The 144,179-nt window shown below is 38.0% G+C and overlaps 6 protein-coding genes across 7 annotated transcripts in view; 4 read left to right on the top strand and 2 right to left on the bottom strand.

The window, feature by feature from the left end:
• The first annotated feature begins 33,840 nt into the window (after positions 1 to 33,840).
• erbb2 (erb-b2 receptor tyrosine kinase 2) lies at positions 33,841 to 69,703 on the top strand. Its single transcript, XM_084434512.1, has 27 exons — positions 33,841 to 34,142; positions 43,784 to 43,935; positions 44,633 to 44,822; positions 45,543 to 45,671; positions 45,755 to 45,823; positions 46,160 to 46,275; positions 46,365 to 46,506; positions 46,624 to 46,752; positions 47,334 to 47,460; positions 48,657 to 48,730; positions 48,893 to 48,983; positions 49,470 to 49,672; positions 51,713 to 51,845; positions 52,707 to 52,797; positions 53,054 to 53,208; positions 53,315 to 53,359; positions 53,819 to 53,957; positions 58,658 to 58,780; positions 59,204 to 59,302; positions 59,478 to 59,663; positions 64,616 to 64,771; positions 64,891 to 64,966; positions 65,059 to 65,205; positions 65,589 to 65,686; positions 66,086 to 66,274; positions 66,363 to 66,735; positions 68,131 to 69,703. Exons 1-27 carry the CDS (start codon positions 34,064 to 34,066, stop codon positions 68,457 to 68,459), a joined length of 3,840 nt encoding a protein of 1,279 aa, XP_084290638.1. The 5' UTR covers positions 33,841 to 34,063; the 3' UTR covers positions 68,460 to 69,703.
• Positions 69,704 to 74,755: 5,052 nt separating this feature from the next.
• On the bottom strand, positions 74,756 to 91,182 carry kcnh6b (potassium voltage-gated channel, subfamily H (eag-related), member 6b). The gene is made up of 12 exons (XM_084434510.1): positions 90,141 to 91,182; positions 88,349 to 88,533; positions 86,758 to 87,183; positions 86,081 to 86,477; positions 82,864 to 83,063; positions 82,500 to 82,752; positions 82,217 to 82,410; positions 80,779 to 80,875; positions 80,163 to 80,441; positions 78,983 to 79,157; positions 76,530 to 76,737; positions 74,756 to 75,695 (listed from the first exon to the last, which is right to left on the bottom strand). Exons 1-12 carry the CDS (start codon positions 90,154 to 90,156, stop codon positions 75,426 to 75,428), a joined length of 2,700 nt encoding a protein of 899 aa, XP_084290636.1. The 5' UTR covers positions 90,157 to 91,182; the 3' UTR covers positions 74,756 to 75,425.
• A 1,186-nt stretch (positions 91,183 to 92,368) lies between these two features.
• taco1 (translational activator of mitochondrially encoded cytochrome c oxidase I) lies at positions 92,369 to 96,360 on the bottom strand. Its single transcript, XM_084434511.1, has 5 exons — positions 95,828 to 96,360; positions 95,497 to 95,603; positions 94,347 to 94,477; positions 93,974 to 94,136; positions 92,369 to 92,770 (listed from the first exon to the last, which is right to left on the bottom strand). The coding sequence occupies exons 1-5, from the start codon at positions 96,036 to 96,038 to the stop codon at positions 92,561 to 92,563; spliced, it is 822 nt and encodes a 273-aa protein (XP_084290637.1). The 5' UTR covers positions 96,039 to 96,360; the 3' UTR covers positions 92,369 to 92,560.
• Positions 96,361 to 100,101: 3,741 nt separating this feature from the next.
• pth3r (parathyroid hormone 3 receptor) lies at positions 100,102 to 123,096 on the top strand. The gene is made up of 13 exons (XM_084434509.1): positions 100,102 to 100,220; positions 112,235 to 112,340; positions 113,781 to 113,891; positions 115,316 to 115,437; positions 115,905 to 115,999; positions 117,484 to 117,634; positions 117,718 to 117,871; positions 118,007 to 118,067; positions 119,580 to 119,646; positions 119,858 to 119,952; positions 120,087 to 120,228; positions 120,873 to 120,914; positions 122,401 to 123,096. Exons 1-13 carry the CDS (start codon positions 100,155 to 100,157, stop codon positions 122,836 to 122,838), a joined length of 1,650 nt encoding a protein of 549 aa, XP_084290635.1. The 5' UTR covers positions 100,102 to 100,154; the 3' UTR covers positions 122,839 to 123,096.
• A 4,113-nt stretch (positions 123,097 to 127,209) lies between these two features.
• Positions 127,210 to 139,214, top strand: rundc3ab (RUN domain containing 3Ab). Of its 2 annotated transcripts, XM_084434015.1 has the most exons (12): positions 127,210 to 127,431; positions 127,612 to 127,734; positions 131,673 to 131,788; positions 131,891 to 132,018; positions 132,578 to 132,663; positions 132,916 to 133,005; positions 133,247 to 133,327; positions 134,988 to 135,150; positions 135,251 to 135,408; positions 136,303 to 136,422; positions 136,588 to 136,682; positions 137,931 to 139,214. In XM_084434015.1, the coding sequence occupies exons 1-12, from the start codon at positions 127,424 to 127,426 to the stop codon at positions 138,071 to 138,073; spliced, it is 1,311 nt and encodes a 436-aa protein (XP_084290141.1). In that variant the 5' UTR covers positions 127,210 to 127,423; the 3' UTR covers positions 138,074 to 139,214. The 2 variants fall into 2 exon arrangements, with proteins under 2 accessions (XP_084290141.1, XP_084290140.1); XM_084434014.1 differs by having other exon boundaries at positions 127,317 to 127,431; positions 131,673 to 132,018.
• A 4,819-nt stretch (positions 139,215 to 144,033) lies between these two features.
• Positions 144,034 to 144,179, top strand: part of fam117ab (family with sequence similarity 117 member Ab) — a 13,131-nt gene continuing 12,985 nt past the window's right edge. The window contains exon 1 of the mRNA XM_084433795.1: positions 144,034 to 144,179. This exon is cut by the window's right edge and continues 185 nt beyond it. The gene's annotated coding sequence lies outside the window, so the exon portion shown is untranslated.

The raw sequence follows: 144,179 nt of genomic DNA, 5'->3' as shown, positions 1-144,179 counted from the left end.
CGTAAAGCAATTTGTGTTTCGCGCTCGTTCTCGTTCTAGTTCTCGCTTCTCACGAGACTTCCAATTTCTATCTTGCCGGGACGGTAGTGCCCAAGTTGCAAGGTTGGTTTTCCGCCTGGGAACGCTGGGGGGAGCGGGGAAAGTCACCAATATCACCAGAACAGGTTGTTTAACCATCCAAATGATTTCTAGACAGTTTTATTAAGTTAAAAAAGTTACCAAGTTCTCCTTTAAGTATGCTACAGTTCTTCCATTATATATACTTCCAGGCCTAATTTGGCAATAGAGGATCCTAATAATTTTAGACCGATCTCAAATTTACCTTTTTTAGCCAAGGTTTTAGAAAAAGTGGTATTTAAGCAGCTACAAGCACATATCACTGTAAATTCAATTAGTGAGCCCTTTCAGTCGGGCTTTAAGTCCTGCCATAGCACCGAGACAGTGTTGGTCAAAGTGTTAAATGACATCTTTGTTTCACTGGATAATGGTGAAAGTGTTATTTTAATTCTGCTTGACCTTAGTGCAGCATTTGATATGGTGGACCATGAGATTTTAATTAATCGCTTAGAACATTGGGTTGGCCTAAAAGGTAATGTTCTCAAATGGTTTAAATCTTATTTCACGGACAGATTTTTTTCTGTTCGTTTTGGGGGCTGTGATTCTTCAAGATTACATTGTTAGGGGTTAACAGTTTAGGACCCAAGGAGCAGATGTTTGAAAGAAGACTCGGAGTCAGAATTATAAAAAATTTAAGAAAAGTTTTACTGAAGATAGTTTGCAGTTTCATCAGCAGAAGTCAGCTTCAAGACTCACACAGGAGTTCGTAGGCCGCCCTGCTTACAGTTACAAAGATCACAGCAGTTATACCATTTCCAAGGTCTAAGCTACGTCATTGCTTACAGGTTGAATGATTCTGATTGGCTAAGAAATAGATAAACATAGTAATTTTCCACACATATACAGATAGACAGAAGCATATCTCCATAGATTATTAACGCCAAAATACGCATTAAACTTTACACTCTCTAATTATATGTAAGTGTGAACTCGTTTACTTGTGTTGACATCGCTGATGTGCCACCGGACGCAGCACCACTGGACATATCACTGCCATAGTTACCATCAGCAGACACTCACTATTGTTCTTCATTTATTAATGCTTGCTGAACAAACTGCAGCATTAAACTGTCCAACTTAGTTTCCAGTGCAATGACAATTGTAGCATAGCTTGGTGGCAAGCTACCCAGCAGTATTACAATCTGGTCCTCCTCTTCAATCACTGCACCTATTGCCCCTAGCTGGTCAGTTAACTCCTTCATTCGTTTCAAATGTTCAGTTGTTTTCTCCTTCCTACATTTCATATCTGAAGAATTTTTTCTTCAGAAACAGCTTGTTTGCAAGAGTGTCTTTTTCAAAATGTCATTTTAGCGTGTCCCACGCTTCCTTAGGGGTCTTACAGCTTGTTATCAGGTACAACTGGGGCGTACTCACATTCAGCACCAACACAGAAAACGCCTCGTCTTTCCGTTTTTCAAATTCTGTGCTTGCCTGTGCATTTGCTCCTTCTGCCACATTGTCAGTCTCCATCACCATGCCCCATATAGTCCTTTAGCTTTCATCAAATGAAGAGTTCAGATGCAAAAGCCTCTAAGTGCCATCTGAAATTTTCTTCTAGAATGATAATTTTTATCAAGCTCATATATTTAAGTTCCGTAGTTTCACTTAAATGACAATTAATAGGTCATTTTCATTGCTATTTAGGTGAAATTACTGAACTTAAATATACAAGCTTGATAAAAATGATCATTCAAGAAGAAAATTTCAGATGGCACTTAGAGGCTTTTGCATCTGAACTCTTCAAATGTTCCATTTGAAATTTCCACGTTGCCCAGTTCTCTGGCCCACTCAGCTTTTCAATAAACAGTTTATCCTCCATTGTGAGTTCCACAACACTGTCTATCTCTCTCTCTCTCTCTCACACACACACACACACACACACACACACACACACACACACACACACACACACACACACACACACACACACACACACACACACACACACACACACACACAAAATCCTGTGTAAAAGTACCTCTTCTTTGCTTTGGCAAAGATCTGGGCCCATGACCTAATGAAGTTTCACATGCTTTTTAGTATATCCAACGAATTAGAATGCAACGAAGAAGAATGAATAACAGAACTGTGGTGACACACTAGATGGCAATACAACAGTGACACCTATTAGCAAATTACTATATTACAACAGCTTCCATAAAGAAATACCAATTAGTGCATTGAATTAAACATGAAAGACTGAAAAAGTATTTTCTTGTAAAATTTGTTCCAATAATGTTTGTTATATTTACAACTTTGAAAATCTTTTTTACAATGTATGTTTTCCTTGTTTTTTTTTCATTCTCGTAGTTTTTTCATAGGCGACAGCCTTCACCTCCTCAACACAGAGAAGCCTGGAGTGAAACTGGACTAGGAGGAAACAGTCTCAGAACCCCAACCCCTCCTCTGATATCCTTCCCATCAGGGCAAGTGCGAGCCGGACTGAGCCAGGCCTCAACCGCAGTGGCTTCCGGCACGTGTCCTGGGGCTGAAGTTTCGAATTCGAATGTTTTTCTTGTATTTACACCAAAGAGTATAGAAGTCCAAGAGGCGAAACTCAATAGAACGTTCCATTGCAACAAACGCACCCATGCACAGAGCTGCAGCTCCGCCATCTTGGACTGAACACAAAACAGCTGTCATAGAATTGATAGCAGCTATATCTATATCAATTGTGTTGTGTTTATATATCATAGTGTTCATATATCTCTGAAAATATGTGATTTAAAAAGCCCATTTCGAGTCTTGACTCAATTTCGACCAAATACATAACGTTAGCAAACTGTTACTGCGGTTATGGGATAGCTTACATTAACGTTAGAGCACCTGTTATCATTGACGTTAGCTCACTTTAACGTTAATAAAAACCTTTTCTACTTTACCTCTCTGGATCTTTGGGGAATCTATGAAATGCTAGTTGATTGGTTGTACACTGGTAGTTGTTGCAGTTTGTGGTATTATGGAATAATAGTGTGAGGAATGCTTTTATTTTGAAGTAAGAGAGAGATGACGTATGATGGGGGGGGGGTGTTTTAGCGGATATTATGTTCAGGCTCAATGGCTGATGGGTGCTGTACTGAGTGGTTGAATAAAGGCAAGCTCCGAGCACGTCGTTGTACAAACCTCTTTTATGAATAACTTGACATGGTGTCAGAAGCGGGTTGACTTTTAAGCGGAAAAGGGAAAAGAAAAACAAAGCGTAACGTTTGGCGGAGAACAGGAGACGAGCTGGCAGATATGGCGCAACCTACACCAACTGCTACGTTCACAATACAACCTCCAGAGCCATTCGATTTTTCCAAGCCTCAAGAATGGGAGCGTTGGATTAGGAGATTTGACCGCTTTCGGCTTGCGAGCAATTTAGACGCAACGTCAGAAGAAAACCAGGTAAACACGTTAGTGTATTGTATGGGCGATGAAGCCGAAGATGTGCTTAAGGGGCTAACGCTAACTGTAGATGAGAAAAAGAAGTACACGGATGTTAAGGCGGGCTTTGATGCATTTTTTGTGCCTAAAAAGAATGTCATATACGAAAGAGCCAAGTTCAATCAGCGTGTGCAACTGCCGGGAGAAATGGTGGATTCCTTTATCACTGCTCTATACGGATTAGCTGAACATTGCAACTATGGACAATTACAGAATGAGCTGATACGCGACAGGTTAGTGGTTGGGCTGAGAAACGTCTCATTGTCAGAAAAGCTACAGCTAGACAGAGACCTAACCCTTGAAACTGCTATAATAAGGATAAGGCAGTCTGAAGAAGTTAGACGACAGCAGTGTGATTTAAGAGGAGAAAATGGCGGTGCTAGCAAGTGCTCCAATGTTGATGCTGTGCATGCTAAAAGTTATAGAAAGCCCAAATTTCCCTCAAAGCCTCAGCCACAAGTACAAATACCAGGCAAATATAAGCCTAATGCATGGCCACAGCAAGGTTCAAAGGCCTGTTATAGATGTGGGAAAATGCCCTCACATGGAAAATCAGAATGCCCTGCTACAGATACTGTGTGTTACAACTGTGGCAAAACGGGACATTATGGCAAAGTGTGCAGAAATAGTGCAAAATCTCTGAATGCTGTCACTACAGAAGAAGAAGGGAGCTTATTCCTGGGAGCTGTGGATGCTGGAAAAGACCCGTGGACAGTGCAGCTACAGGTGAGACAAAAAAAAGTGTGCTTTAAAATTGACACTGGTGCTGATGTCACTGCCCTGCCAGCTGAGGTGTACTATGACATTACTGGAGGACTTGATGTGAAGCGCCTGGCGGTGTCGACACGCCCATTGTTTGGGCCAGGTGGCAATGTACTTTCTGTCCTAGGGGTAGCCAGAGAAACACTGCGCAAAGGCAAAAAGACAGCCACAGAGGACATTTATGTTGTAAAAGACCTGCACACTGCACTGCTGGGAAGGCCTGCCATAGAACAGCTTCAGCTTGTGTGCAGGGTTGACAGCATCACCATGGAATCTGTGAAACAACAGTATCCGAAGCTGTGTAGCGGCTTGGGTCTTGTTCGGAGGCCATACTCAATTAAATTAAAGCCAGAAGCTGTGCCCTTCTCTCTCCACGCACCGCGCAGAGTCCCTCTGCCGCTTATGGGAAAAGTGAAGGAGGAGATAGACCGTATGGAGAAGATGGGCGTAATCACCAAGATTGAGGAGCCGACTGATTGGTGCGCCGGGATGGTGGTGGTGCCGAAAAAAGCAGGTACTGTTCGTATTTGTGTGGATTTCACAAGGATGAATGAATCAGTATGCAGAGAAAAGTTTATCCTGCCTTCTGTTGAGCACACTCTGGGCATGCTAGCTGGCGCAACAGTATTCAGCAAATTAGATGCCAATATGGGCTTCTGGCAAGTACCATTGACAAAAGAGTCTGCCAAATACACCACCTTCATCACGCCTTTTGGGCGCTATTATTTTAACCGGCTACCTTTTGGCATAGCTTCAGCCCCCGAGCACTTTAAAAGGATGATGATGACAGAAGTGACCGATGGCCTGGAGGGGGTACTGTGTCACATGGATGACATCCTGGTCTGGGGACAGAAACAGGACGAGCATGATATACGGCTACATGCGGTGCTAGAGAAGGCACAAAAGGCCGGCATTACGCTCAACATGGACAAATGTGAGCTCACATGCCATACAGTCAGATTCCTGGGTCATGTGATTTCGGCGGATGGAGTGAAGCCGGATCCGGAGAAGACGAGAGCGGTGCAAGAGATGGACGCACCCAAAAATGTCAGCGAACTCAGGAGTTTTCTGGGCATGGTCAATCAGCTGGGCCGCTTTTTGCCTAACCTGGCTGAAAAAGATAAAGTGCTAAGAGACCTGCTGTCCAAGAAGAACCACTGGTACTGGGGGACAGAGCAGCAGGCCGCCTTTGATCAGTTAAAAACAGAGCTGTCATCCACACCAGTGCTCGCACTATACAACCCAAACAGTGCACTAAAAATCTCTGCTGATGCTTCTTCCTTTGGCCTGGGGGCAGTCCTGCTGCAGAAGAGTGATGCCAGGTGGTTACCGGTGGCATATGCGTCCAGGTCAATGACACCAACAGAGCAGCGCTATGCTCAAGTAGAGAAGGAGGCATTAGCTGCAACGTGGGCTTGTGAAAGGTTCAGCTGTTTCATCCTGGGAAGACCAATCGAACTGGATACTGACCATAAGCCATTGGTGAGTCTGCTGGGCGGGAAGGCTCTGGATGACCTCCCACCAAGAATTCAAAGATTTAGGATGCGACTCATGAGGTACAACTATACAGTCAATCATGTCCCTGGCAAAAGCCTGTGGACAGCCGACACCTTATCTCGTGCCCCTCTAAGAACCGTAAGAGCATACACCGATACAAGCCTAATAGAGGACACCAACATCTATGTAGACTCCGTCATTAGCAGTATTCCTGTCAGTGGAGATTATCTGAGCAGCTTACGCGAGTATCTGAAGGCAGACAGCACATGCTCTGCACTGATGGAGTACTGCACAGGCGGCTGGCCTGACAAAAGCCAACTGCAGGGGGAGTTGAGACATTACTGGCCTGATAGAGCAGTGTTGACTGTGTATGATGGACTGCTGCTGCGGGGCACAAGGCTCGTCATCCCATTCGTCTTACAAGGTGATGTGCTGCAGAGACTACATGAGGGACACCTGGGGGTGACAAAGTGCAGGAGCCGGGCCAAACAGACGGTGTGGTGGCCAGGGCTCAGCAGCCAGTTGAATGACATGATATTGAAATGTAGAACCTGCATTCAAGAGAGAAAGAACGTCAAAGAGCCGCTGATGCCAACGGAGATGCCAGATAGGCCTTGGCAAACGTTGGGAGCTGACCTGTTTATGCTGAAAGGCAAGACCTATCTACTAGTAGTAGATTATTTCTCACGGTATGTGGAAATTGCGCTGCTGTTACCCACAAGGTCCGCAGATGTGGTGGTGCACCTGAAATCCATGTTTTCTCGTCATGGAATTTGTGAAGTTCTTAAAAGTGACAATGGGCCCCAGTTTTCTGGTAGCCACTTTAAAGCCTTTGCAGCAGAGTATGGCTTTGTGCACATCACGAGCAGCCCCAAGTTTCCCCAGAGCAATGGGGAGGTGGAACGCGCTGTACAAACTGTGAAAAACCTGCTAACAAAGGCGTCAGATCCATATCTTGCATTACTGGCCTACAGAGCATCCCCTCTACAGAACGGCTATAGCCCAGCAGAGCTGTTGATGGGGCGCCGCCTCCGCACTACAGTTCCTGCCCTTCCAACCCTGCTGAGTCCAGTTTTGCCTGACTACTACGCACTAGAGGCTAAAGAAAGGGAGAAGAGGGGGTACGACGCAAAGTCCTTCAACAAGAGACACGGCGCGAGAAATCTGGAGCCACTCGTACCTGGGGAGGATGTGTGGATCACCGATGCACGAGTCCAGGGCACAGTGCTATCTACACACAATACCCCTCGCTCTTATATCATCCAGGTGCCTCAGGGCACACTGAGGAGGAACCGACATCACTTGGTGCCACTGCAGACCAATAGTGGGGTAGTCGACGCTGATGAGCCACCGATGGGGGAAGACGCACCGGTGATAACATCACCAGAGCCAGCTCCACCAGTGACAACATCACTCAGTAGAGAGGGCCCCACTACAGAGACTGTGCGGACCAGGTGTGGGAGAGAGGTTAGAAAGCCGCAGAGACTTGATTTGTGATTTATTGATTTATTGGTGTTTCAAAAAAAAAAAAAAAGAAAAAAAAAAAAAAAAGAGTTGAATGTGATTGTGAAATTGTTCTGCTTTACTGTTTACATTTACCTGAAACCTGAGAGTTTAAGTAATGTAATAGTTCAGAGTATGGTAATGTGTAAGTTATTTATTCCTGTTTTGCATGTTTGAAACAGGGACAGATCAGGGACAGGTCTTCCAGCAAAAGGGCAGAATAAACCCCTTAAGACCTGCTGAGACAAAGGTAGTCCACCCTTTGTTCTCAAAGAAAGGGAGATGTGGTATTATGGAATAATAGTGTGAGGAATGCTTTTATTTTGAAGTAAGAGAGAGATGACGTATGATGGGGGGGGGGGGGGGGGGGTGTTTTAGCGGATATTATGTTCAGGCTCAATGGCTGATGGGTGCTGTACTGAGTGGTTGAATAAAGGCAAGCTCCGAGCACGTCGTTGTACGAACCTCTTTTATGAATAACTTGACACAGTTGATGGCAGAACACTGTTTTCTTTGTTTCCAATTATTTCCAGACATAATGTTAATGCTGTATACGGTAGTTGTGCTAACGGTAAAGCCGTTGGTTCAGTCCAAAATGGCGACAGCAGCGCCATCTAGCGACTGTTGTCAAAACTGCAACGGAGTTTCGCCTCTTGGTACTTTTATACTCTTTGTTTACACTTCCTTTTTACCATAACTTTTATTTTATTTTTGCATTGGACCGAAAGGGTTGTCGTTTGGTCAGGTTTTAAAGATGTGCCACAGTACTGTAGAACTGAAACCTGATTGATGTTTGCATTCACTGAGCTTTGCCTTCAATTAAGAAGTGAATTAGCCTTTCTACGCCACTTTATCAACACAGCATTCTTTTAAAAAGGTGCACTGATTAATAACACCACATTTGCTGATAAATATCTTAACATAAGTTATTCATATCTCCCATTCATATCCGTCTACATTTGTGTTGCGTGATTTAATGACCCTGCCTGCTGCAGTGTATATATATTTCAGAGATACAGAGGTAGACTGAGTTTTACTTTGAAGCATCCGTTCACTATTTTGTGCTGAACACCTGGGGTGCTTCTCAATATCCCTCCTCGTCTCCACGCTCCTCCGTCCTCCATCCTATGACCCGAGAACCGATCGAGCTCAACCATCTTGAAGGACATCTCAATTCTCTAATTGCACCGCGAGGAGTCGAGGATCGAGGAGTGAGGAGGCTTCCCGAGGACTCTTGAGCGAGGATACACAGGTGTATCGTATGCGGAAGAGTTTTATCGACTAAAACGTGACGCACGTATAAATTCTCCTCCCCCTTCACATCGGTTACAATAATTTTGATTTATACTTTACCTTTGCAGTTTATATAAACCACACATCTCACATATTTCAACAGAGTAGCCTATCTTGCTTTATTATTGTTTATTATGAATTTCTTAAATAAACAAACTTCAACAACATAAGGGCAGATCCTTTGAGCGCAGCTGATGACGCGGTTAAGTGACGCTCGAGTGATCAAGTATTCCAATGTATAAAAAAAGTTACATTTAGATTACTCCGTCCTCATTTTCTTTCCTTGCAGCCTTCCCTCGCATCCTACAGGGGGTGGAGCTGAGACGCGAGGAAAGGAAACGAGGATGCACAAATAAGAAATGAGAAGCTTCCCCAGCACTCAGAAGGGGTTATGAGTGAGCAGTGTGCTCTGTTTCTGAGACATCAGCTGTGTCCCAATGTTGAAGGCTGCATCCTTCGAAGGACGCAGACTTCAAGGATGCAGCCTATGCGTCCTCTGAAGGACGCACCATGTAGCCTTCCTAGGATTTCCTAATTGTGCAACCAGGTGTTGCCGATCACCGCTCCTGGCGCCAAGCAACGGTGCGAGAGGACAGCTGCTATCCTGATCATTCATTTTGATAACTGAGTAAACAGCTATGGAGCCAGAATTGGCTATTGTCATTTTTATGTTTTATATTTTACTGGAGGTCATGGTGTGCCCCGGCGCTGCCGGATCATGTATTTTCGGTTTAGCCCTGTTTGAATACAAAACCCAATTTAATATAAAAAGTCCAGTATTTCTCGCGCTCGTCATCTGCAGCTGTCACGGTTGCCAGGCGACAAGAACAATCCTTCATAGGCTAGACCGGTCCGAGCGCGTCAGATGCGCCCTTTGATATGGGACGCTGCTGTAGTTAGCAACAATTTGTTAATATTGTGACAATAAGCCTACATTTTGTTACTTTAATTTTCGGAACTGCATATTTCGTTAAGTATTCACTTACAAATGTGAAGTAACCTTAAGTACTTTTTTCCCTCACATCACAATGTGATTACATTACACTACACAAAAGTATATAATGTAACAACCAGATATTACTGTATTGAAAATATACAGAAGTAAAATGCAACATAGCCTACGCAGTAATGCAGTAGTAGCCTAATATAAATGCAGTAGTTATTAAAAGTACTTTTTTCAGAAAGCCGTCGATTGAATCAGCCCTGCAAACCTGTTGGTAGACAACTTAGTGGATAGTGGAAATATGCACTTTAACACTCTGGAGACCATCCCAGATGATGTCCCACCAGCAGGAGGCCTTACCAGGGGCAGCCCATCCCGGTCCAGCAGCTCAGCTCAATAGAGTCTACATCATTTTTTTCTTATTTTATGTATTGTAAAATTAAATGTTTATGTTGATTTTGATATGTTTAACATATTTTGTAAATAGTTGGAAAAAGTACTTTAATGTAGCCTAAAGAACAAATGATTTTCATTTACCAATTTTATTTGAAAAAATAAAAAGGTATAGAATTTGTTTCATGCAGAAAGTATTACTGTCATTACAAAAATAAACAATGTCCAGAACAATTAATTCTCTTTTATTTACACAATTAAAGTTGCATAAAAATAAATGTACATAATTTTTCTTTTAAAAAATAAAAGTGAAAAGTTAAACAAGAATATGTAGAAAATATATTTTTCAATCATTCTCTCAAGAAGAGAAAACAGCCTGTCCATCCTCTTCCTTCTTTCCTGTGCACTCCTCGCCTCTGCCTCCCTCTGTAGTTGCATTTCTTCTCTGATCAAGTCCAAAAACTCGTCCTGTCTCGCCGCCTTTGTGCTGGTGCTGCTGCCCCTGGCTCCTCCTCACCGTGGGCACCCACTACTGAACTCGGCCCTGGTGTGTCCTCAGGGATTGAGGCGATGAGGACAGGGGGGTTGGTGCAATGCATCTGTCCCAACACCTCATCCATGAGGACAAACCAGGGCCAAGCTTCAGCAGTGGGTTTCCCACTCACACCCTCTCCTGTCCCAGGACACTTGCAATCCTAAAGGCAGAGCAAATGAACCATGGCTTGTTAACAACAACAGGACAATACATTTCAGCAAAGATGTGTGTATTACTGTTCTTTATATATATATATATATATATATATATATATATGTATATATATAGACCCATTTTTTCCTGAATTGTTCTAAAAAAGCAGAAAAGGGTACTTAACACAGAGGGGCAATCTTAAGTGCATTAACACTGCAAAATATGACACATCAAGACATGCATACAAAATACTTAAGAAATCATATTTCTGTATACTAAAATTTGGTTAAAACCACATAGCTTGCATGACAGCACTACAAAAACACATAAAAGTGAAACCCCATTGCCTTATCTACTGCTTTTCTTATTGTTTTGGGCTTTATTGGGTGAGTGATATTTCTTATAATACACAAGTGCAAATATTACAAATAGGTCGTAAAACTAATAACGTTATTACCACAAGTTTTGCCTAAAACTACCTGATAAATGAAGCCATGCAATGGTGACGAAGGAGTTAAGAAGAAGTTTATAAGAAAATTTAACTCTGGTTTCGCTAGCTATTTGAGTAAATGAAAACATAATACTTACATTTAAATGTGAATTTGCTGTCCACCACCGATCTCTGTCTCGGCCGCCTTTAAAAATAAATAAATAAATGCTGTCTTCAACGGCGCGCAATGACTTATGGGGTAGAATAGGCCGCTAAGTGTTCATTTATGTATCCTTCTTTTCACGGGGAAACGAAGGGTGCATTTGGCGTCGCTTTTGAATCAGGGAAGCCTTCGTCGCGGCGCGATGACGCAACCGGCCTTCGAATACGGCCTTCGAAGGATGGAGAATTGAATTGGGACAGCCTTCATCGAGCCGCGGTGACGCAATCGGCCTTCAAATGCGACCTTCCAAGGATGCAGCCTTTGAATTGGGACGTCCTTCGTCGCGCCGCGGTGACGCAATCGGCCTTCAAATACGGCCATCCGGCCTTCAAATACGGCCTTCGAAGGACGCAGCCTTCACTTTGGGACACAGCTATCATCGCTAGGGTGCAATACCATGAGCTACCAGCAGATAGCGCAATGCTGATTAGTTTCCACACTGCGGGAACTTTCCCAGCATAGACTTGTGATGGATTGGACGGTTTGTTCTTGTAGCAGTGCATATCAAGTTACCCATTTTTTCTATAGTAATCACTTTAATCACTAGATTTTTAATGGATAGTCCACGCACACATGAAAATACTGTTGATGTTTATTCAAGATGATTTTCAGTGGAACACATAAGGAGAAGTTTAGCAGAATGGTTGTACAATAAAAGTGAAAGGTGACCAGGGACTGTGACGCTTCAAAAATGACAAAAAGCACAATTAAAAGTATCTAGTATGACTTGACTCTTTATGTGAGTAACGGACCAACATTTAGGTCATTATTTGCTGATAATATTTCACTGTAGTTCTTAACTATCATGATAGTGTTGTGATACTGATAGTATTATGATGGTGATTTCTTTGCCTATTTTGGAGGTTGCTGCTCACACTATGCTTCTTTTGAATGGAAAAGAGCAGTGCAAAAACATTCTACTAAACGTCTCCTTTTATGTTCTATGGAGGAAAGTCTTGAGTAAATTTTTGGGTCAGCTACTCCTGTAATCACTTTAAGGAGAGTGTCTAATATCACCACCACAGAGCTACTTGTTGCCTGAATATAAAAGACTGACTTTATGGCAGGAAGATTTCAAGAATGGCATGATATGAGATAGCAAAGAAATTACTTTTCCTTTGACATATTATGTTTTTTTTCTATGTTGCTGCTTTATCTTTGTTTTTCATTTCCTTACACTTTTTTATATATCCGATCACTCTGTGCTTTATTTTGTTGACACATTTTCATTTTGATTGTTAGATTTTTTAGTGACTTTCATTTATTTTCACCAAGAATGCCTTTGCAATGAAAATATTACTTAGAATTGGTTTTCCACAGAAGGTAATGGAAAAGGGATGAAGAAGGATTTGTGTGTGTGTGTGTGTGTAGTTGCTGTGCAATTTGAGCTTGTAGTGCATTACATTTACACACATTTATTACTATAGCAACCTGGTGGCTACCACAGCTTATATCCTTATGTTAGTAAGCTCCTTTCTTTCAGAACACTTGTCACACTATGCCTTACATTTTTATCTTTTTATGTACAAGTCATCACTTCTCCACAAATCTCTCACCATCCACCATACTCTTACTCGCTTGTGCCAGACTATTTCTCTATTTCTTGTATCATCTTAAAATGAACTGGCACAGATTCTAGTGTTATTGTAACTGGAGCCAAAACCACATTTGATTGCCTGACATATCTTTGTTCCAAATCGTCACTTGTGCACTTTGTGTGTGTGTGTGTGTGTGTGTGTGTGTGCGCGCATGTTTTTCTATCCTGGTGGGGACTTCAACCTGAATGCACACAGACTCATGGGGACTTGTGTCACCGTGGGGACCTAAATTGAGGTCCCCATAACGAAACAAGCTTATAAATCATACAGAATAATTTTTTTTGAAAATGTAAAACTGCAGAAGGTTTTCTGTTATGGTAGGTTTAGGGGTAGGGTTAGTGTAAGGGGACAGAATATACTGTTTGTACAGTATAAAAACCATTACATCTATGGAGAGTCCCTTACAAAGATAGTGAACCAGACGTGTGTGTGTGTGTGTGTGTGTGTGTGTGTGTCAGAACAAGAGTGAGAGCATGATCGGCCTGGAGGGTAAATATAGCCGTTTAGAAAGGCTAAAAGCGGTATAGAGGGGGAGGGGACAACAAGGGTATCCAGAACAGTGATGGTGGGACCACTGATCAGACTCAACCATTTATCGCATCTGTCTTTTGAGTGTGTTAATGATTAGAAAGTCAATGCTACAGTATTTCTGAGGGAGTTTTACCACTATCTACTACTTTTTAGGTTGCAAAGAAGTTGTCACCAGAAGGTCCAGTTTGACATTTTGATTAAACATTACTTGGACAAAATTAAAGGAAAATTCCAGGTACAACTTAAGCTGTATAAATCAGCATCACAGAATTTTCAAAATGTGTTTGTATGATGGAAATGTTGATGGAAATCAATTGCAAAAAGGTTCAGTGGGTTTCTATATAGAACCCTATAGGGTTTTTGACTTAATTTTAAAGAACACTTTGTGCCAAAAATGTTCTATAAGGATAAATGTCTTAAATGATTGCATGCTTTCATGTTTAACAGGCTATTTTTTTCTTTTTCTAGTGATAAAAAGTATGTTTACGCGCTGTTTAAGTCATAACATTTGATTAAAATTCAAAATGAATGAAAACAAAATTAATTAAATCTAAATCCATAAAATGATCCCATGATAGGAACCCCTAAAAGGTTGTATATGAAGCACCTGACAGAAACCAAACTCAACACATCTTTTTTCTTTATTATACAATCAAAGTTCAAATAATTTTCTGTGGTGATTGACAGCACATCACACAGATGATCCTGGAATGTTCCATTAATTGAGATGACCAAGTTAAAGCAAGATAATTGTTTATGGACACAAGTGATACTAACATTTATATAATCCTTTTCAGCTTCCCTTAAAACATGTTTCATATTTTGTTCTATATATTTCTAAAGCAGAATGGTAGTAGTATGTTATATTTTCTGCAATTACATGAAAATGTACCATTTGGTATGCTGATAACCTGCATGCTGAATGTAAACGTGACCTTTTTCACATTAAAGAAACTAAAAAGAAAGGGAATGAGATTTACTGTATGGCCAGACTGGTAATTGGTTGCCTTCTGAAAAGCATTTATTAGTTGTATACATTTTTGACACTGTTGCCTGTATGTAATGCAACACAATGCCAAACACAAGAGGTGTCTTCTGGGTATTCTAATTGTTAATGTCCCACAGGAGCTCCAAATTCTCCCTCTTTTTCATTGGCCAGTTTGATTGTGGCCATCTATAGGCTCAACATGGACTTGCCCTGTATATCTCCCCACCTTCACTTTCTCTTCTTACTCTTTCTGTCCCTTTCTATTGCTCTCTTTCTTTGTCTTGGTATTGTAATGCACCTTCTCCACCGATTGTACACAAGCCCAAATGTGTATAAAAGAACCTTGAGGAAATTAATAAAATTGTTCTGTATTAATTATTTTACTGGTACTATGTTTATTTCAGTAACACCATGAGAGGCTGTGGTGCATTGTAGTCACTAACCACAAGTGCCTTATTACTTTTATGAGATGTTTACTACATAATACAAATGTTAAGGAAAACATGACATTTTTCTTAGCAAATTCATATAATGTGTAAACTAAGGATAATAGTTGGTCCTATGGATGCTAAGGTGTAACACACAATGGCTGGCAGATAGGTGTTTCATGTCATAGCTGTTACAATATTATGTATTTTAGCATGACTGAAAGACGGTTTATCCCCATTCAGGACTGGAGCTTTCAATCCAACAAAAATATGTCAGAATTAAAATTTCACTGTGAGAATCACTATCTCTCCTTTTCTATAGTAGTCCAAAGGCTTAATTTTCAGCTTATACTAAGGGAACACAGATACTGACAGTGTACTCAAAAAAAGTTTGTAATTTTTACGGAAAAAAATACTGGGTAACACTTTATTGGTCCACTTTAGATATTCTAAGTTACTAGTTATGCTAGTAATGTCAACTAGCAGAGTATTCGTAGATTGTCTGCTTAATATCTGCTAACACTTGTGATGGTCAGCAACAAACTTTCAATAGACTTTAAGTATCTTTGCATCTACACGTCAACTTACACTTCAATATACAACTTATATAACTTCAATATTTTACTAACTCTAACCCTCTAACAGTCAGCTAACAGTCTTCTACTGTGCCAACTAATCTAATGAGAGCTAGTTGACATGTAGTTACAAAGTTACTTGTCTAAAGTGGACCATCGGAAATAAAATGTAACCAAATACTATAATAAAAACCAAGGTTGCTAATAAGCAACAAGTCAATATAGTGAGAGTTGGACCCTAAACTAAAGTGTTACCGTTTTTTTATTTTTTTATTGCACCATTCAGAGCAAATGTCATAAAGTGCTTTATAAGAATTCACAGAACCATGGCAACATACATAACCAGCATTCTATTTTATTCCTCCTGACCGCTAGAGACAGTGTTATATTAGTGGATGACCCATACCAAAAGAGTCACTAGGAAAATAACTTCATAGAAAAAAGGATTACTCGGAAAGCAGTACGTGAAACACCCCTAAACACAGCCCATGAATAGGAAACAGCCCTAGTGGAATGGCAAGTGATGGTCCCAGGCATGGGTTCCAGAGCCTTAGGCCAAAGCAATAACCTCAACAACCCATTGTGACAGCCACTGCTTAGATAGAGGGGGACCTTTCTTAGCTACCCTGTCTAGTTGGAATAGCAGATCCCTCCTGAAAGAAAGCTCCTTTGGTCTGCCCACAAACAAGGTTAGGAGCAAAGGAATCTGTGGTTTGGACAGCCACAGTGGCACTATCAGAATTACCCTGTTCCTGCCCTGAGAAATCCTGTGAAGTGTCTCTCCCACAACAGAGGAATCGGAGGGAAAGCATACAGAAGACAATCTGGCCAATCATGTGACAGTGTGTCACCTCGATAGACTGGACGCCTCCACCTGGGCAAACCACAACGTGCAGTGAGTTGTGTTTTCCAAAGCAAATAAATCTACTTCCGCCATACAGAACTCCTGCCAAATGTCCTGAACTACATCCAGGTGGAGCCTCCACTCACCAGGATGTATCTAATTTCTGGACTCCAGATTCCTGAGAATCTGCAGTCTGATTGACTACCTCTGGCATCTAAACAGCCCTCAATGATGCAAACCGTAGAAGTGACCAGCTGAGGATATTGTGAGTGAGCCGCAACAAGCTCTCCGGCCTTGTGCCCTCCTGGTTTAGATTTAAGAACATTGATGTGTTGTCCAAATGTACAAGGACATGGCGGCCCACCAGAACAGGAAAGAAATGTCTTAAGGCCAAAAAACTGCACGTATCTCCAATAGGTTGATATGATCCATTGACCGTTCCCAGATGAAACTGGGCAAGAAGGTTTAGGATATCTGTTGTCTGAGATGAAGACAGCGTGGCACGCATTGTGACCGAATTGTTTGTCATAACGATGAATGTGATGTACAATGCGTCAGAACTCTTTACTCTGTTCACTGAGAGACCCAGCTTGGCCACGTTGTCCAGCGTGTTGTGTATTGTGTACAGATTGGACCCTCGTTTGAGCGCAGAGCAACAAGTCATCTAGATTCGGTAGAATCTGCAACCCCTGGGCCAACAGGGGAGACAGGGCAGCCTTCATACATCTTGTAAACACAGAAGAAGCTAGGGAGAGTCCAAATGGTAGAACCCTGAACTGGTCTTGTTCCTGAAACTGAAACGCAGAAACTTCCTGTGAAACTTCCTGTGATGCATGGCAATCAGAACATGGAAATATGCATCCGTCAGGTCGACGCACGAAATGGCCCACGAAAGGAGCCATTTTGGAAAATGGCCCAAAGGCTTTGATTAGGTAAATCAGTTGTGTTTGATTAAAGATGGAATTGCAATCTGCAGGGAGGGGGGCCTACAGGAGTGTAACTGCCTCCCCCCTGTATTTAGGAGGCCTTTCCACCTGTCGAGGAGCTCCTTCAAGGCACATAGAATTTCAAAGGATTTAACTGTGGAGAAGTGAGACGTTAAAATAAAAAAAATGGCGAAAATGGCCCACGGAAGGTGCTCTCATAAGGTAGCGTGGCCGAGCAGTCTAAGGTGCTGGATTAAGGCTGCAGTCTCTTCGGAGGCATGGGTTTGAATCCCACCGCTGCCAAGACAGCCTTTTAGAAGGCACTTGTGGCTGCTATGCCTAAGCGAAAAGACTGGAGAAGTGACACTGCTTGCTCCCGGTCTCTTCCAAACTCTTCCAAACTGGTGCTTGTTACAGTATAGTGTCCCCATCACTATATGGGACGTTAGGACCAAGCGTGCCGCACAAGCCCTGAAAAGTGAGGCCAAAATGTCTCGATCGCCCCCCGGTGACTAGTCCTAGTATAGGTCATAAGCCCCGCCTCCCTGTGTTATTCAACGGGACGTGAGACCAACTAAACAATTAAATTACACTTCAAATATCTTTTTTCCAAAGGTGGTTTCTTTAATTTGCTGTCGGTTTTATCATGCTGATGTAAGTTCAAGTGTCTGTTTCAAAAATAAGTTGGTTTTTAGTTAGTTACGTGATGCTATAAAAACGGTGGTGTAACGTCATGATTGACAGCTGTGATTGACAGGTTCTCTGAGCGAAGTAGTCACTGAAGCACCAACGGACATTTTTTTCGGGATCTTCGGAGGACTGAGGAGATTGTATTTACTTTATTTTAACAAGCATCTTGTCGTACTGCAATACATTTTTTTAAAAGTGCACTCAGGGAGAGTGCATTCTGCGAGAGTGAGGGCGAAGCGTTGATTTCGCAACTTTACTTCCTGCTCACTACTGCGCAGGTCTGGTCCCAAGTTCGCTACTGCGCAGACTCAAGTTCCAAGATGTCAGCGCCATATCGGGACACTGGCGGCTTCAGTTCTCACCAATGGAAGAGAGCGAAGGGGCGTCATCCATCTTTTTTTACAGTCTATGGTTAGGACCCACACAGACCACAGGGTGAGCACCTCTTCCAACAGCAACCTAGTTTTCCCAGGAGGTCTCCCATCCAGGTACTAACCAGGCTCAGCCCTGCTTAGCTTCAGTGGGCAATTAGTCTTGGGCTACAGGGTGATATGGCTGCTGGCTAATAATATAACACCGTCTCTGGCGGTCAGGAGGAATGAAACAGAAATCTGATTCTTAATGTGACTTCCTGTTGCGCTACTTGTATTACCTGGTTATCAGTATATTTTAAAGGGAATTGAGCGTCAGCGTCAGTTCTGGCAGGCCAGGTAGTCAAGACGCTGCTAATGCTGTTTGCTAACAACACTGTCCCGTCAGCTGATCTGCTTCAGCTGAGCTGCATTAGCTCGTTAACTCCCCTCGCTGCTCAATGGCCAAAGCTCAAACAAGGCGCCCTATTTAAAGCACATTCAGTTTGCTCATACATGCTTGCTGCTCGCTTCTGCTGATCTGTACGCTGGTAAAAAGTAGTTTAATTCCTTCATCTAGCTTGTTTCTCAGAAGATGGCTTAGTCATCTCTTCATAGCGCTTACACTGCAGACTGTCAAAACAGTTCAAAGTCAGATAATTCTAGGTAACAGCATGTTTTAGCTATTGCAGTCTTGAATAGTCATTTCAGTAATTAATTAATTTTTACCATAATATAAATTGCTAAATTAGGGTGGCTCAGACGACACCGTTCGAGACACTCAATTTCTGTTTTGGGGGGAATAGCTCATCTGATCAGAACATACTGCTGCTGCTGTCCCCTGATTCTGCTAACTCATGGGTGGTCAGGACTCATCTGATTATAACATATTGCAAATTATCCGTATATTCGTAGATTACTAAGCATATAATTGTTAAAATAAAATCATCCTCTGAATCTCAGAGGATTGCCAGGTGTGGTTTTGTTTGGGGGGATATTTTAGCTCTCAGAGTCCTAAACTGTGTGAGCGTTCCCTAATGCTGCTGCTGCTATCCTCTGACTCTCTGCTATTTCATGGTGCTCATGAAAGGTCAGAGGACTCCCTGAACAGAGCCATACCGCCAAATTTAAATTCAGGAACATCAACTGTTTGCAATCTATTCAATGAATTCTTTTTTTATTGTCTGTGTGTTCTTGACTTAATGGACCTGACAGAAATTGAGCGTCAGCGTCAGTTCTGGCAGGCCAGGTAGTCAAGACGCTGCTAATGCTGTTTGCTAACAACACTGTCCCGTCAGCTGATCTGCTTCAGCTGAGCTGCATTAGCTCGTTAACTCCCCTCGCTGCTCAATGGCCAAAGCTCAAACAAGGCGCCCTATTTAAAGCACATTCAGTTTGCTCATACATGCTTGCTGCTCGCTTCTGCTGCCCGCCACCTCCCCAGCTCCTCCTTATGCATAACGTGGCATTTGCTTTATGTCATGTTTCCTTGCTCTGTTCACAGGGGGATATTTTAGCTCTCACAGTCCTAAACTGTGTGAGCGTTCCCTAATGCTGCTGCTGCTGTCCTCTGACTCTCTGCTATTTCATGGTGCTCATGAAAGGTCAGAGGACTCCCTGAATAGAGCCATACCGCCAAATTTAAATTCAGGAACATCAACTGTTTGCAATCTATTCAATGAAAATTCTTTTTTTATTGTCTGTGTGTTCTTGACTTAATGGACCTGACAGAACTATATATAGAATTTAGAAACTCTTGTAATTAGTGACACCGGTGGCCGTTATTTGAACTGAAGCCAGCAAATTATTGCTCCTGCTCATGGACATAGCTTAGAAGAGACTGAACTTGATTTATGGTCCCGAATCCTGATATACTCACGGCAAAATTCTTTTTTGTTTTTTTGTTTAGAAGTAAAAAGAAGTTGGAAATACCTTTGCAGCAATATAGTGTCATCAAACATCCAGACGACGTCCATGCTGCTGAGAGCGACGTGCACAAGCTCTGCAATTTACCGGCATCATGTCAACAGAGAAGGTAGGCTAACTAAAATTACACTGTTATGATAAAGTATATTTGAGACTAAAGACTACAGATTTGACTATGTGAGATTTAGTTTAAATTAATCACTTTTCTTTGCATGACACATAGACATTACAGTACAGAATAGCTCTTTAGGCATTATCCTGCACATTGTATAAGCTCTCGGGAGTGCGCTTAAAAATCATTTCTTTTTTGATTTTCCCGGAAAAAACGTCACGAGTCCTTCACATAAAAATCAGTCTACATGCTTTCATAGACCACCAAGGAACTTTAAGGTCTCGTTTTTTAAGTTTCGTTACAAGCTGTTCACACATTGGCAATAAAAAAGCGATTAACATATGAAAATTCGTAGGCTACATATAGCCCCTTTATGGTAAAAAGCAGATTTTCAGGTTTTGTATAGTAAGATTATATCATTTAATGAAATATATGGTGTTTTACGGTGTGTACTTTAATCTTAACACCTTTTACCTATTTATTTATTATTCTCAGGTAAGGTAAAGAAAGTCAAATCTGACCTAAACCGTAAGCATTCAAAAAGTACTTACAGTTTGGTCAGAAGACTCCCCTGTGGTATGTTCTCATTAAAAGTCTTCCAGCATCATAAATCTAAGTCTCGGTAGGCAGATTTTGTAATCAATTAAATTTATTTTAATTGGTTACTTTTCTTTTATAATAAACAAAAATATAAAGGCAAATAAAACTTCATCGTTTAAGTATAAAATACAATAATCACGTCTTGAATCAAAGGTGTAGTAAGCTCTGGGCTTCTTCTCTTCTGCTTGGGGTTTCTTGTCCTCAGCTCTGGGCTTCTAGGCGTCGGGGGCTCTGGCGTATCAGTATCCCCCGAGGCAGTCAGTTCATCAGTCAGTCTTTTATACTCCTGTTGTTTTTAACAGACGTTAGGTTGACACTCCTCTAAAGTTTCCCAGATCCTTCTCCAGGCATGTGCAAGAGGTCCATATCTTCATGTCCTTGAACTCCAGTAAACTCAACTAAGATGGCTGAGTTCATTTACAGTTCTAGGAGTCCTCTAGCGCACACACATAATCACACTTTTCTGCTCCTCTTAACATGGGTTGGCACAGTCACATAACCAATTACTGTACATCTATGCCAAAACAATATAAGCCATCTTTTACAAACAAAATAAATAACATTGTATGCAATGCATTATATCCAATACATTGGCTAAATATGTGTAACAAAAAGGCATCTATATATAAAATAAGGAGGCAGGTAATTGCATTTCTTTGATATTATACAACAATGGTTATTAGTTTATTAGCACCAATATACCATCCCGTAATACTGGAAAGATTGTCAAAGTATTTTTTTTTTTTTCATTGGGAATTTCTGGCAATTATTTTTACAGTAAATTGAACAGGATACTTTTAGTATGTCTATTACATTTAAATGTATTTTCACATGTATTAAATAAAAAATAAAAAAATAATAATTCTATGCATACTGCAAAAATAGATGTATATTATGCTATTCTGAATATGTACTCATGCTCTGCCTAATAGCACCTGATTGCCATACTGGAAGAAGACTGTAAAAACATTTGTCTCAAGAAATCTACATTGGTATGGATAAATGCACACTAAATATACAGCTATATAAACTGGAGTAAGGTTTACTCACTCTCGGGCTGTATTACGAGGGGTCATGTAGGTGACAAGATGCTTGATAGTTTTGAATGAAAGAGGTTTATTCTTCTTCCTCCTCTTTCTGCCTACTCAGAGTTTGAGCTTGGGGTACAAACACTCACTATCAATGTGAGAAAAAAAGATCACTTTTGGCAACACATGCCATTCTCTGGAATATTCCCCATGTCTATTGACTTTTGAGAAAAGCAGCCACTGCAAGTAGAAATGCATAGTGTTAACATTAAAAAAACACTCCCCAAAGAGCAATTTTGGAAACAATTTTTAAAAGATAATAAGAAATTAATTAATTAATAAATCTTCACTTTTTGTTTAAACAGTTAATCTAGTTTGAACAGTTGCATTTTCCAAGGATCAAATATTTATTCCTAAAAATTTAAAAAGTTATGAATTCTTCCTTTTACTAATAGCTCATCTGGTAGTGATAATATCTATTTTAGCTCTACTGAAAAAAAAGTTGTCCTTATTAACTAAATATTGGACTTTTTTAATTGTTTACCTGTCACGTTTCTGTTTGTGTTTGGACTTCCTCTGTTCATTGTGTTCAGTTTCTAGCCACTCCTCCTTCATTAGTTCATGCGTGCTAATCATGCGTTTTAAAGCCTCCTGTCCACTATCTAGCCGGGATAATTTAGATGCAGCCTTGGCACTTCACCAGGCAGCTGTTACTGAAGCTTCACCGCAGCCACGCCCAAGCCAGAGCCTTTGGCCAAGATGGCCGCCGCCACGCTCGAGCTAGAGCCTTTGGCCAAGATGGCCGCCGCCACGCCCAAGCCAGAACCTTTGGCTAAGATGGCCGCCGCCACGCCCGAGCTGCCGGCTCCGCCCTGGTCCGCCGAACTGCAATCTTCGCCCTGGGCCCCCGAACTGCCAGCTCTGCCCTGGGCCCCTAAACTGCCGGCTCTGCCCTGGGCCCCTAAACTGCCGGCTCTGCCCTGGGCCCCCGAACTGCCAGCTCTGCCCTGGGCCCCTAAACTGCCGGCTCCGCCCTGGCCCCCTGAGCTGCCAGCACCTCCCTGGCTTCCTGTATCACCGGTACCGCCCTGGGGGCATCCTGTCCTACCTATGCCTCTCCTAGTTAGCCTCCAGGGCACCCACCCCTCTTGATTGTTTATGGCGCGAGGACGCGCCTTCCGGGAGGGGGAGGTAATGTCACGTTTCTGTTTGTGTTTGGATTTCCTCTGTTCATTGTGTTCAGTTTCTAGCCACTCCTCCTTCATTAGTTCATCCCAAGCTTGTTTGTTACTATGGTTTCTGTCATTGAGTTCATTTGTCCCAGCTCTGTCTCGTTTCCCTCATTTGCTCTGTGTATTTAAGCCCTGTGTTTTGTCCTGTTCAGTGTCTGTCGACGTTAATGTTAAGCTGGTTGTTCTGTCCTGGTTCTTAGTCTCCCGAGCATTTCTGTAAGTTTAAAGTTTATTGTTAGTAAAGTCTGCTGCACAGTAATCCTGTTTCCTCGTTGCTGCAACCAGAAACCTAACATTACCAGAGGCGGACAGAGTACACAGCTTCATTACTTGAGTAAAAGTACACCCCTTGCTAAATTTTACTCAAGTACAAGTAAAAGTACTACAGTCAGATGTCTACTTAAGTAAAAGTACTAAAGTACTTGTTTTTAAAAGTACTTGAGTATCAAGAGTACATTTTCTAAATATTGCATTACTACTGCCACAGTGCTTACATTGGCAAACACTTGAAGCGAAAACTATCATTAACTTGTTCAGAAAATTGAAATAGTCTGGCGAGGTGAGGCCATGCGACATTTTTTTTCCCCAGGATGGTAGGGGAAGACTCATGAATATTCATTAGGGAAGTCATCCCTGATTGGTCTGATGACCTACCCCTAACCCCACCCCTAAACCTACCTGTCACTGGGGGTCTTATGACCTCCCTAACCCCGCCCCTAAACCTACCCGTCACTTAAGACCAATCAGTGATGACTTCCCTAATGAGTCTTCCCCTACCATCAGGGCCGGATCTACCATACGGGCAATCTGGGCACGTGCCCAGGGCACCTCCAATCAGAATAAAAAAAAAGTGTATATACATTATATGATCTCTTATTCATGCAAATGCTTTTAACCCCTTGCCCAGCAGGGATCACTGGTGATCCCGGATTTTTGTTCAAAATGCATTGCTCGTCAAAACATCACACTCTTACTTGATCTGAACAAACTCAGCATCATAAGGAAGATTTAAAGGGACACTAAGTAGGAATTTCCCCCATCTAGTGGTGAAACTGTATTTTGCATTCAAACGAATAATGCTCTCCAGCGCCTCACTTAATGCGCGTTGCATCTACGGTAGACGTTATGTACCAAAAACCTATGACAGGATGTCTTATAATAGCACTTCAAGTTTTTCTTCGGGTGAACAGGTTTGTTATTTAAAACAAACTGAAACTTGAAACAACGAAAAAAAGAATGTTACAGTATAAATTACTGACTGTGAAAAACATTAACTATGGTAGTTAGTAGTAATGCCGCCTTTATTCGTTATATTTTTGAAGTACGTGCATTGTTAGATATCATCATTATCATCCGTGCCTTCTCTAACGTTACTTTACTCAATAGCTGCTATTCATCAAAGAGCCTGTTTAACTTACTATGAATAGATAAATAGATATAACTATAAATGTTCTACTATCTATATAATAAAGTTCACAACCAAGCAATGAAAAATAAGCTTGTAATTAAGACCGTAACATTGACTTACCTGTCGAGAAGAAAGCAGGCAACTTCAGCATCTCATGTTTTGAAAGCTTTCTCCTGCATTAGCAATCCCGACATTAACCCTTGTTTTTGTAATCTCCGGTCACGTTTCCTTTTACGGTCTATTTTGGACTTTTTCGATGACGAGGACTCCTTATCCTGTGACTCATATGTATGTATGAATGAACGGTGTATAAATAACCGTGCAGTGCAGCCTTTTAAACTTGCCGCGGCAGTGACAAGCGCCTCTCAACTGCTCTGCTCCTCCGCGTCTGCTGGCTTCAGTCACTTGACGCTGGCTCTGAACGAAACGCGTTGTGGAAACGCGTTGGCCTAGTACTTTTTGTCCCTCTCTGCTATTAGTTTTTCAAGATGGCGGAACTACATGGAAGCCTCCGTGGACCTACCCGTCCCATGTATATAAAGATAATAAATTCTTCGTTTACGAGGATTAGTCTGATCATTGGCATAGGTATTTGTACACCATTGAGGGCATATTTATGAATAAAAATATTGATTTTAGATAATAAAATACCTAAAAAGCTACTTATTGTCCCTTTAAGACTCCAGCTTCGATATTTGACCACTGTTTATGATTTAAGTGGTTTGCAGTGACATTAATTTCTATATTTATGCCAGGCGTGCAAAATAATTGATCTGTAACGATCGTTATTTTGAATAGAAATCAAAACTCGCAGAACATTCATTCTCATTTTCTCCGGTTTATTTGTAGTCAAATACATATAATAAACAGCATCCGCCAGGGTTATTAGTCCAATAGTGCGCATATTTGAGGAAAAATGATTAATTATCAAATATTTTGGTCATACAGAATAATAATCCTATTCATTTTCCACTGAATTATGCGATCTGAAGAGCTCAAACAGCGCACGGAGCTAGGTGTGCATCTCCTCTTCCTGATTTGCGTCAGATCTGACCTCGAAGCGTTATCATTCGCTGTACAGCCGTCAATCATCTGACGTGCTTCAACGTGACCTCTTCTGCATGACGCGTCATGTGTGCACTTCCTGATTCTGGACATCCGTGATAACAAAGCGAAAGTGACATCTCTTCACCGAAACAAGAAGCTAATAAATGCATGATTGAAGTATTTGTGTTTTGTGTGTGATTTTCGTGCGATTTGGAGTTTTCATATGAATCAAGAATGTTTACAGAATGCATACGCTAGGTAAGGATAGCCCATAGCTTCATCTAAAATGCTAAACATAACATATTTCAAAATCTTTTTATGACTTGAAACCATTCTAAACCGCGACCAGAATATGATACAAATACTTGATGGTGTTTTAAAGTGAGCTTTAAATAAAAGTGTTATATTAATAAATTAAATTGTGTCATGTAGCTTGAGGCTACCTGTTGTGCTAATGCACCTGCTGCAGGAGCTTTCTATTCCATACAATCCTTTTTTAAAAATAATTTGCATTTAAAAGTTCCAAGAATAGTTTTTGTTGTTTGTATTCTAACAAGGCTTAAGTTAATGGGTGTATTATTCGTCTATAGGGGGTTACATTATTTGTAAATGGCCAAGCCTTATGCCAGAATAAAGGCTATATGGCTGAATTCAAACAAAAGAATAAGGATAAAAGAATAATGAAGATTAAGTCTCATACGGCAAATGTGTGAAAGGTTGGTCGATTTAACCCTCAGACGGTCCTCGGTCATTTCTGACCGAAACATTTTCTGTTTTGAATTTCTAAAAATCACAGCTTCATCGGAATGTTATGAAACTTGGTGACTTTTATGGCATTAGGTATGTGAATACAAAAAAAAATTGAGGTCATGATCCGAGCATGCTAAGTGGTTGTAAAAAAAATAATGACGATTTTGGTCTTCGGTCAAAAATGACCGACCCATAGGAAATGAATAGGAAATTAAAAAAAAAATAATAATAATTCTCCGAACTTTTGTGTGTACAATCTACAAATCGGCCTCAATCCTAAAAAAAAGTACACCGCTGTAAAGGGGTGACACTCTACAACATCAAGAGTACAAAAAAGACACACCCACCCACACACACACACACATACACACACTTTTATACACATAAACACCAATAAATTTTGATTACAAAAAATCTGTTTTGAATTTTTAAAAATCACAGCTTCATTGGAATGTTACGAAACCTGGTGACTTGTATGGCATTAGGTATGTGCACACACAAAAAAAAATTGAGGTCATGATTCGAGCATGCTAAGTGGTCGTAAAAAAAATAGTCACACTTGTGGTCTTTGGTCAAAAATGACCCCCATAGAAAATGAATGGGAAATAAAAAAAAAAATAATAATAATAATAATTAATATTATTTTACAAAAAGTGTTATAATTGAATGAATTGCATTTTTTGTTACAAATTCTGTACAAAAAAAAAAAGTAAATGTGTCCATAAACAGCTGGGGAATTCACATGCCTCTCCATAGAGAACTGTAGATGCCATCTAGTGGTTACACCATGCTTCTACGCTTTCTCTCCATACTCTCACCAGATGGTGCTAATCTGCTTCAAACATTTTTTTTTGAAGGCCTAGACTCTATATTAAACTAAAATACTGCATAAATAAAAAATAAAAAAATACATATATTTATATAATGTTTTTATTAATTTCAATGGCAAAAATAGACCATAAATATTGCATAAATATTAATAAATTCAATAAAATGATCTCAAAATACAAAATTAAAAAGAATAAATATTATAGAACAAAAATAAATTGCATTGGTTTTACTGGGATGGAGGAAGTTTCATTTTTAGGCCTCCGGTCACTTCTGACCGGGAAGGCCCAGGATGTGACTCCGAAACGAAGACCGTCTGAGGGTTAAATGAAAAGAACATGAATGAGCCAGTTCTCCTTGCCAGACATTAGTCAGAGACAGTAAATGGGTGTTTAGAGGGCAATAAACTATTTGATGAGAAACTTGTTTGCCTTCTCTGAAAATTCTCCAAATCCTCCCCTGACATGGTCTCACATTATAGGCTTCATAAAATGCATAATTTTCGAGATATCAACCTCAGATTTGAAATGAAGCATGACCACAATTGTGGCTACACTTTAGTTGTGGTTATAAGTTGCTATCCTAAATTCACATAATATTTTAATACATTTAATAAATATATTCTTAATATTTGTTGTTTTTGTTTTTATGTTTGAGCTTATATCTCAATATTAATAACAGTCTGGTTAATTTTGAGTCTTGAACTGTAAACTCTCAAGGGTTGGCTTTTTTAAATATATGTTGGTTATGTGTCTATTCAGAATGACTTATGAGCAGCAACCTTTTTATTTTGGGTATGTCATGTATGCAGCACTTGCCAAAATTGGGGGTGATGAACAATTTATGTGCGAAAAGACAAAAGTGTGACTGTGACACACAGACACAGACAGATGCTCGCGCGCCAGTATCGTGCGCACAGACAGCACACCAGAATACAGTTCTCTTTAGTGCTTGAACTTACAATAACACACACAATTATGCCAAAATGTCCATTTTGTCGAGCATCTTCATAACATAAGAGCTGTCTTATGATGAACGTGAAGTTGTGAGAGAATGAGGCGCGTGTGAGATCAGCGTCTCTGTCAGCAGCGGCTCGTCTTAAAGAGACAGCAGCAAATTAAGCTTCCTGTCAGTACAGTTAATCAAAGAACAAAAAGAACAGAGAAAATTACTCACTGCTGTTGATTAAAGTTTTTTCTCTCTCGCTATAATAAGGATTAGTCTATATTTAATTTATAATTTATGCAGTGCCGTTTGATAACTTTATTAAATTTCGGTATATGTCCTAGGTCTACCTGTTAGACAGGCACAGGTAAATATGACATTTATTTTTAACTCTTGTATTACTGAGTCAAATAACAATATTTACTTTAAAAAAAATAGGGTTAGGGTTAGGAACCCTAATTTGAAAACACAGTGCATTTAGTTGTTGTTTCTAGTTTGAGTTGAGAAACAGGCTACAAATTTCAGCATTATTTCTAATCTGTGTGTGCATTTTACTTGAGAAATAAGCAAGTTAACTCTGTCTGTGTGTGTGTGTGTGTGTGTGTGTGTGTGTGTGTGTGTGTGTGTGTCGTTACACACTCACCAACAGGGGACCACCGGGCCAAGTGGGGACATTTTTCAAGTCCCCTGTTGGTCATGCTTTAAAACATGTTAAAATCAGCTAAAACACGCTCTGGTGAATTTTTTACATTTTTGACCAAGTGGGGACCTACGTGTGTGTGTGTGTTTAAGTCCATACTCAGCAGCGCTCCTGTAGACTGGAGCAGGAACTGCATTGGCCCATTAACAGACGTCGTTCACACTTCTCTATTGTCTGAATGGCTTGCTGTCCTAGAGAGGCTCTGAGACTGTAGAGCTGCTGTTTAACTGGCTGCTTAGTTCAGGAACTTTCAGTAACTCCACGCTATTAGTCATTAGTTAAGCATTAGTAAACAGTTAATTTATTTATAAAGCATTAATAGACATTAATAAGCAGTTTATAAATACAGCTATAAATGCTTTATTCTTGTTTTAAAAGCATATCTATAATGTGTTTAATAATTGTATTTTCATACTTTATTAATGATCAGTTTATCATTTCTAAATGAAATAGCATTATTTACAAACCAGTTGTTTAAGAGTTGTCAGTGGTTCATAAGATCACTTAGAAAGTGTAAGTAAATGATTAATAAACTATTTCAATGAACCTTCATACATCTTATTATTAAGTAATAGTTACTTAGTGTGTTAATAAATGGTTTATTAACATGTATTTCTACTGTAATTCATGATTAATTCAGGTAGTTAAAGCATTTAGTAGTGGTCAGTTAACTATGTTTGTGAGCTCATCTAAAGTGAGGACTAGTTATGCCTTGTAAATCATTTATAAAGGAGATTTAAAGGCTCAGTTAAATATCTGTATGTTCTATCACTGTGTGTGTTTGTTTCCTTTTTCTGTTTAGAAGATAACTGTAAAATCTCCTTTGTAAACGCTTTACAAGTCATAACTAGTCCTCACTTTAGATGAGCTCACAAAAAAAGTGAACTGACCACTACTAAATGCTTTATAACTACCTGAATTAACTACATTTACTACCACTTAAGTGATCTTATGAATCACTGACAACTCTTAAACAACTGCTTTGTAAATAATGCTATACTTCATTTAGAAATTATAAATTGATCATTAATAAAATATGAAAACACAATTATTAAACACATTCAAGATATGCTTCTAAATAAAGAATAAATAAAGTATTTATACAAGAATAAAGCTTTTATAGCTTTATCTATAAACTTCTTATTAATGTCTATGCTTTATAAATTACGAATTAACTGTTTATTAATGCTTAACTAATCATTAATAGCGTGCAGTTATTATAAAGTGTTACTGAACTTTCAAGTATTTTCAAACATGCCCAAACATACATATACATATATATATATATATATATATATATATATATATATATATATATATACACACTCACCTAAAGTATTATTAGGAACACCATACTAATACTGTGTTTGACCCCCTTTCGCCTTCAGAACAACCATGCCATGCTCAAAATTGCTTAAATCACCTTTCTTTCCCATTCTGACAGTTTGGAGTTCAGGAGATTGTCTTGACCAGGACCACACCCCTAAATGTATTGAAGCAACTGCCATGTGATTGGTTGATTAGATAATTGCATTAATGAGAAATTGAACAGGTGTTCCTAATAATCCTTTAGGTGAGTGTATATATATATAGGGTATATATATATATATATATGCAACAGTTCAAAAGCATATCATTCATGAAAATCATTCATAATATTATTTTTCTTATTTAACGCTCTCTCTTCATAGATACTTTCTATGCTTGGTTATGCAGTCCCTAACAATTTACTTGCCATTGTTATGTGCCATTGCACACACACACATACATGTCTATATTACTAACAGAGCACTATCGCTCTACACTGGCCAAAAGGGGACTCTCTGACCGATGTCTACTATCCAACAGGGGACTCCCATCAAGGTTATTGTAGTCTGGCATTTTTAAATTAGTTTTTATTTTAATATCATTTTCAAATTTCCAATAAATTTCAGTTAGTTTAATGTTTGCAGTTTACAGCTAACTCTTGTGAAAACCTCTTAATAATAAAAATAAAATAATAGTTTGAGGATGAACAAAGAACCAAACATATGCAACTAAAAAGTACAGAATATTCATTCATACTCATTCATATTAAAAATTAAATCTTGTTAAACATGGTGTATAAGAGGGGGAAAAAAGGGAAAAAAATATGCGTATGATTATTATGATTAATCCTTTCCAACATTATTCTTGTATTGATACATTTATCCCTTTTTTCTATTGCAGCGTTTCATAGTTAGTTCATATTCAAATGTTCTATTCAGACCAGACATTTAGTATAGGCCTACTTCTACTCTGACAAATGTAGCCTACATCTATTTCTGGGCTAGACATGCAATTTGTTTTTTCCGTTTTCTGCTCAGTGTGGTATCTAATCTAATATGTATGGTTTAGTTTCACATGAGATGGTTATCTTACCTGGAATTAATGTACAGCTGTATTTGCATAAAGTCTAGTCATGATAGAAATAATTAATTGGCTATTTCTGCTTCTTAGGGCTGGTTCACACAGAAAGCGGTTTTGGTTGGAAAAACGGAAAAAAGACGCGGGCAGTGGAATGGGAAAAAAGTGCAAGGTCTCGAGACATTTGTCGTTAGTTTTGTTTAGTTTTAGTTTTTCATTTTTGTTGAAATTTCTATTTTATTTCAGTTTATGCAAATGTTTTTTGACCAATAGTTTTAGTCTTAGTTTCATTTTTCGTTTACGAAAAAAACTTTGACTCCCATAGCCTGCAATGGAACTGTGTGTGTGTGTGTGTTTAAGTTCAGTAATTTCACTAAATGGCAATGAATATTACCTATTAATTGTCATTTAAGTGAAATTACTGAACTTAAATATACAAGCTTGATAAAAATGACCATTCTAGAAGACATTTTCAGATGGCACTTAGAGGCTTTGGCATCTGAACTCTTCATATTGTAACTATATATATAGTTACAAAATGAAGACAGACTTCACCACCAGTTCACTTCACTGTTCACACACACACACACACACACACACACACACACACACACACACACACACACACACACACACAGTTCCATTGCAGGCTATGGGAGTCCCCTGTTCGATAGGTAGAGATCGGTCAGAGTTGCAGGTCCCCACCTGGCATGTTTTTTTTTTTTTTTTATAAAAAAATGCATTTTTAAAGTTATATTAAGAAAAAAGACCTTAAAAGAAAATTTTGTATGTCATTTTTGTTTCTTTAAAATGACCAGAAACACTAGTCCCCTCTTGGCCAGTGTAGAGCGATAGTCCCCTGTTAGTAATATAGACGTGTGTGTGTGTGTGTGTGTGTGTTCCTTTGGAGGGTGTGGTTATCAGGTAGGGGAGGTTCAGTGAGCTTCAGTGCCCAGGGGCCCCTGGGGGTACTAATCCAGCCTTGCCTATACCATCCTGGGAAAAAAAATACTCCCGGGATGGACCTGCTGCGTCTTCATCCATTGTTTCGTCTCTTATCTAAATCTGACCATGGAGTTGACTTTGGCGGAAAGCTGAGGTGATTGCTGATAGGCTGTCCCAATCAGTGGCGCCTGCACAATCCAATCACATTTGAGAGGGAAACAACAAATTGAGGGTTTCCGAGATGTTCCGAGAGATCTTTGTTCCTTTTTTTTTTTTGAAGAAGAAGAAGCAACAGGTACTCATAGTTATGGATAGAAATGTAGTGGAGTAAAGAGTACAATATTTGCCTCTCAAATGTACTTGAGTAAAGTCATGAGTACTCCCCAAAAATGATACTTGAGTAAAGTACAGATCCCTCAAAATTGTACTTAAGTACTGTACTCAAGTAAATGTACTCCGTTACTGTCCGGCTCTGAACATTACCATTCCAGTTTTTCCAGTAACTATTTATTAGATACTAATGCTTATTCTTTTGGTCTACTATAATTAAAAATAACTCTTTGGTAATTACTATAAGTGGTGGAAGTTCAATAAAAAGTCATACTAATAAAATTGTAATAGATACTACTCAGAAGCAAATAGTTTCTGATATCTGAATGACAGTGTCCTATAGAATTTTAATTAGAAACAATTAGTTGCTAGCCATAACTGACTACTGACCAAAGTGGGGCAAGTTGTCACAAATGCAATTAGGCTTACTGAAGTCAAAAGTCCATTGACACAAATGTGTTGTTGTTGGTTTCAAACACCTTATTCAAGAACTGACTTAAATTAAAATATTTGTATGAATTCTATCTCTAAAATTTCAGTATCATTTTTTTTTTTTTTTTTTTTTGTAAGAGGCTCATCTGCTGTGTAACACACTAACATGCATTCGGACGGGAATTTAATGTTGAAATTTGCCTAAGGACAGGTTGGCAGGACTTGGCACATTTTGGGCTTACAATGGCTGGAAATTTTGTGTTGTTGGATGGATTTTATGTGATGTGTTTTATATTTTAAGTTTTTTATTTTATTTTATTGTTTTATAATTGTTCTAATTTTGTTGAAAACAATAATGCTTTTTATTTAAAGTCGGCAAGTAAAAAATATGACCACTTGCCATGGCCTTGTTAAAACTGATCCCGACTCCATAATTAGTCTGCATGAATCAAACCAATCAAACCAATTCAGACTAAACTGAGGATAGTCCGGACTGCTGGGAAAATCATTGGTACACCCCCTCCCACTCTCCAAGAACTTTACTCATCCAGAGTAAGTTAAAGGTCTGGCAAAATCACCCTGGACCCCTCACAGACCCCTACAGATCACAAGCCAGGCACAAGAAAGGTTTCTTTCCTCAGGACCTCATGAACAGTTAAATGCCCCTACTGGGCAATAGACATGTGCAATACATAACACTCTTTTTTACTTATTGCCTATTTATTCAGCATACCATGCTTTTTATTCACCTTCCCTTGCATTTGTTTAACATACATTGTCTATTGTTTATTTTGTATTTTAACATATCTATTTGTATTATCTGTCTTGTCGCTGTCATTCTGTCTGTGCACTGGAAGCTTCTGTGTAAGCGTACTCGGCAATAAAGCTCATTGTGACTGATTCTGAATGTGTCAGTAGAGCTGCTGAACTGCTGGACTGGAGTCAATCTGTACTGCCACTCCTCCGCGGGAGCGCGCGTATTATGGCACACGCACACATGCACACATGCACACACTGACTGGAGAGTCGGGCGCACTCCCTTCTGCCAGGAAGTTGTTGGTATTCGGGAAATAACAAAGAAAAGAAAACAGGTATATTAAAAGCGTCGAAACTACACGAGGTGGATCTGTGTAACATATTCGAGATCTGGGTATGAATTGGAGGACTATTAACTAATGGAGGACTAATCGATGGAGGCGGACGGAAGTTTTGGGCTCGTCTGGGTCCTGTTGCTGCTGTTGGGAATTACAGACGCTACAGGGAGAGAAGGTGGGTCCTCTCCACACATTCCCAAACTATCCACAAATTCCCATATTATAGTTACTGAGCAGAAAGAGAGTTTAACACAAACAAACAAACAGCAGCGGGGGACATTCTTGTGTTGAAACTGCTACTCAAGCGGTTGACACCCCATATCCACTGCTCAAGACGCGACGCGACGCGACGCGACCGGCGCGCGGGGCCCACTGCATTTTCACGCGACTGTTCGTCGCTTGCTTTCAGTGTGGAATTTGATTTGTTGTTTTACCAGAGTAAACAACTTTACAATTTAAACTTGTATTAATTTTACTAATTTAGGCTTATTTAAAGTGGATAAGTTTAACAACAACAACAAAAAAATCCCGTCGGTGTTTTTTTCTCGTACTGTTCTCGCATTAGTCGTAGGTGAAAGTATGTCGCACAAACTTGATTTGCAACTTTTGCATGACAATAGCGCTGAAACCTGACAGCCAAGAGTTCATGAGTTTAATGGGCTCCTTATCTTAAAATTAAACTAATATACAAAAACTAAAATAAATGTTTGTTTTTTTTTTAAATCTTGAATTTATGAAATATTAATGACACCCTCCTGTTAACCAAAATGTAGGCTAATACGAAACAACATTTGTAAAAATATAATTAATAACAATTAAATGGGTCATAGTCACAGAACAACAACATGATAATGACAATGACACACAAGTTATTATTTTAACAATAGGTAATAATACAAAAGCAATCAATTGGGTCATGAACACATGAAAACAACATCATAATGATGATGGCCTGCTGCTAATATCAATAATAAAAATATCAATTAATCAATAAATAGTAGTAGCAGACACAGATGTACAGTGGTAGTACCATGGTACAATGGTAATTTGAGATAGTATTACTATTGTAGGCTACTTTGATATCCATGGTTGTAATAACCATATACATAGGACTATAAGTGAAAAATTATATGGTATTGCCATGATACATGCTTAAAACCATGGTATTGATATAAAACATGTCCTAGACACCAAAGTAGAGCCATGGTATTTAATTTGTTTTTACTTTTTTGTGCATGTTATTATTATAGTAGCCTACAGATGACATGACAGAGAAGGCCAGTATACATCAGACCGTAAAACAATGGATTCAGCAATCTCACAGAGATTAACACAAATTGTGTACAAAACTGAATTGATGGGAGGTTTAATACCAGTTTAAACTTTGTAGTTCTCATTCTCCGCATAACACAGAAATACCACTGTCATAAACCATTATTGTTTTTTTTTAACCTATATCTACACATTGAATTTCTTTTAATTTCTCTGTGTGTACTGTACATGCACTCAGTGGTGGAAGAATTCATATTTTCTTAGGAAATCATAAACTCTTCTTCCTGCTCGCTGAAAGTTATTCCAAAGGTCGTTTACTTTAAAGTTCTGTGTAACTGTCAGCTTCTGATTACACATTTAACAAAACAAATGTGTTTCTGCATTTCAGTTAGATTTGATCATGTATCTAAGGCATTTAAATTGTCGACATAATCAATGACTTTGCTGAAAAAAGTTTTGTTGTGCCTTTTAGAAAAAAAAAAAAAAAAAAAAAAACCAGGTCATGGTACACGTTTTTTTTTTTTTGCTGTGAAATTTTTATAAAGTAAACAGAACAATAAAAACTTTTAAATTGTTAGTAATATTTTTAGATATTTTAAGATATGGACTAAAGCAACTTAGTTATTTGATTACTTAGTTGTTAGTTACTTGATTATACATACATCATTCTTTTTTTTTTTTAAATCTGGTTTTTGATAATCTCTCAATTATCATTTTATTACATTGCATTATATATTTTTGCCCCCCACCATACAGAGTTTTGATCTTAAAAACTTTTAGATTTTATGAGCTTTGATCATAAAACTAAGCATTTATATATATATATATAGAGAGAGAGAGAGAGTGACAACTGATATTTATATGCATTTTAAGTCTGTTATACGATCTCATTTATTTACATTCATTTGCTAATTTCATCGTACTTTCTAGCTATATAAATATCAGCAACTGCAACAAAGTGCATATTTTTTCTCAGTTTGGTCCTCTGAATAAAACTTCTTTTTTTCTCTCCATATTCTCATTATACTGAATGAGCCACAAAGGCCTCGGGTAGCAAATATTATACTCAAAAATCAAATTTTTTAACGATTTTTTCAATATTTTTGATAAACGGTTTCATAAAAAAAAAAAGATTTTTCTGACTATTCTTTCATATGTCAGGCTTTAAAGGGTTAAACATCCTTGAGGTGCTCAGATTGTCAACAGCCTGCAAGAAGCATTCAGTCTTGTTGACAAGTAGAATCCATAAACAATGGCATTGGGACATTTGCATGGGACATTGTTGTCATGGGACCTTTTCTAATGTGACCACATCTCCAATTCTCAAAATTTAGCAAAACCTGTCCCTGTCAAACTTTTGCCATCTGATTCTGCATATGCATAATTACATGTTGTGTGTGCAGTTGCTAAATTAAGAGTTGGTTCACTGCTGTGCTCGGTGGGCTTGTCCTTGTTATCAGTTGTTGCGGGTGTACAGAGCTGTCTTAGATATGCTTTACGTGTTTCATTGTTGAGTGTTTCAGAACCTGTAATGGGGCTTTTAGCAATGCTGTTAGCTGAAAGTGTCACCACACGTTTACTGGTCTGCAGGATCTTTATCTTTAACACTTATTATCTGAGAAAAGGCCCTTTCACACCAAGGACGATGACAATAACTGTAAGGTTTTAATAATCGTTGTAATTCTACAATAATAGAGACGTCAATGACACAGACATTCTGATATCATAACTGCAGCTCACTTATAATAAACAACACATTGTCAGTTGGTGTGCGCTTATATATCGTTATAGTTGTTCTTGTGAAGGTGTGAACGGGCCTTAGCAGTCAGATTTGTAACTCATTAGAGCCAGGAGGAAATTTTCTTGTCTGTGTTTCGATGAAACACAAGTCTGTGAGTTTTGTTAAGGGTTACGTCACGATAAATGAACACTTCAATATTAAGGATGATAAAACTGGAAAAGAGTATCAGCATGTGTTTTTTTGCACTGTTCACTGTTCACTGACATGGCAAAGATGGAACATTACTGATTTTCTGAAGTAGTTTGTCTTGTGATTGTCATGCTTTTATAGGCTATATTTTTGTCTTAGGTTCTGTTTCCCCCACCGTTTTAGATAGCATACAATTTCGAGATACGTCTTAAAGAAATGATTTCTTCCTAAAATGACAATTCTGTCATCATTTAATTTCTCATGTTGTTTCAAATAGATTTGACTTTTTTCTTCTAAGGAACAGAAAAATATATGTTTAGCAGAATGTTTGTGCTGCTCTTTTTTTTCCTATACAATGAAAGTGAATGGTAATTAAAATGCTGTTAAGCTCCAAAAATAGCAGAAAAGCTCCATAAGAGTGTCATCAAAGTAGTTCATTTAATTTGTGTCCTACATTCCAAGGCCTTGTCCACACTAATACGTTTTCATTTGAAAATGCTTCTTTTTGGCCTTCCATCCACAATGAGACTGTAGCCTGGGTTTCCCCATGCTGCCTTGCTCGCAGCGCGATTTTATTCAGGCTGCTAGGCAGCCTGGACACCATGGACCAGATTTTCCCCTGAAAAAGGGAACCAATCACAGAACGGGGAGGGAGCAGCAAGACGATGACGACACCGAAGCAGTTTGTTTATATCTATGGATCCAACATGGCATCAGACTCGACGTTACCTTCTACCCTCATGTTTATCTTGCACAAACGGTAATATTCGCTAAACGCCATCGTGTACAAATAAATCTCTGACCCATCGTCTTTTTCCTCGTCGAATTTCTGTCACTCTACATACGTCATCTGGTATAATTGAAGCGATTGGCAATGAGCTACGTACAGGCGCATTTGATAGACATTCATAGCGCCCAATAAACGGCTCTGGGCATTCGTAAACCACGCCTCAAATACGAGAAAATGAACACGTGGTTCCCAGACCAAGTCTCAAATGAGACTTGGTCTGACGTTAGCCAGGCTAATGAGACTGCGTTTTTATGAACGAAAACAAAGCTTTTTGAAAACGCTGTCCAAAGTGTATAAATTTGAAAACGCGGTTTTCATGTTTATACAGGTATTGTGTCTGTTATGCGCTGTTCACTTTCACACAGTTGCTAAAATATGTTACTTTGTAAACTCTTCATATCGCAGTCCTGCAAAGATGACAGATCATTTACTCACATTTGCTGTCCTGCGGCAAAACATGAGAGCAGTTGCGTTTAAGACCAAACATATAATGGTGAGTGAGTGCGACCTGGACACATCAGTGAATGGTGAGATATCTTGCTAAATAAAATGATACTGCCGAAAGAATTACGTGAGATCTTTTTGCTCCGTGTGTATCATCTAGTGAGCTTTTATCAGGGCTTACGCATGCGCATTTTCTGACGTTTCAGTGTGGACGAGAAACTTTTGGAAAACCACTTAAAAACGCTAGTGTGACGGAAAGCATTTCAATACGAAAACGCTGTTTTCGAATGTATCCGGATTAACGTAGATGTAACCCAAGTCTCAAAACACAATGAAAATGACTAAAAATGCTGGATGGACACGCCAAAATGCAAAAATTGCATAAAAAACGATGGAAACACATTTACTGAATAAATTCCTTGATGCATATCAAAAAAAGACATCTGACAATGTCAAACGGCGCAAAAAGGGTCTTAAAGAATAAATAAAAAAGTTGCTGTAAATAATGTTTTTGATGTATTTACAATCACAGCTATGGTCTCTGTAGAGGCTCTAAATCCAAACCTAGATAGAACTAGCCAAACTGATTACTGCACTCATCAACTGTCGTGCAAGCAGGCTGTTGTTGTGTGGTGTACATTGTGTTAGATTACCTGCAGGAAAGCTTCTATATGTAAAGCATGTTCAAGGTCATTATCTCATCAGAAATGCTCGCATGCATTAGTTCAGCATACGCATACGTGCATCCCATCAGTATTTTGGTATGCGTGTTAGCAGTGTGTCAGAACGGAGTGATACACGCTTCACAAACACAGAGACACAAGGTCTCGTCCAAATCCTGTTCTTCCTGTCGGTTGAGTAATTCTTGTTTGTTGTGTGACTGACTATGTGCAAGAGTAGAATATGCATGTAGAAAAGCACTGATATGTTCTGTAAAAAAGCTGTTACATGTGTATTTGAACGAATAAGGAAAATGTATTTTTGCATACAGTATTATACACTATATTAGTGATCAACACCTGAAACTATTTTGTTTATGCCCTTGGTTCACATATTGAATTCATTTGTCATTGTGCACTTAAACGTTCCCTTTAGTTGAGTGTTTTTGTCATCGCTGTGTTATTGAAAGTGTTATCGATTTTGATGCAAATACTGCTTGTCCATTCAGCGGTACTTGAGGTCAATGCCCAGAGGACACGGTCAAAGTGATAATACCCCGTTTGGATACCCTGTTCTTGTGGGCAGTGATAAAGGGTCGGAATGGTTGTCTTGGGAAGATTTTTGGTGTTTCTCTTATTATAACCAAGGTCATGACCTAGTAGACAGCAGTTGATCTTTGGTCGCTGTAAATGTCAGCTTGCACTCTGTTTTCTGTATTGTTGTTGTTGTCTGTGAGATCAGTCTCCGTGACAGCAGCGGTTAAAAGAATTTGGCAGCTGAAAACCTATTGAGTACACGGCTACACGCTTGTGAAGTACACACTCTACTTCCTGTCTGGCCGCACACCAAGAGTAGGTGTGGTGAATTTACTCACTGCACAGGTAAAGAGCACTGATTTAAATTCAGTCTGTCTCTCTTGTGTTGTTGTCGTAGAGACCAAGAGCAGATCTTACACTGTGTGACACAATAAGTTTCCAATGACAAGGAATGTGTCTATATGAGCTCTTGTTTTGCTATTACATACATCGCTTACTATGTCGGTTTGTTACTGCATGTTTTAAAGCACAGAATAAATAAAAATGTGATTCTCCAAAATATACATTTCACCACAAACACAACATTGTAAGCAGAATTTGAGTGAAATTTGATTGGAGTACCTGTTATTAAAGGCATAGTTCACCCTATGCCAAACGCTTTATGACAAACAGATTTAATTTAGGCTTTTATTCACATTGAACACCGTTCAGCGAACGTACATAGACATGCTTGCTTGACGTGCAAGAACCAATGAGGTTCAGCTTGCAGAGCACTGAAGAGGGGGTGATGCCATAATGCAAAGTACCCCCAGTTAAGGGTTTTTTCAGACTGTAAACTACTGAGTAAATACAGATGGTAGAGAATTTAATAATATTGCTACATAAAACAAAAAGTAAAATTGCCATATTAGAAAATTCTACTTATTGATATCCATGAAATAACCATGTTTTTGACCACCAGATATAAATATGTCTTAGATACACAATTTCAGTGGCTTTACCATGAATACAGAAAGTTACCATGCTACCACCACCACCACCACCAAAAGTAATTAATTATTTACTTATTACCAATTAATTATTAACTATAAAACACGGTGCTTCACTAACACTAACCGATGCATATTTTTATGGTTAGTTAGAACAGCCAGAACTGCAACCGGTGACAAACAATAACAATACAGAGAAAAAAAAATCAATTAACTACGTCCTCTAAACTTGAAAACAATATTTCAACATACCTTTAGCCTACTTGGTAGAGCTGCATTCTTCATGGCGTGGGAAGTTCGTTGTCAAATGTGCCAATCAATATGTGACTTTGTGAAACAGACTGTCCTTAACTAAAATGTTGCTATAGTAGCCTAATATTAATGCTAGAAAGCCGTATTCTATTTCATCATTAAAATTCATTTTCACATTAATCTTTTCATCAGTTAGGAATTTTACTTAAATTTGATTGGAGTACCTGTTATTAAAGGCACAGTTCATCCAAAAATTACAATTGCTTGACACACAAGAACCAATGAGCGAGAACCAATTTTCACGCCAAACAAGTACGGTTGAGTGTCATATTTGAGTGCTCTAATGTTTTTCACCAAAATAACACACAAGTATTGTAAATTAAATTATCATTTTACTTTCTTAAATACAGTTAATTGTTACAATAATAATATTTCCGGTCTGACAGTTCTGTCAACGAGCCCTGCATCTGCTCTCTCTTTCTGTCACGGTGAGTGCGCGTGCAATGAAGCAGGCAATGAGATGATGTTTTATTAACGTTTCGGGAGGTTCACGTTCAAATGATTTATCCAATCAGCACGAGAGGAGTCCTACATATACGTTGCTGACCTATGTTCCATGACAGTTTTCAGCATCCCTCCGCCACCCTGACTCCTCACTCTTGTCTGTTTTCTGTCAGAGCCAGGGAGGGATACGAGGGGAGTACTCTGGGTTCAGGCCAAAATACCGAGCTCGGAGCCATCTCTTAGACATCTCGGACAGCACGCCAAATACGCATACTTCTTTTAATCTGATTATTTGTGTGAAACTCGTGAAATTATATCTGTGCTAAACTTATTTTTGGCCTCTAACTCAATTACAGGCAACTGTAATCGTACAATTTAGCCATGGGCTAATTAAAGACATTTTTTAGTTGTCTCTCGTGAAATTTAGTCACATATGCTCGCATTGTAGAGGGTTGCAGAGGTACTCAGAGCATGCGTGTGCGTGTGTGTAAACCTGTTGGTTTGGATGTCATTGGTGAAACATTTGTGGTGTATAATAACACTTCAACCAGTTTAAAATAAGTTTGAGTAGGAGTAAAAAATGATTATGTAGAAACAGAAGTACAATGAGAGAGAAAGAGAACAGAGCCTGCCAGAGACATGGACGAATAGAGTTGTTTTCAATTCAAGGTCCCTATACACACACACACACACACGCATGCACAGAGACGAGGGAATGTTAGGATGATGAAAGAGGAGGAAGGGAACTTGGAAAGGAAGTGTGAACAGGAGGAAATATTGACTTATTTAATCTCAGTCCCATCAGCATGTTACTTATGTTACTACACAAAACAGCTCTTTCAGTAATGTCTCATACAATAGCTTATCCCCCAAAAAATCCCCCTTATTTGCACATTTTCATTTGCCGCAGTTGCATAAACATAACCACTGTGTTAAGATCAGCAGTTATCCACGGAGTAATCAGTCTTACTTGTAAGATTCAAATGAGACCAATCTGTGTTTTTATAAACTGACTTAAAAACGTTATGACCAGTCTTAAAGAAAAAAATTAGATGACTAACTTGTACAACTAGTTTAAGCAGCTTATGCGAGCGGCCACTGGAATTAACAGACTTTAAACATAAATAAATCAACAAAAAGGCTACATGAAATATGTGTGCTCATTGAACTCGTAGAGGTGTAATAGAAATGATTTTGGTCTATTGTCAGTCTATTGTTAAATGCTAGCCTGCAGTTTACAGTGCACTGAATATAGTGACTTACAATAAATCATCTGTGAATGATGATTTACAATAAATCATCTGTGAATTGACACACACATGCACAAATCTCAGTACAGCGCTGCACATGCAAACTCTCTGTCATGACATGGACACTTAGAGTGAGTGTCAAACACATCTATTTACAGTCTCCTGCACAGAGTAGCAGTGTGATAAAGCCAAGACAGGAGGACAGTAGTCATGACTGTAAATTAAACAAATCATGTATGTGTCTTTAAGGTGTTATTTTCCTCTACAAGACAATGTGAATAATACATGTAAAGTGAAATGAATGCGTATTAGCCCGCGTATGATATGTGTTTTTCAAATAGCAACATGCCGGTGCGTAGCTGAAACAACTGCTGAATCTTTTCAATGGCCACGAAGAGCGCCATGCAGATTGTTTTGAGAGGGGTCTTCTCTTACATTCATACCCTTCTTACTAATGTTTATAACTTTATAACGCAACAATAAACAGTGTTGGGGGAAACACATTACAAGTAACGCGAGTTACGGAATGAGATTACTTGAGTAACAAGTAAAATAATGCATGACTTTTAAATTTACACCAAAATATCTGAGGTACATTTTCAAATAAATATCGCAAGTTACTTTGTTTTCCCATTTATTGACTGGCAGCTCTCCTATCCCCATGTCGAGAGGAATCGTGAGTAAGATGCAGAGTCGTTGTGTGTTCTGTGTTAACATGATGGTTATTGTTGTTCTAGACTAAATGTGAGCGTGCATTTACTCATATCACTTGCAAAGAAACAGATTCAGTATTCCTCAAAATGAATAAAAACAGTAAAATGCAGACTCAGAATATTACACAAACCTGCAATAATTAAATATGTTGAATAATACAAATATACTTTATATATTTAATCTCACTTTATTAACATGTCTTTGCTGCTGCGATGATCCAATTCATTCATACCGATTAGCAAAAATGACTTTACACAGATGTTTAATTATTTTTTATTGCTGAAGTAAGTGTTGAACTTTATTCTCCTGTGGTGTCACTATATGAGTACATGAACGCATGAATTTCTGCACTGAGAGTCACTTCATGAGCATTTCACCATTTCATTTGATAAAATCATATCACATACACACAGAAACTTCATGACATCATTTTATACAGTCCTGCTGATGTGTGTGTCTGTGTTTTACTTTTCAGTATGTCTCGGGACAGACATGAAGCTGGCTTTACCCTCCAGTCTTGAGAATCATTATGAGATGCTCAGGCTGCTGTACACGGGCTGTCAAGTTGTTCATGGTAACCTGGAGATCACACATCTGCAGGGAACTCCAGACCTCTCCTTTTTGCAGGTACGGGACTGTCATGTGTTTGTGTGTGTTAGAACAGTGTCATGTTAGTAGCCCCTAAATTAATAACTAATGTTCGTTGCGACGGAAGTGAATCAATCAAAACTAACTTTAGCTGGACAATAACTTTATTCTAGAGCTGCTGTAAAGCCAAATCAATCGCTGTTACTTTAATTTCCTATTATCACTGTAAAGCTGCTTTGAAACAATCTATATTGTTAAAAGCGCTATATAAATGAAGGTGACTTGACTTGACTGTGTTAGGGTAGCTCTTCATTATACAGCAGCTAGATTTCTTTGGTGCTCAAGCATTTCCAAACTCCTGTTCATTTTCTTGCCATTGTGTAAATACTCACATTATAATGAATAATGTGTGTGTGCCTGAGTTTGACCAGAGCATATTTCTGAAAGTCTGCAATACCCTTTTATAGAGATACTTCAAGTTTAAATTTCATAGGCATAATCATTTTTTAAAAGTTCAAGGCTTAAAGGGTACTGCATAACAGGAATGACCCATCCTAACATCCTATTTCAAGTAAAAGTTTGCCTTTAAATGTAATTTGGTTTTAGTAAGGTTCACGAGTTCTTACACAACTGATGAGAACAATAGAATTGCTATTAATTTAAGTCACTCACTAATAATGAGTCTCAAATGTTAATAAAATGATGAAAAGGAAAGGATGCTCATGTTTGTCTGCAGGAGATTGTGGAGGTTCAGGGGTATGTGCTGATAGCTCACGTCTCAGTGCGTTCAGTTCCTCTGGACAATCTGCGGATCATACGAGGCAGTCAGCTGTATAACTCCAGCTACGCTCTCGCAGTACATAACAACATCAACCACAGTCAGGTGGGACTCGGCCTGAGAGAACTACGCTTCAGGAGTCTTACAGGTAAGGAGTGTGGGACTTATAAGCATTAAGTCAAATTTATATTGGGTTATTATAGATTTAAGAGTGAAAGTCTTATTACTGGCTACTCTCATTTCTTTTCAGTCTATTTCAGTTAAAGCTATGTTAATTTAAAGATTCAGTTAACACTTTTTGTTATACTGGTTGAAACTATCTTCACATCCTGATAGCAATTTATAATGGAAGTGGTGTAATTATTAAAATATGTATACCTTCTGTGGAAGTCTCAGGACCAAAAAAATGTTCGTCCAATCATTGCATTTGGTCCTGAGAGGATGTCCTGCCTGCCTGTCAACCTATGTATTTCCATACCGCCACTCGACCTGCGTGCGCAGATATCACTCACTCACATGTCATCATCGCGTACCATGAGGCTAAGCAGAGTTGACAGACAGTCACTGAGCGCCGCAAACAAACAGCAGCCGCCTTTTACAGTTTCTCCTGAACCAAAACAACAAGCTTATGCTGCGTTCACGCCATGTTGTAATTACCATAATTAAGAGATGGCGACCCTCTATAATGGGACATTTTTTCCCCTGACTCAAAACTCTCAATCAGGTGACTTCTTATTGAATTCTTTATGCTCAGGTCCAAAATATTTCAGTGACTTGAAATTACTCTTTGTGTTTGCATTCTCTATAAACTTATTTAAAAAAATTGTTGTACAGTCATGAAAACGGAAAATTATTGACTGTTTCACAGAAATCCTGCTTGGCGGGGTTTATTTTTGGGGAAATCCTCAACTTTGCTTTCCTCGGAATATTAATTGGAAAGACACTGTTACAACAATTGAAAACAAACTGCTGCACCTGCAAGACATTCCAAAGAACTGTGAGTGAACTATCCCATTACACATTACACTATTCAATGCATCATTTACTTGTTATTGCTCAATAGTAATGATCTTTTTTCAGGTCCTATTTGTTCTTCTGCTTGTGGGTCCGGTGGATGTTGGGGAGAAACAAATCAGGACTGCCAAACATGTGAGTGTCATTGACATATTTGTATTTTTTCGTGTTTAAAAAACACATGAATTCAGTTTAATTGAATCAAGATTACCAGTCCATCTCATATTTAATAAATACATTTTCATGTCCCTAAATGCTCTAATTTACATGACAGTATTTAACCTAGTTTATACAAGAGAACATTTCTGATCAGTTCAATTCTGCATTCCCTATAAGAGAATAAACAGACACAGTTTGACCAAATTAAATATCTAACTATTTGTGAAACGTAATGGAATTCTTCCTCTGAGACAATTCTGAATCTTGTCAGACATGTATGATACACCATTGCGTGTACCTCTTTCTCTGCAGTGACCTCTGTGCAATGCTCATCTGGCTGTTCCCGCTGTAAGGGTCCGAATCCCAATGATTGCTGTCATGTGCAGTGTGCTGCTGGGTGCACGGGGCCGAAAGACTCTGATTGTCTGGTAAAAAGATCATTAATATTGCATTTATATCATTCATGTCTAACTGACATAATATTAATATCTGTTTCATCCTATTTTTGCATGTTTAGGCCTGTCGTCACTTTAATGACAGTGGGACGTGTAAAGACAACTGCCCCCCTCCCACCATCTATTACCCAACCTCCTTCCAATCCAAACCTAACAAGGACAAAAAGTTCAGCTTTGGAGCCACATGTGTTAAACAGTGTCCCCGTATGTCAAACGTTTAATTAGCTAACAATACAATATCTTGCTGTATGTCCAAAGGTCTTGCCTTTTCTTTCTCTTTATATGTATTTATTATATATGCTGTACTTTCTACTTCTTTAGATAACTATTTGGCCATGGAAGTGGCATGTACAATGGTCTGTCCTAAATCTAACAAGGAAGTCATCACTGTCGACCCGGATGGACAAGAATCACAGAAATGTGAGAAGTGTGAAGGAGAGTGTCCAAAAGGTCTGTATGTGTGTATGTTTTTGCCTGAAACATACTGTATATACGCTAATACATGGCCGCTACTGATTCTAGCTTGCTACACAAACTTGATTTTAAGTGTCGTTGAGTTCCAAAATCTGTGCGAAAGCCATTCATAACACAAGTTGTATTCTTAAAGTTGTTCCAAAATAGTGTATTAATACACACACTACCTGTCAAAAGTTTGGAATAATTAATATCAAAAAGGCTGCATTTATTTGATAAAAAAAATACAGTACAAACAGTAATATAGACAATAACCCTTTTCTATATAAATATATTTTAAAATGTAATTTATTCCTGTGATAGCAAAGCTGAACTTTCAGCAGTCATTACTCCAGTACTCCATATGATCATGTCACATGATCCTTCAAAAATCGTTCTAATATATGCTGTTTAACATTTTTGTGGAAACCGTGATACACTACAATGCATTAAATTGATCAAAAGTAAAAAAAAACATAATTATTCCAAACTTTTGACAGGTAGTGTATAAATACTATGTGTGCATAATTTCTTTTATTCTTATAGTAGTATTAATTTATGCATGTTCTGTCTGTTAGTGTGTTATGGGCTAGGAATGGGAAACCTTCAGGGGGTGACAGTGGTGGATACCACCAACATTGGCATGTTCATTGGCTGTGAGAAGATCTACGGCAGTTTGGCTTTTCTTTCTGACTCCTTCGAAGCGTAAGCAAGGACCTCTTTCACCTACAAATTACAATACCGTCATCATCTACTCAGCCATTATGTTGCTCTTCCTCTTGCTTCTGTGAAATGAAAATGAAAAAAATGAAGATAATACAAAAATTTGTTACAAATAAAGCAGAAAGACTCATAAAAGTGGTCCATATGATACATGCGCTATAATTCATGTCTTCTGAATACATACGGTAGCTTTGTGTGAGGAACAGACTGAAATTTAAGTCTCAAACATGTTTCAATTTACGTGTGAAGAGACACTTGAGAACAGTTCCATTTGCTGTCATTAGCTATGTTTGCATTCACTTATTTTATGCAAGTTATGGGATATCGCATAATAAAACGGTGTATGGAAAATCTTAAAATAGAAAGTGTAAAAGCATAAAAATTTGCACAGATGAGGCGGTAATTTTTTTTAATTCAATAAGAAAACATCCACATACACTACAATAGAAACACATTTACTGAATACATTTTTCGATGTACAACGAAAAAGATGATTTTCTCTGAAAAGATCATGCAATTGGATAACTGGGCTGAACAGCAGACTTTATTGTTTTAGTCATTCTGAGATGACTGAGTCAAAGTCTGTCATCAAAATGATTTGGTATAATTTCCTCTCAGAACTGTCTCACACGTTTGCGTTCCCAACCAAACGTTCGCCTCTGAGCGCAAGATAACATGACAGCATTTGTTATTGCGGTTTCATCTGCATGCTCTGAGGCGCATGTAATTTATTATATAGGAAATAAAGGCTCACAGGCTTCCCTGGTTGCAGCAACTATTTATTATTTTATTACTGATACTTTGAGCCAGTTTCCCAGGAAGTGAAGATTTTATTCTTGAACACATGGGATGGAAACGGCTTTATTCCTAAATGTTTTATGCAATATTATTATTTTAATTAGCAACTTAGCTATTGACTTCAAACTTGACACAAAGTGTCTTGACATGCCGAGTTTGAATTTGTGTATGCTTTTAGAATACTTTATGGTGCTTTTGGCCCTTTTTAGAGTTTGACTGTGTGAGTCAAAGTCATATGGCTTTAGAATAACCTGAGGGTGAATAACTAACTGACCTTAAAACTTTTCTTCTTATTTCAAATTTTCCATACATGATTGATTGGTATTGTTATACCTATTGTTACACTTATCATGTTAAAGTACATTGTCTTGTCAATACAGTAATGCAGTTACCAATTCATCTGGACTGCAGTTGAGTGACCTCGAGAAGTTGAAGTCGATAAAAGAAATCACAGGTGAAGATCTCAGTTCAACTGGATTTATAAAGAAAATACAAGTCGATAGATCCAAGATCAGTGCTTTGAGAACTAAAATCTACATAGCAATATGCTACTAGCTGTACCATTGTATCATTAAATTCATTTTGCATTTTAAATAACATTATATTTGTATTTTAGGATATCTGTACATAGATGCATGGCCAGATTATTTGCTTAATCTGAGTGTTTTTGAAAACTTGAAGGTGATCAGAGGAAGAATGCTTTACAAGTAAGTATATCTGTCTTTTTTCCCCCTTTTCCCATTTCCTAATCCAGTCTTTAAACACATTATTTGCTAGACTGTTTACCCACTTTCTTGTTTGTCTGACATCTAGTTAGACTTATCAAACCTGCAGTTTCTTATTAGTTGTAAAGGTTAATGATTATCCTCTACACCTGCTGCATGATGTATCTTTTTTCTTTTCTTTCAACCCCTCAAGCCAGTTCTAACTAGACAGACTGTGAGAAAGGAATGTGCCTAGTTAATCTATAAAATTGTAGGTAATTTTTCCACACTTAAGTCAAAATAAAGATTGACGCACACAAATGGGTGTGTATGATAGACTAGTAGCTTTAACATTTGAAACCCACCAAGAACAATTCATCATCATAGCAAGGACATTTGCACATGCAAACTGGTCATTTTTTCTGCATAAATGTATAACTCTAGTATCTTGTTGCCTTATAATGTCGTTTTCGGTTTATCTCTCTGCAGGGGTGTTTTGTCTTTGGGAGTTCAGTCTTTGCAGATCGAGTCTCTCGGGTTGCGTTCCTTGCGCAGTGTCACCGGAGGTTTAGTACTGTTTCATAATAACTCCAGACTGTGCTACACCTCCTCTTTGCCCTGGTCCCCTATGCTCCACCCCACACAGGCACCCAACCTCATCAGCAGCGGCAACCAAGACCCGCAAACATGTGGTAAAAAACCATTATATTTAACCCTGTTTGGATGGTGATTGTTTCTCATGGGGATGTAGTGTAATTTTTTATTGCTGTCTAAATCTAGAATGTCAGTGTTTTTCTCCCACCACCCGCATTAAAAAAAAAATGGCCGAGTTAGTTTTTTTTTTTTTTTTTTTTTTTACAAACACTAAGGTTGTGTGGTAATTAAATTGCTGTCTGAATCCACATCTCTGTGTTTACAAGAAGAGATCAATCCAAAAGTTGTTCTGCTAATCCTTTTTGACCACTGCCAATCATTGTACGGTAAATGTTGCACTTTGCGGTAATGTGCACACATTTAAAATATGGACACTTTTATTAGTGAAATGCTGGAAACTGTTAACAAGAATTATATTATAAGAATTATATAACGTCTCTGTTCCACTACAGTTATTATAGTGTGCAGTACGTTTTTTTTATATGTATTATACACATTTATATAAATTAGCACTTGTCGGGTCATATAAGTGTTTCGGTAACTTTTTTCTGCTAATTTCCACATTTTTAAAATGACATCCATAATTTTGAGAGATGAAAAAACAGAAAACTATTTAAACTACAGCACGTCATTTGACCTATTTTTCAATAGGAAATGTAAATAATTTAATTATTTACATAAATATGATTAAATTAAATAAGAATTTATTAAATGTCCAAGCAATAACAAGAAATGGGAGAGAAAAAACGATTCACCTAACTATCGCGATTTTTTGGTTTTACGAGTTCAAAATCGATTTTTTTTTATTTCAGAATCGATATTAATACAAATTTAATTGCTTTATTTTTGTCCTTGCTTATAGACGAGGTTGACAGAAGTTAGCCACTTTTGTTCCAACAGAGTATAAAATGTGTTGTTATCTATGAGGGTTTAGAGACGTAATATCCCAAGTGGGCGCGTGAAAGCGACACGAGACTGAATGCACTGAAAAGCCCTCGCGCTACTCATGCTGAGAGAGATATAAGACAGTAGAGCTGCACGATTCATCTTTAAAAGACTGTAATCTCGATTCAAACACCCACGCGATTTTCTTCCAATTCGTCTATCTATTAAACTTTTGACAAAATCATATCGCAACATTCAAATCTGCGTTGCCGCTGACCCACAGAAAGTCATGAAACAGCTTCACAAACAGTGTTTTCAACCTCATAGTATCATTATTTCTGTGATACAAGAGTTCAAATTATTATAAGTACTGGGATGAAAGTTTAAAGTTCAAATATACAACCTGATGTCTACAGTAGCGATCAAAATAGAGTAAATCAGCTTTTGATATAAACTCTGTGCTTAAAATAACGCATTTATCGATTACATCGACAAGTGACTGTTAAAAAATGTATTTGTTATTGAATCATTAATTCAAGAGAATGTAGTACTGTATGATGCTTCTGAAATAAAACTTGTTTTTGTAAATATGACTCATCTTATACATCTTGTACAGTCTGTATAAGTGTATGATTTAGCTTGTCCCCATGGTCTAGTGTTTAAAAAAAAAAATCGCTATACAAAATCCTGAAAACAGTGTGTGGCTAAGCATGGCATGCAGTAGAGCGACTATATGCAGAGCATAGCCTTGAGTGTCTTGTTGTTTTTTAAAACAGTCACAACATATTTAAAATATTATGTAGACACATTCTTAATGGCATCCTTGCAGTAGTCATTGTGTAAACCTTGATGACCCACTTAAGACATTCTACTACCTATAAGTTACTTTGCAACTTATTCTACTAACCCGAACCCTAACACCTAACCCTAATTTAACAGTCCACTTACACAAATGTAGTTGGAAAGTTACTTATTGTTAGTAGAATGTCTGAAGTGGACCATCAAAATAAACTGTAACCCTGGTGGAAAAATCCAGTCACAGTTGTCTATTAAACTAGAAACTAAATTTGGATTTATTTCCTGTTGTTAAAAAAATTTGTTTGTTCACACTTTTTAGTTTCCCATAATGAATAATATTCCATGACATGCTTGATTATGGAATCAAACTGGACATTCTTCTCTCTCTTGTGTAGTTTCAGAGGGAAGAATCTGTGACCCCCTATGTACGGATGCAGGCTGCTGGGGGCCGGGACCAAGTCAGTGTGTGTCGTGTGTGAATTACAAACGTGGGACGGAGTGTGTGGAGCAGTGTAATGTCCTGCAGGGGTGAGTACAGTATAAATAAGCAGATTTTTAATTTGTTGTTGTGCTTTGTTATGTTTACTTACATAAATACAAGTTCATATCGATTATTGAATGTTGAATTTTGTGCACAGGGCTTTTCCACTATGTCAATATCTGTTAAAGGTAGGGTAGGCAATTTCGGAGAGGCTAACAATAGCATGCTTTGAAAGCATAAGATCGCACACTCCCTTCAGAGCGCTCTCCATAGACACGCCTCCTCCAAAAGACATGAACAAAGTTTACTTAATGTCTCAAAGCACATAACATTACAATAATAATGAATGTAAACAACTTACAGAGCTCTTACTTGTACTACCTGATTGCTGCAGATTAATTTCAGCGTTGATAGTGTAGACAGAAACGCAAAAAATCTGATTCTGAGGATGTGAACAACTCCTTAGAACGCCACGGGTTGCCATCTCGTAATTATGGTTACGACATGGCGTGAACGCAGTATAAGCTTGTTGTTTTGGTTTAGGAGGAACTGTAAATGGCGGCTGCTATTTGTTTACGGCTGCCGGTTACTGTCTGTCCACAACTCTGCATAGATGTGTGATGATGTGTGATGTCTGCGTGGACATCATATCATTGCGCAATGATTGGACAACATTTTTTGGTCCTGAGACTTCCACAGCAGATATATGTACATTTTTAAATATTTAGAACACGTCTATTATTGATTGCTTTTTGGATTTGAAGAGAGTTTTTTAACCAGTATTACAAAAAATTGCCTATCCTACCTTTAATGTAATACAATAAAGAATGCATATTTAAATGCTGTTGTTATAGAAGTTGGTTTTAAACTCTTAATGTTTATCTCTACATCAAATGCATTTTCCACAGATCATTCCGGGAGTTTGTGGATGGATTTAACTGTGGTCCTTGCCATCCAGAGTGTCGACCAGTCAACGGCTCTGCCTCCTGTACAGGCCGAGTAAGTTAAATTCAAAAACAAATATATATATATATATATATATATATATATATATATATATATATATAAAATATTCTATGTTTTTTTAATATTGTCAAAAAAAAAAAAAAAAATCATTATTTACTCACCTTTATGTCGTTTCAAACCTGTATGGCTTTCTTTCTGTGGAACACAAAAGAAGTTTATCTGAATGTTGTTCACGCTAAAGAAAGCATAATTAGGTCCCCTTTAAGGTTTTAACTGTTTTCTTGTGCAGGGTCCAGATCAGTGTAAGGAGTGTATGCACTTTCAAGATGGAAACGTATGTGTTGAGCAATGTCCCAGTGGGGTGAAAGAGGACCAGCACACAGTGTGGAAATACTTCAATGCTACGGGACACTGTCTGCCCTGTGAGACCAACTGCAGCGTCTCGTAAGTCCTTCAATGAGTTCATGGATTGTTATCCCACTTTTTTATATCAGGCCATGAACAACAATTTAGGATTTGTTTTCATTTTTTGTTTTGTATTTACTGTCAGGTGTCCATTGGATGATAGGAGGTGCCCGATCCAACAGAAAACTGGGTAAGACGTTATTAAATGTGTATGTATGCAGAATACTCATATTCATTAGTAGTGTTTCCCAAAGCAAGTATCACATATACTGCTCATACTTAGGGTTAGGGATTTGACCAAACCTATAATCTCAAGTTTTAAACTGCGTAACATGCAGCTTGTGAATCCTCAAATGTGTTTAAGTGAGAGGTGGACTGTTACTTTTCTAAGTGGTTGAAATTATGCTATTCGTCTGGTGGGCATTAAAACAAGGCAGAACATTTTTATTTACTTCAAAAGAGGGACTTGAGAAAATCTAGCGATCTGAATGTAATAGGTTCTGAAATGTGGTTTCATGAAATGTGGGGTGGGCTATTTAGACTTGGCAAACACCACAAAATTGTATTAATCATAGCTATAGAGTAAAGCTTTAACTATAGACAGCACAGTCCTGCTTAAATCTAATTGTTTGTTATGGAAATCCTGCAGGGCTGGGACAACAGTCGCAATCACAATTGGTGGAGTGTTTCTCTTTATAATTTTGCTGGCGCTGCTGGTGTTCTACCTGCGACGACAGAAACACCAGAAAAAGAAAGAAACCATGAGGAGAATTCTACAGGAACATGAGGTCAGAACAGAGTGTTTCATTTGCATGTAGAATTTGTTTTAAAAACACTGACATTTTATTAACTCAAAATCAATCTAAATGGAGCATTTATTGATACTAAGAGGCAAAAATCTAATTTTGAACTTGTGCAACTTTCTTATGTTGGCTAGTATGGAATGCCAAAGCTGACTTTATTATAAATAAATAAATACATAAATAAATATACGAAGAAATGTAAAAAAGCACAAATACATAAATAAATACATAAATAAATATACAAAGAAATGTAAAAAAGTACAAAGAAATTAGTATTTATACTTTTATTTCCTTATTTATGTATAATTGTATTTTTTCACACATTTATTTATTTATTTATTTATTCATTTATTTATTTCCACTTTTATTTATTTCCACATTTATTTATTTCTATACTTATTTATTTCCACATTTATTTATTTCTACATTTATTTATTTCTACATTTCTTTGTCCGTATGCAAATGAGGGGGGCGTGTTTTACCTCAGACATCAGCAATCGAGCTCAGAGTGGCAGTGCTGAAGCTTTGAGGCCACAGTGACACTTTGTGGTGTGACCAAACGAAATGTAATATCACCCTAACTGTATGTAGGGTAGGCTATATAGGGTTAACACACATAGCACACATGAACAGAAACTGCACTTAAACGGGTCTGATAGCAGACACTTGGACATGGAAGCACATGAAAGTATCCACTATTAATAACAATGTAAATGCGGTGGATAGGGCTGATAAGAGCTTGCGTTTGGCTTGCGTTTATTGTCGATGAGACTCGCACACCAGCGCAGAACGCGGAGAGAAACCAGCGCACATTTCACTGACTCCTACGCAAGCATATTGATCAATGAGTTTGAAACATGACTCAATACACAGTTTACATTCGCGTTTCCTAATTTCGTATGCATAACAGGTGACAATTCAAATGCTTAAAACACAACCCATATTTCATAGATGCTGCTCTTAGATACTGGTTTCCTCCAAACCTTATTAAATAGGTATACATCATCATATATGTCAAGTTCTTAATATTAATCGATAAACTACTCAGTTATTATAATAATAAGGCCAGATTGAGGACACACAACAAGAATGAGCGCAATTGAAAATGGCAAGCATTGAGCCTTATGCTGTGATGTGATATGCAGCATAGGAGTCAGTGAAATGTGCGCCGCGTTCTGCGCTGGTGTGCGAGTCTCATCGACAATAAACGCAAGCCAAACGCAAGCTCTTATCAGCCCTATCCACCGCATTTACATTGTTATTAATAGTGGATACTTTCATGTGCTTCCATGTCCAAGTGTCTGCTATCAGACCCGTTTAAGTGCAGTTTCTGTTCATGTGTGCTATGTGTGTTAATCCTATATAGCCTACCCTACATACAGTTAGGGTGATATTACATGACTTAAAATGTGATATTGTCCGCCCACCTCTTGCGTTTCGTTTGGTCACACCACAAGGTGTCACTGTGGCCTCAAAGCTTCAGCACTGCCACTCTGAGCTCGATTGCTGATGTCTGGGGTAAAACACGCCCCCCTCATTAGCATACGGACAAAGAAATGTAGAAATAAATAAATGTAGAAATAAATAAATGTGAAAATAAATAAATGTAGACATAAAAACATATATACATAAATAAATGTGGAAATAAATAAAAGTGGAAATAAATAAATGTATAAATGTATAAAAAAAAAAAATGTGTGAAAAAATACAATTATACATAAATAAGGAAATAAAAGTATAAATACTCATTTATTTGTATTTTTTTACATTTCTTTGTATATTTATTTATGTATTTATTTATGTATTTTTGCTTTTTTACATTTCTTCGTATATTTATATATTTATGTATTTATTTATTTATAATAAAGTCAGCTTTGGCATTCCATAGGCTAGATGTATGCATTAGGGTTTGTCTGCCAACATTTACATATCTAGGGCCCTATCTTGCACCCAGCGCAATTTAATTTGTACACCAACGCATGTATCATTCCTATTTTGCACCCGACGCACAGCGGACTTTTCCCTCCACAGACGCACGGCGGTAAATTAGGGAATGATCTTGCGCCTGGCAAATCCGCCGTTATAGTCATACCTGTCAACCCTCCCGTTTTTCCCGGGATTCTCCCGTATTTTACATTGCTATCCCGCTATCATCCCGTTTAAATATTTTCCCGTATTTCTCCCGTATTTTTAATCTTTCTATATATATATATTTTTTTTGAAAATCCCAATGGGCGCAAACCAGTTAAGCGAAAATCCCGCCCTGCAGCTAATTTCATTGGTTAAGGTTACAATGACGGGTAGGTTTAGGGATCAGTGTTTGGTGTAGGCAATCAGTACTGTGAGTCACATGACCAATAAAATCTTTAGAATCGGCTGCAGGGCGGGATTTCCACTGAAGTAGTTAGGGGGAAAAAATCGCGCGAAGAAGAACAGCAGCATCCGAGGATGGACGAACATGAGAGAGATGGCATTAACACACGCAATTATGTCAAAATGTCAGTTTTGTCGAGTATCCTCATAAGAGCAGTCTGAGCAGTCTTAAAATAGTTTAAAAAAAATTCGTAAATGAAAGCAAAGAGTTGTGAGAGAATGAGACGCGTGTGAGATCCGTCAGCGGCTGTTCTTAAAGAGACAGTAGCCAATAAAGCTTTCTGTCAGTAAAGTTAATCAAAGAACAAAGGTAACAGAGAAAAGCACTCACTGCTCTTGACTAAAGATCTTTTTTTACTTTAATAAGGATTAATCTATGTACAATTTAAATTGTATGCAGTGCAAACTGTTTGATAACTTCAATTTCTGTATATTTTTCCTACCTGTTAGACAAATATTTAAAATATACTGTTTTATGTTTTTCTACCTTAATTTGGAGATTAATTGTGAAATTATTACATTATAAAATGTTAAAAAGTAAGTTTTTTTTAATGGCAATTAATCGTGATTAATTAATGCAGTTAATTGTTGCAATTGATAAAAATAAATAAAGAAACATGATATAAATAAAAAAAAATAAAGAACCCCCCCGTTCAGATTTCCCGTATTTTGGTATCCAAATGTTGACAGGTATGGTTATAGTAGCAATCCGCCATGGAACAAGCGTGCCTGCTTTTAAAGGGAATGTGAGATGACGCTCTGATTGGTTTATTGCATGTTACGCCCAAACTACACCTATGAGTAATGTAGCTACTTCAGACCAACTGTTTCGCGTTTGATACTTAAAGGAGAACTCCGGTCAATTTTAACATTGAGCTCATTTATTTGTACATTTGGAGTGCTGTCAGTACAGAGAACAACGACAAAAATCGGTGTTGCCTACACCGAGTTATTCTATTTTTAAAATTTGCACCCTATTGACTTCAATGGGGCAAGTAGTAAGCCTGCTTTTTAGCCTCTTAACATCCTTTAAGTGTCATTACAAGTGCACAGAAAATGTGAGTGATTCCTTCCGAGTGAACACGGGTGGATCTGACTGCAGTAGATGTTAGAGATATTAATAAAAATGAAGTTAATTCAGCCAGCGCTCATACCTTTGTTTACATCCTGTTTTCGGTGGAAGGCCATAGTAATCGATTGTCGAGTTCCTCTGTGTGTTCAACATCTGATTCGGATGAACTATCCATCAGATCTGATATTCTCAGAACACCACACAGCACCGTCATCGGCTGGGCTGACAGTCTGAGTCTCCACTGTTGCTTAGTTACCTATGATCACGCGCGTGAACTCGACAATCGATTACTATGGCCTTCCACCGAAAACAGGATGTAAACAAAGGTATGAGCGCTGGCTGAATTAACTTCATTTTTGTCAAGTAATGACACTTAAAGGATGTTAAGAGGCTAAAAAGCAGGCTTACCACTTGCCCCATTGAAGTCAATAGGGTGCAAATTTTAAAAATAGAATAACTCGGTGTAGGCAACACCGATTTTTGTCGTTGTTCTCTGTATTGACAGCACTCCAAATGTACAAAAAAATTAGCTCAATGTTAAAATTGACCGGAGTTCTCCTTTAAGTTTCAGATCGTTAAAATAGTTATTTTCTTTGTTGAAAATCAGCTGGTTTTGAAATTGACGTTCCCATGTTGCAAGCTATCAACTCATTCTTCTAATAAGCATACAAATACATAGCACATGCAAATACTGGGTAGGATAGTGCATTTTAATTAGAATTAGATTTTTTTGGTACTTGATCAGGTTTTTTTTTAGAATTTACATTTTACAATATTTTAATAATTTAACAACATATTAACATGGTCACGGTTCTCTGATGTTGGTCGATTGTCACATGACATGCAAATAAATAGATAAAGTATTTAATAGTTTTTAAGTGTTTTATTTTGACTTTGTAGCTGGACTTTTAAATGAACTCAAACCTCTTTTTACTTGTGATAGTGTCTCATTCCACATCACTTTCACACTTATGTTTTGGAACAGATTTTGCGTCTGCAGAGTGCCTATGATTCCATTGTGGATCTGAGTCTACTGTTCCTAAACATACAGTAAATAAGAACTAATAATAAGAGTAAAATATAGGAAAGTCTGCTAGACTTTGTGCTGTTCCTGGCCCCTTTAATTGTATCGAATATCGGTTGGTCATGCTAATGCATTTCTTCTGTTTATGCAGTCTGTTTGGTTTGACTACTTCACATTTAGTTTTGTAGTCTTATGGCATCTCAATTTTCCCTGAAGCTGGTGGAGCCACTGACCCCGAGTGGAGCGATGCCGAACCAGGCTCAGATGCGTATTCTCAAGGAGACAGAGCTGAAGAAACTCAGAGTGCTGGGCTCTGGAGCCTTCGGCACAGTCTATAAGGTCAGACACTGCACACAGTAAGAAAAGAGAGATATCTGTTACCCTTCCTCATCATATCAATGTTAGTTTTTTTAGCTGGCACATGCAGCCTTGGAAATGTGACTAGCATTCTGCCATCTTTGCAAAAAAAATTGCCAGTCACCTGAGCTGCTGGAAAATGACTTCGTAGACTGGCTGATGGCACCACAAAATCTCAAACCCTTCACTAGTGACTATAAATTCAGCTTTTTATTTGATAATCGCACTAAGCTATATCAAGATTATCGCACAGCCCCATGTGCATTTGATATAATTATTAGCTTTTCATCAACTCATGACCCTCTACAGTTCACTTTGCGAACCCTGTTTGGGAAACCCTGTTCTACATTATTGTTCTTAATGTAGTTTAACCCTATTCATGCAGAGTTTATCTCATCTCACCAGGGTATATGGGCTCCTGATGGGGAGAACGTCAAGATCCCAGTGGCCATCAAAGTTTTGCGTGAGAACACCTCGCCTAAAGCCAACAAAGAGATCTTGGATGTGAGTGTGTTGATTACATTCCTATATTTTGTTGCAATATTAATTTCCTGTTATAAACATTCAGTAGACTCTTCTTCCTAATGATGGTAAGTGTTTATTTTGTATGTGGATATGTGTGACTTTAAAGTGTTTTGTCTATGTGTGTCTATGTGTTTTATCTATATGCTATCCACAGGAGGCATATGTGATGGCGGGTGTAGCGAGCCCATATGTGTGCCGCTTGCTAGGCATCTGTCTGACATCAACGGTTCAGCTGGTTACTCAGCTTATGCCATACGGATGCTTGTTGGACTATGTCAGAGAAAACAATGACCGAATCGGCTCTCAGTACCTCCTTAGCTGGTGTGTACAGATTGCAAAGGTAAGACATCTACAGAATGTGACATGCACTGATGGTGGAAGACTTTGTGGTATGTTGTTGCAGTTTAGTGTTTCACACAGGATTTTGTGAGACTATTACATTTCTTACAAGAGTTTTTATTTCAGAGGAAAACAGTTTACAAATTTGTCTCAGAAATCTAGTGAAATGGTATAATCATCTGTCCACAAAAATGTTGGAAATTATGCAAATGTGAAAATAAAGCATAAGTGGTGCACGTTAAACTCACACATGCAGATATTTGAGTTTGATCACTGTGAAACGAAATGCTGAAGACACCAGATCATAAGCTGCTCACTAGAATACCGTTCCCTTTCGTTCAGTCACTCCGAGTTACGTGCCATGCCCTGATCCGGACAGACAACACAGCTACAGTAATGTACATCAACCGACAAGGTGGTCTACGCTCCCGCCGTATGTCGCAACTCGCTCGCCATCTCCTCATATGGAGTCAGAAGCACATGCGGTCGCTTCGTGCCGTTCTCTTTCTGGGAAAACTGAACCTTGCAGCCGACAAGCTCTCACGGTTTCAGCCACTCCCGGGGGAATGGAGACTCCATCCCCAGTCAGTTCAGCTGATTTGGGAACAGTTCGGCAACACACAGGTAGATCTGTTTGCCTCCCATGACTCTTCCCTTTGCAGCCTGTTTTACTCTGGCCGTGGGGCCTCCGCAAGTATGTGTTTCCCCCAGTGAGCCTTCTTACACAGACTATGTGCAAGATTAGGGAGGGTGAGGAGGTCATTTTGGTTGCGCCTCTCTGGCCCACCCGGACCTGGTTCTCCGAACTAGTACACCTCGCGACAGCCCATCTCTGACCAATTCTTCTGAGGAAGGACCTCCTTTTTCAGAGACGGAGCACCCTCTGGCACCCTCGTCCCGATCTATGGAACCTACATGTGTGGCTTCTGGATGGTTTGAGTACCCTACCACCAGGCTTGTGCACAATTCAGAATTGAATTGAGAATGACTCCTTAATTCCAATTCAATTCTTGAATTTGAATTGAATTTGAATTGATGTCAAAAACAGGATCTAGAATTACAATTCGAATTTGAATTAAAGGAAGCAGAATTGCAATTCAATAAAAATTCAAAGAAATTCATATACATATTTTAAGTGAAGTGTTTAACAATGAAGCTTTACAGTATATGTCAGATATGATTGCATTATAATATGTGGGGTGGCAGTGGCTCAGTGGTTCATGTAGGTTGTCTACAAACCGAAAGGTTGGTGGTTCAATCCCTGGTTCCACTTGACTAAGTGTTGAGGTTTTCCATGAGCAAGACACGTAACCCCAGCTGCTCCCGACGAGCTGGTTGGCGCCTTGCATGGCTGACACCGCCGTTGGTGAATGTGAGGCTATGTAAAGCACTTTGGTGGCCATAGGTCTGTGAAAGCGCTATATAAATACAGTCTATTTAGTCACAGAACAAATAATTAAGTTTGATTTATTGTAATTGTAATTTTGTGGAACATGACATTCATGACATGACTCCATTTCCCATGGAGCTTTACTGAATGTACTTATCAAAATGCTTTACTTTAACCAAGTATTTAAAATGGTTGCTAAACAATTTGAGGTGGACCTTTGTTTGAAAGCACAATTTGATGGGCAACACTTGACTTTTTAAGTTTCAGAAGTCCCTTACAACTTCACTCTGCACCTGTTGAGAGAATCTTTAGTGTTGCAGGAAAGATATTCAGACCAGAACGGTGCAGACAATGAAAAAACATTTGAGGAGCTATTGAGAATTAGATGCAACAGTGTTGCTCAGTAATTTTTTGCATTGGAATAAATGATAACTGCATTTACAACAACTTTGTGTTTGTGTGATTACTTTGAAATGAAAATTACATTGGAATAAAACGAATTAAACAACATTGAGGGGGTAATTTATTTCAAGAATTTGATCAATATCTATTTTAGAACAAAATGTATGCAGGGTTGAGGAGTAAACAGTTACGTGAAATGAAATTTCTGTTATTAAATTACAAAATTAAAGTAATTGTATTTAGTTGTATTACTGAGGTAAAATGTTTAATTCAACTAGTTACTAATCAACTTAAAACGAAATTACTTTGCATTGATAAAGTTATCCCAATAAAGTAATCTAAACCACATTTGTAATGGGTAACTAATAACAGTAAGCAATAACATTTACAAAGTAATCTTCCTAACACTGAATGCATGCGAGACACATTCTTTCTGTTGTGTGACCGTGTGGAATTTCTTTGAATTGCCATGAATTTAATTCCACTTCCTGTCATTCCAATTCAAATTCAATTCAATGTCCTGTGGGGCGGAATAAATTCAATTCAAATTCCAATTCATGAATTGAATGGAGGCCAATTCTGAAATTCTGAATTTTGCACAAGCCTGCCTACCACCTCAGGTGGTGGCTACCATCACTTCCACTAGGGCCTTGTCAATTCGACACGCCTATGTGTTGAAGTGGAACCTCTTCGTCACCTGGTGCTCTTCTTGCCGAGAAGACCCCAGAAAATGCCCGATCAGTGCTGTGCTTTCCTTCCTGCAAGATGGGTTGGACCGAAGGCTGTCTTCCTCCACCCTCAAAGTGTATGTTGCAGCTTTTGCCGCACATCACGATGCAGTTGAAGGTAAGTCCTTGGAGAAGCATGACCTGGTCATCAGGTTCCTTAGAGGAGTGAGGAGACTAAATCCTCCTCGCTCTCCTCTTGTACCCTCTTGGGACCTCGTAGTGGTCTTATCTGCCCTGCAGAGAGCTCCCTTTGAGCCTTTGAAATCAGTTGAGCTTAAGTTCCTGTCTATGAAGACAGCGCTCTTGGTTGCATTGGCCTCCATCAAGAGGGTAGGGGACCTGCAGGCATTTTCGGTTGACGAAGCGTGCCTAGAATTCGGGCCGGCTAATTCTCACGTGATCCTGAGACCCCGGCCTGGATACGTGCCCAAGGTTCCCACCACTCCCTTTCAAGATCAGGTGGTGAACCTGCAAGCGCTGCCCTTGAAGGAGGCAGACCCAGCCTTGGCACTGCTCTGTCCAGTACGCGCCCTCTGTGCTTACTTAGAAAGAACGCAGTGTTTCAGGACCTCAGACCAGCTCTTTGTCTGTTATGGTGGGAAGCTGAAGGGAAAGGCTCTCTCCAAGCAAAGGTTGTCTCACTGGATAGTGGACGCCATTGCTTTGGCATACCAGCAGCAAGGTCGACCATGTCCCCCTTGGGCTCTAGCGCATGATGCCTCGCTAACAGACATCTGCAGAGCTGCAGGCTGGGCGACACCTAACACATTCGTAAGATTCTACAATCTCTGAGTGGAGCCAGTGTACTCGCTTCAAGTAGTTGGTAACTAAGATCTGCTCAGGTGTCTTCGCTTGCTCGCCATTCCACTCCTCGGACTGGATACGTGCGATATTCTCCTCAGGTGAGTTTCTCCGGGAAGAATGTTGCTTTCTCCAGCACTGTTGACGTCAACACCAGAGTTATGCCTGCGGCAGCTTTCGTGTTGGCTAGTGCCTCCATGTGCATGGTTCCCCCCTTGGGCGACCCCCACATGTGTATTTCCACTGTAAGCCTCTCTGAGCATGTGTCTTTGCCTTGGCAAGCCACCTTGCCACCCCTGGGGTTGACACACCCCAGTGTTCTCCATATGCAGCCCGCTCGCGGGTCATATGTGTATTCTGTAAGTCCTCCCTTCGGGCAGGCATTGTGTTGCATATTTCCACTGAGATATGCTTCCCAGTGTTCCTTGGTATTCCTGTGTTAAGTAGGAGTCCTTCATCCGTGCTAGTCTAACAAACGAAGGACTCAGACTTGCGCAGGGCACTGGCAGACAGCCACTGTGGCGTGATTGAACTGGGATCCCATTCATCAGTCACTGACGTAACTCGGAGTGACTGAACGAAAGGGAACATCTCGGTTACGTATGTAACCCTCGTTCCCTGAGGAGGGAACGGAGACATTTAATAAGCAATTTAATAAGCACACAAAGCCAGATCTCGATTTCGATTTTAGATGGATTGAAAGATGCTTTGCTAAAGCAATGGTGCAAAACAATGTTAGAGATATTATATGTTATGAGAAGTGTAAAAATACACAGTCTAGGTAATTAAAGGGAAACACTGCAGTTACTCACATTAGGGCTTTTCACACTGCGCTTTAACCCAGGTTATGGTTCTTCTAAACCTTACTTTTAACCCTGGATAAAGAAATATTCCACAATTGTAATTTAGAAGTGGGGCTAATCAATTAAACTGACATTAACCCAAGGTTTAGGAACCTTAAACGCAGGGATTAGGAATGTGAAATGTCATCTTATGAATACCCAGGATTAATTGTTAACCCCAGGTAAATTATGAAAATTTAAATTCTGTCATGACAACTGAGATTGGCATGGTAATGGATGTGGCTAACACTGCTGCTCCTGTTGATTATTGCTGCTGCTGCTGCAGAGCAAGTATAGAGACTTGGTACTGCCAATACATTCACAGACTTGCTGCTACTACACATATAACATACATGAAACAAACCCTGTAGCAGATCTATACAGGTGGAGCTGGGGAAGATGGAGGGTTTCTGAAAGCGCGCTGCAGACTGCTAACAGCAAACAATGCCAAGTATTTGAATGTTGAGCAGCAAGCTCATTGGCTGCTGATGCCACAGCAACCAATCAGCTGCGCTATGTAGATAACGATGTGATCGCTAACAAATTGAGTTAATGACCCATCAGCCTGTGCCATATAGAGTTTAATGACAGAACTTTGTATTTATGCAAATTATGATATTATAATTAAATAATAAATTATATAGTGTGAAACATGAAGCAAGTTAACACAGGATTCCATTTACCCGGGGTTTAGAATGACCCAGAGTTAACAATCGCTATTCGCTATTCTTTTCGCTATTCCCCAGCCACTTGTGCTCATGTTCTCATGTTTGGTTCTTTGTGTACCCAGGGAATGAGTTACCTTGAAGAAGTGAGGCTGGTTCACAGAGACCTTGCTGCTAGGAATGTTCTAGTCAAAAACCCAAACCATGTGAAGATTACAGACTTTGGGCTTGCCAGACTGCTGGACATAGATGAGAAGGAGTACCACGCTGATGGGGGAAAGGTGTGTGTTTCACATGTTGCTTTGGTTGAACTGCCGAAACAGATTTGGAAACAGAGCTCGATTGTGGATAAATCTACTATTAATAGTATTGAGAATAAGTATATTTGTGTGTTGAGTAGGTGCCAATCAAATGGATGGCGCTGGAGTCCATATTACACAGGAAGTTTACTCACCAAAGTGATGTATGGAGCTACGGTCAGTATCTGCATGGGTTTACAGTTGCTCTGCTGTAATTGATAACCCTCTGGTTTAAAATAACCTTTGAGGCTTGGCTCTTTCCATCTCAGGGGTGACTGTATGGGAGTTGATGACCTTTGGCATGAAGCCATATGACCTCATACCAGCGCGGGACATTCCAGAACTACTGGAGGGGGGAGACAGACTCCCCCAGCCGTTAATCTGTACCACGGACGTCTACATGATCATGGTCAATTGTTAGTGTTCATTTCTAATGATGAATTTGCATAGTCATTTGAGTGCTTATTTGATTCAAATATGGATCTCAAACATTAAAATTAAGTCTGACTATCACAAAAAAAGTATCATCTTTCAGTTTACACTTTCCCCAAAAAGTGTACAGTAAATACTGTGGCTTTGTGGCACTTTCAGGACATTGCTGTTGGTTGTTTGATAGATTGTCTTGACACAGTAACTTCTTCTGTGACTTCTGCATAGTGAATTTTGTTTGTTTTACAAACAAGAGACAAATCAGAATGATTTTCTCTGGCAATCAACACGATGTCACAGCAGCTGTCCATGGGGATTCATTTGTATTGAATATGTAGAGTACTTTTTTGACCATATGACCATATGCCAGGTTGGATGATCGATCCTGACAGTCGACCGCGATTTAAGGACCTGGTGGAGGATTTTACCATCATGTCACGTGATCCCCCACGTTTTGTAGTCATCCAAGTGCGTAAATATATCTCTTTTTTTTTTCATTAGGAACTTGTAAGGAATAATATAGGGCTGCATCTATCAACTACATTGATAAGCAATTAAATATAATCTGTATGTAGTTACAAATAATCTATTTCTTCGAAAATTGTGGTATATAAAAGTTTTAAAAGTTCATTAACTTCCTGTTTAGATAAGATGATATGCAAAATGGGAATATGTATAAGAATATAACAGCAAAATATAAATAAATATGGGAAATTAAAATGTTTCTCTACTTTAAAGTGCCAATGTTCTTGTGCATAGTGCAAACTGAGCAATTATGAGATGTTGTCAACCATTTACATTACTGAGTTTATCAATGAGTTGTCGCAGCCCTAAAATATATTCCTATTTTTTTCCTGCTTTTTTCAGAATGACGATCAGATGAGTCTGTCGAATCCTGTTGATAGTGAGTTCTTCCGCATGCTGATGGCAGAGGAGGGGGGAAATGTGAAAGAGTTACTGGATGCGGAAGAATACCTGGTGCCTCAGCCCGGCGGCATCTTCAGCTCACAAGGAGAAATGAGAGCCAATGGACCCAGCAGACACCACTCTCACCGGGTCTGTGATGATTTCAGTCCCTCAAATGCTACTATAATGCTTGTCCCATTTTAAAAATCATGTAACCTTTTTTGTTTTTCTTCTTTAGAGTACAGACCAAGGTTTAGAGGTGGATGGTATGCCAAACGGGAGGGATTTGTACTCCTCCGTCAGCACGCTGGGGCAGAGTCAGTACCCAACTCTTCCTGTCGGGGCAACAGCCAATGCCATGTGGTCTGGGACACAGTACCCAACTTTAGTACGGAGCATATCACACCTTTCCGCTGGAGGCCAATCGGACTCTGTGTTTCTGGACGGTTACGTGGAGGACAACGTCCCTCCATCCAGTCCTGGTCGTTATTCTAAAGACCCCACCGCCCCTAACGGCATAGATGGAGAGCTGGAGACCTGGAGAGCTGGAGCGGATGGCCCTATTGGCTTCCTTTCAAACACACTGCCACGTGGAGCACACACACAACCTGGTGAGTGAAACATATCATTTGCAGTAAAGGCAACCCATTTTACTACCGGAATGTGACACAGGCCTATTTCTGGTTGAAATGGTATTTGGCAATTTTTTTACGATGTCATCCAAAAGAAAGATTATTTTCCAAGGCAGATCAAGTTTTAATGAAATATGACAAAGACATAAATATATATATCTAGACATGCCATGCAGTCAAGACTCTCTGGTGACGTATTCAGGACATTTTTCAACTTAAACCCCCTCCCCTGCAAGCTCATGTTCATCTGCTTGAGGGCAACAGACACATCTCCAAATCCAATCACCATCTGTTCCCCGCCCTGAATTTTTTCTTTTTCAATAATCCATACGTCACAATACAGAAGAAAATATATTTTGTTACTTTGGTTTCATCGCAAGCTGGGATATGAGAGTGTATTGCAACAATGAGAACATGTTAACCAATAGCCAAATAGCAGCTTTAGACATTATTAAAAATGTCTAATATTGGCCATGGTACCACATTTACATTTATTCATTCTTATTTTCGTGCTACGGTGCTAGCAATACAAAGTTTCAAATATCGTCCAGAATAGTACAAGCTAGAACAGGGAGGGATTAAAGGGGTCATCGGATGCCCATTTTCCACAAGTTGGTATGATTCTTTAGCGTCTTTGTGTAAAGTTTGTAACATGCTTTGGTTAAAATTCCTCAATGGTTGTGTAAAACAACACCCTTTTTACCTCAAAAACAGCTCTGTTCACAGCGACCCGTTTCGGTGCATGTCTCTTTAAATGATAATGAGCAACTGCTCACCCCACCCCTCTCTTCCATGGGGGGTGTCGACACAAGACTGCCTTTGGCGGACAGTATACAAATGGCTGAGGGCGGATATATGCTAATACGGGACAGTCCGTCAGTGGTCGTGGGCGGAGCATGAGCAATATGGCATCATATTGCTCAGAAAATCCAAATGGCTTGATTATTGAGAGGGTTTAGACTTTTTGAGGATTAAAAAAAAAGGAGTGAATGGATTTTTTTCAATGTATGGTGGTTGTGTCCACACACTGCAAAGACACATTTATATGCAAACACAATATTAAGTGAATTTTGCATCCGATGACCCCTTTAAGAAAAAGTGAAATCATAGAAGTTTTTTTTTTGGTAGTAATATATTAGTAACAATAATAAATTGGTATATCTTTGGTACCAATACATTGTGATATATTGGTATAGATTTGGTACCAACATATTGTGCAATATTCGCTAACAATTATAAATTATTATCTTTATATTGAATATCCTGTTTCCCTTATAAATACAAAAAAAGTTGCAAAATCCATTTCACACGGACTTTATCACCTTAACAACATGATTACAACACAATATCTTTAAATGTTTTCTTTGTTCTCAGAGTATGTGAACCAGGACGTCCCATCAGAGCGTCCCAGCACGCTTCCACGCAAAGCGAGCGAGAGGAGATTCATTAACGGTCTTTGTACAGGGAACAGTGTGGAGAATCCAGAGTACCTGGTGCCTATGGGCAGCATCTCACCCACTTCTCCCGCCTTCGACAACCCCTACTATCATGATATCGCAGCTAAAGCTCAGGCAGTCGCCAGAGCGTCCATAAACGGAGGTACGAATCACAGGCAGCCCAATGGCTACATGACCCCCACAGCCGAAAACCCAGAATACCTGGGCTTAGCAGAGACATGGAGTGGTCAAATGGAGTATACTTGAGAGGACTCATTCGGTACAGTTTGTGTGCAAGCGTGTGGAGATGAATGTTTTGGTGAGGTTGTGTGCGTGAGCGAACGAGTGAGCGAAAGACATATTTTGTGAAGGACGTTCCCAATGGGAATGGTTTCTAATGGCTTTCTATTAAATTACAACAAAAACCTATGTAGCATTCTGTGGAGTTTGAACTTGAAGATGGATGCATTTCCAGTCTTTGCCAAAAATCAGCTTTTTTTTTTTTGCATCTGACAAAAACATGGTACGTTTTTCAAGACTGCTTGAATGATTTTAACACTGGATGATGTCTGTGGATGTATGTAATACACTAAGGATTTTCATTAGAATTTTTACTTTTGGTCATCTCGCAAAACCTTTTTTTTTTCCGGAGGTTTAATTCAATTCCAAGCCAGGACCGTACACACTACTTTACAGAGCGCTGCGTGAGAGCTGGACACAATCAAAGCTGCTCTGTTCTGTGTGTAAAGGCCCTGGGTGAGCAGCTACAGTGCCAGTGAATGAAAGACTGACATTATTGCCGTACCAAACGGATGTGGTGTGTTCAGCCATGCAACTGGCTCTGAAGATTCATCAACATTTCTTATCTGTGGTATATCCAGGTTTTCACATTTGTTTGGGTATTTTTGAATTCCTTATGTTTGAGCAATGACTATCTTCATTATATGATGGATAACAGTTTTACAGATGTATGTAGAGCAAGAGGTGAATCTCAAATATTGTCCAGGTCATATTGCCCGCCCCCTAAATTGAAATATTGCACATAAAGAAAATTCTAATACCTGTGTTAAGATTTTTGCTTAAAATCACACTTAATTTAGGTGTACCGTAGTGATTTAGGATAATACAAAAACACGGTTTGGAAAATGGATTCATGATGTACTCGCTTATTATATACATTTTGTAAATTTTTAACAAAAAAATTAGGGACTGCAGCTTTAAGCAGAGATGCATAATATTGGTCAAAAGTGACAGCAGACTTGTACTTTGTGAAATATTTGTATTTCAAATAAATGCTGTTATTTTTAACATTCTTGTCATCCAAAAAATCATGGAAACAAATGTGTTCCACAAAAATGTCAAGCAGCACAATTGTTTTCAACATTGATATTCATCAGAAATGTTTCTTGGTCTGCAAATCAGCACATTAGAATGATTTCTAAAGGATCATGTGACGCCAAAGAATGGAGTAATGCTGAAAATTCAGCTTTGCCATCAGAGGAATAAATTACATTTTCAAATATATTAGAAAACAGTTCTTTTAAATTGTTAGAATTGTTTTTTTTACTGTATTTTTGATCAAATAAATGCAGCCTTAGTGAGCAGAAGTTGACCCCAAACTTTTATAAACGTTTGAACTTTTGATACATATATATACAGTATATAACGACACAAGTCTTACTGGTAAAATTGATTTTCTTTAAGCAAAAATATGACCTGGACAGAGAGATTCATTCAAGGTGAAAAACATTTATCTCCTTGTATATTTGTGTTGTACTTTTTCATGTTATCTAACCGAGTTGCTCCTGTGCAGTGGTGTATACAATTTGGTATGAATTGATGTGAAGGGGCCCTTATTATCAGACTGGCTGGTTTGTTTGTAAAATGATGTTGCAAGCAAGAGAGAAGATGATTTTAGATCATTATGCATTCGTTTTGAAATCAATGTTTAATGTGATCGTTCATGTTCATAATGCCCATTATTATTATTATTTTCTAAGGACTTTTTTAAGGCACGACACCTCCTACTCATTTAAATTTGCCTCACATATACGCAGAAAGGCAGCTAACACTAAACACACTGTTGTGGAGTAAATACTTCACGTTTAAGAATGTGGTCTAATTTCCATATATTAGCAGCTGTGGCCTCTGGGTGGACGAACGCCCGTTCAATGCCTCCATTGTTCCAAATTACAACGTGTGCCTTTTGTTATACCCGACTCCAGCGTCCAGTTAATATGTCACTTCTTTGAGGAAAGAACTGCATGTTTTGTCCTTGCCGTGTCGATACGCATTCTGTGGTGCCATTGCATACATTATGCAGTCCTTTTCACGAAACCACATCTCAAATTCCAGACGTTTGAAAATCAGATGTCGATTTTCCTGATTGTGAAGTGAGAAATTTAGCTTTGGGAGTGTGTGAATCAGCAGTCACAGATGATGAACTGTGAGTGAAGTGAGAGAGTGATATTATGTGTGCTAATGGCACTCCAGTGCGTTTCCACGTCAGCCCAAACAATGACACGATTGTGTTTCAGAATAAGGGATGGGGAAAAACGCTTTGTTGAATTTCTGCCTCGTCTCTGCATAGCCAACACAGTCTACAGAGTTTTTTGGTCCAGTTGACAAATTAAAATAAATCAAAATAAAATCTGTTCGGGCTTCTTGAGCAACCCGATATAAATTTAGGGTCAGACTACATATTCACTAGTTTTTCGACCAACAGGATATTATGGAAGTTTGTTTCTGCCACAGAATAAAAATTTAAAAAAGGTAATTGCGAATTTTTATTTCACAATTCAGATGTTTTTTTTGTGTTTGTTTTTTACTTTTTTACTTAGAATTGTGAGTTTATACCTCGGAATTTATAGCTCGCAATTGTGCAAAAGAAAGAATTGTGAGATAAAAACCTGTAATTGCAAGAATAAAAAGTCAGAATTGTGAGCTATAAACTCATAATTCTGACTATTTTCCCTCGCAATTCTACGGAGCACCTAAAGGGACATGAAGAAGAAAAAAAAAAATGAGATGGGAGGAAATAATATTTGGCTATGATTTTGCGTTCTCTCGCAAATGTTTTGCATTCCCCCGAGACACTTTGCGTTCACTCGCAAGGAACACAAAAGTTTTGCTAGCGAATGCAAAAGCATTGACATTATTTTTTCTCCCATCTAATTTTTTCCCCACCACCATGTCCCCTTATGGTGCGTTCACACCGGACGCGAATAGCGCATCAGGCGCGAATTTGACGCGCTATTCGCGTCCGGTGTGAACGCACAGTTAGGGCTCCGTACAATTCTGACTTTATTTCTCACAATTGTTTTTGTCTCAGAATTGTGAGAAATAAACTCAAACCGTTTTTCATCAAAATTCTGACCTTTTTTACAATTGCAAGTTTCTTTCTCGCAATTCGGAATTTTAATTAAAAAAAAGTCAGAATTGTGCGATTAAAAAGTCGCAATTGTCTTTTATATTTAATTTTGTCTTATATATCTTATTGAAGCTTGTGGCAACAAGCTTCAATAGGATATCTTTCCTGTCTAAAAAATGTATTCTTTTAGCAATTTTGTTTGATGCCACTTCTGATACAGAAATAAGACACTTCCCCTTTGACCTGTCCATTCTTTTAGTTGCCTTTCTTGGGTATGCGATTCTATTCTTGCATGTTTACTTTATTACTCTTCCCTAGATGCGCAAGATGTAAATTCCAGCATTCACAGTTAAGGCTGGACTACACTACACAACTTGTAAAATCTGAACAGATTTTCAAACACTAGACATCACACACTTGCTGACTTTGTAAATGGCTACAGAGAAAAACTCTGCATCATACACTAAACGCCTGAGGATCGAACACTACCAGACTCCATTCCGAACACAACAAACTGCAGAAACGTGACTCGTTGCTAGGAAACACATGACAAACGAAAAACAATGTGTTCTAAAATCAGCTGAAAATATCAAACATGTTTGCACGGAATCAAAGTCTGAAGCTTAAAAATCATACCCTACATGTCCTTCTATGAAATATTTCAAGTTAGACTGCCCAAAATCTCAACTTGTTCAGACTGCAAATCGAGGCAAGAATTTGGACAAAGGTTGTGTAGTGTATTCCAGGCCTAAGTCAGAAAGTTTGACAATGGAATTAGGCACCAAGCATTTAAGTTTTAGTTTCAGGGCCCATTTGTAATGCCATAAACCAGCATTGATGCCAACCGAAATTATTTCAGGATCCAATGATTTATAAAGTCTATGCAAGCACACTGAAGGAATTGTAAAATCTGTTATTGCCTTGATTTTAACGAAAATATACATTCTGAATGTTTAATATTGAATGTTGTACTTTTTATATGCATATTGTCCAGATCTGTTAGTGGTTGAATGGTAATTGTTGACTTGAGTTTGATGTAATTTTGCTTTTCTTCTTGTGAGCCAACAAATTTAATTGTAAATATACTGTATAGTAATCGACTGGATGCACTGTGATCTGTACACTCAACTTTGAGAACTCTAATGGTACTAGTGTGCAAAAATCATCTTAGATATTTTTTTAACAGTGCTTCTGGGTAACCAGACTAGTGCCAAGTGGCTTATTTTAACTCAGTTTGGTAAAAAGTTACTTGATGCCTAAAATTAGGTCGAACAATCATCTGCTCTTTCTGTTATTCTACAAAACAAAAGTCTGTTGTGAGAAAATAAAAAGAAATTAAATCAGAGAAAACTCCAATTCATGTGATTTCATGGGATCTAAAGCACCAATCCATCTTCATTTCTGTAATTATGTTGACATTTGGCTGAGGAATATGAAGTATGACTGGACGCCCCACAAAGGTTATGAAGCAACATCAGCATAACCTATTCATACTTTTGTTTGTGTTATAAATATTCTTAGTGAGAATAAGCTTGTTTTCATAAGATTAATGTTTATAATTTGTCAGGAATACGTATAAATTATGCTTTGTTACTGTTTACTTTCACAATGAAAGGGGTCATTTTATGAAGATTTTAATTTTAATGTATTTTTTATATATAGATAAATATACAGAAGTTAAATATTCCATGAAAACATGCTGTATCAGAACTTTTCATCTCACAATTCGGACTTTTTTTCACGCAATTCTGACTTTTTTCTCGCAAATTGCTGACTTATATCTCTCAAATCTGACTTCTTTTCTCCGAATTTTGAGATACAAACTTGCAATTGCAAGTTTTTATAGAAGCTTGTTTCCGGAATAAAAAAATGTAAAAGATAATTGCAACTTTTTCTCGCAATTCTGCATTTTTTTCTCACAATTGCGAGACGTAAACTTGCAATTGCGAGTTATGTCGGAATTGCGAGTTATACACTTGCAATTGCGAGTTATAAAGTCAGAATTGCGAGTTTACGTCTCGCAATTCTGGCTTTTTTCAAAATGAGTGCATGCTATATATTCAGAATTGCAATAAACTCGCAACTGTGAGAAAAAAAAAAGTCAGAATTGCGAGATAAAAAAAAAAAAGTGGTTACCTTTTTATTTTTATTCAGTGGCAGTAACAAGCTTCCATAAAAATCTGTGGCCTTGTGACGTTCAAATGAAGAATTCCTGAACACACGGCCATCTAGTCACAGTGAAGCAATGAGGAAGTAGAGACTGTTATTCCTAAACACCAGAAGAAGATAGATAACGTTCATACTAAAGATAAGAGCAGAGTTGGGGGAAGTTGGGAAAACGCTGTGCTGTTTGGCTGGATGTCATCAGCAGTTCAGGAAATATTGTGATCTTATGGAGACAGTGCCACACAGAGGCCAGTAAAGGTCCAGCAGAAACACTTTACTGAAATGAGTTTTTAATATAAAAGTGCTTAAAAAATGCAACAAAAAAACAAATGTAGACAAATTTCAATTGTGCGTTCATATGAATTTCTTTACAAAAATAACATTGGACTGGATAGGAATTGGACTGAATAGTGAAAAATATGCTATACATTATATAAAAATTCCTCTCTAATTACTTTTTAAAACAATCTCAGGCTGTGATGAAATTGGCTGAGAGAATGTTAGCGGAAACACAAAGACATAGAGTAGGAGTTTTGATTTCATTTTTGGTCACTATATAAAATATCATACTTCTATTTATGTTGTTTCATAGCTAAACTGGAGCTGAAAGCTGCTTAAGTTACTGCGGGAGGAATATTTGGAATACAATACGTTGTTTTTATTTAACGTTACTGGTTTTATTGTTGCAGCATGTTTCTCAAATGGTGTGGTCAGGTCACGTAGATCATAAACTGTGTTTTCCATTTTCAACATATTCTTTTCCAGCATTAAAATAGTTGCATTTTTAATATGAATAAAAAAAAAAAGATTTGATAAAAATATATATAAAAATAGGGTCTCAGATGTTAAGATGTTTGATACACTGATTTTCTCCAAATGATGTGAATCTAGAACAGAGATCGACTGATATATTGATTTATCCAAATTTTTTATGGATAGTTACACTTAGCAAGAACAATAACTTAGCTTTTTTTTTTCTTTTTTATTATCCGATCAGCCAATATATATCTGGTGGCGGGTCTTCAAAGAACTGTCCCAAGAATTATCATTTTTATTGAACATTGTTTTAATTACATAAAGTAAATACACAGAATATACAGAGTTCAATCCCAGAGTCATACAGAGACATTCTTTGGTTAGGTCTTTCCAAAGGTTTGTCGACAAGTGTGACTGTTTCCTGAGTCACACTGCCTGAAGAACATGACATTGATGTCCGTGTACAACAAAAAGATTTTTCTCAAAAAGGTTGCCTTTTTTAACGCTAAAAGAGGGTTTGCACTGGCTCAAGCTGTTGGTAAATCTGGCCCATTGAATAGTGAACACACACAAGCCACAAACCATGGACACACACACACAATTGCTCAAAGGCACCTCAGTCATTTCCCGCCGGTATTGAGAATCGAACCCGCAACCTTCAGGTTACCAGTCTATCTCTTTAAACGACTGAGGTTTGAGATGCTACTCACAACTGTGGCTTATGTTGGATTTTGTCCATTAGTGTTTCTTGTGCTTTTGTACCAGTTTGAGTTTTCATGCTAGTTACTAGTGCTAGTTTGGAGCTGTCCTATCTGGTGGGCAGTCTTCCTAGCATCCACAATACAACATAAACTGGTGACATCAGCAGGGATTTTATCGATTGAGTTTTGATGTGTGCTCATTGTTCTGTAATGAAAGCTGATTGATGGCGTGTTGTGATTTTAGCTGACTGGCAAGGAAGGATCAGACATGTGTTTTTGAATGTCTTCTGGGTGTGATGAAGTGTCCAGGTTGCCAGGCAACGAGGGAAAGCGGAGAGACGCACAGAGACGCGGTGCATCTATAAAAATGGGCTTTAGCGCTGGAGTTGAAACGGCATTCGCTTCTAGTTTATCAGGTTCACAGTCGTCTGACGCAGCTCCCATGTGAACGCCACTGGACAGAGAACCCTGGGAATTTGACTTGAACATGGATTCTGGCTGGGTTGAACTCTGGAAACACAGTTTTAAAGATTGTTCATTTGGTTTATTGTTCATTCTTGTAAAATAAAAAAAAAGACATAACGTTTACTTCAGCTTGTCATTAGCTTACTGTGGATATTGCTTAGCTAAAGGTTAGTATTTAGGATCAGGATGGTTTTGGAACAACATGGAGGTGTGAGTAAGACAGGGAAGGAGAATTTTAAACATTCAGATCAGGGAAAATTAATTAACCCTAGTGAATGATGCAAACAGAGTTCAATTTTCCTGTACAGCAGCTCTAAAAAGAAAATGGTGTCATTGTTCAGCTGAAGTCAGTTGAGTGTTGATACAGTTCTGTTGTAAAGAACATTAGTTATTAGTTCAATTATTAGTTAAATAATAACTAATATATTAATTAGTTAAATTCGGCTATAAAGCAGCTCTGCAAAAAGAGTGATGGAACTGACTTCAGCTAATCCATGAAACCATTTTCTTTTTAGAGCTGCTGTACAGCCGAATTAAACTGTTTGCATCATTGAAACATTGTCCTGTTATTACTGTAAAGCTGCTTTGAAACAATCTGTATTGTATAAAACGCAAAAAAATAAAGGTGACTTGACTTGTGAAAAAGTAGTACACTTGAACATACTTTTAAAAGTATGTAATAGTATAATTAATGACTTAAGTGGCCATTAATATTATATCATCTGCAAGTACAGTTATTTCTTTTTTAAATATACTTTTAAGGCATGAAGTAAACAATTAAGCACACTTCGTTTTCACAAGGGAAATCTGGCATTGAAAAAAAAAAAAAAAAAAAAAAAAATTATATATATATATATATATATTGGACAGCACTTTTACCTGAATGGTAGTGCTTCTACTGTCCAGTTGAATATTTGTAATGGGGAACATGCTGTGAAGTACCGGTGTGCTGCTTCCATACAGTATCGCGGGGTCTGGAATATGGTTGTCAGGTAAAACAGAGCTATATGCTGGAGGCACGGGTGCAATCTGTCTCTGGAGAAGCTGAAGAATCACATTGATGTCTGCTGTCATTCTGGTCTCTAGCCTAAGAGAAGGGGAGCAGAAAACTGCATTTGCTGGACATCCATTCAAATATCAAGTTTTGTGACACGTGAGAATCAGTGGCGAGAACCAAGAGCTTGACAATTATTCAATTATTAAAAAGTTCTATTCTGGTCGATGTATGCGTCAATGTAACAAAGAGAGCAGTTTGGGGCTTGGCTACTGTAGCAGGCTGAGCCAGAGGGTGTTTAGTCGCTGTGGGACCATGGCTGATGCACAGGAAAATGTAACCCCTCCGGTTCTACTCGCACTGCTCCAAGCGGGATTCGAACTGACATGGGAGGCGCTAAAGACCGCAGCCTTTAGCGTCAGTTGCTAGTGCGCCACTTGAAACCAGGCGAGTGAGGTTTTACCGGCACGGCTCTTACTACAAAAAGACATTCAGCTTCGGTAAGAGAAATGCAAGCCCAAAATCGCTGTATTTATACCTTTAAAGTACAGTTCATGAACACGTCAAAGTGAACGGGGCATTGCGATGCTACACGCTACAATGGATGTTTCAGTACTATACAGCATCATCATACACCCATACAGAAAGACAAATGTACCAGTTTATAATGCATACTTTGATGTGTCCAGTGTAGACAGCCTCAAAACATTTTGGTGCATCATATCAAAAAATGCGCCCGGTGCAGATACATTGGTTCCCCGATAGCACACATATGTCTGCAAGATGTCTGTTAAAGGGGTCATATAATGCCATTTTTGTACAAGCTAATATGATTCTTTAGGGTCTAAATTAAAAGTTTGTAATATACTTGAATTAAAAATTCTCATTAGTATTGTAAGAAAACACTAATTTTACCTGGTCAAAAACAGCTCTGTTTTCAGCACGCCGTTTAAGTGCATGTGTCTTTAAATGATAATGAGCTTTGCTCACCCCGCCCCTCTGTTCTGTGCGTACACCGTTTGTAATAATAACACAATAACCATAACGCGTTGTTCATTATAAACGTGGGATGAATTATATTGAGAACGTCGTACATAGAAAACATGCCGTAATGTACCCTGAGTGTAAACCTTAGCCGCATTCATCGTGAAGCATGCTAGCGATTTGCAGAGATTAATATAAAGATTCATATAAAGGTTAATAAAACGTTACACTCACTTCTTCTTCTGGAGGTGCAGCAGGAACACAAATAGTTGGTACCGATCCTTTTTTCAGGAGCAGCTTCTTAGCAAAACCAGCTTTATACTGACCCTCGTTTGTATAAGTCTGGTGTGTGAAATGATTCGCGCAAACATGAAAGCATTGCTGTTGATCGTGGGGAATATTCCCTTCGAAAACAAAACTCAGCCACTGCGTCTTCAGCAGTTCGGATATAGGAACATCAAAATGACTGCTGTGTTCCTTATTGCACCCAAGAACAGAACACCACAATCGCTTAGATGCCATTCTGCTCCAGCGTATCAACAATGGCGGACTATGATGACAGCTCGCTCACGAGTGTGGGCGGGTCTGTGTTGAAACGCTGCTGTCAATCAACAATCGTGGGAGGGGCGTCCGATCTTGTGACGTCATAAGAGCGAACGGCTTGATTTGAGACGGGAAAACATATAAGAAGATAAAAAAAAAAACACTGGATGGATTTTTATCATTTTATGATGGTTGTGTACAGGCACTGCCAACACACATTTCAGTACAATCAACTTGTAAAAGTGCATGTACCATTATATGACCCCTTTAAAGATCACTTCACCAGGAAAGCATCTGCTGCTATAACATCTGATAGACGTCTTTAAGATTTTCAGTTTATACATTCTAAATCATAAACATCTTAAAGACATTTTCTAAACGTCTATTTGACATCTGACAGGAAACGTCCTATAGACGTATTGGAGATGAGCAAACACTCTAAAAAATACGTCTTCCAGATGTAAACACGCACATCAAATAGACGACTCCATGATGCACACGTGCTTTCAGGGTTGGGTTTATTATAAGCGAGACGGTCACGTTCGCTGAACAGAGTGTTAAGTCTACTCAATTGCTGACTCATGACACATAGCAACACAGCTAAAAGTATTCCTAATATGTTGGAGCTTTTATTGAAAGTTGCCTACTTTTACCTGTTGAAACATGCCTTCAGAAGCACCGTTAGAGCTTTGTTTGACTTGGAGGAGGAGCCACGTGCAAGCTTTATTTCTGTAATTCTGCTAAGTGCCACTAGTGTTGCAGACACTACGTACTTCAGCCTTAACTTGTTCCTATAAGATGCATCACATACCTCATAAGCTGAGTCTGCAGGAGCTCCAGTCTGGAGTCAAGTTCACTGGGATGATGATCTGCAAAGAGTGGTGGAGGACATGAGGTCCAGGCAGAGGGGAGGCACTGAGACGTTTCAGCAAAATGAGCTGCCTGGTGGTCAGTCCAGTAATGGTACAATCCAGATGGAGGAGGAGCTTGTGTTAGGAGGAGATATTGAATATTGACAAATCCAACAATTCAAGAAAAACATTCATATTTACAATATGTCATTTAAAGTTCAAGTTTGAGAGATTTTAAGGGTGGATTAATTTTTCAACCTTGAAAATGTTTAGCACTAAAATAGTCAATGACCTAAATTGACCCCAAATTCTTCAATAAATTCCTGCAGTGATGACGTATTTTTGTAGGCAAACTCGGAAGAATTTTTTAATGACGGACGAAAGTTTCGGAGGCTGTGTGTAAGCGTGATTGACACAACGTGAGATCGTATTTATTTTTTAAAGTGCAAAAATTTCGGACTCAGTGTGCAAGGACCTTTAGCATCACCCTCGTTCCCTTGATAAAAACCCAATAGGATTTTTCCATCGGCTTTTGGATTATTGCAGAAAATAAGCTCTGTGATAACCAAAGTTTATGATACTTACACATTTTATTCATCATAATAATCTTCACAAATGAAAACAACTTAAAATAGAATGTCCAGAAACAAAAAACTAAACCTATGCTTTAAACAAACTACACCACGCTCGCACGACTTTAACTAGTGAGTAGATGAGTTTTCCTGTTCGGCGTGATGCCGTTTAATGTCCCCAACAACCTCTGTAGACTGTAGTCCTACTTAACCACTCGTTAGCAACCGCCTTTTTCAAGACAAGTAAAAGCTTTAAAAAAAACCACAAGGGAGTATTACTGTATTTTATGTCATAGAATAAGACTTGAGCTTCTAACATCTTGAGCTTCTGTTAACCACAGAGCTTATTTCAGGCATTTAACCAAAACCTCATTCCAAAAATACACTGACTGCAAGAAAATGAAACTGGAAGTGCTAAAATGCTAAATGTTTTGGCCTACAAATATATGTCATTCCTACAGCACTCTATGGTTTGGCTTCAGGACCCAGATTTTACATTTTTGTAATGCTGTATCCACACCTATAAGATATCAGTATAAAGTCAAATAAATATTGTATGTATACCCACCCAACTGCCCCATATCCATGCCGGGCTCTCTGCTGATCCCGGAGGCACCACTCGCTGGTATTAGTCTCACAACAGGAGAGGGGTAGTCCAGATGGTCTGCCTCAGAGGTATACAGCTCACAATGGCTGATGGGAGACTTGCTGAGGCTTTCACTGGACTGCAATGTGGAGCTTGCACAGCTGCACAGCTCCTCCCAGTGCATGTGAGCAGTTAGAGAATGGTGATGACCCAGCGCCGAACACGTCCGAGATGGGTAAGAGTCATTCTGGTCCATTCCATCTAGAGTAGCAAGACAAGAGCAATAAAAAACAGAAGTGTACTTTTACAATCTATTTGCTGACTTTGCTGACTAGTTAGGTGATTAAAATAGTTTTTTACACAATCTACAAAATTATTCTCTCGTCTTCTGATTTCTGTCGATAGTCAAATGTCTGGCTCTAAAATGAGGGTAGATGTGAATTATGAACTGTGGTGAACTGTGGTGAATATGTCAAGTTTTAGTTTGTTTGCTACAGTTAAAACATTTTTACTTTGTAAATGTAGACTTCTGCACACAACTTCACAATATTAAGTCTCAATGGGTATTTTAGTGTTTGTTTGTGAGTGTTCTACTCACCTGGCCGGTTGCGCCTGTCTATTGAGTTTTGTCTGAGTCGTATTTGGCTTTCATGGTAACCGCAGTCCAAATTTTCACTTTCCATCATCTGTTCAGCCTGGTTACATACCAATTAAAACAATGATTACTGTACAGAGAGGATTTGTCTCAATGTTTTAGATTAATTTATGTTATATTAATAATGTGTTGTGTGTTGTGGAAAAAGTACACTTTAGCATACTTTTCAAAAGCGTAATTATTACAGTAATAATATACTATAAAAGAACAGACTTAAAGGGATGGTTCGGAGTAAAATCAGCCTAGGATCCTTTGCACCATGACATCGAGCCAAACACCCCCACCAGAAGCCTTTTTTCCCTTGGTCGAACATTATTAAAGTTAGAGCTTATTTAGAGATATCAGCTGAATGGCCGAGTTAGCTGTAGCATGAGCCGTCAGGCAAGTGTTATTTAAATAAACTCCTGATGTACTTACAAACTTTCCAATGCCTCGTTTTATGTGTACAGAACCTATTTGTACTACTGTAGAAGTTTGGTACCATTCTGGGCTTTATTAGTGGTGTAATTTACAAGATACAACATTGGATCCATTAGCGCCTGCACTAAGCCATTCGGCTGATATCTCTGAAATAAGCTCTGGAAAAAAGGCTTCTGGGGGGGTGTTTGGCTCGAGGTCATCGATTAAAAAACATTACTGATGTGCATCTTGAGACAAAACAGTGTGTCACTGAAATATTTTAAGACATGCCAGTGCAAGTTGCTTTCAGTTTAAACAGCTCAAACATGCATTTTAGTCTGGGACTAGCTTAAGCCTTGTCTGTGTAACCGGGCATGTAATTGACTTTTATTGGCTTTGAAATATGGTAATGTAATCTCTATTGGAACTTAGTATTGTATGTCATGTATTTAAATATATTTGTAATTGCACATTTGTAATGAAGATGCAATGTAATACATTTAAAATATATTAACTTTAAAAGTTGAATCAAATAAAACACTAAAAGATTATTAACACGAGACTTAAAAGTGAGCTAAAAATGAAAGTAGTGTACTCTAAGTAAACATGCACATTCAGTAATATTACGCGGACTTCTTTTTCACAAGGCATATAAAATAATTAAAATAATTGTGCTCATTATTTCAGTCATAATAATGACTTCAAATCCATCACACAAACTGTAAAGAAATTGTTTAGAAAATTGGTTTGAATCCATCCTATTTTCTCAATTCATTCATTCTTAACTGTGAATGCTAGATTTATCAATGTTTATAATATATATTTACTTTTGTGAGAATTTTTTTTATTAACATTCATTAATCCAATTAATAATTATTTCCTTGGAAGATAAATGTTTATGCTTTATGTTTTTTTTTACCTCAGTACTCAATAACCAGTGAGGGGTATGTATAAATGTGTTTGGGACGTTGAGTTTACACACGTCTCGTAGGTTAAAGGTGATTTCTAGTTTCCTCCAAAAGCTCTCTCCAAAAGCAGGGTACATGTCCAGCACCTCTATAAGGTCGTCTCTTTGGATACGGTGAAGGTCACAGTAGGTAAGTGCAGTAACATCAGCATTACAGCGACCAGGATCTGCATACAGATTTATGGGCTCGCCAAAGATGTCGTTCTTTCCTGTACATGAAATAGGAAGTAGTTTTTATTATGTCTAAACCCACCAATGGATCAGAAAGCTGTTTGCGCAGGTGTAATATAAATCTCACCCAGTATGGCCAGCACAGTGTTATGTTGCGACACTTGAATGGAACCCCGGGAGATGAAGTGGAGAGCTTTGAGCATGTCGCCGTGATGATAGAGTGTGTCTCCAGGTGGGGAGTGGGTGGTTTTGAAGTGCATGGCGAGAGCTCTCAGACACGCTTTACTTGCCCCACGAAACGCTTTACAGCTCTGCAGCAGACTACGATTCAGATGCAGGCAAATGTCAGCTTGCAAACACTCTGGAAAACCTCTCAGGACCTATAATTAGAAAATAAGCGGTATGATTGGGTTTTTATTATATAGATTAACCTATACAGTAGTAGACAACAATGATATCTGGGTTATTGATTCCAGATCAGTATAACCTACTCCATTCATATTAATGCCATTGGTGTAGGACCAGGCATGTTGGAAATATTCCTCCAGTCTCTGCCTCAAATCTCCAGGTATCTGATGGAAGCGGATGAACTCTTTAACCCGCAGCAACTGAGTGTGATAGCGTGTCGTTCCAGAATAAAGCCTCTGAATTATTGCTGAGACATTCCCAAATATGCTGGCATACATGAGAGCTAAAACAAAAAGTCAATAGGAGAATTAACAACAGAGAAAGTCAACAGTGGCAATTGTTTTGACATTAAGCAAAGTTAAGTTATAAGGGTTATTAAAGGTGCATTAAGCAATTTCTGAAAAATGCCGTTGAAAATTTAAATCAACACCCAAACAAACTATTTTGTGAATATTTGCGAGATGTCTGTTATGTGTGTGTGCTGAAAAAAATATTATGTTTGTACATAGTACTGGCAGTGAAAATAGGAGAGAAAAAGTGGATCTGACTAAACAAAACACTCTTATAGCCAATTGTGCTCCTGATGGGGAAGGAGAAAGAGTGAGCAAGTGGGACATTTCTAAGGCTGTGTTTAAAGGCCCATTGAAATGTCTTGAAACGTGCAGGATTATTCAATGTGGTGACGTAATTTTCACTGAAAAAGGAAGATAGGGCGGGACATGTCTATCAGATCCTCTCCTTTTTTTTTAAGTAGCCAAAAGTGTTTTGTTTATATTACAGCTCGACCAGAACCATTGAGCTCGATAAAGCCGCAGTTTCCTACTAACATCCAACAGTTTCTCCAACTAATCTCCTCCATATCACTTTAAAATATAGCATTCTGTGCAGAATTCAAATGGGTCCGATACGTTTTGTAGTCTGCGTCGACTCGCGCAAATGATCTGCTCTGTGCTATTATGTCTCTGGATTTGAGCAAACTGTGTGGGCACTGTGGCGTTTCACGTGACACTAACGTAAAACCAGACTTTATCCGTCCCAATGGAAAGCATATTTAGGGTGTAAATGTTCACACAGAATGCGTTTTGCCTTGAAAAATGTCAGCCGCGGGCAGTGGGATGGGGAAAACCGCAAGGTCTCGAGACACGTCTTTTAAAAGTTGAACTTAATCATTCCCTATACCCTATATAGTGCACTATGTGTAAATAATAGTAAATGTGTGAACAAGTGACCAATTTTAGCTGCAGCTTCAGTGTCTATTTGGTGGTGGGACGCTGTAGATTCTAGAGAGCCTTTGATTGGACAGAAAATCTGATGAGAAGCAGAAGTGCAGCGTGATGTCACCAAAATCACTGAGCTATATTGGCGGAAGTGAGAGACTGTAAGTTTTGAATGCTGATATCTTCTAAATGCGAATTTTGTCGTTGGTTTGGAGCACACTAGCTTATAGATAACAGTAAGACTAACATTTATACCAAAAGCCCCCAAAAAAGTTTTGTTACTTTTTTATACCCTTCTCTCTGTCTCGTACATCCGATACACGGGTACCCACTACTGGCGGAACCCTTGCAATGTGTTTAAATGGAACACCCTAAGCTCTTGGAATCCGCTATGGAGCCGATTTATTATTTACAGGTTTTTTTTCCATATTAATTTATTTTACTCATCATTCTATAGGCCTGAATGTATGCTTGGGCTGTTGAAGTAAATAAAAAAAAATTACACAAACAAAAATGAAAACAATACAATAAACTATAACAGTCAGCTTAAGGTAGCTACAAGTATTATGCTCTTAAATGTCCAAATAACTCCAACATCATACACTAGAGTTGTGTGGGGTGGGGGTAAGCGTGATGTGCTGACGTCACAATTATGTTGCATTGTATTCTATGGATCTGCCTGAAGTGTACGTTGAGTAGCACCCTCTGTCAAAATCGAGGGGTCGAGTGCCTGTCCAAATAAACTTCTCTCACCCACTTGACGAAGATGAAGGCACTTCAAAATGGCAAAGGGGATTTCCCGAGGGGAAGCGCTTAGGGAAGTTTGTGATTGTATGTGTAAAAGTGGAGTTAAATGCAACCAAAAAAAGAAAGATGGCTAAGATATTCCAAAAGAGGATAAGGTCAGTGTGGCGAGCAGGACGAGGCTGAGGGCCGGTGACGTGATTGCTAATGAGCGACACCTGTGAGACGCACCGGTCTCGTATCTCTCACAGAGGAGCGACGACAGTGGAGATCAAGAGAGGCCAGGCCTGGATTTTATTTGTGTTTTGTTATATGTGACAGCAGTCGTCCGTGAGGGGCTGCTGCTGTCTTTTACTTTCATTTTGTATTAGTTTTATTTTTCATATTAAAGTTTGTTGAATGTTCGCCGCTTCCCGCCTCCTCCTCCCCACAACATCTAACTGCGTTACAGTCAGTTATAACTGGAAAAATGAATGGCTACAATTAGGCAAGAGCCAGTCAGGTTAGAGAGTGGGAAGGCCTGAAAACAGATGCCGAGGTTTCTTTGGTTTCTTTCTTTGTTTCTGCTCGATATGAGTAATATTGGTTTTTGCTGTTTCACGTAACTAAGATCCAGTATGCGCTTGTTGTCACAGCTGATTCATCCACAGTTAAGCGAGCTGGCTGATGTGCCAGCTGTAGTTGCCTGTGTTGCATAGAGTGTTCGTTATTTTTGGGGGCGGAGCAATGAAGGGAGGGTTGTGTTTCTTTTGGGTAGGGGTGTGTTTGCTTGGGTGTCGATTTCAAATATCAACAGTGTTTCTCAGAAATTGCTTACTGCAACTTTAAAACTGCAACTAAAAGTAAAACCATAACCATCTGGTATATAGCATTTGCCTACGTCATATACATTCCCACTGTGCTTAAAAGCTAAAGGACTAAGACTCAAAATAGCAAGTGTTTCAATATTTTACTGACATAAAAATATGTCACTCTTTTAAGAGAATTGTTCAGATCCCCCATAACTCTGGTTACACTCTTAAAAATAAAGGTTCCAAAAGCAGCAGCAATGTCAGGATACTGTCTTACAGGATCCTTTTTTTTTCTTAGTGTGAAGAACTTTTTTTATAATCTGTAGAACTTGTGCAATGGAAAGGTTCCATGGATAAGGTTCTTCATGGAACCAAATATGCCAACAAAGACCTTTTATAGAGTGTAGTTCACCAACATTAGCTTTTTAGGTCTAAATGTTACTAGCCAAGTAGTCTAAAGAAGGGATTGAAGAAGTGTTCAGGACAGTGGGACAGAAATGGCATATTTCAGTGTGAAATAAAGTGCTTTTTACAGTTACAGTACTTACAGCCAATGAGCATGACACAGATTGAGAAAATCTTCTCAGAGTTGGTGTTTGGAGAGACGTTCCCAAAGCCCACACTGGTCAGACTACTGATGGTGAAATAGAGTGCAGTGATGTATTTATCCTGATTGGAGGGTCCTGAGCTGGCATCGCTGTCGTTGTAAAGCTTTCCCAGTTGATCGGCCAGGTTATCCAGCCAACCCGTCTTCATGTAAGGCCTCTCCACATGGCCAATGGCATACCAGATACAAGCCAACCAATGAGCAATCAGCAAAAAGGTGCACATGAGCAAAAAGAGGACCGCAGCTCCATACTCTGAGTATCGATCTAATTTTCTGGCCACACGGACCAACCGCAGCAGACGAGCTGTCTTCAACAGGCCAATGAGAGTGGCTGTCGTCTGCAAATTGGATGATGGGAGGTCAAAGAAAGAATAGTGAGCATCATGACACAAATAGTGAGTCCCAGTCCCTTGTGAAACCGAAATACTTTTAAAATGAGTGCCTATTACAGAAATAATATACTTAACTGAATATAAGTAACTGCTTTGAAATATCCCTTATACATTTATATCTACTGTTTTCTAGATTTATTCTACAAAATGCTTCTTAAAAAGATAACAAAACACATCACTGTGTCTTATCGGTATCACAAATAAAACATTCAGTAGAAGTTCATACCTCATCTGATCCAGATCTGAAGATGAGCAGATCAAATGGAATTGCGGCCACCATGTCAATGAAAAACCAGCCTTTGATATAATGGATAGCGATGCGCTTGGGATGGGTCACCACCTCGTTATTATGATTCACGTACGTCGTCCTGAAGGTAATCACAATGTCTATGATGAACAGAATGTCCACTATCCCGTCCACAACATTTAAAGGGTTACAGGTGTAACCACAGGTGTGTCTCCTCTCCTCCTCGAGCTCATTGAGGAGGAAAGCAGCAGAGTACGGAGTAAAGACCGCTGTGTAGAGAACTAGCAGGAGGATGATCCAGTCCCACATGGCTTTAAAAGGACTGTAGTGCAACATGATCCACTTGTGGACGTCTGGAGCCTGGAGCTTGTACTCGGGCAAGACATCAGCACCAAGAGACAGTACCTGTGCATGGAAAGAGATCATCAGTTTTAGCAAGAATGTCTAATAAATGGAAGTCAAAGCTAAACAAGAAATAATAAGATGGGATTTCATTGAGCCTAAGCTGATGTTCTAAAATGAATATTTTGGGTTTAATGCAAGCTCAACTTAAAGTCACCATAAAAACATTGACAGTTCTTATTTTTTATGGAATTTTAGTGTTTATCATAAATTATTTATTTATCCATGCATGTCATTATTTATTTATAATTTATTTTAATTCATGTGCCCTTGTAACCTTTAATCAAATTAACTTCTTGCAGCATCATCTTTTTCTCTTTTTTGATGATGTGTTTACTGGCGTGAGGGTGGGAAAACCTGTCACTCAAATGAAATCGACCAATAGCAGACCACAACCATCCAACAATCCATTAAATTCCCGATGGAAATAAATTTTCCTAAATTTTTTCTCGTTCGAGAAGCCGTTTCACTCAGATATAAATCCAAACTTGACAGCTTGTCTCTGCCAGCTTGGTCATTTGTGGTGTTCGGCTCTAGGCTTTGTAATGCTGCTGCAATACAGCCAACCCCTACCCCAAATAAGATATGTTCCTGGATCAACATAATTTATTGATCCTGGAACAACATTCCTTTCCAAAAATGTAGTCCTATCCCTAAACCTAAACCTACCCATAACATATCCCTAAAAACAGAGTGAAATGATATGTGAATAACATGGATGTAGAAGCACCAAAGGTTTGTGTTCTCTTTGGAAATAGAAAGAGGAAATGAAGGGAGAATTAGGGGAAAAGGCACTCAGAATTTGGGCAGACTGATACATTAAGGTTTCGTTAAATAATCTAAACAATATGTGGAGTGAGACCTTATAGCTTCAACTACATGATGATCCTCTACAGTTTTGGAGCGGGGGCCACAGGGGTTATGGATTTTTGCCATGGCAAAGAGCCATTTCTCTTGCACTAAAGGTTCATGTGTCTGTCCTAACGATCTTTCCACGAGTGGTTTTTGGCCACATTGTTTTCCATGTGCCAACTGCTTTTATTATTCAGACATCAACTATCAAGTGCTCGACTATTTTGATGTGAGAGGATCTGAATATGTTGTACAGCAGCAGAAGTTTTTACAAAAACAGTCTAAGATATAAAGCAAGCCCAACAATGCATCCTACCTGCGTGAACTTCTCTGTCACGTACTGTGTGCGCTCCTTCACCTTTGGTGTAACAAGCTCAATGTTGCAGTTTGCCGTGGAGTGATTGGATCGACGCAAGTTTAGATTGAATGAAGGGAATCGGTTTAAAGCTTTCATCCGCTCAGAGCTGCTGGAGGTAGAGTTCCACAAACTTGTCTTCAAGCCTTTATGATAAAAAATAAATAAAAAAAAAAGGATTGAATTCAGAGCAGTGATTTATTGGATGACATTTTACTAAAGATATATATATATATATATATGAAGAGTTCAGATGCAAAAGCCTCTAAGTGCCATCTGAAATTTTCTTCTAGAATGATGATTTTTATGAAGCTTGTATATTTAAGTTCAGTAATTTCACTTAAATGGCAATGAAAATTACCTATTAATTGCCATTTAAGTGAAATTACTGAACTTAAATAAACGAGCTTGATAAAAATGATCATTCTAGAAGAAAATTTCAGATGGCACTTAGAGGCTTTTGCATCTGAACTCTTCATATATATACACACACACACACACATATATGTAAACAGAAAATACAGTAATTTTATTTATTAATTATTTAAAAATGTTTTATAATTATCAATTAAATATATTGAACTTATATTATATACAATTCAAAGAAAGATAATGCCCCCAATATTACATTCTGATACATACATTTTATATAAAGAACTATATTAAAATGTGAGAACAAGGCAGAGTTAAAGTGAGCTCGGTCAGGAGACAAAATGAGTTCACATTTGTTTAATTTAAGTATCAACTTTGTCTCAGATATTTCCCCAGAAATCTCTTGGGAGAAAAAAACAGTACAGTCGACACACGAGTCAATTGCTGATATTCAGGTGTAGTATATTAATGTAGATAGCGTGGCTCAGATAATGATCTTGGAAGGATTTGATGAGATGCTAGATGTTCTTCGACTTTGGTATCTTAGAAAATCTAAGCACATGTTAAAAAATTATTAAGAACATCTGAAGCACAACAGAATATGAGATTAGTCTTTTTCTCAGGAAGAACATCTGAGAAGCAGGAGACTACATTTGCGCTTTTAATTTCATTGATTTCAAAAATATTAAGGAGATCTCTTAGTGATTTTTATTTTCTATAGATATGAAATGACCTATTGCCACATAAAAAAAAAAAAAAAAAAAAAAAAAAAAATTGAAGAACCAGCCTACTCCCCTTAACAAAAGAAAATCTACTTTGTTACTCTTACTCTGTAACCACAGTAGTTGCGGTTTGTCCCAAATAGTGTTAACTTCACATTAAATAATAATAGAACAATAATATCATCTACTCATGAAAGCAAATTTTGTATCAGAAATTCCTGGTATCCAGAGAAGTAGCTTCATGTGAACATCCATCCAGAAAAATTAGCAAAATCACATCTTTAACAGTTTTAATATCCCGTTCTGGTGCAATTAATGTTCCTCCTGTAGTCTTGTTCTAAACCAGCTCTCCTGATGCAAATCTGTGCCTAAATTAAAGTGTCTGTTGCTTTTATTAATCAGTTATTATGTCCATTTATTGGAATGACAAGCAGATGTTCAATTTGTGGTCATCTTATGAATGATCTAGGGTTTTTTTTCAAATTTTTTTTCTCTGAGTTTTCAAAACATACCTAAAATCAGTTGTAAATCCTTCAAAGAAACTGTCTTCACGAGTGGAAGCTCCTCCTACGTCACTGTTGGGGTCTCCGTTCTACATCTGACCTTAACTGAGAGACACTCCACTGTACAGTAAAGTTATATAATAAACTCTCTCTTACCGTGGAAGTGTTGCATTTTGTCAGATCTCGCCGTTACCCGCCAGGGCAATCTGTTCCAGACCCAGCTTCATATGGTACATAATCCACATGCCCTTCCTGTACAAACACATTGAAATCTCTGATAGGGTCGTCCTCTCGTGACTCGACCCAGAACATCGACAAACAAACCCTCACATGGACAAAAACCTGTCAGTGTGAACCAGTTAGCTGCATGCTGCGGCAGCGGATCTGTTGAATCAACAGAGTGTTTTTGCCTTCAGGACCAACCTCTTACCAGAAAAAAATGAATATGCGAACGGGAAGAGACTCAGTGTAGGATCAATATTCACATCACATATAGATTGAACTCTAGGCCTTTGATGGGGCTTTACGTTAACCTATTGATAATTCATCATCATTCAATCACTAAAGACAGGAAGTGGCCTTGATTAGTGAAACAGGATTTTCTGAGAACTGACTGGCCATGATTTGGGTTACGCACAGGACGCCAAGTCTGTATTACTACTGTATTATGCATATTTATTGCTATATTCATAGTTATGTCTGATAATGAGGTCCCAAACGAAGGCCATTAATTATGACACAAAGTCTAATATCTTCATAGATGGAAGAACTTAAGTTTCGTTCAAGTTATCCAGGGAATTTCGTATTTATGATATCTGGTGTGTCAATCACAATGAATATTTTCTACAAAACTTTTAACTCTACTTTTACAAAATGATGAATAAAGAATCTCTACGTTTTTGGTGTTTTGGTGTTATGAAGGTGCTTTAAATTGAATCGTAATTGTACAATACTGTCGTATTTTGTACGTGCAACTTAGATAGTTTTATTTTAAAGGTATAGCGGAGGATTTTCCCGAATTTTAGAAAAGAACCGCCCTCTCCACTTTTTGAACAAATGCACATGCGCAACACTCTACCCGCTCCCGAAAGGGAACGCCTATTAAACGTGTGCACGAGAGAGCATGCACGAGCTAATCATAGCTTACATTAACTTTTACTAGCAGTGATTTTAAATGGATTTCTCCAAATAGCATGCCAAACTTTACCTGTCAAGTAGAAACTTCGCGACTGAGGCATCAGTGGGAAGCCCAACCTGTTTTGAGCGCACGCCATCGTGTGAATCGTGTGCACGAGCAGTACAACGGCCTTACGTAAACATATCACCAGAATGATTGACACTTAGGAGGACCAATAGTCTTGATGATCCACCCGGAAAAAGAAAATCCTCCGCTATACCTTTAACTTAAACAAAATATAATTTCATTAATTTCAACTAATTTACCATTAATACACATGCTATCTCATTCCCCATATCTTCTCACTGCCACGGTTCCAACGCAAAGTTCAGAGTTTCCCACTCGTAATTAATTAATTATAAAAAAAAAAAATGCCATGTGTTTTCAACTCGCAAATACAATCTCTCCGACATGACTTGAACACAACATTACCATTTAAAACACAGCTTGTATGTAATATTTTTTTGTTTTTTAATAAGGAGCAATATATGGCCTCTGGATTTGAATTTTATGAAAAAAAATTCTAACCTTATCAAAAACACAAAACTAAAAATGAAATTATCATCAAATACAAAAGTTGCTGAAAATATGATACCATAGCATGGTAAATGCTCTGCTAGAATACATTTGAAATAATTGTCTGGTTCCAGTGTTGTAGGTTTTGATGTAATTTCAAAACACGTGTTGTCAGGTTTTGGAATTATTTGGATTTTTTCCCCATTAGCTCATCAAAAACCAATTCATAGTAGTAATACATCCAACAACATTCACGTCTGAAACAGTGAACACAGATATTAATACAGTGTCTTTGCCGAGGTACTAAACCCATAACTAGACAGGCCAAGAATATTATGAAAACTATCAAATGTTTAAATGAGAAATTCAGCCCGAATTTGAAATATCTGGGGCAGTTTTTTTTTCACTTTCATTCACTGTCATTTTTGCCCCAAGCCACGATTAATTCCTGACCCTGATTCTCACTGTTCAATAAACATTTGCATAGAGCAGCTTTGTTTTTCCTTTTTTTTTTTTCAGACTCTGGGAAAAAGTCACCTTTCTATCTCTTTTTATACAGAACTGATTTTCAAAAATACGGTAAATTATTTTCCGATATTCAATTGTGATTAGTGCCTAATCTTAACTTATAACAAAAGTTTTATGATCACAACATTCAGTATATAACGCTACTCAAAATGATACACATCTATGACTAATATGTCTTCTTTATTGCCATGATGGAGATATATCAACAAAGTCAATCAAGCATTTAATCATCACACAATAAATCCAAGTAAAGTCCAATCAAATTTGGCCAAGCAGGTCATTTTGTTCCAGTTGCTCTTAAGGCATGTAGAGCATTAATTAGTCCATCTATCTGTGACTTACAGTACTGTGAACACTAGTTCTGTGCGTGGATGTTATCCCATACCCGGACCACATCAGGGCAGTCATTGACAGCCTCCAGCAGGGTGAACGCTGTCTGTAGCTGAGTCTGAGTCAGGAGAGAGGGTGTGTGAGGAACAAACTCCAGTCCGGATGACAGTGTGTGAATGCCCAGACTTTCCAGAGCATTCCGCACAGCCTTCATTGACGTCATGTCACAGACAAACTGAAAGGGACAGATGGTTATTAATAACTGAGACAATTTCTCCTGACAAATTCAACACAATCCTCTAATTACTGGCAATATGTAAACAGGAGGTATACAGTATAACGTCACTGAAATACAAATCTCTGAATATACAAATTAGTTCCGGCCTCCACTCAATGGGTCAGCTGTAGTAAACTACTCTGCACAATGGCAAGTGGAAATATTGGTTTAATTCAGCCATACATGTTTGAACCAGAAACTGATTCAGAAGAAGAAGAAGAGGAAGAGTGAATTATACAGGGTTGTCTATGTATCAGATGTATCAGAACGGTAATGCGTATTATGTATCGATCTCTACAACGTCAGACACATAACAGTAATAGATATGAGTTAGACTACATTAACAAACAGCTAATAATGTGTTTCTAATTTCACACATTCTCCCCGTTCACCATCTCAGAGTCAATCAGCTGCCTTCTAAAAACCAGCATCCTTAGAAACACTTTGAACATCATAGAAATTCAGTAGAGAAAGGCATAATAGTTCATCACAACATCGTAACATCATAATTCACCCTGTCCCTCCTTAAAGGTGCTCACTGTGGAAAAGCCCCGCAACAGGGGCAGTTTCAAACTGAAAGAGAGTTTTGAGAGTTTCTTTGGTTCACTGCAGTTTTAAGGAGAATACTCAGCAATGGTGTTGACTTATGAATTTGCATATGATTTGTCACCCCATAGACATAAACAATGTTAAAAACTTGATTTTCACCACAGGGGTCTTTGGTAATCAATGTATAAAATGCCACAAATAGTGATTTGTATTTAATTTTCAAATCTTATAATATTTATTTGACCTGTGTGGTTATGCGCCGTCAGTATAATGATCAAATTTAGTTTTTATACATTTATATGAAAAGAATGTGTTGGACATTTTTTGTGATTTAAAATCATTGTTTCTTGACTGATCAGATATATTTAATTAAACCATGCATTCCACATTTCAGGGAATATAAAAGCATAATTAGTCAATTTGTTATAAAACTACAACTTCCTTTGTTTTGTGACTGTTGTGAATTAATAAATGATCAAACTCCTCTTCCTGTAAATCCAATAAAAAAAATTTGCCAAAGGAAATTCAAATTCACACTCATAAATTTGAAGGCAGATTTAAATGCTTCAATTCTGAATTTCATTCAATCCAGTTAAGAAAGAGTGCTCAGACCTGTAGTATGGGTCTCTCCTCCTCATCCTCTGTCTCCTGCACATCTTCAGCTCCTGCCTCAATGGCCAGTTCTAGAGCTTTCTCAGAGGAGATCCCATCTCTGGATGCTGCCACAATACCTTTCCTGTCAAAATTACGGCGCGCTCCTTCACACAGCGCCCCGCTGTGGACAAACAGAGAAAAGTGCTGTTGATTTGTCTCAATATGCACATCAGTAATGTTTTTTTCTAAGGCATGTTTATAAAAGCTAGTTTAATGTCCTTATTGAACTAAGGCCTAATCGTGGCTTAATCGAAGCCCTGTCTGTAAAACTAGGCCTATATACCATATACCTACTTTTATCTTATTATTTTCACAACTCATCATCACTAACCCATGTTTCGTCATGATACGTTTGAGTTCACCATGGGATCGTGTGTTGTTGTCAGTCAAAACCTCAATGAGTAGCGTGCACCCGCCCGGTCCTGTGGCCTCATAAAGACACTGTACACCTGGTTTTGACTTCTATTATACATTAAAAAAGACAAAAGAGTTCCAGTTAATGCTAACATTTCATCAATGCATGATTAACTGAATAGAAAATTCTAGAGCATTTTTGAAAGATTTTATTGCTGTATGGAAACAAACAGAACGGTATGTAGGTGAGTAAAATAACTCTTTTCCTTTTTTAATATATTTTTAAAATGCAACTTATTGCTCTGATGGCAACGCTGAGTTTTCAGCATCCTTACTCCAGTCTTCAGTCTCACGTGATCCTTCAGAAATCATTCTAATGTGCTGATTTGGTTCTAAAGAAACATTTAATATTATTATCAATGTTGAAAACTATTTTTGCTGCCTAATACATACAACCAGAATACATATTCCCCCCAGGATTATTTTTTGAATACAATGTTTAAATGAATAGCATTTAAAATAGAAATCTATTGTAACATAATAAATGTCTTTACTGCCTTTTTTGTTCAATTTAATGCGTCCTTGCTGAATAAAAGTATTAATTTCTTTTCTTTTTAAAAAAAAAATCGTACTTACCACAAACCTTTGAATGGTACTGTAGCACAGTTTACACAAAAATGTTAAACAGCAAAAATTGTTTTCAACATTGATAATAATCAGAAAAGTTCATTGAGCAGCAAATCAGAATATTAGAATGATTTCTGAAGGATCATGTGACACTGAAGACTGGAGTAATGATGCTGAAAATTCAGCTTTGATCACAGGAATAAATGACATTTTAAAATATATTTAAATTGTAGACTCAAATATTTCACACATTACTGATTTTACTGTATTTTTATCAAATAAATGCAGCATAGATGTAGAATCTTATATACTATGTTATCATATATATATATATATATATATAAACACAAATTCATCCATGCAGTGGGTATGAGGGTGAAACTGTATGAGGGTGAAAACCTAAATTTCTTAATCATGATCTATCTATCTATCTATATATATTAAAAATACAAAAAAAATCAATTATATGGTATTATTTAGAATGGTAAAATCTGCCTTACAGCTCCTTTTATAGCTCCTTCTACAGTGGCTTTCGGAAGATTCTTGTTCCGACACTGCTCTAGAAGTTGTGCCAATGCAACATTAAATTCTGGATTGGGTCCTCCCTCTGAAACACAAGCACAGGGTCATCTCAGCAGGCACAAGTGTAGTGGAACCACAGTACAGTGATTATACCAGATGTATCACATGGTAAATACTATGTTAATTACATGGTCAAAAAAAAAAAAAAAAAAAAAAAAAAAACTAGCCCCATGGTACACTTAAGTATACCATGGTATTACCATACTTGTTGGTTAGTGGCAACTTTTTTGTAAAATCTAATGCATTCACCTCTGACTGCAATCCTAATCATCATGGTGAACTTAGCAATCATACGGGCTCGAGCAGCATCTTTGGGTATTTTAATGTCCTTCACTTTGGACCATTTGTTGTGTCCTGCCCAGAGCACAGGGCTCGAGTGCAGAGCTCTAGCTGGACACTGACAGGCTCTCTGAACCGCTGAAGACACTCTCACTGTCAGTCTGAAAGCGTTCAGCATCATGTCTCCTAACACTGTCCTTCCTTCTCTAAACAGAAGTAACTTATGTGTCCAAAATCAAATGACTTTGGTCGAACTTTAAAATGTCATGCTGTAAGGCTTACAGGTCTTGAGCTTCAAGCCTTCAACATGCACGTTTTAACCATAGACTGTAAAAAAACGTTTTATGACAGTTATTCAATGTATTCCGTGCTCGTTATTAGCAAAAATAAACTAAATGGTAACATAAAATTATGCCATAGCTCTTGTCTTTTGCAGGGCTACTTTATCCCACACGACACGAGCCCAAGAGAAAGCAACACTGCAAGCGTCATTACCGGTGAACAAACTAATGCCAAAATAAAAGTCCTTAAGTGCACTCGAAAAAAAATTTCAGTAATATATTTCACTCCACATTCTACAGAAAGTTAAAATTGTATAATATAATATAATATAATATAATATAATATAATATAATATAATATAATATAATATAATATAATATAATATAATATAATATAATATAATATAATATAATATAATATAATATAATATAATATGGTGGACGAAGAACACAAAACTAGTACTTGAGTAAAAGTACAGATAGCAACCCATTACTCCAGTAAAAGCATTAAGTAGGCTACTCCTTTTCAATTTTTCTTGAGTAAAAGTGCAAATGTACTTTATTTTTATTGTAGGCCTACTTTAGTATTAAAAGTAAAAAGTACTGATTGATGAATGTTTATCTATTTTGCAATTTTATAAATAATGTAGCTGTAGCTATACATGTAGCTAAAATAGGTTAAATAGAATTGTCAACTAGCGACACTAGTCAATAAGGAAGATTATGCAGAAACTTAATGGCATTATATATATATATATATATATATATATATGTTCCACAGACAGGGCTAAGACTAAGCCAGGATTAGGCCTTAGTTCAATTAGGGCATTTAAGGAGACTTTATAAACGTGTCTTAGAAAAAAGCCTTACACAATACTGCGGTGCATCTTGAGACAAAACAATGGCACTGACATATTTTAAGATATGTCAGTGCAAGTTGCTTTCAGAAAACCTTTTATTTTATTTTACTCAAATGTTTGCGCATATGGAAGTAAGTAAAGTCTACTTAAGTTAAGTGAAAGTAACAAAGAAAATAAGTAATTTTACTTGGCTAGTAAAAGGTTGAGTAACATCTATTTAGTTGAAGTTTCCTTTGCAACACATTTCACTCAAACAATAAAACATCGACTTAAACTATACTTTAAAATACATGCTTTACCTGGAAACATCCAAGTAATTAATACAGTAGATATCGTGTGAGACACCATATCTTTAGCAGAAGTTATATGACACTTGAACACAGAGACCTCAATACTTGGTAGACAATACACAATGACGGTAACATTTGATGGATCATTTTTGTGTTTGAATGTGTCATTTCGAGTCGAACTCGAACACAAGAACACAAAATGGCAAGTTACTAATCCTAACAACAAAAGCAATGATAAAACAGTGTAAATAAAGCTGGGAAACAGTGAAAAATCAACATAATTAATTATTCAAGGCCCAGCGCATGATGGGAACACCAGTATCAGAAAAGTTGAGTAATTTTACTTAATTTTCTACAGGCTTGAATTGAGTACTAATATAGAATTTCACTGTAACATTGTAAGAACGCTACAAACATTAGTTTTACATCATTTGAATGCGGAAGATGCGTGAGCATAATTTGCGGTATTTTTATTTTTACCCAAAACAATCCCCGTTCAGACTTGATAGCACTCATACATCATGGAGACGTCTATTTGATGTGTGTGTTTACATCTGGAAGACGTATTTTTTAGAGTGTTTGCTCATCTGCAATACGCCTATACAACGTTTCCTGTCAGATGTCAAATAAACGTTTAGAAAATGTCTTTAAGATGTTTATGATTTAGAATGTATGTAAAACTGACATCTTAAAGATGTCTATCAGATGTGAGTAGACAAGCAGATACTTTCCAGAATCTTGCAGCATACCTGTGCTATCTGGACATGTCCTGATGTCTACATTAAGCATTTCATATGGGCCTAAACAGCTCACCCTTTTACAGCAAATTTAGTTCACCAACAACTGACAGTTGTGACCTAAATATGATTTTCATTTATAATAATAGAACCTAAAATGAGCACTTAAGCTCCGAGGATCTCCCAGTTCTTGGATCATTTTGAGTTTGTTAACTGGAGACTTGCTCTGACTGAATCATTTGAATTAGTGAGGTGTTGACTCGAGAACGAAATTAATCGTGATTTGTGAACCTATTAAACAGATTAGTTCAAAAGATTCAGCTCGTTCACGAATCTGACACAGCTATTCGCGTCTCGGAGCGAGTGACGATTTCTTCAGTAAATAACTAGGAACGATATGTTTATATGAAATGTAGTGGAGTAAAAAGTACAGTTTTATGCTGAGTGAAGTAAAAGTAAATTTTCCCCAAAATGAAAATATTTAGATAAAGCACAGACATGCCTTGAAAAATGTAGGCTGCTTAAGTAGCCAGTAACAAAGTAGCCTAGTAAAAAAACATATATAAAATACAAAAAAATACTTTAATAATATAATATAATATAATATAATATAATATAATATAATATAATATAATATAATATAATATAATATAATATAATATAATATAATATAATATATAAACAACAACCTGTTTATTATATGAAATATGAATAAAACAACATTAGATTGTATATTAGATTGAATATAAATATATATACTGTATATATATATATATATATATCTGAATAAACAGTATATTACATAATCATGCGTGTGTGTGTGTGTGTGTTTTTCAAGGGTTATTATAATTAGCTCAAACTAAAGCTATAAAATGTACGTTAATTGGAATAAAATAAATTGTATAAAAACTGAAACTTCTTTTATTTCTGCTATAGTTACCATGGCAACATTTCTCATTTTCATTTAGTTTAACTTGATGTACTAACACTAAAACTGAAATAAAATTAAATAAAACTATATACACATATTAAGAAAGAAAGAAAGAAATACATACACACACACACACACACACACACACACACACAAAAAAACGTACAACTAATTCAAGATATTAGTAAAACCTATAGTAGTATATCAGTGATACTAAGAAAACTGTTTTGTTTTCTTCTTTGTTTTCTTCACACAAAGCCAGGAAATACAGTAAGCATCCATGGATATTGTAGGTGTAATTAGCCAGTTATTACTCCAAAATAAACCCGGTCAGGATGATCGTTATGGTGTTATGGGTTATGATGATGGTTATGGGTTATCTGGTTTCACGTGTCACACTGTTTATCCTGCTTTTGAGTACATTCATGTGATTAGAAAAAGAGCATACAGGGATACAAGTGGCTCAGTTATACAATTTATAAATATTAGTATCACAATCTAGTATTCCAGAGCCACATATAAAGAAGTGTGTTCATAACGTACGTGCAGGAGTGGGCTTAGAAAAATAGAAACCTTTGTAATTAGGAGGGTCAGGGCTTTGTCTTCACATGACAGTGAAGGGTTAACATTCCTAATGCCCACCCCACATGATAAACAGTGGTGGAGCCCAACAGCCGAGGGCCAGTGATGACCATCACACTAATAACCTCGCTGAACACTCTCACAACACATACTCACATGCAGGAGATCACACCTCTACGATGGCAGACAAGTCTCTCTTTAACAGATCTCCAAATGAAAGTCTCATCTTCAATCAAAGATAAGAGTTTATAAGAAGAAGAAAAACAAGAATCGGAGAAATGGAAGAACATCTTCTTTGATGGGTAAAGATCGTTCAGTTGTCATCTTCCACTTATTTTGTTTTTGTACTTTATAAAAAAAGGGGATTTTACTTTTTTGAAATTTACTTACATGTAAGTGTATCCAGTTATTCCATAAATGAACCTCAGCTAAAACAACATACTTGACAGACTCCAACAGATGAATCCCTGGTGGACACAACAGCATCAGAATAACAATATATCGGCAATGGTTACAGACTTCTCTGCACCTCGATGAGACCGCCATGTCCTGAAAAGTAAGAGGAGCTCTCTGGTGAACAGAAGTTCTGGAAAAGGTCAAAGGTCTTGGGTTAAGCATGTTGTCAGTGGAGGTCGCCGTGGCTTTTGTGCTGTGCAGTGTGCTGATGAAAGCCAGAGCTCTGGTGAGTACGCCTGGTTTCCCTGCTTTATTCATAATAGAAACTTAATACTTAAAACTTAATAACTAATACTGTGCATGAGGCCAATTTGCACACATTTGGGTTGCACACTTTATTATACGTATGGCAATATAAGGTAGGCTAACTAGATTAAGGTTAGGTTTAGGGGTAGGTTCAGGGTTATTATCTAGTCATTACCCAGTTATTATAATTACTATAACAAGTATGTACATGCGGAACAGGGCTGTAAAATAGAGTGCTTTACCCACATTTGTCTAGCATTTCCCTTGTGAAAAAGAATTGTGTTAGTGAACTTCAGATCTTAAAAGTATATTTAAAAAATAGGCATTAAAAAGTCATTAATATTAGATTTGTCACGATGTAGTCCAAAGAGGAAGACGATGATGAATAAAAATCAGACAAAGTTTATTTAAACGACTTAAATATAATCCAAGTAGCGTATAGTGTGTAAAACAAAAGCAACAACAGACAACTGAGGAGTGCACTGAACGAAACTAAATACAAAGGTAAATGAGGGACAAATGATAAAAACCTGTGATAATTAATGAATAGCCGTGACAACTAAAAGGTGGTGGGAACCTAGACAAAGGAGAACAGGAGACTAATGAAAACGAACTAAGAGTCCATGATAAACTAATGGAAATAATACAAAAAATAACTGAATGTCCGTGACAATATTATCCTTAAGTGTGCTTTCAACAATGATTTCTTAACACAACTAAGTACATTTTAAATTATTACGTTTCAATGATCTGCAATGCTTCTTTGATGAATGACAAAACTGACTTAAATACTAAAGCACATATAAAGTAGCCTACTTGATTATAATTTTTATATTACATAAAAAATGTAGTTAAAGCTATAGTCTGTAATTTTTTGGGGTACATAACCAGCCAGTGTTCAAAACTGTCTGCTTGCCTTAGCTCGATTCAAAACGGTAAGCTTGTAATACTGGTTTTAATTCCAGTGGTACTGGTGGATTTCCGCGGAAAATTCGAGCATGTCTTTGCGTCATTACGTCACATCTGTACACATAAAGAAGAGTCTCGGCTAGTAGGCTATGTTGCGTGTGAGGATGTTGCAGGTGGAGATTTATAGCCTTTTCTCACAACACTTGATATAATTAAACGTATCAATTTGATGGCGGATCCAGAAAGGTTCAAATGACAATCACCAGTGACAACTAGAGATTCACCCATTGTAAAATGCAAAAGACTTCGGACTTCGGAGTGCCTACAGAAAAAAAGAGACTGCATGCGCAAACAAGGATAAATATCGGAAGGGCTTTTGAAAGGTAAAAATAAGATTATATTCCAGTTTTAAAAATGCGTCTGATTAACAGATATGTGTGTTTGTAGTTCAAAGAGAACCAGTTCTAAGGAACATTAATTTTGTTGGTATGACAATTAGAAAGACTGCAGAGAAATGGAAACTGAACTAGGTAGCCCTAATACACATTACATGTAGCCTACTCACGCAATGCTGATGTTGTTAACATTAACAATTTGAGAACAGAGTATAATTTGCACAGTTTGACGTGATAAGCGATCGTTAGATTTAATCAGCTCGATTTACTGTAATGCTTTTTTTCCCTTAGTTGGTCAGAACAAAAGTGGATGTTCCTTACTTGTTCAGATGACATTTTCTGGTGAAAATTCTGTAAAAATGCTTCCACTCTACCAAGTTTTAAGTATCTACTTAAAAAACACCTTTTATCAATAGCTTTCAACCAGGTATAATGTTTGTATTTTGTGGTGTTGTGTTTTTTTGTATTGTTGTATTTGTATTGTATTGTATCCAATTTCAGTATTGTACAGCACTTTATGTCAACCTTGCGATGAAAGTGCTTTATAAATAAACAAAAGAAGAAAGAAATAAGAGAGATTACACTTTAACCATATTTCAGAGACAATAGAAGTAATTGTGAAATGACACATAAAGACTTAAGTGGGTCAAAAACATAAACTATAATAGATTTTCATTTAATTGTAAGTAACGTGGAATTAAGTGTTAGGAAATATTACATTCAGTTTACACTTAATTATATTCTTTTAAAGTATATTATTTCTGTAATAACTCTTTTGCTTAAGTGTGCTTCTAATTCACAATGGTTGTATAATGTTGTCTGCTGCTTTCCCTCTTCACCAGAATTAGATCAATACCTGACTAAATTAACTACTTGTTTATTTTGTTAAAATAATCGGAATCTGCCGCTCCAATGGAATACAGTATTATCAAATGTGAAATCAAATAGTGCTTAAGCAAAGCTAAAAGCTAAAGGCATTTGTTCTTTTCTCTATCAATAGTTAACAATTTCGATTAATAGAATTGCCTAAATAACTTTGTTAATAAGTGCATGCATCTTACAGAACTACTTTAGGTAGCCTACATTAGTATATTTGAAATTAATAAAATGTTATGATAAAAAATGAAACCAAATTAAGTGCAAATATATGTGAAACATTTACCTAAACTATCCCATCAACATAACACAAAAAAAAAAAAGAAAGAAAGAAAAAAGCTGGCAGCTGTGGTTGCCAGAAATTTACCATAAAAATATGGTAGCAACATTTTAGGTTTTACAGATTTAACTTACATTTACAGTAAAAAAAAATGTATGCCTATTTCATTAACTGATATAGGGCCCTATTTTAACGATCTGAAACGCAAGTATCAAACGCGAAACGCAAGTAACTTTGTGGGCGGATCTCGGCGCAAATCTAAAATGTGTTGGGCCGAAGTAGTTACATTACTCATAGGTGTGGTTTGGGCGAAACGTGAAATAAACCAATTAGAGTGTCATCTCACATTCCCTTTAAAGCAGGCGCGCTTGTTCCATGGCGGGTGGCTATTATAGCGGCGGATTTGCCAGGCGCACGCCAGGAGCGGTTCACAGCCGAGGAGACCGACGTTCTCGTCAGGGCCGTAAAAGACAGAGAAGTGACACTGTATGGGGATGGGAGAAACCCACCCAAATTAGCTTCGGTTAAACAGGCGTATAATAATTTCATAATAATCTTCATGGACACCACAATGATTTCCCTTGTGTGGTAATATTTTTCCTTGTAATTATGAATGGTTTGCAAAAATGGCAACTGCTGCGTCTGTGTAGATGAGAGAAGCAAAGCGTATGCGCGTTGTGCACACGCTACATTATGGCCAAGCATGCGCCCTTAAAATAGTGTCTGAATGACGCGCCACTGACTTTAGACTAGGTTTTTCCTGGTCTGTGGAGGAATTGTTTTCTGAAACTGCAAAATAGCACCAGGGAACGTTTGCGCTTCCTCTTCTCGCTGAACCACCCCCGGGAGCGCAAGTTTACTCCCTAATTTACAGACGTGCGTCTGTGGAGGGAAAAGTCCGCTGTGCGTCATGTGCAAAATAGGAATAATACATGCGTCGGTGTACAAAGTCAATTGCGCTGGGTGCAAGATAGGGCCCATAATGTTAATTTCACATGTATGTTCTGTTTTCATTTAGTTTTCACTGTGTTGTGTTTCTAGTTGGCTTCTCCATTTGTTCTATTAGATCAGTCATCCTTGTTTTCCACCTGTTTGTCTCCATAGTTACTGATTTGATTAGAGTTATCTGTTCAGGTGTGTCTCATCTATTATCTTGTTAGCTCCCCTGTTTGCCCATGTATTTAAGCCTGAGTTTGGTCCTGTCTAGTTGTCTGTCGACATCGCTGTAAGCCTGGTTGTTCTGTTCATGTAGTTTAATAATTCCAAAGTATTCTGAGGATTTCTGTTAGTTTGAGTTTGTCATTAATAAAGACTGCTGCATATAGATACTGTTTCTTTTCTGCTGCAACCAAGACCCGTGACAGTTAATAAATGTACTATGTACTATGACAATGTACTAATATCTGTTTTGTACCTTTTGTAATACACTAGCAGCCTGAATCAAAGTCCATCACAAGCAGCTTTTCCTCAAGCTGAGAAGGTTAAAACTAATATGGTGCACAGTGTCATTCTACTAAACACCATCATGGTAACACACATGACACTAAAGTAATGCAGCCAATAAACATAAATTTAACAACATTATATGTAACATAAAACCAAAATGTACATAACTGAATTGAAAAAACAGTTATTTCAACAGTGTCAAACAGGGAATTTTGGGAATGTCAATTTACATTCTTTTCACTGCAAATCATACTGTTTTAAATTCTTCATAAATTCTTTTCACTTGTTCTTTTTCACTTTCAAAACCTGTAAATTGTACTGTAAAATTACATTAAATGTAAGGTTAGATCTATTTCAAGTATAGTAAGGAAACAGGTTTTTACTATCGCATTTTTACAGTCTTTTTTTACAGTATACTATATATTACTTAATCAACAATGTTACTGTGCACATTCTTTTAGAGATATCTGTAGCACTATCAATCTTCTCTGATGTGACTAAATTGCAAATTGATTTTTACTTTAAATGCAGCTTTAGAAATCCAGTTTAGAAATCATCTTATTCAGGGCAATTTTCTGGTTGAACACAAATGATCATCTTCAGATGATCGGCTTTCCCAATAATACAGCTGGATCAATGTTTCATCAGCCACACAAATAGATTTGTTTGGTTTGAGTGGTCTGTGCAGAAGACCTCTGACAGGGCACTGTGTGTGAGAATCCCCAATTAAATCACTAGGCAAAGAGAAAATTACCTTTTTCACCCACTCTCTTTTTTTTTGTTAGGTATAGCAACATTTTACACTTTACAATAAGGTTTCATTTGTTAATATTAATAAACTACATTAATGAAAAATATTTCAACAGCATTTATTTTTGTTAATGTTAATTTCTATTTTTACTAATACATAATGAAAAAGCAAAACTTGCATTAGTCGATGCATTGTGAGCTGACATGAACATGAGCATTAACAAAGATTAGTAAATGCTGTAAAAATATATTGCTCATAGTTAATGTTAGTTAATGCAGTGTTAACAAACGAGACCTTATTGTAAACTGAAGTGTTATCAATTTTTAGCTTAAACTGGTATCAGCAAATTAAATAGAAAGCTCAATTGTCTAAGAAATTTGTCTTGGGTGTAAAGAGATCTTGTTCAAGGTGGTGCATGTCCTATATTTCTTGGTAATGGGGAAAGGAAAGTGTGTCTCTTTGTTTGTGCTGTCAGCTTCAGAAAGACTCACTGGCCAATGCATGCACATGCTCAATGAAGCAGAAAATGAGTCGGTCAGCGAGAGATGAACACTTGATAAACAGGCAATTTAGACCCTGAAAATCACGATTGATCAAGAGCACTGCCATGCCACTAATTTCACCTTTGCTGGAGAAGGCAATTAGAATTAAATGTGTTCGGTGTTCTGGATATCATCTATCAAGATGATATCCTTACAAGTGTTTGAACACAGGGCAGTAACAAAAACCAATTATTAAGAATCAATGACATTAGAGCATCTGACAGTGTGATTCATCAATGCCTATGCTTTCCAAAGGTAAAAAACAACAATCAAATGTGACAGTTGGTTAATTGACTCTTGCAGTTTGAGTGTAAGTGTAATTTCAACTGTAATTTCACTTACTCCCTATGGACTAATGTGAAATTTTATGCAGTGATTTAAAAACTATGTGTCTTAAAGCATTTTAGTATTGTATTTGTAATTTGTAATTTCGAGTGTAGTCCAATTTCATTAGTGAGAAACACTAGATGAACTAGAAAATAAATAAATATCAATAAACTGAATAAGGGACCCTAGTTATACACTGTAAAAAATTTCTAACCCTCCCAAATCAAAATTTTCAAATGACCGATAACATCTACATTTTTCAAATTGCAATAGTCTGTTAACATTGGCTCAATGAGAAATAATATGTCAGACTAATTGAAAAATTTAGATGTTATCGGTCACTTGAAATTTTTTACTTGGGGATGTATTTTTTTTTTTTTACAGTGTATGAGACCAGAATATTATAGAGTTGTAGGTGGGCTATTTTGATTTGGGCCTGTAGCTACCTGTAACACTGTAGAAACCACATAACAATGTGCTAAAAACAACACTCAGATCAGCCAGGTCAGTTTTGTTATTTAGAAAATGAAAAATACATATGTATTTTAGGAATCAAGTGTTAACCCTTGTAAAAAAATTACTTATATTGCCTTTGTACTGTGGTTAAAGTGTACTGCTGAATGTACTGACAAGCTTTTATGGTAAACTACAATATACTTTAATGTAATTTCTATTCAAACCTATGCCATGTTTTTAAATATAATTGTAATTGTTGCAATTTACTACATTTAAAATATATTAACTTTGAATGTAATGTCAAATAATACAATACAGTTAAATATATAATCAAGTACTTTACATGTGCTTTAGTGTTAGTCAACACATCAAAATAAGTGTGCATTTTTAAAGCATGACTTTAAAGATAATTAATTAAAATGTACCTTTTATTTCATATATTATTGGCAAAAAAGTTTTTACATGTGCAATATACTTTTAAGATTTGAAGTTCACTACAAGTGCATTTTCAATACAATTAAGAGCACTTTTTCTCCACAAGGGAAATCATTCCAATAAAGTCAAATGGCTATCGAACAGAATGAGACAGGCTTGATGTATTCATCGTTTGTTGATTGGATTGTAAACCGTGAACACTGCATGAGGCATTTATATAGTGGTTTCATATGTACTATTGTACACCCAAAGTGCTTTACAATCATATCAGGGGTCTCTCCTCCACCACCACCAGTGTGCAGCATCCACTACAATGGTGCCAGTGCGCTCACCACATACCAGCTAGGTGAGGAGGACAGAGATTAATAGAGCCAATTCAATGGATGGGGATTATTAGGAGGCCATGAGTAGTTATACCCCTACTCTTTACGAGAAGTGCCAAGGGTTTTTTAATGACAACAGAGAGTCAGGACCTCGGTTTAACGTCTCATCCGAAGGACGGTGCTTGTTACAGTATAGTGTCCCCATCACTACACTGGGGCGTTAGGACCCACACAGACCACAGGGTGAGCACCCCCTGCTGCTTAACTGCAGCGTGGTATTATATACATCAAATAAAAGTGAGTCTTAACACAAGAAGAGCAAGTTGCTTGACATTCTGATAAGATTACAAGGTCAAAAAATTTATAAAATATAATCAAATTATTATTTTTTTGTGTCGAATGAGAGACACTAGGGGTCGCACTTGGGAGCCCCAAACATCTCTGACATTTTCAGAAAAGGCCAAAGAAGTTGGCGTGTAAAATTTTGACATATGGGTATAAAAGGAGGCCAGCGTGCTTTACACATTCAGGTTTGTGCTGAGATGCCGAAACGGAAAATGACAAATGAAGCTAAGCTGTCTCGCAACCTTCCAACATCCAGGGTAACTGACCTCGGGTCTCCCTATCAGTCCAGTCGTAGGGCCTCTTTTTTTTGAAAATATCTTCTTTCTTATAAATTACGGCTGAGTACCACAGTTGGGGAAGTGTTCTCTTTTCTCTAACGAAGGGGGGAGGTTAGTATGTGAAAACACATCCTACATAGGGAATAGTCCCTGTGGAGGGCTCCACCTGATGAGGGAAAGACTCCAGGCCACAGCGAATAGAGATGGTGTTAACCCCATCTAGGGGAAAACACAGGGTTCACCGATTGGGAAACCAAACAGTGGAAGAATATATCATATGGGGTCACCATTAGGGAACCACTACATATGGAGCACTAACCAGGTTACAAGGGCTTACCTGAAAGGGGCATACCACGAGTAACAGGCCTAGTAGGGAATTCCTCTGCCGAATTCGCCACCGAAGAGTGCTAGGGGCGTATAGGCATCCTGGGTTCACCAAACCTGGGGAATATCTCTGAGACGAAACGGTGCACGTTTCCGCCTCGTGGAGGGGGAGGACGCTCATGCAAGCACTACACTGACAAGTTGTCCAAGCCTTACCTGTTATAACCCAAAACTCGGGATGACACTGGTTCCACGCAAAGATTATGGAATCTCGCAAAGGTCGAGTGTAGCCTAGCCTGCAACTCTGCAAATGTCTGCCAAAGAAGCACCGTTAGCCAGGGCTGTAGAGGCCTCAATGCCTATGTTGGATGAGATATGAGCTCCAAAGGACAAGGCACATCTTGGGCTTGGTAAGCCAGATGAATGACATTCACTATCCAGTGGGCCATTATATGTTTGGAGACAGCCTTCCCCTTCTGCTGACCTTCGAAGCAGACAAAGAGCTGATCCAATCTTCTGAGGCTCTGCATGCGATCCAGGTATATTTATAGAGAGCAATGGGCACAACAGAGACTGGGTTAGGTCTCCCTCGTCATGAGGGAGCGCTTGCAGGTTCACCACTTGCTCCCTGAAGGAAGTAGTGGGAAGTTTGGGCACATAGCCATAGCACATAGCTCAGGACCACGTGAGAGTATGCCGGCTCGAACTCTAGGCATGTATTGCTGATGGAAAAGGCTTGAAGGTCCCCTTCCTCTTGACGGAGTCAGGGGGGCTGTCTTCATGGAGAGGCCACTGAGCTCGACTGACTCCAAGGGATTGAACGGGTCCCTCCGTAAGACCTGTAAGACCAAGGAGAGATCCCAAGAGGGGATGAGGGGAGGTCTTGGAGGATTCACCTTCCGTGACCCTCTCAGGATGTGCTTCCCTAAGGACCCGCCAACTACTGTGTTGTTTATGCCCACCTACTGGGCATAAATGCACCACAATCGTACGCTCCATCTGTGGGTCCTCCAAGTATCCCCCGGCCGATGCTCCATCAAGGGTAGTGAGGGATGACAAGCCCGCAAGCAGTGTTCTGGCAGAAAAAAGGTGCCTTCCACAACTTGGTGAGCTCATCATTCACTTCCTGGAAGAATCGAACGGGGGTGGGATGAGGCTCGCTCCCGATTCAGCGCTCAGATTGCCGTCAGCACTCACCACTGAGGCCTTGTACCCAAAGGTAGAAGGACCAGGACTTGAGGCAGCTGAGGTTGCTCGCGGTCTTTTGACAAACAAATGCGAGCCGCGACCACAACGTTCCCATGGCCATGCTTTCGCAGTAAGAGTATGAACCATCCAAAAACGCTGTCTCCGCATGAGAATGACAGCAAAGGGTGCTAACTATCGCACCTGGTCAGATATGAAGACTGGCTCAGGCTCCTGGATGAGAATGGCTTTAGGCTCTAGCTCCAGGGTGTCCTTCTCCAGGCTCTGGCACCGTGGTAGGTGTGGTGAGGTGCTGGATGAGCTAAGGGTCTGTGACAGGAGGAGTGGATAAGGACTGGGAAAGAGTTCCGAGACAGGTGGTGTTGCTACGATAATGTGCAACGACAACAGGATTACTCAAGTGAGCTGGGGAGGCTGTGTCTGAATGGCGCTGGTGTCTTCATCAACTTCGCTTACTGAGAGAGAGGAGCCACTCAACCACAGTACATAATCCATATACTGTGCCAGGGTGCAGGTGGTCTCTCCTGCTGACAAATAGATAATCATCCAACCCACTTAAAAAAAACAGCCTTCAGGGCATAGTCGCCCACGGACACCAGATGGCTGATCTTGAGGAACTCCTCCACGTAGTCTTCCAGGTGACGGCCGTCTTGTGAGAGATGAGAACGTCTTCGGGTGTGACGGTTGAAAGAACTGATGCTAGATACATATTTTATGGTTGGTTCATTCTTCTGTTAAAGTGCTGGTTGCAGCAGGAGCAAGGAAATACAGAGGCGGGATCTAGCTGCAGCAAATGTATTTATTTCCAAAAATAAAACAAAACAAAACAAAAATAATGCACATAGGGGAAACCACTCAGGAGCAAAAGGAAACTGCAAGCCAACAGTATCAATGCAAGAATGGACAAGGAACTAAACTACACAGGAAGTATATGTACAGAGACTAAATGAGTGAATTAACAAGGGGCAGGTGGACACAATTATGTGCTATGGTAACAAACAGGAACACACTAGGAAACTAGATCAACTAAGGCCACATTTACACATAGCTGGGTATTTAGAGAAACAAATGTTCCAAATGCAAACAGGCCAAAAGCGTTTGCACAAAAGTAAAAATGAGTACCACCTTAACAGCATCCATGATCAGTAGCCAAACAAACTGTAAACATAGGGCGCTCACATGACGTTAAGCATTTTCTAGCGCATAATGTGACGTTTGAGAACCTAAAACCCTGTTTCTCCCAGTTGATACGGCAACACATAACCGCCGTTATCAGAAATCTCCACTTTGGCCGGAGTTTTTAGAAATAATCGTTTTCTGTGATAAAAACTGGGTTTTCGTGTAAATGAGAGGCCAAACTGCAGGGAAATATCTACGTCTTCCCTAAGGTAGGCAGGAAATAAACACAGGAACACAGAGAACATAGAACTGAGCTAAAATCAAAATAAGAGTACCAAAACAGAACATAAACCTGATAATGTGTAAAGGAAAGTAACACTTTGTTAGCTTGTATAATTCTAAGCTTGAATAATTCAAGTTAAATGAAAACCATTTATTCAACTAAAACAATTTATTCATGTTAATTGAACACCACTGATTCTAGTTAGTTTTACAAGGTTGATTTTATTGGGTTTTACTTGTTTCAACCACATGGGTCCACTGTATATGACTGAATCATGTTCAGCCAAAGAGCTATTTTTTGAGTCTTTCTTTCTTTCTTTGTCTCATGTTAAGTGTGTGAGTTTGAGGTTTTGTTTGGTGGTTGTGAATGTATTCAGGGCACAAATGCTCCTGTGTTTCTCCAGTTGTGAGGACCCAGAGATCAGGTCTCATAATGTGAGAGGACGGTGAGGGATGCACATGGGTGTGGGGTGTGTATGGTTGGATATGTTCTCTCATCCTGAAGGTTGAAGAGAGCTCGTCACATACCACAGGACAGTGCAAATATTTCACAACACTGAGAGACAGCACATCAGCCTAAAAGAAGGTGTGCCATATGTGGTGATAAATGGATGATATGTCAATGATTTCAGCTGAGATCGTGGAAAATTACAAACTAACATGTACAGTATATGCTTAGAAACAAACAAGGCTTTTGTCAGTCTTTTGTGATGTGAAGTGTCACACCTGTTCAATGCAGATGAAATAGTAAACCAACAAATCTACTAAGAGAGCGCCGTAAACATTGACTTTCTTTATTGACATGCTTGCACCCTCCCCCCAACACTACTGATCTGGATTAAGTATGTAGTTCTGTGTCTTGCATTACAGATGACTTCTAAGCAATGAGTAATGAGACAGAGAAAAAACCCCAACTCAAATTATAAGAGAGCAAATACTACATAAATATTATATAAATTGAGGGTCCTAGTGGAAAAGACACCAAACCTGACAGACAGTCAAATGTTCTGACAAGCATTTATGGTAAACTAAAACATAATTTAATGTAATTTCTATTTCACATTTGCAATGATGAAGATACAATGTAGTATATTTAACATATATACTTAAAATGTAATATCAAATAACTACAAATTATCATCAAGTGATTTATATGTGCTGAAGTATGTTAGTCAACAGATCAAAATAAGCGTATTTCTTAATTTGAAATTATTTTAAAGAGGACCTTTTACCAATGCATTTGTTGTTTTTAACAAGTGTGTTAAGAAACTCTCTCTAAGTACACTTACGTGGCCTTTTATTTCATTGATATTATATTATCTGCTAAAGGTTTTTGTTTGTAAAAAATATACCACAAGTGCACATTCAATTAGTTAAGCACATTATTTTTCACTAGGAATAACACAAAGAAAAAGGTTGAAATCTGTTAGTGGAAGGCTAATTAAAATCACACCATATCACACAATAAAAGTGCCTTTAGTTCAGGAAACATCCATTGTTTTGTTTTAGTTTTTTTTAAAGTAATTTTATCCAGAAAATGTAGAAATTGATTTACAAAAAAAAAAAAAAAAATCACAAAAAAATCTCAGAATCACATTATAAAGATATTCATCAAACATGGTTTGGTTTGGGATTATATATAGTGAAAATATGTGAAAGGGCGAGAATAATGTTCTCTTTCTCTGTCGCTCTTCTTACAGATTGATTCTGATGATGTCCTCACCAGAGATGAACAGATCTTTCTTCTAATTGGTGCACGCGCGAGGTGTGAGAGAAACATCCGTGCACAGTTAGACGTGGTCCGAGGTATTATAATTACATTTTTGTGTGACTATTGGGCTGTTATACAATGTCATCATTGTTAGCAACACCCCTAAATCTAAGTATTAATTGTTGACACCTCAAATTAAAGGGGTGGTTGATTATGATTTCACTTTTCTAGCTTTAGTTAGTGTGTAATGTTGCTGTTTGAGCATAAACAACATCTGCAAAGTTATGACGCTCAAAGTTCAAAGCAAAGGAAGATATTTGCTTTTAAAGAAATCGTTTTTTAAGGACTACAACAAACGGCTGGTAGGGACTACACGACATTCCTCCCGTGTTAGTGACATCACTAACCCTTAAATTTGCATAAACCCCGCCCCCGTTGAGAAGAGGAAGAGTTGTTGTAGTAGAGACATTTGTGAGTCTGCTCAAGCTGTCACATCTGTCTTTTAACATGCAATACAGTACGTAACACAAATGCAATAGCATGTCACTCTGTAGGCATCTTACAACAGCAAACAAGCAAATTTAATAGATTTTCATGACAGAATATGCTAATTGAAGATAGTTAACTCCACATCAGCAACATAAATTCATCAACCAACCATTCAGAAACGTCCTGTTGCATTCTACATGTTGTCACTTCTTCTTGAGTCTCTCCATCATTGTCCGACTCCAGTTTAAACTTAAAAGGCAGAACAGTTTCTGACATTTTAGTACTTGTCTGTGTGAGGTAATGGAGCTGCTAACACACATGAGCTCTTGAAACTCCGCCCTCTGTGCTGGGAGCAGCAGCTCATTTGCATTTAAAGGGACACACATGAAACAACGCGTTTTTACTGACCCTCAAGAAGGGACAATTTTAACATGCTGTAAAAAAAATATTCACATACACACTCTGGGGACAACAGAGACTTATTTTACATATTGTAATAATGGGCATTATACTTTAAGGTATTTTTTTACTTTTAAAGCAATCAGATTTCACCTGGCGAATAATGTCGAAAAAAATCTACCCTGTCAATTAATTTAAATGTGTAATTTGGCATAATATAAAGCTAACCAAAATAGTTGTGACAAACTTACAGCTACTGAAGCAAACAAAAGCATGTATCTTCCTAACCCTACAGATCCAATTTCCTGAAGATCAGGATCAAATTAGACTGTGGCCCTGTTTATAGCAAGATAAGGAATAAGGAATATTGATTTGAGCTCAGGTTCCTTATTTATTCGTAGTGATAACTGAGTCACTTTATAGCAGGATACAGACATACCCAGAACTGTGGAATGAATACAGATCCACTGCTGTTTGGTTATGAGAAAAGATCAGGAGTCTTATCTTTGGCTTCCTATGTTAAAGAGATTATTTGGACCTGTCACCTTCAAACATTTTGTTGGAGAATAACTTGATTGCATATATTTTGTGTTAAATAAATGTGAAACTTGTAAAACATATGAATCTGATATTTTGTGTGTTGTCAGAGGATTACTGTCTTCCTGAGTGGGATGGGATCATTTGCTGGCCTGCAGGAAAACCCAGTCAGATGGTTGCAGTTCTGTGTCCTGAGTACATCTATGACTTCAACCACAGAGGTCTGCATTACTTTTTCTCGCCTAGGATAGCCTTGCTTGTTTTTAATAACAAAACAAATTCTATTTCACATTCCAAAAAAGCTGGGACAGAGGCATGTTTACCAATGTGTCACATCACCTTTCCTTTTAATAAAACGTTTTAATTGTTCGGGAATACTAGTTGTTGCAGTTCTCAATCTCATCTGATACCCCACAGCTGCTCAATAGTCCATGGTCGTTCTTGTCAGATTCTCCTTTTCATGATGGACATACATGTTCAGTAAGAGACCGATCTGGGCTGCAGGCAGGCAGTCAAGCACATGCACTTTGACTCTGCAGTGTAGAGTGCTTAAAAATGTAGCACGTGCAGAAGGAGGCCAGGCATTGTCTTGCCCAGCAAAAATCTCTGTACAATCCCAATATACACTTCCACATTAATGGTAACTTCACACATGCAAAGTACCCATGCCGTTAGCCCTGATGCACCCCGTACCACGACAGATGTTTTCTTTTGTACCTGTATGGACATGAAATTTGGCACAAAGTGGTGAGCCTTCGGTGGATGGTACTATTATACCCGATCACGATACTCTCGATCACCTATTACCAATTCACCTACTTATTATGGACTGTTTTTAAACAGTTCAACTTGGATATTTTTCTTTTTCTTTTTTCTTTTATTCAGCCTCTTTTCCAACTTTTTTGGAGTGTGTTGCAGCCATTAAAATTAAAATGTGTTAATATTTACAAAATACAAGTACTTTTATCATTTAAATAAAGGTTAAAGAGAATGATCAAATCACATATTTTTGATTTGATTGCATTTTACACAATGTCCCAATATTTCAGAAAATGGTGTAAATACTTAAATTTGACAACTTATAAATAATTTTTGCACGTTAAGTATACTACTTGGTTCCTATTTTGATATTATTTTTATACTTGAAATAATCCTTTAACTGTACTCTGACTTGAAGTTAACTGTAAACTTGAACATGTAAGTTGATCAGATAGTACTGTATATAAAACATATGCTGGAGTACTTTCCCAAAGAAGCCAAAAAAGTAAAAAAAAGAAGTAAAAAAGAAAAGGAAAAGTATTTAATAGGCTATGCTACTAAAAGAGTAAGCACAAATACAAGCCAATTATACTTAGAATACGTATTTACTTTTAAATATAGATACATACATACAAAAATTAAGTACCCACTGACTTTTTACAGTACACTTAAATATAAATTCATTAAGTATATATCTGACACATTAAAAGTAGGCTGAAAGTAAAGCTACTCTTTCATTTTTAGATTAAAAGAAGTATACTAATAGCAATAATTGAATAAACTTTTTATTTGTAAGAGTACACAAAATAGCTGTATGAAGAAATGACCTCAGAGGCTGATACTTTTTGGTTAAGAATTAAACATGACTGTTTTACATGCATTTTAGGACATGCATATCGCCACTGTGATGCATCAGGTTACTGGGAGCAGGTGTCCACTATAAACCGGACATGGGCCAACTACACAGAATGCACCACTTACCTGCACACTAACCACAGCAATCAGGAGGTGTGTGCATGTTTTTCTTTTTATAACTCATAGGCAGCTATAATCGATAATCTTGGTGGCATGCATTACTATAACTGTTGCTCAAGTAAGTGATTTGAAGTTGAACAAATCCATAACTGTAAGTATTAAACTTCGTAATGATTGCCTGCAATTTTCTGAATGATTAGACTTTTATCTCCTGGCAGATTAACAAATTGGGTGAAAAAAAAAAATCTATATATTCAATTGAAGGTGAGACCTGAACCATATCTATAGACAAGAATATCATAGTGACTTTGACATGGATTTATTTTACATGGGTCAGTAACAGTAGCAACCATGCAGAAACATCCACAGAGCAACACATAGAAAATGTATTTAGTTTAGTGATAGAGTATAGATTTGTCTAAAGGAAACGTATAGATGTATGAACATTAACATGTACATAATTATATACTATTGTGTACTATTTTTCTGTGTTTATTTAGGAAGTATTTGAGCGTCTTTACCTCATGTACACTATTGGATACTCCATATCACTGGCAGCGTTACTGGTGGCTGTCTTTATCCTTTGCTATTTCAAGTAAGTGCAAAATGAACATTTCAACAAGACAAAGTTCATGGTTTTAAATTAAAGATTAGCGATGAATATATCCAAGACAGTAAACACTGCACACAAATCCAACCCATCAGGATGCTAGATGTCCCCTCAGTCAGTGCCTGATTCATGTTCATGAGTGTGTGGTGCCTTGATGCCTATCTACATCCATGTAATAACCATGTGTACAGACAGACTTATGTTCACTGAGATATCTTTGCTATGATCTGATCAGACAGTCAGCAGGTCCTCTGCTCTCTGAGGAAGAGAGTAGGGAATAGAATAGAATAGAATAGAATAGAATAGAATAGAATAGAATAGAATAGAATAGAATAGAATAGAATAGAATAGAATGGAATATAGAATAGAATAGAATAGGCTTTTGCAGTTTACTCACGCAGAACCCTTGTGAAAAAGAAGTATGCACTTTACTGTAGCAGTACTTATCACGGAAATAATATACTATAAAGAAATGTACTTAAGTGAGAACTGAATGTATTTTTCTTTAAACTTACAGTAATTACATATTATTTGTAAATAAAAATGTATTAGAATTGAAATTTAAGTTGAATATAAGAGTGCTTTTGCCCCACTTACGTAAGTAGGACTTACATATGTATATGTAATTACTTCCATTGACTTTGAAGTACTGAAGTATTTTAAATGTGCTTTATTATGTTAGTCAACACATTAAAATAAGTGTACTTCTGTAAAGCACAACAAAACATTATTAAAACATAATTATTTAAAATGGAACACATTATTACAAAGTGCACTTTTTTACAAGTGTAAAAGTGGGTCTTCAATTACATGTTTATAAAAAATATACTTTTAAGATTGAAGAACGCTCTAAGTGCACATTCAATACAATTAAGCCCACTTCTTTTTCACAAGGAAACACTTTCCTGGATCCATGTTCTTGGTCCAGGAGCAACATTTGTGAATTGATTTTTTAAGTAACCAAATCAATGTCATTCACTCTTTTCTAAAGTCTTTCCCTTTTAAAGAAATGAAGGAACCCATTATTTAGATGGAACTACCCTTCACAGACTGAAGAAGTGTTTTGGGTCTGAACTACATTTGTTTGTCCGCAAAATGAATGAATTGGTATATGTCGAAGGCATTTAATTTGTGCATTTGTCTTATTTCTATAGTTTATGATGCTTAAATACTCTATAATACATTTGTAGTCACAAATTTGAAGTGATTTTAATGAATCGTTAAATGCGTAAATGATACAGTTACTCAGACCACAAAAAGACACTAAATGCATCAGAAATCGCAAAATAGCGTAGACTACATTTGAATTCGCAACCATTGCATATGCTCTATACAGTACGTGTAGTATATATAAATGCAATCCGGATGCATTGTAATGTGATCTATGAGAAACTGAAATGAATCAGTTTCCATCACTACTTCAAAGTCAAGATTCTTTTCTTTTCTTTTCTGTTTCCTTTTTTCTACAGACGTCTCCATTGCACCCGTAACTACATCCACATCCACCTCTTCACCTCATTCATATGCAGAGCAATCAGTATATTTGTGAAAGACGCCGTTCTTTACACCGTCACAGATGACGGCAAACTAGAGGATGGGGCAGTTGGACAAAGACCTATGGTACTCACAAACCATTTGCACATGAATACATAATTAATGCTTCAAAGCCCGACATCAGTTTTATTGCTCTGTGTGTTTATCAGGTGGGCTGCAAGGTTGCTGTGACCCTCTTCCTGTATCTCCTGGCAACCAATCATTATTGGATCCTGGTTGAGGGTCTGTACTTGCATAGTCTGATCTTCATGGCCTTCCTGTCTGATAAGAACTGTCTGTGGGCTTTAACAATCATAGGCTGGGGTGAGTTGTCACTTTTGTTTTGAAGATTGCAATTGATGATAAAAATTGCCGAGCAATCCGTTATGATCTTGAGGGTGAAAATAAGGTTGTAGATAGGGTTTTCCATTAACGTCCTGTTTGTTTTCTTTTTCATAGGGATACCCGCAGTGTTTGTGTCCATATGGGTCAGTGCTCGAGCATCTCTGGCAGACACACAGTAGGTTTATTTGTGCATTTGTTTTTGTATAAGGTTTCTGGTAAACCTCTAAATGTTAACAACTTGGAATAAATTCCACATGATCACCTGTTCCCTGCCTTCAGCCTGAGATGCTTGGATAGGCTCCAGCATCCCCATGACCCTAAATAGGACAAGCGGTTTGGAGAATGGATGGGTGGATAATCACCTGGGTGTTGAGCTTTGTTTGGAAACATAGCACTTCGCTTTTTGGCCAAATAGGGCTCATCAGACCACAAGATTTTCTTCCAAAAGGTCTAGGTTTTGTCGCATGGTTTTTAACAAATTCCAGGCATGACCATATGTTGGCCGTTCTAAAAATAGTCTCTGGCTGAACGTCAAGATTTATGATTTATGGTGCGGTCAATCAATTAAGTTCATGTTTTTGTAAAGGGATAGTTAGGATAGGGTACTGTGCTCACCCCCATTTCGTTTCAAACCCATGAGACTTTGTTTAATCTACAAAATACAAATGAATATATTTTTAATGAAACCTGAGGGGTTTCTCTCCCTGCATTCAAAGTCCAGGTAACAAAACCAAATCCAAAAAGTTCCGAAATGCGTTGTGAAACGAATCCATATGAATTGAGTGGTTTAATCCAAGTCTTATGAACAGATGTGATCGCTATATATGATGAACAGATTTAATTTAGGCTTTTATTCACATAAACACACATAGGCCTACAGTAGTTTCACAGACAGGACTTAAATTAAGCCAGGTTTAGACCTTAGTTCAATTAGGACATTTAAGTAGCTTTAATAAATGTGCCTTAGGATAAAACATTACTGGTGTGCGTGTGCATCTTGAGACAAAACAATGCCACTGGCATATTTTAAGATATGCCAGTGCAAGCCGGTTAAAACAGCTCAAAAATGCATTTTAGTCTGGGACTAGGCTTCAGGCTTGTCTGTGAAACCGGGGGAGATAGAGTGCATCGCATATGATCAACACAGAAGCTTTTGTGCATGTCACGTGTTAGAACAAACCTCATTGGATCTCATGCATCACACACACGTTTGAGGTTCCTTGTTTACCATACAGTATGTGACATGCTCTATGTGTGAGTATCATTGTTTTGTAAATCAAAGTTAAATCATGTATCTCTTCACAAGACTTGGATTAAACCGCTCAATTCATATGGATTCATTTTAAAATGCCTTTTTGGATCTTTTAACTTTTGGTTACCTGGACCTTCAGTGAAGGGACGGAAACCTCTCAGGGTTCATTAAAAAGATCCTAATTTGTGTTTGGAAGATTTCCGAAAGTCTTATGGGTTTGGAATGACGTGGTTGAGTACATGAAGAATATCAATGCACTATCAATAAACACCAAATCCAAATCCAAATCCAAAAACATTACAGAGCTCTGACTTGTACCACCTGACTGCTGAAGATTGAGATATTAATTTTACATTGCAACCCTGTAAAATGGAAAATAATATATGATTGTGGATACTTTCTGAAGCACTGAAGGTTGGATTTTTGCATCTCTAGGTGCTGGGATATAAGCGCAGGCAACCTGAAATGGATCTATCAAGTACCAATCCTGGCATCCATTGTTGTAAGATTGTTCTTCTCCAATAAATTATTACACGTAATAATTTAAATTTACAAATGTGAAACGCAATAACAAAACTCTGTACTTTATAATATTATGTTATATATTATAAAAGTACTCTTAAAGCACACATATAAAACATATATAAATATTTCTTATCAGTGAATACCCTATACTGAAAAGTCACTTATGTTCCTCATAACTCTTCATCTAGGTAAACTTCTTCCTCTTCCTCAATATCATCAGGGTTTTGGCCTCTAAGTTGTGGGAAACAAATACAGGAAAACTGGACCCTAGACAGCAGTACAGGTTATAAATTACTAACACACACACACACACACACACACACACACACACACACACACACACACACACACACACACACACACACACACACACACACACACACACATCTGTAGTGATTGGTTTTCTGTGGCCTGTAGGAAGCTGCTGAAGTCGACCCTGGTGCTGATGCCGCTGTTTGGAGTTCATTACATGCTGTTTATGGCTCTTCCGTACACTGATGTCACAGGTCTACTGTGGCAGATTCAGATGCATTATGAGATGCTCTTCAACTCCTCACAGGTATATGCCAGTTGTTGTTTTTTTTTTTTTACAAACAAAAACAAATCCAGGTCTTCTCTGACCTGTTGCCCATTGTCATTTTAAATCTATAATCTGAAATAAAGAGCATATGAAGAAAATTACATTTGGATTAAATTACCAAAAAGAGAATAGTCTGTGAATGGGTTACAGTATGTTCATAGTGACAATTATTTATTTCAGCGACAAGGCAACCAGAAGTCATTAATTTCCAGAAGTTGAGTTTATAGAGACCGTTAGCAATGCTATAAAGATGCAAAAGAGAGAGAGAGAAAAAAAAAACACCTTTCCGATAGGAGTGGAAACACACTATGCCACACTTGATAAAGTTGGGCACTGCAGTTGAGTGGGAACGGCTACCAGTTGGGGTTAGTACAGTGCAATTGGTGGCCATGTGTGGTTTAAATTAGGAGTAGCCCCTCCAAAACAGCTCTACATTAATCATAAAATATATTGATTGGTTGTGATTATATCAAGTGTGGAAAGGCAAATTACTTGTTGCTGGATCTTTTCATATTGCTCATGGTTAGGACACATGAAACATCATCCAATGTTACAAAACCGGTTTGTTGCTGCCATTCATTTTGTTTTTTCCTTTTCTTTTATGATGAATTTTATTTCCTCAGGGTTTCTTTGTGGCGTTTATTTACTGCTTCTGCAATGGGGAGGTGAGTTTTTATTTTTTTTATTTTTTATAGTAAATGGAATTGGAGTGCAGAAAGAAAGAAACACATTTGTGATGATGAAGTTGCAATTTAGTACATTTAAAATATATAAACTTTAAATGTAGTATCGAATAACACTACAATTATAATTGTAATCGTAATAATTGTAAGTACTTTAATATGTTATTCTACAAATTTAAAAGTGTACATCCTTAAAGCATGACTTAGGATTTTTAAAAGTGCATATAACAGCTTGCATAAGTTTGCTTTATTGGTGTTTTTTGGACATTTGTGTAGCTTTAAAACACTATACTGCATTAACTTTCATGGCATAGAAAAGAACTGTGAAAATCAACATGAGAGTGAATAAATACAGAATTACTATTTCCATAAGCTGGAATAGGATAATGTATTTTAAAGTGCTGACCATGTGTGAAAACACTTATGCATAAATTGATCACTTAGAAATCAAAACTCAGTGTCTTTTAAAAAAATATATTTTTACCCCCTTGAATTTCTGTTTATAGTGTATATGTATATATATTTATATGTTTATATGTATATATATTTATGTGTATATATAAAAAAAAAATCATAAATGTATGTATATATATATATTTATGCGCACACACACACACATTTTTCACATCTGTGTGTAGTATGGTGTGTATGTGTCTAATCATTTGATGTTTGTGTGTAGAGTTACAACACAAAAACAACATTTTTGGAATAGTTAAAATAATTTTGAATGAAGTGTTTGATTTTGCAAGAGATGTCTGATGTTTTGCATGTTGTGTGCGTGTTTTGTGGGTGTGTGTGTAGAGTTTCAAGAAATGGAGCCATAGTTTCAGAAATTGTGTGTAAGCAATTTTAAAAAAAAAACTTTAATCTCATCTTTTCTCACAGTGTCTGAAATAGATGTTTGAAATAGTTTGATAAAGGATCTGGTCTCTCTAAACCCCTCCTTTCCGAGAGCCTACTCTGCTTTGATTGGTCAGATGGCCCAGTTCGCTGTGATTGGTCTATCGCTTACAGTGCATGTCTTTCTCGACAGTTCGACAACATGAACTAAACTCTTCCAGGCCTCAGCTACAACTACAATATTTGAGGATGAGTCATATTAGGTGTTGTTTCTGGGCAGCCAATGAAGACCATAGGCAGGCATTATGCAAATGTGTTACAAACTTACGTAGGTTTTTGCAAGACTGGAATTACTGACAACTCATTTCAGACAGTTCAGAATTGGTTCTTTCTTTTGGCAGACAATAACTCCATGTATCGCAATTTGATCTTTTAAAATTGTACAGACATTTTACGTTTAGAAACAGCTATAATACACATGGGGTACTTTATCATTCTAGAAATTATTACACACACTACCTTTTAAATTTCTGTGTGTCAGAGTCTATTTGCAGTCTCTCAGCCCATATATTTTCTCTTCATGTCTTCGTGTCTCTTCATATCTTCTCTATAATGCCATCATGAACAGGTGCAGGCTGAGGTGAAGAAGGCATGGCTGAGGCGCAGTCTTGCGTTAGACCTGAAGCAGAAGGCTCGTGTCAACAGCAGTGCGGTATGTGGAAGTGGCTACTATGGAGGCATGATGTCACACACCACCACACAGAGCGTGTGTCTCAGTGTCAGTGGTACCAAAGGCCTGCCGCTGGGAGCCATCGGGGGCAAAGGACAATCACGTCTCCACCATTCAGGAAACTTACCTAGCTACACGCCTCATGACACAGAGAGTGTGTTTTTTACAGTGCAGCAGCATGAGCTGGCTCTGAGGCAGACTGAGGGGAAAGAGTCTCAGTCCAAGCAGACCGGCACGAATGCAGAGGAAAGGGAGCGTGATTTTGAGCCATGTTTTGTAGCAGATGAGGAGCATTCTGGTTCGGTGTCTTGGAAAGAACTGGAAACGGTGCTTTGATGGTCTCCCGGGTGGAAATAATTAGTGGTGCTTACTGTTGTTAGAAACTCTTAAGTATTAAATAGGTTAGTATTAAAGTCAGGTGAAACGGAAGTTGCAATAGACTTTTCTTATTGTGAAGTATATCCAAGTGAAATGGCTTCTCGAAAAAAATATATATATTGTCCATGGGGAATTGATTGGATGTTGTGGTTTTGCTATTGCTGTGATGTCATGTGTCATATGTTATTTTGATTAAAGATTATGAGGGCACATGAATAGAAAAAACAAAAACAATAACCTGCACAGATAAATCATTTGTGAAAATGTTTTTTTTATGTATTGATATTCCATAAAAAATAAGAATTGTCGATTTTGATTTCATGGTGACTTTAAATACAAGGTAAGCTCAATCAATTTCAGTCAATTTCAACATGTGTCTTGTTTTCTTAAAAAGAGCTAAATTTGGGTTACATATGAGGCACTTACAATAAAAGCGGATGGGGCTTATCCGTGTTAAAATATACAGTGTTTCAACAGAATAGCCACATGATGTCAACAATATTCGTGTTAACACGAATTTAGTTTTAAAACCACTCAATAACTTTATCTGTGTAAAGTTATATACAATTTTACAAGTCTTTTGCCATAACAATTGAACACCATAAACTTGTTGACCCTAAAATCACTATACAGCACAAATAAAACACATTTTGACAGAAGAGTTCATGTAAGTGCTTTTATAAAAAATGTATTTATTACATAGATCATTTATAAATACTACATTATAAATACTTACATAATTGTAGCTTTAATATGAATCAAACAACAAAAAGAAAAATAGAAAAACACTCTTTGCTCTTGATTGAATAACATTTGTAGCTTTAATAAGAATACATTTCTTACTTGAATACTGCTGTTAAATGCTCTGGCGAGGAGATAAACATGGCGGACTGTGTACAGCTCACTCAGGGCGGGGTCTATGCTAATAGGGCAGAGGTCGTTAGCTTAGTGGGCTAAGCATGTGTGATGTCACAAAAGCTAAAACCTGCAAACGGCTTGTTCTGAGACACTGCTTATGATTAATGGGGATTAAAAAAAGAGGAGCGGGTGGATTTTTACCATTATAGGGTGGTTGTGCCGACACACATTTATGTTCAAACACCATGTAAAAGTGAATTTTGCAGAACAGGTCCCCTTTTAAATTATAATTAATAATAAATTATGCCATGAATTTTTTGAGTGCAAAAATCGTTTTATTTATGTACTAAAACTGCATAATCCAAATGGATGGACATTTCATATGCAATTCAACTACATAAATCTTAATAAAGGCTAGATATTTTTTAACGTATGGATGGTTGCATAATGCTGTAGTTTACTGAATTAGTGAGAGGGAAGATCAAGACATTGTCATACTCCTCTTTCACACACACTCTCTCTTCAGTGAGCAATACGCTTGACACTACTTTCTTGCTCCATAAAATAGAGCGATTTTAGATTTACAAATCCACCTGACAATGACAAAAAAAGAAAGAAATTGTGTCTAATAGATGTGTGTTGAAAAAATCCGGAATGCATGTAATACTTATTTGACTTATTTATTAAATACTTGATGTCACTGGAATTTGTACTTCATTAATGTCAATCATTTTAATACATTTTAATAAAAACAGTTTCACCCGGATACAAGTACTGTAATTTTTTTAAGTACAGTGAACTTGGATGTTTAAGTTATTTCAACTTAATTTACATTAAACATTAAAAAATTATAAAAAAGTTGAAAATTGCTTAAGTTATTTTGATGAGTTAAAGCGATGTTAAAACATATGTTGTCATAACTTTGATAATAACTTTTGATTATATAATTGTTTACAGTGTAGCATACTTGGCTTGTAATAGTGTTTACTCTTTTGATTGAGCCTAAGTACCCCCTTGGCTAGCTAGCATATATGGCTATATGCAATCAGTGACAAAATAATTTCCACAATTTAAGTGGAGATATTGTAAGTGGAGATATTAATTAGGCTACATGATATAAAAATGTTTTGGTGAGTTTTAACTGAGGTTTAAAAAATGGATGTGAAAGGATGCGTATGTGATTAGCAAACACTTTCACACACCAATTGTTTCAATCATAATTTGAAACAAACCTTTTGTCTTTGTACTATGGTTCTTTCCCCCATAGTATTTCTATTCATTTCACAGTATTTCAGTACCCTGCCCTAGACGCCCTCTCATTGCAGTCAGGAATTTCACAGCTGAGCTTCAGGTCCAAACCTAGACCAGGACATAGACAGTCTCGGCCTACCTCACATACAAATGTGCAAGCATTTGTCAACTGTATTGTCTGTTATTCTTTTGGCATTATGAATCTGCAATGCACATTCAGTGAACAATTACTGACACATTTTCATATTTACAATTCACAGTGCAACAACAACAAACAGATAATGTGTCTTAGCAATTCGTAAGATGCTGACAAGAGGACCTCTGGTGGATATATTGGTAACTGCATCTCATCATTTTTTTTTTTTTTTTGTAAACGTGGGCATGAAATTGTAACCAGACACTAAAAATAAATCACCATAGGTTTGAGGTAGTAAGCCAACAACCACCCACAACACTCTAGCAACTATATAAAGTAAAAACCTCCTGCAACCATAAAACAAAAAGAACCTAATTTATGTCGGAAAGATCATAAGTGTTCCGAGCACATGAATGACCAATCAAAATCATTTTTACAAGTCGGACACTCTGAATTCTAGATGTTACATAAGTTGTGACATTGCATATGCAATATGGTGGAAACAAACTGAATATAGATAATATAAATATATCTAATCTCTATGGAAAGCAAGTCTGTGAATGGTGTAAAGTTAATCACATCTTGATGTATGTAACGAAAACATTTAGTTGTAATAAATTATAGAGATTCATATTTTTCATCATTTTGAACTCAGATGTAGTTATTTGGGTTTAACATTCACAATATTATTATTTTGCTTTGTTTAGGTTTCTTCTGTATGTTTCGTACCTGAATGCAGATCAGTAGCCTAGTCCAAAATAGAGCGCTGTAGTGATGATGTACTTTTGTTACAATTGCCCTTTGAACCCTTGACAAACAAACAAAAAAACAATAGGATTTTTAAATTGGCTTTCGGATTATTGCAGAAAATACGCTCTGTGTGACCAACAAAAATGTATAATTCTTAAACAAAAAATGTCATGATAATCTTGACAAATTAACAACTTTTATACATTTTGAAGCCTAAATACAACAAACTACACGGTCACATGACTTGAACATAACCACATTGCTTCCATTAGGCCCACTGAAGTGCCTTGAAATGCAGTTTTATTCAATGTGTTGACGTAATTTCCACTGAAACAGGAAGACAGGGTGAGACATATCGAGCAGTTCCTCGCTTAAAAAAAAAAAAAAAAAAAAAAAAAGGCCAATAGTGTTTCGTTTATCACAGCTCAGCCAGAGCCGTTGAGCTCGGCAAAGCCACATTTGAGAGTCACAGTCTAATAGATTATTTTAGATTTAATAATGAAACAGTCACTAAAGCAAAACAGTGAACATAATCATGCTGAGGATATAGTTTGAAAAGCGTGTAATTTATGCTCTACTCGTCAGTGCTGTTTTAGTGTTTCTAATGCTGTCTGTCTAACAATTTCTCCTCCTAATCTCCTTCATATTGCTTTAAAATATAGCATTCTGTTTAGCGTGAAACCAGACTTCATTCACCCCACTGGAAAGCATATTTACACTCTCTGAATCGTTCCCTATACCCTATACAGTGCATATGCCATTCACCATAGAAAATAATAATTGTGTGAACAAACAAGTGACCGATTTTAGCCGTAGCTTCATTGTCTATAATGTAGGGGGCGGGACGCTTTAGAACATTTGATTGGACAGAAAATCTGATGAGAAGCTAAAGTGCAGAGTGATGTCATCAAAATCGTTTTGGGAAAGACTGTAAGTTTTAAATGCTTATATATCTTCTAAATACGAATTTTGTCATTGTTATGGAGCACACTGAGTTAGATAACCCTAAGGCTAACATATTTATACTAAAAGCCAAAAAACGTACATTTTGATTTCATAGCCCTTTAAGCTTTTAACATAACCATCAGCATAACCACCATTAAGCTTTTTACTTTTTATCTCATTATTTAGATTTTTTTATCTCATAATTATGACTAAGAATATCATAATATAGTTTTTTTTTTTTTTTTTTAAATGTCATGATTATTAATTTAGTAAAGCATGATTTATTTATTGTTTCTTATGTGGCGGAAATGGATTTTTAAAACAGCATGGCAATATGCTTTATTCCGATTTCCGACCCGCAATGTCTGAAGCCCTCTAGCGGTCGCATTAGTTCACTGCGTCTCAGCAGCTGTGGAGAGGTCTGTGCGTCCTTCATGCGCATCCCTTCGGCACTAAACGACCCTCTTAAAATAACCTTTCCACTTAATTAATCTTAAGAATTTAGCCTCATTGTTGTTTAATATGAAGAGCTTCTTCCGGGATTTGAAAGAAATGTGAAACATCCTTTAAAATGATTTTGCTGATCCGGTGGATGCTGAGATCATGATGAGGTCAGTATAGAGGAGGGGTGCAGACGGTCGCCATCAGTGTCTCTCTTTAACAGCGCTCAAGGAGAAAGCCTCTGTTCAGCAGCACTTTATAATAGTGGAGAATGGCGTTTTCATATCGACTGTCTTCGCCTGCATATGCCTCATCCCTGAATGCGGTTGTGTGTGTGTTTGTGGCGTAAGGGAGGGGTCCAGTGGGATGGAGCAGAGTTTCATGCAGTCCGCGATGGCTATGGGTGCACAGTCCAAGAAAGGCTTCTCCAGAAGCATCGCCGTGGAAAGAAAAAACCTGATCACGGTCTGTAGGTGAGTGACAAACCTTCAGAAGTCACGAATGTACAGTAGCCTGTATGTTGCAATGTTTATGGCCTTACGCGGAGTCATAAACAGGGATGCGATCCGAACAAATGCCATTTTTCTGCTGAATTTATTACCTTAATTCATTTACTAAATGTGAAACGGGTTTATAGAGAGGCTTGCTGATAACAAAGGTGAACGTTTCACCATCAACCCAAAGAAATCTGTAGATTGGAGATACGTTGAGGTCTGACAGACTTTAGTCTGTAGATCTTTAGTTAAGTTCTGTAGACATGGTTTTACGAGTCTGTCTGAATATATTTAATTCTAAGGGCAGGTTATATTATCAAATGTATGTGGACACGAACATTATTTTTTGAAACCGGTCATTGCACGCGATGTGATTTATGTCTGTTCCCCGGATGATGTCGTCGCTATGACGACAACCTTCCTCCCTCAAGGGCATCAGAGCTGCTGGGAATCTGCTGTGCTGTACAGATTTAGCGAATTGAAGAATTGAACGTTTTGGGCCCACTTAAAGGGTTATTAGTTCACCCAAAAATGAAAATTATCCCATAATCCCTCAAGTCATCCTAGGTGAATTTCTTCTTTCAGCCAAACACAATCATAGTTATATTAAAAGATATTCTGGCTCTTCCAAGCTTTAATGGGAGTGAAAAGTAGCCTAATTGAGATTTGAAGCCCAAAAAAGCCGCATCCATCCATCATAAAAGAAATCCATACAGTTCCAGGAAGTTAATAAAGGCCTTCTGAAGCGAAGCGATGCGTTTTTCTAAGAAAAATATCCATATTTATAACTTTATGAACTAGAATCACGAGTAGAGCGAGTAGAGTTCTGACCAAAGAGTGACCTCTGACCCGACGCATGTCTTGTTGACGAACGCGGAATTGCAGAAGATAGAGCAAAACAAAACACCGGTCACTGAATAGAAGTATAAAATTAGAATTTTTAAAGAGAAATGTCAGAGGAGCTTGAGTTTTTTTGCCCAGCCCAATTTGTTTGAAGAACCGCAAGGCATCTACTCTCACCTAAGCTTACGCTACTCCTACTCCTACATCCTATTTCATACGCCAGAACTAACTCTCTTGTGAACACACGTCAGATGTTACTGGAATAACATCTTATAATACAGTTTATAAAGTTATAATTATGGATATTTTCCCCCTTAACCCACATTTAAACCTAACCATACCACCAAACCTGTCCCTTACCGTACCCGTATCCCACCTTAGCAAAAGAGTTTTGCAATACATGAACAGAATAAGTACATTGTACATAACAATTATTATTGTGATTTAAATGTTCTTAACATTAAGAACAACATTTTTCAGTAGCACTTTACTTTACAGTCCTGTTCCGAATGTACGTACATGTACTTATTGTAGCAATTACAACATGAACACTATATGTACAGTGTACCTAACAATTACTTTTTTGACGTTAATACATAGTTAAGACACCTAATAAAAAGTGGGACCAAGGTTTTTCCTTCCAGTCTCTGGCTGTCAGGCCACACTCTGCCTTTTGTACTGCTGTGGAGGGCTGTACTGAAAGAGGCATTGTTGTGATCAGAACAATTGATGGTGACGTCACTGCTGTTTTTGGCATTGACAGGAATAACTCATTACTTCCATGTAACACTTTATAATCTTAAAATTAGATGAAAAGTAATGTAAAATGTTACAGTATATCTTCTCACTAAAGTTACGGAATCAGATTCAGCGGTTATATTCATGACCTATGCCTATCTGTGGAGGAAGTACAGTAAGTAATTGAGTAGAAAATTGTTAGTCATTTATCAGAAAGATTCATTTAGTGCATTGATCCAAACAATGGAACACACTTACTCATCATATCATCATTGGCTATTACCTCACCATTGCTTCTCGCAACAGGTTTTTAATGCGCATAGACTTTAGTGTATTAAAGATTTATAAGGGTTTGTATCTTATCTTTATATCTGAAATTTTTATTTTTATTTTTATTTAAATACGGAATGTATTAGTGTGGACAAATATAAAGACATTCTTTGATAAAGATTGTGGTAATCCTTTACCAATAGATTGCCTTGTGACACCTTTTTTAATTATCTCTTTTGAAAAAGAAGTGCACATAATTACATTTAGTGTGCACTTCTAGTGTACTTCAAATCTTAAACGTCTATAAAAATAAATCCTGAACTTGCAGATGCCAGGTACCAAACATAATCATATCAATGAAACAAATGCAACAAACGCAAAAAAGGAAACTGAACTAAACATGTGTAAAACCCACCCCAAACAGAAACATAGCAGATTACCCTTAACATCTCACCCCCTTCGAGGAGGTGCAGCCTCGCACCTTATAGTAAACAAGCAAATACAAAAAGTTCTACAGAGGAGGGAGGGAGGGAGGGAGGGGGCTTAGGAGGTGGGTGCAGGGCAGGCACAAGGGACAAACATAAGAGCCAGGTAAGAGTAACCAGCAGGAGAGTCCAGGGAGGAGACGATGGAGGCAGAAACCAGGGAGGAGTTAATGGGAAGAGGAGCTTGGGTGGAATCCCCAGCCGTAATCCCAGGACTAAAGCCCACGGCAGAGTCGAGGGAGGGAGGAGCCATGGTGGAGACTATGCAGACGGAACCAGGGGGCGAACGACTGAGACGAGGTCGATGGTGATGGAGACCCAGGCAAAGCCGAAAAGCAGAAGAGTCTGAACTGAAGGTCTTAGCTGCGGGGAGGATCGGACGAGGCGAAGCCAGGGTGCTGGATGACTGAGGTAGCGCCGGTGCGCCCGAGAACTGAGGTGGAGCAAAAGGGAAGGCGGATCCCCACAGAGCCCAAGGGGTGAAGGGACAAAGCGTAGCTGAAGGCCTGGAAATCTGTGGCAAAGGCCAAGCGCGGAATGACCAAGGAACAGCCGGAAGGATGAGGAATCCCGGTGGAGCCATAGGGACAACAGTCCCATGTGGAGCCGAGTCGACTTGTCGACTGACCGAGGTGGAGTGACGGGCACGTAGGTTCTAGGCGGAGCAAATGGGTCTACAATCCAGGGCTGAGCTGGAGAACAAGCAGTCCAAGCCGGATCCATGATGCTTAGATCAGGCAGAGTAGGAGGAGACAAAGGACTGCTGGAGTGAGACAGTGAGGACAGGGCTGAAGGACTGGGCAGTGCAGGCTGTACACACAAATTTCTCAGAGATGGCCTCCTTGGCCGATACAGGACAGATAGATCTCAGGAACAACTCACTTGGTCGACACAGAACAGGCAGACATTTCGGGAACGGCTACAAAAAGCAACTTTATCATTACGAATGTGTAATTACACAGATTTAAATCATTATATACAAGCTTCAATAGAAAAGACATTCATGTATACCATAAATGTTTGTCATTACATTCGGCAGTACACTTGAGACATTAAGTAGCCTAATTGGTCCACAATACAGACAACACACATTTAAAATCAATGAAATTAGAAAGAAATGAGATTAGAAAGATATCTGGATGCAAATAAAATCAACCAGGAAAGCAAAAAACACAGTAGAGGAAAAAACACAGGGGTGTAGGTATTGAAACACAATGGAAAGCAGAGAAATCATTCCCAATTTGAGTGCTATTCTATGCCATTTTGTTGTATACATACTAGTGTGAACAAAAAGAAAATTGCACTTCAAATAGTCAGATGATGCACTTAATTATCCAAAAAAACATAAAGTGTGGAATCATGCACTCAAGTGTCCCAATTTTCCAATGATGTTGGATGACAAAATAACCTTATAAAATACTAGATGGTACATACTAGTACATAGTTCATCGTTTATAGTGCATAGTGTATAATGTATCATTTGGCACACAACTCAGGTCTCTAGGATTTTTTTTTGTCTCTTATAGATGCAATATTTTTTACATATTGGAGTACATTGTGTTGTTTGTGTTTGTATGGCAGGTTTTCTGTAAAGACACTGTTAGAGAAGTACACAGCAGAGCCCATTGATGACTCATCTGAGGAGTTCATTAACTTTGCTGCAATTCTGGAACACATCCTCAGCCACCGCTTCAAAGGCAAGACAGTGCATACGAAATCACTAGCACACTTACTTTTTAACCTAATAAGAACATTAAGGATATATTTAAGTGATGTGAATGGAAGCATGTCTATTGCAGGCTCTGGCAGTTGGTTTGATGGTCAGCGCAGTTTCTGGGACTTCATCCGTCTGGCCTGCAGTAAAGTTCCCAATAACTGCATAAGCAGCATTGAGAACATGGAGAACATCAACTCCTCACGAGCAAAGGTGGGCATGCAAAATAGTTATAGTAGGATAAGTAAATACCTGGTACTTTTTTGTGCCACAGTAATGGTAAGATAGAAATACCTAGGATCTTACTTTAAAGTGATAGTTTACCCAAAAATGAAAATCGTGTCATCCTTTATTCCTCCTCGCGTCATTCCAAATCTGTATTACCTTCTTTCTTTTGTGGAACATAAAAGAAGACATTTTGAGAAATGTCTCAATTTTCTTTGTCCACACAATGAAAGTCAAGTGTAACCGAAACTGGTTACCAACTGGTTACCAATATTCTTCAAAATACCATTTTTATGTTCCACAGAAGAAGGAAAGTCATACAGGTTTGGAATGACAAGAGTGTTAATAAAACTTTGGAAAACTGTTATGAATACTCCTACACAAGAGTACAGGGGAAAAAATGATTTGGCTTGATATGTTTTATACTCATAAGCACTTAATAGACTCAACTTATTTTAAAGGTGTTAATGTTTCTGCAGCGTATGCATGTTTGATATGGTTTGTATGATGAAGCTTGCAGTGATTTGTGATTCATCCGTGCCTCTAGGGCAGAGCATGGCTACGGGTTGCACTAATGGAGAAACGTCTGTCTGAATACATCGCCACAGCTTTGCGAGATAGTCGCACCACAAGGTCAGACTTAAAGAGAAAACTCAATATTAATCATACCACCAATATGATCCATTTATTGTCCACACCCAGGCAAGACAACTTGGGTGTGGTTGTCTTGCCTGGGTGTCTTGCCTTGCCAACTGATACATATATCCAGTTTTAACATAACAATTTAGACAGCCATTAAGAACATTAAACTACTGAATGAAGAAAATGGTGCATCTATAATGTGATGTGTGTGTTTATGTATTGCATGTGTGTGTTTGTCTGCAGGAGGTTCTACGATGAAGGTGCCATAATGTTGCGAGAAGAAGCAACTGTTCTGACTGGAATGCTCATTGGACTTGGAGCGATTGACTTCAGGTAAGAGGATGGATATTGGAAGGGGTAATAAACTGAGGAAAACAAAACACACAAAAAATCATTCATTCCAACTGAAATAGAACCTCATACTATAAGGAACTGATTTGGAAAGCTTTACATAGGCAGCAACCACACCAATGTAAAGCGTACAATACTTTAATGCTGGTTCTGTAACTGTGCTAGAATGTTGTGCAGTGAAGTCAATGTTATGTAATCTTTGTTGATCTGTGTTTGTTGTCAGTTTCTGTTTGAAAGGGGAGGCTCTGGATGGGAAGTCTGAGGCTGTTATTGACTACACTCCTTATCTGAAATTCACACAAAGGTGAAGAACTTTTATATTCTACAGTACAACTCAGTTTCATGCAGGGAATGGTGTGGGAGAGATGTTTCGATTTTATTAATATCACCCGGCTGCACAATCATATTTTAATCGTGATCACGATTTCTGCTTCTCTCAATAAATTAAGCATAATCGTCAGCGATATTGGCCTGCTGGTCTTTGCACTGCTAACAAGCCTCCACAAGCTTTGCTCATTGCATATGTGTTCTTTAATGAGGACTCTTGTGGTATTTACTGTGACTAAGGGTGTGTTCACACTTGTCATGTTCTCAGCTGGTCAAAATACCATCATATATATGCTACTCATACACAACGAGCGCATTTATCCCAGCACACAGCATTGTTTTGGATGTTCGGGAAGATTCAAAATAGGCAATACGTCATAAAAGCCGACCAATCAGTTTGTGAACATATCCCTTTGCCTTTAGGGTCGGTATCTTTAGGTTTGGTGATAAAAATTGCAATCTGAACGCTAAGCGGACCATGACTGATAAATGTTTGTTTCTGTTTTTTGGTCCGGACCAAATGAACAAAGCATACCGAATTACAAATGTGAACACACCCTTTCTCAGTAAAATACTGTAATAAATCCAAACATACTGTTTTGTTTGCGGTTGTGGTTGCTGAATAAATGCACTTGTTGACTCTGTGCTACATTGCAAAGTCTTTTTTATTGTTGCTTTAAATTACATTAACATAACGACAGCGTTTTGTTTCGGGCAGAAGTTTCCTCTTCTTCCAAAATAGTTTTTTTTTTAGTTTTTCATCTCTGTTTGGGAGATGTCATCCAGTTTGAAATATACAAACATGGAGGTTTTTCAGATTTTCCATCACGGTGCTCTATTCCTGTTTACGATTCTTTGCAGTTTTTAGCCACTGCCCACAATGCTCTGGTTCCTTCACTGGAAACCGAAAGTAGCTCACTCCCGCTAAACGTTTATTCTGAAATATTTTCTGTTGTTAATAATACTGCATTATAAAAAGTGATCAACCGATATTACGTCTGATCACAATGAACTATTAATGATATTAATAACCAAAAAAATTGAAGTAAAATGAAATTCTATACATTATTAACTTTAAATTTGCCCAAAATATTATGAAAACAGAAAATGCACAATTCTTTGATAAGGCTGATTTTGGAAATGACAACTATTTTCTAAAGAGTTCAGTCAGATGTGAATTCAGTGACTGTTTGGACAGATTTAGTGAGTCATTTGTCGAACTGATTCAAACTGATGATGAATCATGGTTCTTTAACCTTTTCATTAAAAACTAGCTTTTAATTAATTTCTGAATTTCTGTTAATCAGCCTGGTAGCCACAGTTATTGGTTGGTGTTGACAATTTCACTATAGCCAAATTTAGACTTAATATATTAATCAGTTTATCAGTAATTATGACAATGTACAGTTTCATGTGGTCATTCTGGTTGGCTGCCAATGTTTTTATTGTTCATCATCTGGAAAAAAATCATTGTGAAAGTGATTCCAACGAAATTGTTTCTCTGTGGCGTTATAGTTGTGTTGTGGACATTTAGAATGATTTTAAAACTATATCTTTATTGTTATCATCCTTGGTGTGAACGGACTTTAGTGCCAAAGCTCTGTTGCCATGGCAATGAGATGTTGTATTTTGTTCAGTTATGATTATCTTAGTGACGATGAGGACGGTCAGAGCGTGGACAGCAGTAACAGTGATGACAGCGTTGATCATCCTTACATCCCTCTGGTCACCGATGAGGAAAGCTGGAGGAACAAGTGCCGCAAAATGGAGCAGAGATTCAAGATCGTCAATGCACAAAAGGTTAAACACACACATACACACATACGTGATTTCCTATAGTGGGTGAGTAACACTTAAAATAAATGTTTTATGTGCTAAAGTGTGTGTTATTTGTGTTTAGGGGTACCTTGAGGAGCTGGTGAGGCTGCGGGAATCTCAGCTGAAGAATGTGGAGATGGAGAATAAGAAACTAACAGCTGGACTAGAAGAACTGCAACTACAGAGTCAGAAAGAGAAGAGAGAACTGGAGAACATCATACTGGAGCTGCAGGAACAACTGTGAGAGCAACATAGAGTACACACACCTCTGATTTTTAAGACATGGGATGTTTATGGAATTATTTTGGATTAATTGGTTCAGAGATATTCACCTGTTTTTGTCAAACATTCTGCTTCTTTAATTTTCTGTATTAATAATTTAATATGAATCAACACTGTCAGATACATAAACGTGTACAGTTGAAAAAAATATGTATAAACATTGACACATCTTGCATTCATAATGATGAATGAATGAATGTACGATACAGAATGGTTTCAGTCACATTTTCTGCTTCATTTATTATTTTGAAAATAATCATATTTTGGCACATCACATATGTAGCCATTTTGTTTTCTTGTATTTCTAGCTACTTAAAATTTGGGGAATTATCTAACAATACCAAAAAAAAATCTTTACTATTTGCGTGACAGTGTTGACATCATGATTGTGTCATGAAATATGACTACAATTGTTTTTTAATATATAAATAACTGATCATGTCAACTAAAATCAGTTGTAAATGTTTATAAAATGTTTATTTTAAAGATTTATTTTTAAGACACATAATATTAAGTTTATTGTATATGTTTATCTATATGATGTATTAAATTATGATCTGAGGACAGGTGATTTTAGGTGTAGTGAGAGATGATTTAATATAATAATTGTAAGAAAATAAGAGTAAATAAAATGAAATGGCACGTTTTGCATTTAGAACATTCTAGTGATTAGGCCTATCTCTGATTCATTTCAAAGTGGAAATGTTGCTATTTTAAAAATGAATGTCTGGTAAAAAAAAAAGAAAAAAAGAATGCAGTGGGACATACAGTATCTCAAGAATCAGTGACACACACATCACATTGTGTACTCACTAAGTCCATAATATGTTTTTGTCTTTAACTGTATTGCAGGACAAGTCTGATTCCAGGTGAATCACATCCTTTTTCTAAGGATTTGTCAATCCCTCTTGTTAACCAGTGGCCATCACTCCACAAATACAACAACCAGGAGGACAGGAAATTGTACCACAGGTGATTAGAGGCTCTCTTTCATACGTTGTAGCAGCTTACTCAAAATCCCAGTCATTAACCAACTGGCTTTGTGAATTGAGTTTGTGTTGCTTAAAATATATCTAGAATGCTGACAAAGATTTAACGGCAGATACACTTATGCTGTGGGTCTGTTGTTGCCTTTAGGGGTAGTTTCCCCAGCCCGGAGCCACATATCAGCATAACCACAGATTCTCAGAGGACGGAAAGGAAACAAAATGGAAAAGCCTGGTGCACAGCAGGTACACCTTAAAACCCACCTGTAAGCTTAAAGTTGGCATGAAGTTGCAATAGGATCTTTACTATTGTACATCCTGAAACGGGTGAAACGGCTTCTCAAAAAAAAAAAAAAAAAACCTTGATTTTGTCCATCAGGAATTTCGGCAACACTGCAATATCAACACTGCAATTCTTAAAGGAGCCGTATGTAAGATTGTGGCCAAAACTGGTACTGCAATCACTTTCAAATTACTGTAGAGCGGTGTATGGTTGCTAGACTTTTGACTATCAGCATGAGGTGTGGTCCTCTATAGAGCTTATTAAAATAACCTCTCCCCCTCCCAACAACTCTTTTATGATAACTCGTGCACCCGGGTAAGGGTTGGACAATAATCCCACCTTCCAGCAATTGGTCACTCAAATGATATCACAGCAATTAGCAAACTCCAACTTCAATTCCTGATGGATAAGTCCCGCCCCAATTTTCTTCTCATTTAATTAGCCTTTTCAATCTGATATACATCACAATAGGGATAAAAAGGCAATTGCAACTTAAAAGGGATAGTTCACTCAAAAAAATTAAAATCCTTTCCCATTTACCTCATGTCATTTTAAACCTGTTTGACTTTCTTCTTCAGTGGAACAGAAAATAATATATTTTGAGAAATGTCACAGTGTTGTTTTTTTTCGATTGTAACCAAAATGGTTTAGTTACCAACATTTGTCTGTGTAACGTGCTGGAGAAAGCAGGCGAAGGCGAGGATCTATCTGCAGGGTTTTAATGAAATAACACAGAACAAATAATAAATAACTCCAGGGATAAAGAAACAAAACCACGAGAATGACAGAACTAGAAGCAACCATACATGTACAACAACTGACAAAGTAACAAGTGAAACACAAGGGCTATAACACAGGGGAAAACAAGCTTAACTAGGAAATGAGGAAACAAGATACACCTGGGGAGACTAATCAACATGAAAAACTACATAGGACTACAAGACTTAGCACAAGACAGGAAATGACAAAAGTACACGCAAAACAAGTGGAACACAAGATAGGAATCATGACAGTCTGAAGGTCTTTTTTTGTGTCATCCAAAAGAAAGGAAATCATACATGTTTGGAATGACATGAAGGAGATTAAATGATGACAGCAATTTCAGTTTTGGTTGAACTATCCCTATAAGCTTGTCAGTCTTGGATTTTCCTACAGGAAATGCTAATATTGGTGTTCAACAATAATCTCTATTTCCTCCATTTTCATTTCAGAAAAAGACTACACTCCCTCTATGTTAGGTCTGTGTGGTTCTCTGTCGTCTTTACCCAGCTGTAAGTCCCTGCCAAGCCTGAGGTCAACAGAGTGCCTGGTGAACATCAGTGCAGAGCCCAGTCCTGCTCTAACTCCCAGCTAGGGATCAGCAAATGAGACCAATGTCACAAGCAGAGAGAATCTGCACTGTCAGCTAAGACATCCAAAGATATAATGGCTCGGATACAACCTGAGTAAACCATGTTACCCTAATTCTCACAGAAGTATCATCCTGTTTCCCCTTGAAGAGATATAGCTAGACCACTGTAGTTATGGTGAGATGTTTTCTCACAGATTTTTCTTGTCAGAAATGTTCAAATGTGGGTATCTCTGAATGTCTTTGCTGTTCAGGTCTTTCTCCTGACTTGTTGTGGTAACCAGTGAAGGCAAACTGTGGACTATGCACTGACTGACTTGAGACCTGCCTGAATTGTCACTACGAGAGGCCAACACAGCTTTCCCACATTTTGTTGCCCTTTAAAATCTCCTACGGGAACACACACTTACAAAACACTTACAAACAAAATCAAATGGACACTTACAGTCAGAAATTAACCATGAATGGTGTGCGAAAGAAAGCATATTATAGTTACAAAGTAGTATTTTGACATTATCGTCAATTTTGTTTAATTCTCACATTTCAGCCATCTAAACATCACTTGTCTGCCAAATAACATGCAAAAACTGATAACAAGATGATGTGTATGTCTTACTTTACAGTCTACTGTTAAAGTGGTAATAAAATGAAAGACAATTCCGGAATAGTTGCCTTATTCCTCTTTTCTTGCCTCTTGAAATAAGTTTGAGCATCCGGCACATGATGGCAGTGTACTATTGTTGAATGACTGACGGTGAGTGACATGAACAATTGGACCAGTATATATCTGCATACTGTTGTATTGTACTGTATGTTTGACATCTTTGTCATCTGTTGTTGCATCATTACAACAAGTCTGTAATGTGTGGATCACTGTCATTTTTGGTATATTAGCTGCATCAATTTGAATTGCATTGGCAAAAAACTGATAAGCTAGATTTCCCTCCTCCATTGTCAGTGTAATTGAAAGTATTTGTTTGAGAATGTGTGTGTGTTGTTAGACGGCTGTTCACCTTCTATTAGAATTAAATAAATTAGTTTTTTTTTTTTTTCATTCATTGCACATTTCGTTGTTTAAAAAGCCATTGGAAACTATGCTGTTTGTCACTTAAAATCGCAATAAAACTGCCTTTTTTGTTCTAATGTTTTCCATTGAGTCATAGTTGTTCACTCCGTTTTATTGTTTTTCTCTTCTGTCCCACTTGACAGCCACTCTCTGAATGAGTGTTTTTGTAACTTGACAAATGATTAATTCAAATGCATTTAAAACTCGTTAGAGTTTAGTTTCCTCAAACAAACATGAAAAACCAACTTCAGTGCCATTTTTAGTGTTTCTGGGTGTGGTGTATTTAGTTTGTGGGTGTAAAGACTAATGTTAAGATAAGAGAGAATCTTGAGTGAAACAATGAGAGAAACTGGTTAATTTAACTCTGTGATACATTAATTATTATTTCACAAAGGAAAAACATGCCTGAGTAGGGAACGAGACACTGCCTAAGAATGTTGACTCTAAGGGAATGCTTCCACATAACCTGTCTCTGATCAGGGGCAAAAGCCAGGCAGGAGGAGGCAACTGACAGGTTGGATCTTCTACTCTTTTTACAATAACTAAGATTAAAAACACCTTGAGGGTCATACATTTCTCAAAGGCTGACTCCTGGGGCTCGAATGGTGCCATAGAGAGACCTTCCAGGACAACAGGATGTCTGCTCCCTGATTCAGTTACCAGGGATGTAGACTGCTCTCACCAAGATCAGCTTGCCTTGGGGCCAAAACAGGATCTGGCGCAAACGGATTTGGAAAGAGGGCTTGAACGTTGACTGCCCTGGTGATTTATGTATGCAACTACCGATGTGTTGTCTGATCTGACCATGGTAAGATCAGAACATGAGAACATAGTAGCCACTGAGATCTTGGAGGAAGTATTTCAAAGCTAGAAATACAGGCAATTTATGGCAATTTATGTGCCATAAAAGATGGCCCAAGACCTCTAGCTGAGCGGCCATCTAGGACTGCACCCCAGAATGTGAGGGAGGTATCTGTCGTTAACGTTTTGCGATGACATGATGGCCTCAACACTGGACCTTGGGTCAAGAACCAAGGTCTCTTTCACAACACAAGGGTATGTAAGCATCTGCGTGTAACCCTGATTAAACGAAATGGCTTGCCCCTTGGGGAAAACCCCTTGGTCTTTGCCAGTGGTCTCATATACAGTACATAAGGCCCAAAGGAAAGACGTTGGACGCAGCTGCCATGATGATGGCTGTATTATTGACTGCACCTCAAAACATCGGAGGTGGTGGGGTTAGCAGACCGATTTCCTGAAAACATTGAAAGGAATTGGGCACACTATGGAGTGGTGTGGACTTATCCCCCTCGAGAGGACCTGCCCTCGAAGCTCTGTGTGCCTTGCCCTTGACATCAGGACTTTTTGCCAGCAGCCTTCCGAGCACAAATGACAGTCCTCAGATCTGCCCACTCCCTGGAAGACTGCGGTTGAGACCGTTGTCTCGACCTCACGACTCTCTGAAGGGGAGCTAAAGCAGCAACGCTATCTTTTTGCTATGTACACCCTGAGCTCTGTCCAGGCTGAGGTTGGGAAACAGCCCTGGGGCAGGGAATAAAATGAGAGAATGTCGCCAACTGCTTCTTTGCTTCCTGAAACCTCTCAACAACGGTATTAACGACATCACAGAAGAGGCCAGAGTGAGCAATTTAGGTGTCCAAATGAAAAGCGTTATCCCTTTCTTTATTTCCCAATAGGTTGAGCCACAGGTGCCTCTAAGTGACAGCCATGGCAGCCATCGAATGGCAGAGGAAGCGGGTCATCTGCTTAGTGGCGTGCAGAGCCAAATCTGTGGCCCACCGGAGTTCTTTCACAGCCTCTGGGCCAATTCCCTCGCCTACATCCAGGTCTTTAAGAAGGTCAGCCTGGTATGTCTGTAACACTGCCATGGTGTGCAGACAAGCACCAACCTTACCTGCACCAGCATAGGCTTTGCAATGCCCACCAACGCAGATGTAACCCCACAGGGCTTGGTGAGTAGAATCGGAGCCTTCAGAGAAAATGCCGATTCAGGGGAGAGATAGTTAGCTAACGTCTCCTTAACCTTAAGCATTGCCCCATACCCATGCAATAGTTGGACAAAGCTGAGTACGGTTTTAATCAGTATCTCGACACCTCAGTGTGGAGATCCGGAAAAAATGGAAGGCTCCGATGCGGAGATTGTGCTCTACCAAAGAGCAATTACTCTACTACTTTTCCTGTGCACTTCCTGGTCCTCGGCTGACCAATCAAGGGATGGCATTTCCTCTAATTCCCCCGTCTAGATGCTAACCACATCCAACTCCTCGGAATCAGACATAGTTAACATCAGGCCCTCTTTCAGATCAGAAGAAACTGCAGAGCGGGCTTATGGATCCAAAACAAATGCTTTGGGTTGGTGGATGAGAACTGAGAAAGGGCAGAACCCGTCTCAAGTTCCTCTGCCAACTCCATTTGTGACCCCCATGATCTGAGCCGCTGTGCTGCCACGGGGTGCTCGAGCTTGGGCTTCCTTTTTCCCTTTTTGAATGCCGAATATAGACGAATACATCTTCGGAAATAGACAGTTGTCTCATTTACACGCAGGCGCAGAACGCGCATTCTAGTTGACAGTCGCCTGTAGTTCTCTCGGTGTGTTCAAGTGCAGCTTCTCTTAGGTTCTTTTTATTTCTTGTTCTCATCCATCTTTGTGTTTTGATGTGAGCTATGTTTTTTCTGGCCTTCTCTGAAGAAAATGTGAGTAGAATTTGCTTGGGTGTTGCCTGAGTGTTCTTTTACGTGTTTTTAGTATGTTGCTGTGATAAAGGTTGGTAATGGCTCATATCAAAGTTATGAAAAAACGTTCTTCCTGTAATGTTAATAGAATGTTCATTCAAAGTTATCTGGCCTATTAATGTTCTCAAAATAATATCACATTTTGAACATTCAGGAAACAATCAGAAATAACTTAATGGGAACATTAGCATATCGTTCTTAGAATATATTTGTGCTTGCTGGGGTGTTCTGGGTGGTTGATACAATCTCAGATTTTGCATAACATCCTGGTGCCTCATATGCATGGAACACATCATTCTAATCTATTTCAAACCTGTTCCTTAACCAGATGTCACTCTTTTTTATTACAACATGGCTTGTATTTAAGGTCACCATGACCCAGGGGTCAAACCAAGAACAAGTGTCAATTATGGGTCAAAGGTCAGCATCATTTGTTCACTCTGGATTGTTGCAGTAAAAGAACCAAAAATGTGTGGTTCTTTTGATGTGCAAAATAAGCTTACCAAAAAGATGTGACACTTGATTAATTTTCCAGAATGCAGCAGTGTGAAGCTAAAGAATGACTTTTGATCTTCAAAATAACTAAATTCTAAGAGAAAGACAAAGAGTAAAAGAAAAAGCCCTTCCTGTTGGATGCAGGGTCAAAGAACGCACAATTTTCCTAATGTGAAACATAATGAGAACGCATTCTTGGATCGCTGTTTGTCTCAAAAACCTCCTTTGAAAGATCTAAAAGTCTCTCAGATTTCATATTCTTAAAAATCTCTGCAATCCTAAAATATGAAAATGTAATAAATGTAAACCACAGATAACAAAATATCATTTATTTTAAAGAAAGACAATCTTTTTCTTTTTTTTTTACGAAAAACAAGTTAGTGTACAAACCACAGAACAGCTCTTCTGCAAAAATGGGCATATTCAGAAAGTGTTATCTCACATAAACTCCACCCTATGCAAACCACCACTGATTGCACTCCCTGGTCTTCAGACATTGGGAGGAAGGTTATCTCCAACAATACATGCTGAAGACACCCACAGGGACGGGACTGTTACACCCTTGGAAGAAATACCACTTCTATACATACAGTAGATATGAAAAAATGTAAAGCAGTTTAATTATGTAAATTAATGTTTTACTCACAATTCAATGTGATAGTTTCCAAACCAATTATGCAATATTAATGTATAAGTGTATAGCATTGCCTAATGCACTGAATAGAATAGGCTACATTAGACAACAAAGAAATAATCTAAAGGAATAGATGAATAAATTAACAATTTGTTAAAATGTCTTTCTTCAAGTCTTTTGATTCTGAAATCATACCATAGATTTGTATCTCAACTATAGCTATCAAATCTATGAAAGCTTGTTTCCGCAACGGAATAAAAAATATAAAAAGGTAATTGCGACTTTATCTCACCGTTATGGCTTTTTCTGCAAATGTGAGAAAAAGAGTTTAAATCTCACAATTCAGACTATTCAGAATTGCGAGTTTGTATCTCGCAATTCTGAGAAAAAAGGTCAGAACTGCAAACTTAACTCGCAACTGGGAGAAATTCTGACTTTTTTCTCAGAATTGTGAGATTTAAACTTGCAATTGCAAGAAAAGTCAGAATTGTGAGATAAAAAGTCGCTATCACCTTTTTTTTATTTGTTATTTCATGGCGGAAACAAGCTTCCATACAAATCTCATTTGCACTTGTACACATTCAACATGCATTGCGACTGATTTGAAGTCAATGACATCACACATCATTGCTTCAGCTTTTCATCGGAAGTACCCTAGCATATAAATGGCCTCAGAACTAAAAGAAAGCGACTCAAAGCCATACAACTTTTATTTTATGCGGTTTCTTGAAGTAGTAGGCCTAGGCCCTACTGCACTCTAGCAGAGTTTGTCAAGTATTTGCATAGAGGTACCAGAATACTTTATTTTTTGTGTGTGTGTCAGTTCATACACTGCAAAAATTGCTGCACTGCATTTAATTATTTAAGATCAAGCCAAAATAATGTTTAAGTTAAATACTTGTTAATGTTAATGGTGTATTTCTGGATAGCCATTTCTTTTAGCCAATCAAAAGGCGAATTCTGAAGGTATCCGCCCACTTCCTAAAATGAATGAAAGATCCGACAGAGCGTTTCGATGGGCAGAGTTCGGTTCACTCAGTTCAGTCAGTCGGTGTTTGTTGAGCAGCAGAGAAACTTACTCTCAACTCGTATACTCGTATACGATTAACTAAGCATATCTTGTAGTTATCTGTCTGGTTAAGAAACTAGATGTTTGCACGCGT

This window comes from Rutilus rutilus (genome assembly GCF_951802725.1).
Source record: "Rutilus rutilus genome assembly, chromosome: 16".
Taxonomy (NCBI): Eukaryota; Metazoa; Chordata; class Actinopteri; order Cypriniformes; family Leuciscidae; genus Rutilus; species Rutilus rutilus.
Note: the sequence above shows the minus strand (reverse complement) of the source record. Positions and strands in the feature narration are given on the sequence as shown.

Bases quoted from the DNA above. Each gene is read 5' to 3' on its own strand.
- erbb2 (XM_084434512.1), top strand. From the start codon at position 34,064: ATGGAGGCGGACGGAAGTTTTGGGCTCGTCTGGGTCCTGTTGCTGCTG. The intron at 53,958-58,657 runs GTCAGAACAGAG...TTTTCCCTGAAG, and splicing joins GAATTCTACAGGAACATGAG to CTGGTGGAGCCACTGACCCC. The intron at 66,275-66,362 runs GTCTGTGATGAT...TTTCTTCTTTAG, and splicing joins GCAGACACCACTCTCACCGG to AGTACAGACCAAGGTTTAGA.
- kcnh6b (XM_084434510.1), bottom strand. The intron at 86,478-86,757 runs GTATGAACTTCT...TCCAATTTGCAG, and splicing joins TCAGATCTGGATCAGATGAG to ACGACAGCCACTCTCATTGG. The intron at 80,442-80,778 runs GTGAGTAGAACA...TTGCTACTCTAG, and splicing joins AGACAGGCGCAACCGGCCAG to ATGGAATGGACCAGAATGAC.
- taco1 (XM_084434511.1), bottom strand. From the start codon at position 96,038: ATGATGCTGAACGCTTTCAGACTGACAGTGAGAGTGTCTTCAGCGGTT. The intron at 94,137-94,346 runs GTTAGTGATGAT...GTTTGTCCACAG, and splicing joins CGTATCATGACGAAACATGG to CGGGGCGCTGTGTGAAGGAG. The intron at 92,771-93,973 runs GTCTGAGCACTC...TGTCCCTTTCAG, and splicing joins AGGAGAGACCCATACTACAG to TTTGTCTGTGACATGACGTC.
- pth3r (XM_084434509.1), top strand. From the start codon at position 100,155: ATGTTGTCAGTGGAGGTCGCCGTGGCTTTTGTGCTGTGCAGTGTGCTG. The intron at 112,341-113,780 runs GTATTATAATTA...GTGTGTTGTCAG, and splicing joins ACAGTTAGACGTGGTCCGAG to AGGATTACTGTCTTCCTGAG. The intron at 116,000-117,483 runs GTAAGTGCAAAA...TTTTTTCTACAG, and splicing joins TTTATCCTTTGCTATTTCAA to ACGTCTCCATTGCACCCGTA.
- rundc3ab (XM_084434014.1), top strand. The intron at 133,328-134,987 runs GTGAAGAACTTT...TATTTTGTTCAG, and splicing joins TATCTGAAATTCACACAAAG to TTATGATTATCTTAGTGACG. The intron at 136,423-136,587 runs GTGATTAGAGGC...TGTTGCCTTTAG, and splicing joins GACAGGAAATTGTACCACAG to GGGTAGTTTCCCCAGCCCGG.